A 130458-nucleotide genomic window follows, 5' to 3' on the forward strand; every position below is an offset into this window, starting at 1 on the left:
AGTGCTGAAGGAACTTCCTACTACCTACTCCAGTAGCATCACATTGGCAATGACATGGCAAAGGTGACAGCAATGCAGAAGTTGCCTCTACATGTGTGTTGGCTTTCCATGACTTTGCGCGGCCAGGACGAAAAGCAAGGCTTTTTTAGGGGCGAAGCTCCTTAGGGCGTGGGCTGTGCGTCCCCTGTAGCCTGTATGTAGCCACCTCTAGTTTAGTTCTTGCAGTGTTCACTAGATGGCGGTACCGTCCCCTGTATGTAGCTACCTCTAGTTTAGTTCTTGCAGTGTTCACTAGATGGCGGTACCGTCTCCTGTATGTAGCCACCTCTCGTTTAGTTCTTGTAGTGTTTACTAGATGGTGGTACTTGTAGCTGATGATGAAAAGATGCAAGATGTTATAAACTAGAAAGCGGTACTTGTAGTTGATGAAAGACGCGAGATCTTATAAAATAGGAATGATGTCACATATGGCGCGTGTCATTGGTTGAAGGCAATCGTTCGATTTAGTGCGGCGACGTACGCTAGGAGGAGCGATGTAATAAAATCGAGTGGGCAAAATGCACAGAGGATTCGTGGTTTACCAGGTTTACCTCCGGAGCTTCGCCCACTCATCATCATTCACTTCGTGGATATGGCGGAATTTTTTTTCATGTCAATTTAAGCGGTCACGATCACATACAGGAGTAAAGTGGTAACATCGTAATGTGGAGTAACTGTGCAGTTGGTGCATGTCTGAAAACTGCTTGTCGGGCTATTAGTACTATTATTGTTGGGCAAACAACATAAACAAGTATAAAAGATCGCTGCTTTTAGTATCCTTTGTACGCTGCAGCAGCTTTTTGTTTTGCATAACTTGCCTGTGTAACCACACACTGCAAGCATTTCACGATACCAAGGAGCTGGGGTTTGTATTATAACCGTTACAATCAAACTGCACAAAGCGCATGACTTTCATTTTTGTGTAGCCATCTTGGCAACGTAAATCTTCTAAGCCTGAGCAGTGTTGTTCATTGCAAGCTTGCGATAGTCATGTCTTACAGCATGGGATTCCTTCCACCATGTCTTCTAGCACGTCTTCTAGGCAATGCCATTGCATGCCATGGCAATGCTACCACAGAACGTGTTTTTCCTTCCTCCATGCACAGAACTACCACAGAATGATGCTACATGCTATGTTATAGCATGGTCCCTAAATACTTTTTTGAGGGACTATGGTTATAGGAAGCCAAAGCCATGCATGGTGGCGCTGCGACACCGGACAGGCACACACCGGATAGGTGTGGTGGTTTTCAACGAGACAGAATTCACTTCGATGGGCGGCTAGGTCATGAGGTGGGTTGGCGACTTGCAGGACGTGCAGTAGCTTTTTTGGGGGGCAAGCGGGTTCTTCGGGGTGTAGGATAGCTAGTAACGAGGAAAACAAACAGGGAGACTCTTTGACAGGTGGTATGGACAGATACGATTCCAAAGTGGCACCAGTATCTAAGATAGGTAGAGTCCGGGGCATAAATAGACGTAGCTACGAGCGCTGAGCCAATTCAGACATAGAGTATATTAACATGCAGAGTGGTAGAAACAGGCTGAAGTGGGAAGAGATAGAAGAACAGCTAAGGGAAGAGAGGCTGATGGTATACGGTTTTGTAGAAACACATCTCAGGGACATGGAAGGAACAACCTCCGAACAATCCGGACTACGCGTGGGAATATTGTAATAGAACAGAAGACAGCAGAAAGGGGGGTGGTATTGGGGCATTCATTCATAAAAGTACAGACTGGCAAAGGGTCAAACAGGAGTGCAAGGAACATTTATGGCTAAAAGGGAAAGTGGTAGGTCAAATGACACTCCTTGGTTTCGTGTACTTGTGGACGGGAGCAAAGGCCAGAGAGGAAAACCAGGCAATGGTAGAGTGTATATCAAAGGACATTCAGGAGTTAGGAAGAGAGTGTGAGATAATTATACCAGGAGACATAAATGCGCACATAGAAAATATAGATGGGTATACCGACCCGACAGGCAAAATGATCATGGATATGTGTGAAAGGCTTGATTTGATCATTTGCAACAGTACCGAGAAGTGTGAAGGACAAATAACATGGGAGGTAGGAAGGCTGCAGACGACGATAGATTATGCACTGATGTCACATAGGATGTATGATAAGCTCAGGGGAATGCACATAGATGAAGGTGGCTCCAGAAGTCTGGGTAGTGATCACAAACGTATAAAGCTAAGTTTTGGAAGAGCAGTGAAAGTGGGAAGGAGACAAGATGAGCAACTGCAGGAAAACTTTTATCCAGAAAGGCAAATTGAAATAGCCACTAAACAAATTGAGAAAGTAATCACGGAGGATAATGAAACAATGTGGACATACACGAATTTAATTAGACTGAGCTAGAGCTTGCTAAGACGCGTGACAAGTCACCCCGGAAAAGAAGACACAAACCAAAAGTTGGTGAAATGAGGAATTTAAGAGAGCCATAGCAAAACTTCAGGAAGCCTCTAGGGAACACAGACATGCTAAGCAGTGGGATGAACCGACAGATGATGTTGAAAGAAAATGGGAAACCTTTCTAAGCTGTAGAAGGGACGCATCCCTTCTGATCAATGAAAATATTAGAAGAAAGGGAGCTCAGTGGCTGCAGAAGTACATAAAAAAAAGATAGAAAGGCAGCTACCCCGCCGCGGTGGTCTAGTGGCTAAGGTACTCGGCTGCTGACCCGCAGGGCGCGGGTTCGAATCCCGGCTGCGGCGGCTGCATTTCCGATGGAGGCGGAAATGTTGTAGGCCCGTGTACTCAGATTTGGGTGCACGTTAAAGAACCCCAGGTGGTCGAAATTTCCGGAGCCCTCCACTACGGCGTCTCTCATAATCAGATCGTGGTTTTGGGACGTTAAACCCCACATATCATCATCATTAGAAAGGCAGCTGCGAAATTTTGGAACCATCTAAACTCCCTAAGAAATGAGACGAGCCTAGAGCAGAGGTTAAAGCCCAAACTCCATAAGCGCGAAAATGCACGCGACAGCGACGAGCGACGCGACGTAGATCGGCTTCGCGCGATCAGTCGCTAGCGCAGGCAAACCTCATTCACGCGACGGCTTCGGTATAGTGTACTTCTAGTTCACTATAGCTTCGGCGAGCGAATTCCACTGTTGCTGGCACGAGGCCGTCAACTCGCACCAAGAAAACCGCGTAGCGAGCGGTTTCCAATTTAAAAATAAGATATATTGTTGTGTAATAAAACGAAAAGTGTTTATTATTGCCTTGCAGCATTTTTTATATGCGCATGCTTAATAAACATTGCGTTATTTCTTGTTGCGCATACGTGACTCGGGCAGGGTTACGTGCACCTATGTAGTCTTTGTCTTTTCCGGTTTTTCGCTATTGGCTGCTTGAGCCCAGCACTTCCGGGCGATGAGCGACGGTTTCCAAATCTGGAGAACCGAGCGATCGCGCGAAAACGAGCACGCGACACGTCGCGCGAACGCCCTGTTTCGTCGCTCATAGCGTCGCTCGTCGCTGTCGCGTGCATTTTCGCGCTTATGGAGTTTGGGCTTTATAACTACAGCCCAAGGTGCTAGGCTAGAAGGGGATGAAGCTATTGAATATATAAGAACAAGGGTGACAGAAACATTTCAACAAAGAAGTATTTTATGCATCACAATAGACAAGGATAAATCAAGGGGTGCAATGGCTCCATTTTCACAACGAGAGTGGGAAAGGGCTGAGAAAAGGGTTCCTAGTAGTACATCAACAGGCCCAGATGGCATTCCAATTATGCTGATAAAGACATTAGGTCTGAAGTCTAAGCATGCTTTGACAGAGGCAGTGAGCAAACTAATAATCGATGGTGAAGTTCCCGATGGATGGAAACTTAGCAGGATGAACATGATCTATAAAGGAAAGGGGGACAAAGCTGACATAAAAAACTACCATCCTATGCCAATGACATCGTGGTCTACAGGCTGGCGATGCAGATTATAAAGGAAAGACTGCAGGCATGGATAGAGGATGAGGGGGTGCTGGGGGAACTGCAGAATGGGTTTCGGAAACACAGGAGGTTGGAAGACAATCTGTTCTCACTGACGCAGTGCATCGAAATAGCAGAAAAGGAACACAGGCCCCTGTGGCTAGCATTTTTGGATATCAAGGGAGCGTACGATAGCGTGGTTCAAGAGGAATTGTGGGGAATACTGGACACACTAGGCGTGAAGCATGTAGTCACTAATCTTTTAAAGGATATCTATAAAGGTAACAAGGTAGTTATAAAGTGGGAAAAAAAGGTATCCAAGCCTGCAGAGGTAAAACAGGGGCGTAGGCAGGGGTGTCCCCTGTCACCCTTATTATTCATGATGTACCTACAAGGATTAGAGGCCAAATTAGAGGGAAGTGGACTGGGCTTCAACCTCTCTTTCGTCAAACAAGGAAAACTCATTGAACAGGCACTACCAGCATTGATGTACGCAGATGATATAGTGCTAATGGCCGACAACAAGGAAGATTTGCAGAGATTGGTGGACATCTGCGGTAATGAGGGAGATAGGTTAGATTTCAGATTCAGTAAGGAAAAATCAGCAGTCATGATTTTTAATGACAATGAAGGTAGTGAGCTTAGAATACAGGTGGTCACGCTAGGGATAACAGATAAATACAAATATCTGGGCGTATGGATAAGCAATGGGGCCGAGTACCTAAGGAAACACGAAATATACGTGTCGACTAAAGGTAACAGGAATGCAGCAGGGATGAAAAATAGGGCACTGTGGAATTGATTGATTGATTGATATGTGGGGTTTAACGTCCCAAAACCACTATATGATTATGAGAGACGCCGTAGAGGAGGGCTCCGGAAATTTAGACCACCTGGGGTTCTTTAACGTGCACCCAAATCTGAGCACACGGGCCGACAACATTTCCGCCTCCATCGGAAATGCAGCCGCCGCAGCCGGGATTCGAACCCGCGCCCTGCGAGTCAGCAGCCGAGTACCTTAGCCACTAGACCACCACGGCGGGGCGACACTGTGGAATTACAATAGGTATGATGTTGCGAGAGGAATATGGAAAGGGGTCATGGTTCCTGGTCTGACGTTCGGCAATGCGGTCTTGTGCATGAGATCAAAAGTTCAAGCAAGATTAGAAATTAAGCAACGTGGAATAGGTAGGCTTGCCTTAGGAGCTCACGGGAATACACCAAATCAGGGAGTACAAGGTGATATGGGATGGACATCATTTGAGGGCAGGGAAGCTAGCAGCAAGATAAAATTTGAGAAGCGATTGAGAGAAATGGGGGAGAAGCGTTGGGCTAGGAAGGTATTCAGCTACTTGTACATGAAGAATGTCGATACAAAATGGCGGAGGCGAACCAGAAAATTGACTGCTAAATACTTGGAAAACAGCAGGGGGCCAAACCAAAAAGAATTATTTGTTAAGAAGAAGGTGAAGGAAGCCGAGACTGATATGTGGAGAATTAGCATGATTAAGAAGTCCACACTAGAGATCTATCGAGGTTTTAAGCAGGAAATTGCCAAGGAAAGGATCTATGATAATACTCGGGGTAGTTCTCTACTGTTTGAGGCCAGGACGGGAGTATTGCGGACCAAGACATATCGGGGTAGACACGGTATGCAGTGCGTGGGGAGAGGAAAAAGAAACTGCGGAACACTTGATAATGTTCTGTAAAGGGCTTCACCCTATAGTTCAGGATGATGGCCAAGTTTTTCAAAGCACTGGGGTTTAGGGACAGGGAGGGCAAAATAGACTTTAAGCGGGTAGACTTAACTAGAAGGAGGTTATCTGATTGGTGGCTAAAGTCAAGGCACGAGTGAAAATTAAACCCTTCACTGCAAAGTACGAATCTTCAACCTAACTATTTAAGGAAAAAAAAACAAATATAGTTTTTGGTTTATTAAGTATTACGGCTTGGTGGCGCTAGCCACCGCCGTAATACTTAATAAACCAAATTAGCGAATATTGTTTATATACACACGAGTGCAGTGGCGCCATCTATTGTGAGTCCAATGACTCAGAAGGTCATCTGGTGTAAAGACATAACACTACAGTGACGCTAGCCACCGCCTGATCCAAAGGTAGGGTACCCTACCAAAGGGTACAGCCATATCCATCTATCCACCCACAGAGGAAGGAAAAGGTTCCTTCCTCCGTGTATCCATCCATTAGCAGCGCCATTTTTGTTAGAAAAAAAATATTGAGGAAGTAGATGTTGCGTTTTCCCTTCGCTCCAATGCGCTGCCGCTCGCTTACGTGCTCGTGCAGAAAGCGCGCGCTGCGTTTGAATCACCTCACCGCCTGCAGTGCGGTTTCACAAAGATCTCTGAGCTAGACAAGTACTTCCGAGTATCAAATCGACCCAAAGGAGTAAAGCTCGTTAGTCAAGTTTATGATGTGGAGCAGACGACGGAAGACGAGGACGCCCGAGTCAGTGCGAAATGCATTTCTCGGGTCCTTCGTGATGATACCGTGTACGACGTATGCCTCGAGGTAAGTCTCACTCTGTCGACATGAAGGCGCGTACTCAGTCGACGTTTATGGAAACCATATAATTGGTGTTTTGATGTGGTATCTAGCAGTAGCAGCCGTGTACTGTCATTTGCATTTAGCGTGCTGCAAAAATAAATAAAAACTAAGGTATAGGGTCATGGCATTAAAATGTCCGAGATGTTTTTTGGTCATGTCCTCCGTGCCGACCATTACCCGCTGACGTCGCCGCGAAGCAGCAAACTAAGTTTAACCACAGCGAATGAAGTAGAAGTGCTCGCCTTTTTTTTTTTTCCAGCTCTCGTGTCATGCTTGCTCTATCATTCGCGAACGCGGCTGTGTTCACCGGCTGTGACTATATAGGAAACTGGTGCAGTTTTACACGTGGACAGCGTCCATTGATGTTTTCTGCATTGTTGTGGCAGCCCACAACGCAATACTTCGGGCCTCGCGACGCTTCCGTGGGCCGCTTCTTCCATTGCGGAAAGGTAGGTAGGTAGGTATAAACTTTATTTTTCCTTTGTAAAGGAAAGGTGCAATGGAAGAGAGATGAGGAGAGATTGCTACGCTCGATAGTCCTCCGCAACCCTCTCTGCCCAACCCAGGATGGCCTCCTGGACGTCGGGTTTCAAGCTGCGCATGGCAGCCTCCCACTGCTCCTCAAGGAAAGGCAACTTCGCACAGCGAGCGTCTTGTTGCGCGCGTGTCGCACGCGTTCCTGTTTTGGCGAAGCACACTCACTCGCCTGCGACCTCTCCAGCGTCTCTCCTCAAGTGTTCCAGAGCTCGCCGCCAGGGCCAGGCGCGGTGTTGTCATCGCTCCGCAAACTTGAGCTTCGGTTCTCTATGGCCGCTATAGAGAACATAGTGATTATGATGATCTTCCTGGGGCAGAGTTTTTCCTCTCACAGGTAACCCGATCGTTAGTTTCTCTGACATGAGTCAAAACGCAGTTCAAATAATCAATTTCTTATGTTTCTGTTATTGTGGTAGATGAGTCAAGTGTTGGTGACACCTAATCGTATTGACATTGCTCAAAGGCCTGGTTCAGTTTGGAGACCACTGCGCAAAGCTACTTTCACGCCGAGTAGATGAATACATATGGCTTAATGATCCGCCATCCACGAAGTCCTTGCAATATGTGACACTGTAAGTACCTGTGGCGCACAAGCACGAAAAAAAAAAAAAACGAAGACAGACGGACATGCCACAAGCTGAACTATATCAGATGCAAGCGTACAGCATGTTGTTATGCGGCAGTAAAACGTCCGCATCGTAGAGCTCCCCATAAATATATTTATTTAATTAGCATGCCTTACTTATACGACGTTTAGAAGAAGCTAATCTTTTAATAAACGGCTGCCTCGGTGTTCTTATAGCTGTATTATCACTTTTTAGAAAAAAATTGTGCTCTGCTGTGGAGCGCAAGATGCTGCTAATAAACCGCCTCCCCTGAATTCTGCGGCGTACGCGCGGGAGTTTCGGCGAAAAATGGCGCCGCGCGCCATGCGTATGGTAAGCGGGCGAGGAGAATGGAGGAGGAAACGCGCCCGTGGAGGAGGGTGTCATTACTTTCCCAAGATTTAAGGTTTTTAGTTCATTCTAGAATTACTGTATACGCATATACAGTATCCCTAATTCATTCCACTTCCCTCTTCTAGTACACGGTAGCATGGATGTTTAGTCACTGGTTGATAGTGGTAATTTGCTGCAGTTTCCTTTTGAACGGGCGTATGTATTTATATTTTAATGCCACCGTAGCACACATATATAAAATAGAAAAAAAAAGACTGGAAGAAGACGAAAAAAAAAACGTCTTAATAGACGTACTTAGTTTTTAAGTATGTAGCGCCATCTGTTTCATTTGTTATTGCTGTGAGCTAACAGCCACAATAACAAACCTATATGAGTGGTTGGGCCGTTATGTTGCGATGTGTCTGATCAAGTGATCAACTTAACTTTTAGCAAACAACTTTGTTTATCATAACTTTCAGTGGCTCAAACAATAGATCAATGCCACATTACCATCATGCGACAAATTCAAGCAGTCCCTTGAAGCAAACACTTAAATATCTTTAAATCGTCATCCGAAGCCTAACTTTTTCACAGACATGGCAGCAAGGTGCGTGCTGCGCTTTTAGTGAAGTTGAGACGATGCTTAAGTGTCACATATTTGGATTGTACTTGCAATTGATTACATTCAAGAGTCAAGGTGACCTCTACGTCTGTTGGTATAAGTGGCTGCATATCTGCCTAAAGAAACTTGTAAGCTGCTTGACGGGCTAATTGAGTACCCGAGGGCAAGCTTTTCTTTATTCCCCTGATTTCGTTACATGAGCTCTATCTAAACAACGTTTAATTTCCGCTGATGTGTTGTGCGGTGTGCTATCAACGTAGCGCCGCCCCCCCCCGCTCACGTTGTACTTTTGATAGCTTGGTAACACCATGTGTTCTTGCAGAATTGCCGAAGATGACATTTTGGACGACGACATTCAGGGAAAGGTGAGGATCGCATCGCCCTCAGCAGCGTTCACAACTTCATCTTTCAATCTACAGTGATTCACTTTTTGCACGGCGTGTCGAGTTTGCGAACAACCTGTAGCGTCACCCGTGCCGCAAGCGCGTGACGGTGAAAGCTGCTTGCGGTGTCTCTCGGCCTCGTGCAAAACCGGAACACGCGGGTTACTTCTGAAGTCTCGCATTTGCTGTAGGTGCATACCGACGAGCACGGGAAACGAAATTGCAATCTTTTCTACCTTCGAGTAGCTGTAACTCGGCTGCCTTCTCGCGTCGGCATCACCTCAATCCTCGTGTTATTTAGCAACCATTGTGTTATGTTTCTTACCAAACTGTGTACGTTGGGCATCCCATTGAACTCAGCGTCGAAGGTAGCATCGTTTACCAATTAGGTGGCGTTAATTCATTCTCTAGGTAAGCTGCAAGCTCATAATAAGCACTCGGTATTTCGAGCCACTGGCAGGCTTACCTTATTACATAGTGCCTCGTGTAGATTAACAGTTCTGCTTTATTGAGACATGAAGCTTTTTAGAATATTTTGCCTAGAGTTCAGCAGTGCACCATTGCAGCTTTGTTGTGCTCATGTGGAGATCTCATTTTCAGGATGACTACGAGCTTGACCTTGCTGACGAAGATGCATTACTCGATTTGGACGAGGATGAAACGCACACGTCTGGCAATTCGCGTAAGTAGAACTTGTGCATCTCAGCAAGCATATTGAAACAAATACAAGAAGAGTCACGCAAACAGGACGGGACTTGCCTGAAGTTTTGAAGTGCAAGGTAGACGTGGTGTATGATTCATAAAGGGCCCCTAAACATCCTCTGATAAGTTTTTAACGTTTCAAGTAAATGTGTACATCGATTTCAGAATGCTAACATTTCAACAATGCCAAACACGACAGCACTATAAGTCGCAGGTGTGCCACTGATTCTAATAACAAATAGCTTCTGCTTCCCATGCTTTTTGGTAATCCTTAGCTGTTAGCGTCATGTCGGCATTGCCATCTAGTCACGTTTGCTTGCACATTTGCATGCTTGCCTGTGAGGAGCCTATTTACAAAGTTAACTCAAAGAAAAAGCAAAGCTAGCATGGCTCACTTTTGGATCATCACGCTTGTGCAACAATGGAATCATTTATAAATATTCTTTCAGAGAATATAATTGTTCAGTGTAGGCATGTGTACATTTGCAGCACAAAAACTGAATTTCCACCTCAGGGTAGTCTAGGGACCTTTTAATACAAGAATATGAAAGGCAGAGTAGATGTAGTGTGAGATTCTCAATCAAATAAAGCTGCTTCTTAAGTGTAGGCTGGTTTAAAACACTGCATCTACTTCAGCTTGTGCTCTTGCTGTGAACTGCACGTCTTGTGTTGATAAGTGCATCGGCCAACTCACCCAAATGTTGCTAAAATGTGCGCCTTATGAACTGCTGGAATTTGTAGGTGATCAAACAGCAGAAAACGTGGCCAACATAGAGTATGTGGATGAGGAAGGCAACCCCGTGGCAGTTCGTGATGGTGACAGGCTTGAAATAGTAGATGAATACAGCTACAGTGAACAAAGGTGAGTGTTTTAACATTTGTTGTATACCTAAAGAGTGTCATACCTAATTGTGGATTTCTAGACAGTTTTTTGGTGGCTTATAGAGCTTCTGGTAAGTAGCTGCAAGGCCATAGGCCTATTGAGTAGGCAGTTTCTCATTGGAGATTTGTTGGACGTTGACAAGACATTCATGCTCATACTTATCTTCATAGTTTTATTATCACTATCATTTGCCGCTCATTCTCACTGTACACATTTTATGTCACTCTTCTTATTTTAATCCTTATGTCTTTAATGCACCTTTAGTGTGCTGAATCTGAAAGCCAATGCACGGCCATGTACCATAATCATTGTTCACAGCTTTTGTCTCTTAACAGGTGCTCATGGTCACTCAGACGACCCTTGTGCCATGAAACATCATATATTATAACCATTGGAGCTTCGTAACTAACTTACCACATCCTGCAACCCTCTTTACAGCGAAAGCTGTTATGAGTTCACAACAAAGGGCATTTTTGGCACCGTAGTTGTCCACTGCCACTGGTGTCTGTTACCACTATCATGTGAAATAAGAAAAATGTCCAAGATACTCATATGTTTTGTCTGGTGATGATCCACTTTTGTGTGATAATTGTGGTGAACCTCTCATCCTGCTTCATATCTTAATATAATAAAAGAAACTTGATGCTATTAAAGGAAAACACTTTGTGTTAGCCTACCGACAGCAAATACCTCTGCATTCACATATGCTCATACATAGATAATAGCGTCTTAAATAGAACTGTTGAAGTTTATAAAAGATGTAAATAGTTTTCACATCATCTTCAGGCAATGTGTTGCAGCCGACCTCTGAGAAGAGGTATCTGCATTAACACGTTCACTGCGGCAAGCTTTCTTGAGACCTCGATTTTTTGTGCGGAGTGACCCGCCGGTGTGCCACTCGGCATATCTTCCAGGTGCGTCGTGAACCACCGGCGGGTCATGGCATCTGACACCAGAAAAAATTTCTTGTGGTTATTCATAACCTCTGGCAACAAGAATCGTACCTCTGCGTTCATGGTACATGAAGTTATCGCCTTAACAAGCAAATGCATGGTCGTAGCATCGCGGCCGCATCGAAGGAGCACAGCCATGACCCAATGGTAAACCACGCCGCAGTGAACGTGCTAAAGAAAGCACCTGCGTCATGGTCCTTGGAAGCGAGGGTTATTGATGATGCATTCGTGCTAATGCCTTCCCTCCATACTTTAATATTTCGACCACTTCTCACTGATCCTAACTGCACGTATTTCACGTCACACTCATGATTTTAATACTTATATGTCACCTTTAGCATGAGGAATCGTGCACCTCTATACAGCCACTTAGCGTAACTATTCTGAACACGTTATGCTCTAGCACTTTTTGACCATCAAATGGTCCTTATGCCCATAAACATTGTGCAGTTAAATTTTTTTATAAGCGATATGTTTTGGACAGCCATTCTTGTCTTTTATATGAGATGTCTCTTATAAGCTGGATACCTTGTATTCAGTTTGTTATCAACCCGTATCTTGCTGCAGGCACACTGGTGGCTCTTATACCCATTTGTATTTTATATCAGTGTCTCTTATAAAGGGGTTCGACTGTATATCATCACAAGGCTTGGTAATACTCAGTAGATACTTACAGAATATGTTGGTAGTTTGCACCACAGTAAAATTTCGTTGATTCGATCTCAGTTCAAACTTGGTTTCTTCGAACTTACAGTTAATTTGAACAAACACCCTGGTCCCGGCAGAGCCCTGTGCATTTCTATTGGGAAAATTTCTGATAATTTCGAACGTGTTTCTGATGATTCCGAACGTGTTCCGAACAACGGTTAATATAGCTGGCAGCACCTGTTTTTCGTTGCTCCTCACAGATGTCGGCTTTTGGTGATCACAATGTATTGCAAAACTAAACCAAACCAAATTCAGTGATGCAAAACAACGAAACTGAAATTCAAACTCTGTGCTAGCGCTTCTGGGCTTGTTGCAAATGATGCTCATGAATTCGTGGCCAAATAGATGCGAATGCATATTAATGATTGCTTTTAATTTTTATTGTGCTAACTCTGTCATGGAAATAAATATGTTTTGGAGCATAAACAGCGTCATATACTTTGACATTAAGGCTGACTGCTCACATGAATGTGCACGGGTGCTTATTTCTGGCGTGCCATTGACTGGTCGAATAATTCTGTTCACTGTTGGAGCTACACAAGCCAAATTTACGAAATCACTTGCCATAAACTTGTAGTAGGGCCTAGTAATTCGTAGGCTTGTGCGAATAGTGAATTTTAGGTTGGAAGCGAATAGTGATTTTGGTCGAATGATTTCAAATAGAATTCAAATAGAATGTATGATGTATAAAGAAAAACGGGCATATTTATCATGATCTAACTAACTTGCACAATATTTTTTTTCAAACAAGGCCTCTATGCAAGAGCGTGAAGGCCTTGTTTATTTTTTTCCATTCAAAGGAAATTGAAACAACTTTGAGAAGTAGCAGAATTTGACTTTCAGTAGGATGCAAGCGATAACCTGTAAAATATGTAACTTAATTCATTACAGCTAGATTCATTACAGTTTTTCAAGAAATGGATTCACTAAAGAAGCTTACCGCCTTAGAAATAACTGCCACAAAAATTTTTAGAATCTGCCCAGTATAAGTGGAGTCTCAAAGATTTGTCCCGTGCTGCAATTGCATTCTCTATTCTTATCACAACGAAAGCGCTTGAAGCAAATCCGTGAGAGATGGCATAGGGAAAGAAAATATGTCACATGGTGTCATGACCTTGAGCACTCTTTCTTTGATTATGCGGCTTTTCAGTGCGATTGCGCATGTACACATGAACATATTGTGGCCACCCGCGGCGGCCCCAGTAACGAGCGAGTGCCCCATGCTCAAATTAGCCAATGGCGAGTGCAATGGTTCGACGAGCGATTTTCGACATTGTGGCATAATTTGTCGAGCAAAGAGAGCAATTTTTCAAATCTGACTTTGAAAATTTATTGTGAATTACAGGTCTCGTGCTGTGCTATAATGTTTAACTCGCTTGTTCTGGGTAGCCTCAACTACCGATCGGCAGCGTTTGTGGACCGTGCTCAAATCGAAGCGAGACTCCCGGCAAAGCAAATTTTTTCTGGATAGGTGCTTTTACGGCTTAGCACCGCTATACTGCAGTGAAACCGCTTTTACAGGCAGTTACATGCGGTGTTATACATCTATTCGTTCATGTCGAATACTTCGAAATATTGGAATGGATTGAAAAAAATTGGCCCCGTATCTGCATGTTAATCTACAAATGTCGTCAAAAGACGATAGTCTTGCGTGTGGAGAGAGCGAACAAAACGTTTATTTCATGCTCAGTGCCAGAAAATTGGTGAAGCCCCGCCGCGTTGGTCTAGTGGCTAAGGTACTTGGCTGCTGACCCACAGGTCTCAGGATCAAATCCCGGCTGCGGCGGCTGCATTTCCGATGGAGGCGGAAATGTTGTAGGCCCGTGTGCTCAGATTTGGGTGCACGTTAAAGAACCCCAGGGGGTCGAAATTTCCGGAGCCCTCCACTACGGCGTCTCTCATAATCATATGGTGGTTTTGGGACGTTAAGCCCCACATATCAATCATCAGAAAATTGGTGAATGGTATTCTGGAGGCGCTGTGTTATAGTACCTTGAGCATGCAGCGGAGGCGAACGAGTGCATCAAGTCACGTCACACGTGAGACATGAGTGCTATCTGACAGTTTTCTTGGAAAACGAAGCGCGTGGCTCTGAGACGGGTGTGCGTGCCCGTCTCAGAGCCACGCGCAGGTGATAAGGTGTAGAACGCAAAGTGACGGGTAGGTGCCACTACCGTGTCGTCTTAGCAAAGCCTTGGAAACACTCGCCTCTTCGTGCAAGTGTTGCATGGTCAGCGCAGTGTGATAAAGGCTACGGTCCGTAGAATTACTTTTGTATATGCCTTTTATAGTAAAAGACGCACATACAGAATATATATGTGTTGTTATGGTGCCTCAGATATGCGCAATAATTGCTTTTTAATTGACAATCACACAAGTATGAACGCTGAATCTTGAGCAACATTGGTGGGCGCTGAGGATGGTTTGGGGTATCGCCTGGTGCCAAGTACCCGGTACCGTTGAGGGTGGACAAACAGACAAATGTACAGACAGACAGACAAAAATTTTTGCGTCGAAGGTTCCCAAGAAAGACTAGTGTATTTAAAAACTTTTAGTCCTGCAGGACGTGTTTAGTGCGTAGTGGGCGTCTCCCACAAGGGACCGACAGAGAGTACCTGGCAGCCACTTCGTGCGCCTGCTGGACGGCCCATTGCTGGTCAGCGAGAAGTGAGCTCCTGAAGGACCTGAGAGATCGAATCAAATTCGAATACTCTACTATTCGTTTGAATATTCGAAGCATAAAACTATTCGCACAGGCCTAGTAGTTCATGATAAAGGGTCTAGAAGGGGTTTCTTTTGGGTCTACTCGCTCAGTGTGGCACGAAGTATGATTATTCTCGCGTTCTCCTGCTAATTCAAACTACTCTTTATTCAAACAATTTTACAGCCCCCTTTTGATTCGAATTGACGAGCTTTTACTGCACCTTGTGAGCACTTGCTATGGTAGCGATTATTTATGTACTACTCACTCTACTATGGCACATCTTTATTCACCGGAGGAGTTCTGTGCTGCTGTTGGAGGAGTGTTTTCATAGCGATCCTTCCTTTCTTCATCAGGACGAATGATGATGGAGATGTGCTGGACGTTGGTATAGACCCAGAATTAGATTCTCTGATGCAAGACAGTGAAGATCTCGAGGTAACTCCTTTATTTACTTCTAAAGAGAAACACTTATTTAGTAAGAATAAATGAAGTATTTGTCAGAAACTTCATTTCCAATTATTTATTGTTATGAGGTTGATTGTACAGTTTCTGTTTCTTTGAGATGAAGCATGATGAAACAAACAATGGGGATGAGATCAAACTGAAAGCAGGCATGCTTGTTCACATTGTCTCGTTCTTTGCACTTCACCCTTAAAGAAGCACTGACATCAAATTTCAAGATCGAGATGTGCCCATCATTCGATCGCTTAGTATGCATAGGTCTTCTTGGCCAAATTTGAATGGCATACGTCGTGTGGAAGTTATTTTAATTTGATGTCAAACAGCGTAGAAAAGCTAAGGAGAAAAAAACGGAGAAAAAACTGCCCTGCAACATTGACACTAGTGCTACGTGTTTGGTGTGATACATTCCACAAATACCATGCTGAGTTACAATATGCTAGTAACAATGATGTCGACGATCTGAGTGTGTTTGGAGCCCACTCCCGGCCATGCCCTCACTAATGGCTCTCCTTACTGTGTTGAAGCGTGCGTGCGACTCATCGTGTCGCATCGACTAATTTGACATGTACTCCACAACGTGAGTACGATCATTCAGTGACAACACGTACCAGAATGTCGGGGAACCGCTGCGCAGTGAGAACCTGCACGTCGAGGCGCAGAAAAAGTAGAAATTGCGTGGCGTTTCATGCCTTTTCAAGCCACGAACCTCAACGCAGCCAGTGGGTCGACTTCGTATGCGCCGATGGATAGAGTGAGTGGACGCTTAAGAACAGCCGCATTTGCTCGCTTCACTTTGCACCGAGCTGCTACAGGGTAAATGCTGTTTTGGTGAACGAACTGGGTTTCACTGGCAGTACGAGGCTTCTCTAGGCCGGGACTAAAGGGAGAGGGGAAGAATGAGTTAGCGCTACTTAACCTAGCCGGCGGAAAACGCACGGAGGGGCTTTACATCATCAGAGACACAGCTCGACTGACTGCTTGTGTGCTCCTAGCAGACGAAATGTCAGTGTGCTTGACGTCACCATTTTTTTGTGAAAGCAGCATCAGCTGTGCAGTGGCCTCCACGTGGCTGACAGCCCTACAATTTGGCAGGCTTTCTACCCATTTTGAACCACGTCCGATAGTGGATATATTAATCAATATCACAGATATTTATTCGTCACTCAGATGTGTTTTAGGTCGCGAATCGCTACCAGGGGCTAGATAGCTACTCGTTGGCGCAAAAATCTTGACATGAGAAAATTTGATGTCAGTGCTCCTTTAAGCATCATAGAGTAGTACCAACCAGCCCTAATTGCCATCCTTCCATATATCATTCACACTGCTCATGCACATTTTTGTTGGCTTCTTTGGCTTTTACAAAGAGACTCTGAAACTTGCATTTATTGTGATCAAAGAAAGGGAAATCAGTGTTTCTCTCTAGTGAAGCTTGCAATTCCAAATAACATTTTTGGCTCAACAGCTAGGCAATCCCAATTCATGTTGCTGTGTTTGTCCCTTCCCATCACTTTCTTGTCTTAAGTGCTATTTCGATCAAGTTTCACATTTGTCATAATGGAGCCATTAAAAGCATTGCCACTTTTTATGGCTCCTGGGTTAATTGTCTACTGTATTCATATGGCTGTGTCTAACAAAGAAAAGAAACCCATCATGAAAATTTTCCTTCATTCATACACAGCGAGGGCCTTGCCCCAGCTTGCTTAATGCCTTAGGTTATCATGTGAAAGTTTATTGGTCAGTCGCCACCTTACTGGAATATGTGATGCCTTCTGGTGAAATTGAGTGTTTCACATTTGCCACCTTGGCTACGAGAGGTGCCGGCTAACACTGCCCAGGATTAAACATTCAAAAATACGTAACAAAGTGGATGGGAAAGCGCCTTCCATTGTAGCTCAATTGGTACAGTGTCGGATGTGTAATTTGAAGGGGGGTGGGTGAAATTCCACAGGCAGAAAGGGTAATATTTTGTCCTCATTGATTCAATTGAACTTAGTCATCATTACTACACTACAGTTAAAAATTAATAGCCCCTACACTTTTCCTGGCCTGATTGTCCGATTCATTTTGTTGTGTTGAACAACAATTACAGAGTTTGGCTAGCCTGCAGCCTCGGTCCCATCGACTTCGTCTGCCAAACCGGCCTCAGAAGACAGCCCAGAGTGCAGTGCCACCACCCGCTCAGAAAACAGAGGAGCCTGTGCCGCTCGCCCCTGAACCACCCTCTTCTCCAAGTTTGTCTCGCGCCGAGTCCACGGAGAGGGAGTCTGCAAGACCTCCTGAAGACGAAGAAGAGGAGGAGGAGGGAGGAGGACGGAGAGGCCGCTTCCAGACTGAAAGGCGCGTGGGCACTGTGATTGCCACAGTGTCATCGAAACGACGACAGGCCATACCCGATTCTCTAGGTAAGCACTACTGTTTCTTGTGTTGCTTCATTATTTGGCCCAGTGTCTTAGCATTTGACAATCGACGCCTCTTGCAGTGTTTCACTTACTTCTTCGAAGCATTTCATATCATTGGTCAGCAAGTGGCTGTACACTGTGTGGTCTTGAAATGGAGAGAGCCATGCTCTTGGAGTGAACGGTCACAGCAGACGCGGTTGGAACAAACCAAGCCAAATGATACATTTATTTAACTACTTTTAGAACGATGATATCGTCAGCCCAATTATTATAACATCAATTGTGATCCACACGCTAAGCAATCTTACACAATATTACACAACTATTTGTCAACAACATGACAAACAAAGCGGTGTCGCTGACGCCTGACTCACCACAAGGGCCCCCGGCAGACGGCCTGTGGTGCCGTGCACCGGGCTCCCACTGCGAAAGACAACTGTTCGCGCCGAACGCCACCAGCCCAGAAAACTCGCTCAACTCTCATGCCACTACTAAGGCTTGCCGCCAGGGTTCATCGCCGGCACTACCGATCTAACCATGATGATGATAGTGGTGACCAATGCTCGTGAGCACTCCACTTACCGCTCAATAGTTGTGACCCGGAAACCCGGCATCTGTGCGAGACACGTGAGCCACGCGGCACAAACAACTCTACAGGAGGTGTCAGCAACCCCACAACACAAGGTCACAAGTTTGATTTCTGGCTGCTGTAGCTATGTTTATGGGAGACACAGATTCCTTGCAGTTTCTTGAACTGTTACCCGATTCTTATAGTATGTGCCAACTAGCCCAAGAAGGATACCAAAGAGAAAAGTAATTTTTCTAGTAGTAGCGAATTACTTTTTCGTAATGCCCAAATCACCATGCTTGCTGTAGGAAGATGTTAGGTAAGCGAGAAAACCCACGAAAAGAAAATGCTGTTGGCAATCTTAAAATTCTCACACCGGTCGCAGTAACCATAGAGTGTCCTACAATTAACTAGAAGGGATTCTGGCGCTGCGCTCATTCAGCGCCCATGGGAATGATGGGTAATGCACGTATTTGCCTTGCGGGTGGTGAATACTTGCGGGTGGTGAATCGTACTTGCTTGTGTCTTCGTTCATTGCTGTTTTTCGGTTTTGTTTCGAAGGAAAGAACGAACCCTTTTGAAGTTTGTGACCCGATATGAAAAGGTAAGCCTAAAAGAATAAGGTGGTGAAGCGCTACCGCTGAACATTTGCTGATTTTTTATTCATGAGAAAACAGTTCTAAGCCACACGAACACACTTGGAGCCAGAGGTACAAAGATCAGACAAATTCGTGTACTACCTATCATTCCCATGCTCGCTGAAGCACCGTGCATTGCAGCTCTTATAGACACTAGCGCCGGAGTTCCCTCTAGTGTATATTCAGTAAACTCTGTGGCGGTAACATCGTAGACTTTGTACTATAGCCTTTGTAGTTCCTAATCAATAAATATGAAGTACTTTGTCCTCTGAGGGGGCTAGAGACATAGCATATCAAATTTGAAAAAATTTTCTTGAGGTGGTCAGGCTGAAATTACGCACACAGCCCGTGGTATTCATCAGCGTCTGCAAAGCTCTCAAAGGTTATCCCGGCTGGAATCAAAACACCAGCAGCGTGCAGATCGTCAAAGGCAACGCCCGCGAGTTCGTCGCACACTCTGTCCACTCCAGTCGGCGTCCAGTCTGAAGCAAGCTCGTGTGGCGAAAACAGTTCTGGAGGGTCTGTTGTGTAACCGCTTTCAACGAATCTACAAGCATGGTGACGGCAAACCATAGGTCAACAGTGCAGCGTTTCCCACTGTCGGAGCACAGGCTGCAGAGCACCATGCGGCTCTGACATGGCTGTGGCCGTAGGCTTGACTAAGCTACGACTAGCAGTGGATTGGTGTGCGCTCGATTGCGGCATTTGCGATTTCGAGGGTACGGTAGCCGCGGCGGGGTGAGTTCGAGGGTACCAAAACAACCAAAATGGCGGTGTCGATAGCGACTTTGAGTCTGCGGTCAGCGGTAAAAAGTCCTGAATGTCGGACTTTTAATATATAATAATAATAATAATAATAATAATAATAATAATAATAATAATGTTTTTCATCGATAGTTTGACGAAGGACAGCTGCAGGTATAAGCTGATCTCCGAAAGCGGCAGCTTGACAAAGGCCCACAGTCACCATTTAGCACGAAAGCAGTGGCAAACAGTCAGCAATGTGAACTCAACAACAACAAATAAAGAAATGAATAAATAAAAACAAATAAAAATATAAAAAATCAACTCCGAATTCTAAAAATATAAATAGCAACCATGATATTACAGCAACTGCAAAGAAATCTTAAAAACTAAACGTGTTTATCGGCGCAATCGAGTCTGTGTACAGTGTAAGAAATCTATGCTAGCTTTCACGTATTAGGGGCGAAGCTCCTTGAGGCGTGGGTGTGCGTCCCCTGTATGTAGCCATCTCTTGTTTAGTTCTTTCAGTGTTCACTAAATGGCGTTACTTGTAGCTGATGATGAAAAGATGCAAGATGTTTGTTATAAACTAGACGGCGGTACTTGTAGTTGATTATGAAAGATGCGAGATGTTATAAAATAGGAATGATGTCACATACGGCGCGTGTCATTGGTGAAGGCAATCGTTGGATTTACCGTATTTACTCAATTCTACCGCACCCTCGATTATAACGCGCACCTGGTTTTTACGATGAAAAAAATAAACATGGATCGCAACGCGCACCTATTTTTCTCGTTGGCCCTCACGATCAGACCACTCGGGAAAACGACTCCTTTCAGGAGCGTCTTCCGTTTAAATATGAGGTACGGGGGAAGCTTGTGCCTATGTGACGTGCAACAGAGCATCGCCGTTACTCTAGTTTTACCGTGGCCCGATGTCAGCACGCGAACTTGCTTCGCCCCTTTTTTCTCGACGGTTGCTGTCACAGGCACGTTGAAGTAAAGGGGCGTCTGATCGGCATTCCCGATATGCCCAAGTAGGTAGCCATTGTGCTGCAAGTTTAGGACGAACCTCTAAAAACTGTGAAGCTTTTCTTTGTACTCCTCCGGCAACTTTTCGCATATGCCCGTTCGACTTCGGAAAGAAAAGCCTTTCCTCTTCATATAGGTAGTTAGCCATCACCTGCTGGCTTTAAACTGGCTCCGCATTAGACCTTTTTCTAAGGCTAATTGCATAGCCCGCACTTGGAGCAGTTCTGTCGTCACGGGCCGCTGTGCCGCTCACTGCTCAATCGCATACTCGCCGAGCAGCTCTTTAATTTGCGGAAACCGACCCTGCTGTGGTCCACTGAAGCCTTTGCATGAATGTTTGCTGTCGAAAATCTTCTGCTTTTGTTTCCGCCAGTCCCGCACGCACGTTTCGGGAACTCCGAACGACCGCGATGCGGCCCGATTTCCGTCTGTTTGGGCACACGCGATGACTTTTCTTTTAAAAGCGGCATCGTGGTGCACTCGAGTTTTTAATGTCGGCCCTTCCATGCCGTCGATGCTAATGCTCTACAAGATGACGAACTCCTCAGCACACGTACGAAGTGCCGCTCATGGGAAACCTGTAGGCAGAAATGTCCGACGCGCAATGCCGACGCATTTAAGGGGCGGCCATTTTGAAAATGCCAATGGCAATAGAATGACTGTATTCATTTTTTTTTTCGTACTCGATTCTAACGCGCATGCGATTTATGAACTCGCTTAACCAGAAAAAAGGTGCGTGTTAGATTCGAGTAATTACGGTAGTGCGGCGACGTACGCTAGGGGGAGCGTTGTAATAAAATCTAGTGGGCAAAGTGTACGGAGAATTCGTGGTTTACCAGGTTTACCTCCGGAGCTTCGCCCACTCATTGTCATTCACTTCGTGGATATGGCGGCACTTTTTTTATTAAGTAACGTAGAAACTATGTAGGATAATTCATCTGTGGAGTAGTTTGTTCTCGAAGTTTTTTATTTTCCATGTTTCCTTAATTCGTTATTATTATTATTATTATTATTATTATTATTATTATTATTATTATTATTATTATTATTATTATTATCATTATTATTATTATTATTATTATTATTATTATTAGTAGTAGTAGTAGTAGTAGTAGTAGTAGTAGTAGTAGTAGTAGTAGTAGTAGTAGTAGTAGTAGTATTATTATATGACTGTGGGAAACCTGATGGTGCCACAGACGAGTCCAGGAAGTCAGGCATGTCCGGAATTTCGGTAGTCCGAGAAATCGGACGTCACCTGTAAAACATTTCAAAATTCTTGATGTCACCTTCAGGAACTATAGCAGGAAAACTAAAAATGAAGTTTTGTCGTTAGTTCTCTTTTCTGTGATGTGCCTATGATGGGGAAATTAACGACTGAAAATTTCAGGCTATAATTTGTCACTGTGAACGGATTTATTGTTTCACTTTAGTGTCCTTCTAACACCTTATTGTTCTTCTGCTATCTTCAGATGCAGTCATCAGTCAGGAGGATGCAGCCAAGATTGATGCTTACCTTAGCCGTGATGAAAGACGGCCTCCCAACCGCCGCGGACGGGGTCGTGGTGGCAACTTTAGAGGCCAGAATAACAAGGTGAGGCAAATCATAGTAGCAGTGATAGCGTGAAAAAAAACAACAGTACTTTGAATGATGATTTCTTGAGAATTCACTGTATAGAAGATACACCTAAATGAACCTTATTCAAAACACACAAAAAGGACAGGCGGTTTCAATATTGTAAAATACAGAAATATAGTCATTGGCTCCTTTGAGGTCCTTTTGAACGAGTGGCCTTTTTTATTTAAAAAAAAAATGTGGCATTAAAAGTTCACAAGTTGCTTTGCATTGAAGTGTGCTCTGTCATGTATCGATCACAGAGCAAAAGCGACCCCTGTGTTACCTTGTTGTGTGATAGTCTCAAATAGCTTGTGCACGCTTTTATACACAATAGGCTAGCAAACTAAACCTTGTGGATAAGTTCTGTGTGATCATAGTGTCATTGTAAGCTGATACAGAAGTTGCGACTGCTTGCATCAGCTCAGCTCGTATCGGCTGCGCTGTTGCAAGTGAGGCATCGTCGGCGTCGTCTCGAACTCTACAAGTACTTCACGAATGATTTCCTCATCGGCGAAAAAATGCACGGTTCCAACCCACTGTTCATGTCTGCAAACTCAAAAAACGAGACATTCAAGGGAATTCTTATGCCTGCAGTGCGATGGCCGTCGATGAGCTTCTCACTTCCGGACACCTGCTCGATGACAGTGTCTTCTAAAGCAGCCGACCTGCCCACCATTCAACACAAATCCTGCATGGCAGAAACAGTTGAGCACCGTTGTGGATGCCATCAGCGGCCTTGTATTGGCAAGCATGCTAAGTGCTCCAAGCAGATCGACTGAGTAGGCTTTTCTGCTGTTGAAGCACACCACTGCATGTGAAAGCAACCAGAGACGATAGTTCGTTTTGTAAACAAACAAGATGGCGATGACACCCATAAAAATGCTGTGTAGTCGGCTTGACTGACGCTTGGAAATCAAAAATATCGAACAGCCTGTCCTTGAATGTCCGAAATTTGGAACTGCAAAGTGCAGTAGAACCTCGTTAATTCGAAGTCACTGGAACCGTGAGTATAATCAAGGCCGGTCGTGTTGCTGTGCTGGCTAGTTTGCGGCTCCAAGGGTTATGCTTTCTAGCAGTACAAGGTCACAATTTTGCCGTAAACAAGGAGGAACGCCGAGACATGCTGCTGCAATCGTTAAAAAAAGAAGGAAAAGAAAAAAATGTAGTGATGAATTGAAATGCACGTTTGCGAAAAATAACACGTCTGCAGTACACCACAGTAGTGACACGCGGGCAGTGTGTCACTTGCTTCTTGCTGCATCAGCACGCCACGATGCGACTATTCACCCATTATTTCTGGTAAAATAAAGAATTCACAAATAGGCAGTGTGACGAAATTCGCGATGTTCTGGCTGAAAAAAACATAATCATTGAAGCTTTCAAATCGAGTTTCCGAAGTAGGTGTAGCAGGCAACAACTCCACCAGCAGTGCAAGTGTCCATATTGCTGGAGCGACCGGCACTCGGAGGTTCGCATACATTGCGAATTCCGCTAGACATATTAATTTTTTTATATTCCCAGAAAGAACGGATAAATCATGACACGCAAACGTTCCAAGAAGCGTGTGGCATGCTGCTTGCGCGTCACTGATGTACTGCAGTGAAGCACATTTTGTTTTCCGCACGTGCACATTTTAGTTGATCACAAGACCGTTTTTTTTACAATTTTGTTTTTCGTTCTGGAAGTATCGAAGATGGGTAACTTCAGCTGCCGCTCAGTAGTATCGCTACAGTACGTTGCCTAATTGCTCTTAAGAGTCGTTTTTTCATGGTTTTGCAACGAAATCGGGATTCTGAATCTGTACACTGCACCCTAACTTTTCGAATTAATCGAACTGGTGCTGACTGCTACTTTAAATTATCTGCTCGAACTTGCATTGCGAAAGACAGGACCGTTGAGATACTTCGGATTAAACATGATTTCAATGTACCCGAGTTCGAATTCATAAGGTTTTATGTACATTGAACTTCAAAGGAATGTCTTGGTGCTGGCTAAAAGTCCAAATAATCAAGCATGTCTGAAAAATTTGGCGTCTGACATATCGGTCGTCGGCTGTAGTTTGAACTAATGCTCGTTTTGAAATTGGCTTGATCCATAAATAGCGAAAGTAGTATTTGTCGCCATGTCTCGTCCTTAGCCCTAAACCACCTTCAATGTTTTTTTCGAACATTTCAAGTGAACACGCAGATGGTGCACAGAATGCCGTCACGATCAATGAGGCCACATGTGACAGCGCTACAAGCCGCCGTTGCGCTACAAATTTGAAGAAACAATCCCTCCTTCTCTTCAGGCCTTTCTCGCCTCTGTGTGACATCGAGAAGTTCAATCTGACGCACTTCGCGTTCATGCTGCGATTGGTCGAGCAACCTGTTAGTCTGCAGGCCACGCTCCTTGTTGTTCGTCGTGTTTACGTTAGACTGCCTGCACGCGCCACCTTCCTGCAGCACACGTTCTCCTAGCCACGCACAGACAGCACGTGCACCTGCGTGCCACGCGAGAGTTAGAGGAGGGGGAGGGGCGAGTGATTTTTTAGGAAAAGGTGGGGAGGTAAAAACATGGGGGTGTGGAGTGCACAATAACTGTCCCTCATGTGAGGACACCTCAACCGATACACTTGCGGGGGAAGAGTGTACTGAAGGGACTGTGAGCACGAAAAAAAGAAAGTAAAGTAAAAGAGAAAAAAAGATACAAAGTAAAGGGTTTAGGAAAAAAAAACTTGCATATGAGAGGAGAGACACCAGGATGGGCACTCGGCTGGCAAGGCAGCTTTGAGGGAGGATACCAGCAGAGGGTAGCAAAGGAAAGAGTGAAAGCAGCAATCACCATGTTTTGATAATGAAACACGGTGTACACTCGCGCACAACTTCCCCACCACAACTGAAATGCGGCCTCCGGGTGGTTTAGGGGCCCTTTAAGTGTACTTTTGTGTACACCTAAGGGGGGACGCGGCACTTCGGGACCGAAAATCAGCCAAAAAATCGAGTTTTCGCGGACCTTCTTTTCGCGTTCCCGACATCATTGCGCACCTATTTACAAAATTTCATAGCCGAATACCATCAACTTTTATCGTTATTCAACTTTAAAAAACCGAAAACGGGCGTCCTGCCCTTTAAATTGAGGGCGAATAGCGCAGGTTTCGGCTCTACGATACGCGGGAACTACGCGCTCGATCGGCGCCATTTTGGTCTTGTTTGAAAGAACGCGTTTTCAGCTGTTTTTTTTATTCAGTAAGCAACACTGAGCGTTTCCCCGGCTTGAAAAACGGGGCCTCAAAGACGAAGAGCCGCGCTCACTGCCATTGGCTAAACGGCGCACGTGACTGAAATGGCGCTTTCCGGTTGGCTGGAAGCTCGCGGCTTGCGCCTGCATACGCGACCCGACGCCATTTTGAAAGGGTTACCGCTGTGACGCCTCGAAATCAGCAGAGCACTCTGAAGCTTCTGATCGTATCGCCATGCCTGGAAACGCAAAAAAGTATCGGACCGTGCACGCATTTGGTCGCAGGAAACGCAAAGGTCGTGGGAGAAAGTCTACGAAGTCATCAGAGCCCTTGGTTGACTTCGACGAACGATGTGTCGACGCTCCGCGGCCGTTCAGCGATGGTGCGACCGAGCGCGTTGCCTCCGACGACGATGACGGTGAAGCGAACTCCGGACGACTACGAATCGACGCCAAGGTGGTGACAAACGCCGAAGTTGAAGAAAATCATGCCCGGGAGAAAGCGACGCTCGACCGGCTTTCATCGGCGCCAGCAACTGCACGGAAAATTGACTTTTTCACCGCGAGTTGTAGCGAGGCAACCGCACAGGACTCGGACCACGCTGCTCCTTATCTGCTTATGCATCTAGATATTCTAAACGCGATAATGGATGCCTTGTGTTGCAAAGCCTGCCACGGACCGGCTACGATCGTCAGAGGGGATCGGGACTACGGACTTGCCGTGAAAGTGCTAGTGCAGTGTGAAAGGTGCGGCGAGATCGCAATTGAATGGACTTCGCCCCGCGCGAACGGCACGAAAACGTGCAATCCGTTTGAAGTAAATCTTCTCGCTTCGAGGGCGATGGTGGCTACCGGCAACGGCCAAACGAAAATGAACGATATTTTCGCAACAATGGGCATCTCACACCGCGGTATGCACCACAAGACGTTTCAGCGGCATTTGAAGAACACGCTGGCACCCGCTGCAACGCGAGCGGCTGAGTCTGCTATGAGCGAATGTGCGGAAAAGGTTAGAACAATTTATGATGACTTGTGCTTCGGCCACCGGGGCAATATTGCCGTTAGCTACGACGGCACGTGGAAGACGCGAGGCCATTCTTCCCACATCAGCGTGGCCACAGTTATCGAATTATTTAGTGGCTACGTGTTGGACTACGTCGTTCTTTCCAACTTTTGCCTAGGCTGCGAGGTGGGCCCAAAGCCTAGTAGTGAGGGCTATCAAGAATGGAAGGCTAACCACAAATGCCAAAAAAATACGAACAGCAAAGCGGGGCAAATGGAAGTGGAGGCGGCTCTAATTCTATTTCAGAGGTCGCTTGAACGCCACGGGCTGCGCTACACAACTATGCTGTCTGATGGAGACTCTAGGACATTTTGCGCCATACAAGACGCCAAGGTGTATGGTTACATTGACGTGCAGAAGGAAGACTGTATTAATCATGTACAGAAACGGATGGGCACCGCATTGAGAAACCTGGTGCAGAAACAAAAGTGCGATGGGAAAAGAGGCCTTGGTGGGAAAGGCAGGCTCACAGGTGAGCTGATCACCAGGCTGAGCACATATTATGGCCGGGCTCTGAAATCGCATGAAGGTGACGTGGGCGAGATGCAAAAGGCTGTGATGGCCACATACCGCCACGTCACCTCCACTGATGAATGCTCGGACCACAGTCTGTGCCCAGCTGGTGAAACTTCATGGTGTCGGCACAATGCCGCAAAAGCAAAGGGTGAGTTCGACCCCAGGCATGCCTACAATCTACCGAAAGACGTGGCAGAGGCATTACTACCGGTTTATACCCAGCTTTCGGAAAGAGCCCTGCTTCAGAGGTGCGAACGCGGCAAAACGCAGAACTCCAACGAAAGCCTACATTCGGTAATCTGGAGTTTGGCCCCCAAGGAGCACCATGCGTCCCTGTTCGTTGTTGAAGCAGCTGTTGCAGAAGCAGTGCTGCGCTTCAACACGGGCAATTTGAATTCTGCAACGGCAATCTTAGGTGAAATGGACATGAATGCGACAAGTACTGGTGCCAGGAGAGCGAGAGAAAAAGACCACCGTCGCAGCATTGTCTCCAACAAGAAAAGAACAGCCTCATTGGAACTCCGGAAGCTAGTGAAGAGGAGGCATGAGCACAGAATGCATTCAGACTATGCTTCTGGTGCGTTTTGAGGTTGTCTTGTTGCGTCTTCTGCAATAAAAATGTGTGCCCACGTTTTTTCTCGATTTCTCAAAACGACAATTTTCATGTGCTTCCCATTATGCCGGAGCAATATCTCTTGTTCTATCTGGGTTATCATTACGATTTATTTTTTGTTTCGAAGATAAATGCAGGGGATGTGTCGTAAAGTAAGTTTTATTGTAATAATTTTTGGAGAAAATTCTCTAAATGGATCTTTTGTTTCAAGTGTAGATGGGGAAATTTTTCATGTCATATTCAACATCCCACAACTTTGCTTCGAAATAGCCCAGAACAATGATTTATACTTTATTGCACACTGTGAACATACCGAATTGGTTCTATAGGTTGCACATCAATATCCAAGTTACAGTTAATTAGCTAATTAGGCCTTAATTGAAAAAGTCGCAGTTCATTATATTTTTAAAACTAATTGTCACAGCAAAAAAAAGAATTAGATTTTTGAAATCAGCAGTAAAATCTACATAGGCTCTCCAAATTTGACTGAGGTACTCGCAAAAATAAAAGAGTTTTTGGAAGGTGTAGCATCCCCCCTTAAGTGTACTTCTGTGTGTCACACAGTTGGCATCAGTACATAAGTAGGGTTCCAACAAAACATCATGTCAAACGGGACAGTTACGGGGGGAGAGTTGAGCATGTACATAACTTGGCTCCTTACTTTTGCAGGGGACTTCCTAAATAATGCAGCAGCTGTTTGATATGAGCAATAGAGTCAAACTCCGCTATAATGAAATGCACGGGCATTGCAAAAATTTCGTTTTATCGGGAATTTCGCTATTGTGTAAAAAGTGGGTAAATAAAGAGAAAAGGATATCCATGGCACTCGAGACAGCAGTTTATTTCCATAACTTCAAAAAATCATTCATTTTCGACTGCTGGCACAAGCATTGGCAAAATGCGCTGCTCACATTCTGTGAGGAGCTGCACGGTGACATCGTCGTGATGGGCTCCAAGGAAACGATGCAGGATATCCAAGGAGTCCATGACCTGCGATGCGGTCACTGTTGTCAAGACCGTCAGAACACCATGCTCGACTGCGTCGTCGTCCGATGAATTGGCAGTGGTCGTAGCCACGCGAGAACTCTCGAGGATTTCGGCAGCACTCAGCTCCTCGTACACGATCACGTTCGTGTCGGCATTAATGTAATTGCTCAGGGCAATGTTCTCGGGTACAATGCAGACATCCTCGAGAGCTGTCCATGCCGCGGCAGTTTCCGCGTCTTGCCCTGGTCTAGCATCGTCAGCAGCTTGTACAGTCGAACTCCACTACAACGAACACCACCTCAATGAAAGAACACCGTCAGCAGTTTATAGGAGTCAATGCATAAACAATGTCGCCACAACGAACACCCTTTCTTCGATCGTCCCGTTTCAACTAAATTTTACGATGCAATTCCAGGCTCAGACACTGATTGATATGTGGGATCCCAAAACCATCATATGATTATGAGAGACGCCGTAGTGGAGGGCTCCGGAAATTTTAACCACCTGGGGTTCTTTTAACGTGCACCCAAATATGAGCACATGGTGGCTCAGATACTTATTGTTATGCAGTAAACCCAATCTTTAGCATATCGATGCATTTTTCACAGCCTGAAAATGATTCAACGATGTCTAAAAGATGCGTTGGCACCACCAGAAAACGCCGCTGTTCAGCAAGCATGGGCGCCGCCATTGCTCGATAGCGATGGCAATGAGACTGCTTTGCTTTTATTTTTCCACTGGCTTGCGTTTGAGCCGCAGAAGATCCGAAGCTGAAGCTCAGTCACTCAGTTCATGGTTTCCTTCCCGCAGCTGCTTGGTGCAACCGCGGCACGATGCCTTTTCCGATTCCGATGTTTATGTTTGCGATTGGCCAGTGTGGTAACTAATCAGAGCGGCTGTTCGTCCGTATTATCAACAAAATCAGCTAGCCACGAATGATGGATCATTAGAATGGCATAGAATAATGCAAAGGTCGCCGCTCCACGTTACCCTGCCTCTACCTTGGCGTTTTCAGATACTTTTCACAGTGGACAGCTGCTGGTGTTAATGTGTTAATGCAACTGTTTGGTTCGTTCACGAAAGCAGTTTTAGACGTTGTTTCAGCGTGCTTTTCACCATGGCCTCGCTATGCATGGTTGAGAATCACGTCATGATGCTGCTGGGAAAGAATAGGAAGCTGCGGGCATTTTTTAAATTTTGTGAACGAATGTTCCTTTGCTTTGCTAGCTCAGATCAGCTATACCGTATTTACTCGCATAATAGGCGCACTTTTTTTTCAGAAAATCTGGCTCGAAGTTGGGGGTGCGCCAATTCCGCGGGGTAAAATTTTTGAAAATTTTTTCAACTCGGTTCTCGCGCTTTAAATCTGCACACTTGTCAAGTAAAAGGCGACTTTATTGTTTACCAATTAATTCAGCATAAAACAAACATACCTACGTATTTTTTAATGAACAAGCGAGAGCCGTCAACTGCACACACACACGTAAAATTTATTTACACAAAAGTCGTAGCTGTTCTTCCCTTTCCCTATTCGGAGTCCGAGTCGGAGATCACACATTCATCCTCGCCGAGCGGGGATTCGTTTTAGGTGTCCGAATCATCCGCACCCCACAACATGTCATCCTCACTCGCATCCAGTGCGTTCGAGATACCAGTCTTCTTGAAGCTTTTCCTACCGACTTCGTCGGAGATCGCCTGCCACGCTTCCACGATCCAAGCGCACAGCATTTCCACAGGCGGCCTCTTAATCTTACCACCTGTAGTCAGCTGATGTTGTCCTCCAGCCATCCAAATGGTGTACAGCCTTCGAACATTGTCCTTGAAAGGTTTATTCAAGGACACGTCCAAAGGCTGCAGTATCGATGTGAGGCCGCCCGGAATCACTGCCAGATCTGTGCGCAGCTCCTTTAGCTCATCTCGTACGCGGTCTACTAGGTGCCCACGAAAACTGTCCAGGACAAGCATGGACGGCAACAACAGACCACCCGGCCGCCGACCCCAGACTGTTTTCACCCACCGACCCCAGACTGTTTTTTTGTTTCTTTTTCTCTGATGGTGGTGATGGCGATCGAGCCCCCGGTGTTGTACACGTGACCTCCAAAAAGCGCGGCGATTTGGGGGGTATCAGTAATTGATGGAACAGCCGTTTTTTTTTTTTCGCTCATGGACGCTTTTTTTTTTTTTTTCAAGTTTTATTTCGACAAACACGTTGGTTAGGTCGTTGCACTTCGAATTTGTTTTATTTGCTCGTCGATTTGCCTTCTTTTTTTCTTCAGGGTACGGGGACCGCGTTCCAACTGTACCGCTGGGGGGTAGAATCGTTTCTGATCACGGCCAAGTTCGGTGTGCACCTATTATGCGCGGAATAAAAAAAAATCGAATTTTCCGCGACCAAACTAGGGGTGCACCTATTATGCGAGTGGGCCGATAATGCGAGTAAATACGGTATTTTGTTCGATTTCACTACAACAAAATTTTCACTTCAACCAAATCTTTTCCGTGCCCCGTCAGTTTTTTTGTAGCAGGATTCGACTGTGTGTCGTCACTTTTCCAGGCCAAGTTCATCTCTCTGGGCCGAAACCCTGCGTGCGCAAAACAGTTCTTAAGGGGGGACGCGGGTCTTAGAATAGTAAAAAATAGCCAAAAAGTCGATTTTGAGAAAATGCGATATTTGAAATTTTCAGAGACCTATAATCACGTGTCCTCAAATTGTGAACGCTGAATTCGATCAGTAAATGGATTAAAATTGATTATGAAGTCGCCAAGGGAGCCGCAAAACAGCCCACGGCAGGTCAAATTCGTTCAAACTTCCCGCGCGCGCCGCCGCCGAGGCAGTCGGCCGATCGCCGTCATCTTGGGCTTGTTTTGAAGCTGATTCTTTTGTGCGCATTTTGCCAGCCTTCTAAATGGCGTCGCTTAAACAGAACGGCTGCTCTTGCCCCTTTTCTGGAGCCCCCTTCTGGGCCGCTGATTGGCCAGAGCACGCGCGCACCAGGCGAGCCCCCTGTTCCTCGCTTCCCATTGGCTGATGCGGCCAAAGTTGGCCGCACTCTTTTTTTTTGTATATTGTTCGTCGGCCGCCGCCTCCCGTTCGCGCACGTTGTTCGCCTGCTTCCCGCACGTGCCTGCTTGTGCTACGCGACCGACACACCGACTTTCAGTCTTTTGCCGGCATGATTGAAGACATCGTCTAAAGAAGAAGACGCGCCAAGCGTACGGCAAGAAATGGAGGCGCCCCTGGAACGCCCGCCAGAAGAAAGCAGCCGACAACGTGCAGCCGATCTTGCCCGATGCCGCCAAAGCGGTTCATTCCGACGACGGCGCGCAGCCGCGGTCGCTTGTGTCGGAAGTGGTGCACTCTCCTGTGCCTTGCAGCAGCACCTCATCGGATTGTGTCGTCGTCGGATCGTCATCTTGCACTTCCAGCAGCATCCTAGACCGCATTGACACGGCGTTTTATTCGGCGGACGAGTTTGCTGAGTGCGCGAGAAATGCAGCGGGCTTGAAGGCATCACTCGCATCGCAGTGCGCGACAGAACGTAAGTTCGAGTTACTAGATATTGATCTGGAAAATGGTGGCAAAGAAAACGGGACAGAATTTGTTATTTTTGATCTGGCGGCGATACGCTCATTATTCGGACTTGTCGCGTGCCCAGAATGCGGTGAAAGGAGCGTCACTATTTATTTCAAAGGCCAAGAAAGAGTATGGGCTGTGTTCGAAGCTCATAGTCACGTGCGGCAGTTGTGACTTTCGCGAAGAGCGTTTTTCGTCCCCACGTATAGCCGACGAGACCGACGCCAAAATAAGGCCGTTTGAAGTTAATATGCGGGCCATCAAGGCCATCAACAGTATCGGCAAGGGGGCAACGGCTTTGTCGAACTTCTTCGCTGGGATGAATATTTCGCATCGAGGGCTCCACCACAAGAGTTACCAAAGCCACATGAATATAATGAAAGAAGCCTGCTGTGCGACTGCTGTTGAATGCGAAGCGGCGAGCGTTGCTTGCGTCAAGGAGCTCTATGCGGAGTTCGGCAACGCGCCTGGAAACGTCGACGTCATTTATGATGGCACCTGGCTTACGCATGGACATAGCTCGCATATATGTGTTGGCTGCATTTTTGAGATGTATAGTGGCCTCGTGATAGACCATATCGTGCTATCGAACTTTTGCCTGGCTTGCACCACAGGACCCAAGGAAGGAGAAGCAGGACATTCTGCCTGGCTCATTCAGCATGCCCCTCTGTGTCAAAAGAATGTTGATTGTAATGCTGGCCAGATGGAAGTGGAGGCAGCATTACGCTTGTTTGAGCGGTCACTTGAAAAGCACAAGCTTGGTTATACGACAATGCTGTCAAACGGCGACAGCAGGACATTCCATGCACTCACAGAAAAAGAGGCGTACGGCTTCATAAAGGTGGCCAAAAAGGACTGCATAAGTTTTGTACACAAGCGTATGGGAGCTGCCTTACGTACGCTTGTAGAGAAAAAAAAGCTCAAGGTGGCTCACTTGGTGGAAAAGGCAAACTTACGCAACAAAAGATAAAGAAGATCACCTCATACTATGGCTACACATTGAGAAGCCACAGGAACGATGTTCCAGGTATGCAGAAGGCTGTTCTAGCAACTTTCAACCACGTCTTCAACTGACGAGGCACCAAAGCATGACCTTTGCCCTAAAGGCCCTGAATCCTGGTGCCAATTTCAGAGAACTCTTGCAAAAAATGAGAAGCCGCCACCACACAAGGACAGCCTGCCTGATTTCGTAACAGAGGCATTGGAGCCTGTGTTTAGGCGGCTGAGCGACAATGCCATCTTGGAAAGGTGCAGCGATGGGATCACCCAGAACCCAAGTGAGAGCCTGCACGCTATGATTTGGCAGCAGGCCTCCAAAACTCAGCATGCATCCTTGCGGAGCATTGAAAGGGCAGTTGCCGAAGCTATCAGCCACTTCAACCAAGGCACAACCAAGAGCAACGTGGAAATTGCCGAGAAGCTGGGCTACAGTGCTGGCAATAACTTGGTGCCTCGCAGCCTTGAGAAGGACAAGGGCAGGCTGCAAAAACCGCAAAGAGAGCATCTCGACAGCAGTTCAATAAAGGAAAGACTTTCAAAGCGTCACTCTGCCTACAGCCCTGGTCTGCTGTAAACAGTCATGATGGCAAATAGTGAGAATTTTTGCAAAAATAAATATTCTTGGTTTTAGACCCAAACATTGTGTAAATCTATTGTCTATCCAAGGACAACATTATTACATGATTTTTTTGTGTTCCTTTCGCTTGTAAGGCACTGGAACGACCACAAAGTAAAAAAATAATGCTCATGCTGAGTCAATGACTATTTTATAGTTCTAGAACAAGCTGTGAGCAGTATTCTGGGTGGTACAGTGAAATTTAGCATGGTCATTTATCCTATAATACAGAATTATGTCATTAATATTGCTGTAGCTTCAAATGCGTTTTCCTCAGTTCGATGTTTTTGCACATTGCACTCGGCCTTACAGGGGTTTTTCCTATGTTAAACTTGAGTGAATGCGACAAAGTTGGTATCATTTTATTCGTCTTGACATGATCCTGGCGGTGATGCCATTTCTATTTCTCTAGCATCACTTCAAAAATTACCATTGAAGATTTTAGTGAGAGAAATTTATTGTAATATAGTGACCATATGTGTTCGTCCGTTTTCTTGCTTATAAAATGCCTTCAAATGGATAAAAATAGCATCACCCCCTACAGCAAGTCTTCAACATAGGGATTATGCATTCGCTTTTAGGATTTAGCAAGAATAAATTGCCAAGAAGTCTCGTAAGAAGTACGCAATTAATTAAGATTCAGACCTCCATAATTTCTAAACCACTTGAAATATTAAGAAACAAATTAGAGATTTGAAATCACCATGAAAAACTAGCTTAGGTAGTGAAGTTTGGTTCATCATCATCATCATCACCCTGACTATGTTCACTGCAGGACAAAGACCTCTCCCATGTTCCACCAGTTAACCCGGTCCTGTGCTTGCTGCTGCCAATTTATACCCGCAAACTTCTTAATCTCATCTGCCCACCTAACCTTCTGTCTCCCCCTAACCCGCTTCCCTTCTCTGGGAATCCAGTTGGTTACACTTAATGACCGGTTATCCTGTCTACGCGCTACATGCCCGGCCCATGTCCATTTCCTCTTTTTTATTTCAACTATGATATCCTTAACCCCCGTTTGTCCCCTAATCCACTCTGCTCTCTTCTTGTCTCTTAAGGTTACACCTACCATTTTTCTTTCCATTGCTCGCTTTCGTTTAAGTTTGGTTAAGATTGAGCAAAAAATTAAAAAAAAAGCATTTAGAACCCACGTCCCCCCTTAACGTCGCGCCGTGTCGACATCTATGGTGGCGGCCAATTTTTGCACAGCCATGAAATTGATGTCGGGGCCTTGTTCTGTGTTCAACAAAATTCGCTGAAGAAGCCTTGATCGGTATACGTGCTTTAAGCTGTTTGATGACTCCTTGATCTGAAGGCTGAATAAGCGGCATGCAGTGTGGAAAAAAACTGCACTGCAACATTCGTCAGCTTGACGTTGCTGTCCAGGCGAAGTGCTGAGAAATCATCCAGCAGCAAGCAAACACTGTGGTTTTGCTTTTTCATGTCGTTGTTGAGCGTAACGATCCAGTCGGTGAAAATGGCCCTCATCATCCATGGACAACTGTTGGCAACATACTTCACTGGCAGGTTTTTCGTGCCCTTGAAGCACTGCGGCTTGGCATTCTTGCCAATAAGAAGAAGGAGCTGTTCGTCAGACCCATCCTTATTTGCACCGAGCAATACGGTGACTCGCTTTTGCTCTGCTTGCCTCCGTGGCACTGTTTGCCTTTGAAGTTAAATGTCTTTGCTAGTAGCATTTCATAGAAGAGCCCTGTCTCGTCCGCATTGTACATGTCGGATGCAGTGTACTTCATGATGATGTGTGCGCAGTGTACTTCATGACGCGATCCACGATGATGCACTGTCGCAGTTAGCAGAAGCTGAAGCTCTCTACACAGCACCTTCGTGATGATCTCATGGCGCTCCTTAAATCGGTTGAGCCACCCGGCACTTGCCTTGAAGTTTTCATTGATGCCTAAAATGCAGGTGTAGTTCAGTGTTTTCTGCTGCATTAGGCTACCGCTGATAGGTATCTTTTTAGCCCTTGTTTCGCAAAACCAGGCAAGTTCTTCATGGGCTGGCTGGGTCGTCCTCTTTCGTTGGGCAGATGCGCCCGACGCTCGAGCACTTAAGATGCTTCTTCGGACTTCAGTATCGCTGACAGCGAGCTCGATGAGATACTGTATTCCTCGGTGATACAATCCTTTTTTTGTCCTGCTACTGCCGTGGCCATTATTTTTTCCTTCTACTGTAGTGAAAGAAACTTCGGGTTGTTATTCTGTGGCACTGCCATAAACTTAAGAAAAACAAAAAAAAAACCAAAAATGCAGCTAGAAGCTAACAAGGTGCTGGGATTGGACTACTGACCTACTGAGCTAACGAGACAAGGCACGAGGTGGGGACTAACCAGGAATAACGCTGCTAACGCCACAGAACACAGGGGAGAGGGGGCGACGGATGACAAGCCAGCAGCTAATATTCAACGTTTGGCTCGGCTTCAGCTGGCCAAGCTTGCAGGCTTTCGCGGCATAATTTTGGGCGTCACGGAACGCTGCGGAGCATCATCATCAACCGCAAACGATGGCGTCTCACATGGTGTCACGGTTTTGGTGCACTTGGCAGGTTACATGGACATTGGTTAACTTTGGTGCGTTTACAATTGTTTCAGCTGTCCGATAACCAAGAACATGCTTAATGTATGCTCTGAATGTTGGCCAACTAATAAGAATTTTTGTTAGAGACTGTGCTATAAAAACAAAATGCAAAGACAGCCTCTGTCGTGTGTACTTCTTTTTTCGTGCTGTTTTTAAGTATAATAAAGGGTTGTCACTTCAATTTACTAGTTAGCGTGGTTCGATTTGTGGCTGGTCGAGTAACTCACTTGGTACATTTGTGACCTAGCTATGACGGCATTATGTGAAGTGACGTCATGATGACGTCATAGTGACGTAACAAATTTTGGCTACTTGTGCGTTTGATGTGACGATTATTATGTCATCACTCATATTGCCCATGATGCTTCGGAACACCGACGATCAATTTTCGCGTTTTATGACGCATCTACGCTTTCACCCTAATATTAGTATATCCGAGTTTAAAATACATCCGTGATCAAGTGTCAGCTTTTTGAAACCATGTGTGGTGCTTTCCTTTGTGTGGGTGGTATTCTGTTGAAACTCATCTTATCCTAAATTTTGCAGAGAGGCGGTGGCGGGCCTTCCCGAGGCGGCTACCGTGGTGCAGCACCGCACATAGACCCTTGGGTGACACCTCTCTTTCCCATGCACGCTCCAGGTCTTGTGCGATTTGGGACACAGTCTCCACCGCAGCGACCTTTTCTCCCACCAGCCATGGCCAGCACAGAGGGACCACGTGGCAAGATCTTTGTGAACCCCCAGTTTCGCAATGGCGCTTCTGGACTCAGACCTGGTGTCCAAAATGAAGGTACACACGGATGCCCAAATAGTCTGTGACTATGGGTGCTGCCATCCTCGATTTTGGGTGCTAAGCAAATTCGAATATTAAAGTTTAAGTGTGAATTGAGTAGAATATTTTTGAATGTTTCTTTTAAATATTTTTCTAAAACTTGGAAGCGAAATGGCACAAGAAAAAAAAGATGCAGAGGATTTCTAAGCATACATTCGTGAGATAGCAACATGAAAGCATTTTTTTTAGCTAGATTAGTGAATCCCTGGAGGGATGTTGTCTAGTGGCCTGATATCAAGAGGATGAACTGTATTTATTCCTTTACGTGATTTGGGGCAACCAGTTTTGTGCTGAGGACACTTTGGGGGTGAGAGGAATAGACACCATTTCCTCTGACTCTCCTCCTTCGACTTTTGTGGAGGCTCGTCTTGAACACACAACGGCCCTTTCCCTTCGAGTTTAGAGTTCCTAATGAACCGCATAGCCATCAATGTATAAAAACATCCGACTTTTCAGATGCTAAAAATCTTCACCTGACTTTTTTTTAAAATTTTCTGGTCAGAAATGGCATTAACTTAAAAAGGGAAAGTTCGTTTTATGTTAAGGGACCAAATGGGCTGCGACTCTGGCCACATTACCTACTCGCAGTACTGTTGCTTGCAAGGACAGCACAGAGCCTTACCTCACTAAGGATTAGGATGTAGATAGCTGGCGGATCTGCCTTTAGAAATTTGCAGGCAATTGCCCCGCCTGGTTTTCTTGTTGCTAGTTGTATTGTACTGATGTTCTTTTCTTTTTAAGCGCGGGCGTGCTCTTAGAAAGTAGCGTGTAGCATGACGTAACTCTAGCTGGCAGCCTGTGTGCTATTCAGTATGCAGTATTGTACCGGACTTCTATCTCACTGCACCTCCCCACAACATAATTGTCCCTCATCACCAGTCACATGCTAGGTCTGTGGCAGTCAAAAACTTCAAGAGAAGTTGCGACACCTGCTTTCTGAAAATCCGGTCAAGGAGCGAAAACTTAGTAATAGTTACACGGTTGCATGGCGAGCCTTAACGTTGTACAGTTAAACCTGGATATAACGAAATTGCTAAATTCCCAGAAAAATTCGTTTTAAAGAGGATTTCGTTATATGCAGGTTGGGTACAAAAATTCGGAAAGTAAACGCACAAATTAAAAAAACGGGGGCTGAAGGCAGAGCTGACCCAAAACAGTTATTTTACAGTAAAAAATCTGCGTTATTATTGCGATAGAAATCATAGGCGAGCTCTTCCCGTTGCCGCCATGTTTCGTAACAAGTCCAAATTGATAACGTGGCCCTGCGCATCGTAACTTTCACGGGCGGGTAAAAGTACTCGAGCGTTGCTGAAGCAGAGATAAAATGAGTCGGCCAATCCCCATTGCCTGGAAAGTGCATAAGATAACATCTCTTGTGTGTTAGAACTGCCGTTGAATGCTCAAACAAAAAGTAAACCACCTGTATTGAACTAGCATGAAACAATGCGAGGGGGGGGGGGAATCGCCCGAGTAGCGATAATGAACTTTGATTTTAAGGGCGGCAGCTCGAAGGCGTGTAAAGGCAGCTCGTGGTATTCCTTCGAACAAAGTTTCTGCATCAGCGTCACGAGAACTTCAAGGGCCAGTTCTCTGCGTTCAAGGTCGACGGCATGAAAATTCGAAGGAGCAATGCCTAAGACGTGCTGTGTGACGGGCTGCAGCACCAGATACAGGCGAAAAAAGGAAAAGGCGTCGCTCTTCTGTTTCCCCAGTAGCGCCAAACTTCGGGAGAAATGTAGATTACATTTCTTCACGCGAGAAAAAAACAAAGCCTCGCGGGCAACTGTGCGTGGTTCATGCCCGGCAAGTGGGGCCGGAAGCCATAGTGTTAAGCATAATGACTGTGTATTTTCTTGGGCTGCAGCGTGCGCTGCTTCGTTTCCCGCCATCCCTTGATGCCCCAGGATCCAGGTGACGTAGGACAGAAAGCAGGACGTGAGGGGACAGAAAGCAAAAAACTTGACTGAGTTCCATCCCCCTCCCCTTACAAGGCACCGAGTGTGTAACATTACTGAACACAGCCATAATAGTTTCTAGTGCTTCTCTTCTCCGAGGTGTTGTTCTCTATGTATTTTGTGTAAACGAAACATGTTTTCAGCTTGCTCCTTATTAAATGCACCTGATGGGAAGCTTCCATTTATAGGTACACACCTAAATACTCAGCGGCGTATCATTAGTACCAAATTTCAGATTCATTGCATGCTTTAAATCGTAACCCTGCCCCCTCCCCCAAGCATAAAAAAGTATGGTATGGTACCTAGGTAGTGGGGCAAAGGTCGCCGAGCAGCTAGCACTGGCATCGAAAGAAACTTCCAGATTAGGCTGTTGTACTTCCCTTCCCAAAGAAATCGTGGGTTGCCGGCCGGTAATTAATGCTGCTCTAAGCAGTAAACATAAGGAAATGTCAAGAGACGGGTGTCTTGACTAAATTGCGTGTAAAAAAGGGATCACTCAGATGTTAGGCACGTGAAACTTGTGCCTATTCAAGAGGCACCCTTAAGGGGGGACGCGGCCTTTGAAAACCGAAAAATCGCGAAAAAGTCGATTTTTGGCAAACCACATATTCGGGCAGTATGTGTCATAAACTACCTTTTCTGTAAATATCAACGTCTAATTCGTCGCGAAACCATTTGAAATAAAGTTTAGAACATGCCGCGGCGGCCCTCGAGCGGCGCGCGAGTGCTCAAAATACCCCAACTTGGCGTGATCGCAGTTTCTCGACGGCTCGACGGAGCGCCGCCATTTTGGTGTTGTTTTGTTTGTGAATTCTTGCTCTTTCTTTCCCCGCCACCTGCGTCGCCGGCGGCAACGCAGGAGAGGAGCAAGCCGCTCATGAGGGCTCGCGAGAGCTTTCAAGTTTCCCGCGGCTGAGGCGCGCAGCTGGGATTGGGCGAAGGGCGTGCTCCCCAAGGACGCGGGGGAGCCCGCGACTGCCATTGGCTGCTGCGCGCGATGACGTAGCGCTCTTGCGCATAATGCAGCCGATGCGGCCGCTCGTCTGCTGCTCCTCCGTCCGGCGTCTTTGTGTTTCGCTCGCTTCCGTGTATCGTTGCAGCCGTTCACATACTCTCCACGTTTCAACTGTCTTCGAAACGATTTTCAACCGTCTTTACGAGACGATTTTCAACTGTCTATACGAGACCGTTGTTGTGTTCGCTCACGATGCGCCCAACGAAAAAGAAGACGCTACAATCGTTCGGGCAAGGAAGCGAGCTATGAAGCTTGTCCGCGCGGCGAGGCTCTCCGCTCGCACGTGCGTCGACGGTGATCGCGCCGATGGTACCTGTGGGGCAGCTTCTGCTTCATCTATGCAAGAGGGTGGTCGCATCAACGCGCCTAGCAACGGGACTCCTGCTCCGCCGGTGCAAGAATTTGTCGTTACAAGTGCGCCTGGTGTCTCGTGCTCATCGACAATGGCTTCCGCATCTTCTCTTTCATCGGCCTCGAGTGCGATCGCGTCGTCAACTGTGCATTTGCAAACAAGTTTCCTGACGTGTGAGGAGAAAGAGGCAGCGGATCAACAACGCGCTGCTGTGCAAAGAGAACTTGGCGCTATGCCAGCGACGGAGCGGAAATTTCAGGCAATGGAGCGCGATCATGAAGCTGCCACCACTACAAGTGAAGGCGCAAAATTTTTCCTTGTGCAAATGGATGCCCTAGACGACCTGCTATCTCGGACCCCGTGCCACCGGTGCACCGCGATTGGGATGAAGGTACGAGGAGGCACCCAACTTGGACTTGCTGCAAAGCTTGAGCTAGTATGCTTGCATTGTGGAGTAGTTTCAAACTCATGGAGTTCATCTCGTCAGGATGACAGAAAGGCCTTTGATGTGAATGTAAGAGCCATTATGGCAACAAAACAAATAGGCAAGGGACAAACAGCTCTCAACGACTTTTGGGCAGCGATGAACGTGTCCCATCGTGGCCTCCATCACAAGACCTTTCAGAAGCACCTGAAGAAATTCAGGGAACCGCAGACACAATGCATAGAAAATTTCTATGCAGAATCTGCTTCTGCTGTAAAAGCCACTTACAAAGAAATGGATCAATATTTCACTAGGGATATAATAGTTTGTTATGATGGAACATGGCACAAGCGTGGGCACACATCCCATATTGGAGTCGGGGCAATTATCGAATACCATACGGGCCTTATCTTGGACACCGTTGTTGTGTCTAATCAGTGCCTTGGTTGCCAAGTAGGGCCAGAGCCTGGAGACGCAGACTATGCATGCTGGCTGGAGAATCATGTGTGCCAGAAAAACACCGACTCTAAATCAGGGAGAATGGAGGTTAAGGCAGCTATCATCCTCTTTTCACGCTCACTGTCGAAGCACAACCTCCGTTACACAACGCTCGTGTCTGATGGAGATAGTGCCACCTTCTCTGTCCCTGTACAAGAAAATGTTTATGGACTGGTCCCCATTTCAAAAGAGGAATGCCTGAACCACGTTCAGAAGAGGATGGGGACTGCACTTCGCAACCTTGTGCAGAAAACTGGCAAGGCTTTGGGAGGGAAGGGCAGGCTGACAAAGGCCCTCATCGACAAGTTGACAGATTATTATGGCTGGGCCCTACGGAACAATTCCGATGATGTGGCTGCAATGTGGCGGGCAGTGATGGCATCGTACCACCATGTGACGTCGACGGATGAGGAGCCGCACCACGACTTGTGCCCAGAGGGTGCAGACTCCTGGTGTCGTCACAATACCAGCAAGATTACCGGTGTTCCACCTCCGAAGCATTCGTACAAGCTGCCACGCTATGTTGCAGATGCACTTCTACCCATTTATGAGAGGCTCTCACAGGCTTCTCTTCTGCAACGCTGCCTGGGAGCAAAGACGCAGAATGCATCAGAGTCCTTTCACTCTGTGCTGTGGTCCCTCATGCCCAAAGAGCAGCATGCGTCACTGATTGCTGTGGAGACAGCACTGCATGATGCAGTGCTAAGATACAATGCTGGCTGCTACAGGGCCCAAGAGCTAGCTTCATCAGTGGGGCTAACACCTGGCCACCTGGCCATTCAACGGGCAGCCGAGAAAGATTCTCTGCGCTTGAAAAAGGCTAAGAAGCGATCCCTAGAGAAGATGGAAAGGCGGCAAAGAAAGAGAGTGCCAAAGGACACCCCCAGTTACGCTGCAGGTTCATTTTAGAACTGCCTATGTGCTCAAAACTTTCAAACGTCATTTTCTCAAAATGACTTTTTTGGCTAGTGAGGCTGCTTATTCCAGCCATATCTCTGAAACCACTCATTGGATTTCCATAAGTCTTTTTTTATTATGTACATGAATAAATTTCTGAGGGGGTGACAAGCCCATTTTTTTAATATATTGTGTGTTATTTATTATATTTAATCAAAATTTGATTGATAATATCCTAATCACGAACACAAAGTTTGATGGTCTGCTAAAACTTTTCAGCAAGGAAATTAAAAAAAAAAGGGCTCTGTTACCCCCTGGAGTATCAACCTGGGAATCATCATAGTTAATTTCACAGTTCCAGCACCTTTTGAAAGTTCTCCAGGCCTAGAATAAGAGAACCATGTGCACTATCCTGATATTCTGCTGTAACTTGAAAACCAGTGAACATAACTTGATGAAATTTTGTAGTTCTTCTAATGCTTTTGCTATAAGTCTATCCTGAAAATTTCATTAAGATATCTCAATAAACAAAAAAGTTGGTATCCGATGGTAGCCGAAGTTGGTAACCGAAGCGAGCAGTCGCAAAAGTGCTGAGCTGCTATAACCGCGACATCGAAAGTACCCGCGTCAAGAAAGCGATTGGCGCTCACAAACATGTGTCCAGAACAACTGCGCATTTGGGTGCAGACTCAGTTGAAAGGCCTAGAATAAAACATCTAGCTCGACCATTCCCTTCATTCGATCACTTGGATAGCAGCGCGCGAGAGACGAGCCGGATATAAACCAATGCGATTGCCCCTGTCTTACCAAGTCGTGTATTATTCTGTTCACCTTCCTCCCCATATTTGCGGCACTGCCAAAATAGAAAGCTTTACTACCACATAAACAGAATTGCCCTTAGGCCAGGCGTGAACTCGTTGTTGAGCAGATTCAGCACTAGCTGCTCGCATCGGGACCACGGAGCATGAGCATCGTCTTTAAGCACTGGCGAGCAACGACATACCGCTTCGAGGCATCGTAAGTACGCATATAATTGGGCTATGAGGTAATTCATAACTTAATGCGTTATCACGCTGTGTTAAAACACTTTAAATGCGCTGCTATTTATAAGGTTGGTCCGCATTCCCAAGCAAACTACGCGTGCGCTCTTAAGTGAACAGCTTTCATTCGTCGTCGACACTGGATCACGTTTATACTGATTTAATGGCATTGCTGCGTTCAGTGACGTTTAATAAAAAGTAACAGGAAGAACAGCACGCACATGATCGCGTCGAAACGTGGGCAATAGTGCGCATATAATCCCAGCACTGGCGGCGGCTTGTGGCCCCCTTACGACTGGTGGCGCCACTAGCGGGAGATTTTGTCCCTATATCAACCTTTGGGCGGATTTTCGTGACCAGAAAGCATTAAAGGACTCTGGCGATAGCTGATAATGGCAAGCAGATCGAAACGTGCAGCCGAACGTGCAACGGGCTGCTCACGCACAAATGACTCACAAGGACGAGAGTGAATTAACAACGTTTACAGCTCGCCACTTGACGCACTGTTTAAACAAAAACGTGGCATGAAACGGAATCACAGGTACAGATATGAGTGCGAACTAACAAGTGCCCCAGTTGTTACTTCGCTGAGTTTGAAAAGCGCACTTTTTTCGCTAACAGCACCTGTCCAGCGAGCGAAGTGATCTTTGTGCGCCCGGCAATACACGCAACCGTTCTGATCGAAGTCGAGGGCGCGCGATTCTCCAGCAAAGTACGCGTGGGAGATGAGCGCGCGTCGGCGCAGCGTGACGAGCTGGGTGCCGAACACGGGCGGTTTCATATATGTATAGGTACGTATAAATATGCGAGGAATAGCGGCGGCGACAGCAAAAAAACAGCTTAGACTGTCCATATAATTGCTATTTGCTATCGTAATAAAAAAAAAGCAAAGCTGAACGCCGCCGAACGTCGTCAGGGGCCACACCATGCGCGCGCATGGCATCGAAAATAAAAAGTGAACAACACAGACACGGATACTGCGAAAAATTATTAGGTAAAGCGCTCTCCATAAGCAGCGCGGCCCCACTATGTGACGCTAATTAAAAGCGTGGCACAGCCAGAGCGCAAAAGTAGTAATTTTTTTTTTTTTTCAGTTTGGAGTTGTGGGAATTGAGGCTAGCCCGCTGCCTTTGCGCGGGCTTTGCCGCCTTTTGTGCCGTTCTCATGTCCCGACATGTCTGCCCTCCTTTGCTGTTTGCCGCGCTGGGAGAGTGGAGTGACGTTTAACCCCCTCAGCCGGTAGCGGATGTTGACTGTGGCGCCGCGCGCGGTGTCTCTTGAGAGGTTTTTGCGCGCTGCGTCGGGAGTGGGCAGAGAGATACTCTCCGGGACTGCAGACGGTGAGACACGCAATCTTTCCTGTCCGTCGACCCCCGTCGCTCGGGGCTCGTCGGACTTCGCTGACCTTTTGTTGCCCCACTGCGTACGCACAGCCGAATGGTGGTACGGTGTCCTAGTGCGTGGCCTAGCTACGCCAACCCGTCTCCCTTCGAAGCCAACGCGAGCGCTTTTGCCCTCGCTCGAGCAACTGGGCCTTGGTCCCGGTGTCTCCGTGGATCACCTTTACCGCGGAGACGTGGTCGTGGCACCCTGTGTAGTACTTTTATGCCCGTGGCGTGGATAAGCCTATTTGCTTTCCCGCCGCGCCTTTGCAATGGGCTGTACTGCGTTTGGTATTGCCACAATAAAGTGTTGCGACTTTGAGCAATATCGTGTTCTCGCCACGGCGACGGTTAACGCGTGCCCTGCGGCTCGCTAGGACCGGACCCTTGTTGGTGGCCGTACTCCTTCGGGATACGTGTACACCACACTGGCGCCCAACGTGGTATCAAAAGCTCTAGCTTTTGACTGCTCTTAGCGAGTCAGTTCGCCTGCGCAATTTGGGCTCATTGCAACATGTCTGCTTCGTGGCATGCCGCGTTGCGCAAAGAGGCCACCGCCTCTATCAACGGGCCCCCTTTGGCCCCCTTCCGTGTCGTCAACCCCTTTTGTAGGGAATACACAACCAACGTGGTAGCTGACGTGCTATCTCGTGCCCCCTGTTGTCTGCCGAGAACCTGGCTTTCGTTGCGACGGCCGCTTGCGGTGCCTTAGCACATGCAATCGTCGGGGGCGAAACAGCGGCGAAAAGGGGAGTCCCCATGAGGATGACGTTGGCTGCTATCCAGGTAAGCGGCGCACTGCGTGGCGGCCGAGCGGGGGAACTTTCCGAAGGCCACCGTGCCGAGAGCGAACCCGTGACGCCGTGCCTGCGGTGGTTGCTGCGGTTCTGAGTGGGCGCGATACCAGACTCCCCCATTTGGGAGAATGGGAATCGCTTTCGGCAGCAGCGAGCTACTGAAGGCTCAGCAGAGTGATCCGTTTCGAGTCTCGGAGGGACGGAGCGCCGTATACGCTACTTGCTCTGTGGCGGGCGCTGATAAACCATATCGGCGGGCGCGAATAGGGGACTGAAACAGTGTGTGTCTGAGTCCCCGGCGGATTAATTTTGCTGGACCAGGACGGGCTCCTGCTGAACTATATAGCCACTGACGACGAGTCCATCGACCCCTTTAAGGTGGTTATGCCCAAATGTCTGAGAGCCGCATTGTTGCGATCCTCTCACGAGGAACCCATGGCCGGTCACCTGAGTGGCTCAAAAGTTTTTGCAAACTGAGCAACGTTGTGACCTGGCTTGGCACGAAGCGTGACTATCGCTATTCCGTGCCTGCCACGCCTGACAAACGGTTGAACCAAGGGTTCGAAAGCCGCCCGGTCTTATGAACCAATTGTCAATGAGCGTCCGTGGCGCGTACTAGCTGAAAGATCCCCTTTGGGAAAACTCAGCCGTGCCCACATCGCAGACCTGGAGCCCTTTGTCACGGTCTGACGAGCTCGCGCCAGTGCCCTGCGGCACTTCGCGTAAGCAACGGGCACACCCGGAGCGGTGGGCCGCATTCGGACCTCGCACCGGTATAATCTCAGGAAGCGTTCACCTTTGTGATATCGCGCCGGACGGCGGACTTCTCCGCAACCGAAGGCCCTCAGCAACCAGGCCCTAGCCTCAGTTATAGGTTAGCGTCTTTACGGACTTTTCTCGTAAAGAAGTCGACCCCGCCCAGTCTTCTGCCAGTGTTTCTTTTTTTAATTGTTCATGTGTTTTTTATGTTTCTTTTGTCTAATATTAAGTGTGTAAACAGGTTTACTGGGTGAATCAAACGGGCAGGTGGAAGATTCGAGATAGCGACAGGGCGAGGAAGATGGAGGAGCTCGAGCGCCGATCTCGTGGTGCCTTACTCTGTGATGATGCTTGTTGTCTCTTTTGTTGTCATCATTCCTTCATTGTAATTGCTCCCGTCGAGAAAGATCAAGCCATCCCGGCGATCTAACAGGTGGGAACGAGCGAGTCGAAGTACGGCTTCAAGCGGTCCACGTGAACAGTATCGCTTCCACGCCGATGATGGTCACCGAGTGGCGTAAGCGGTTCAATGGCGTAATTGATGAGCGATGTGCACTCTACCACGCGGTATGGACCATGGTAATTTGAAAGTAGCTTGGTAGACAAACCAGATGCACAGGGTGGTACATACAGCCATACAAGGGTTCGTTCCAAAGCCGTCCGAACAAGTTTGTTAGCCACCTCATTATCCGTGTGGGATGGACTCCGTTAAAACTTTATATTTAGATCAATGCTGTGCAGTTCTTTAAGAATTCGTAGCAATTTTTTAGTGCTCTGATTCAAAACCAATTTATGCTTTAGCCGCTGCTGAGCGGACTTACTGTTCGAAAGTAGCGTGACTTGTTGCTACATACAAAACTTAGATTTCTTCAAGGCTGCCTGAATTGCCACGCTTTCACATGCTGTGGACGAAGCAATGCACTCAAGTTGCACTTCCCAGGACACCTTTAAAGACGGGATCACAAACGCTGCTGTGCTTGTTCCCCGTTCTACGTCGACCGATCCATCGGTGAAAATTTTCAAACGATTGGCATACTTTTATTCATTGTATTCAAGTACCAAAGAACGTAGTTCTGCTGTGGGTGGGGAGCGCTTGCTGTTCATCCATGAAATTGTTACCTCACAGTTGAAGTTCTCATGCGACCAAGGTGGGTCTTGTCGAATTTGTCTGTGTTTAGGGAATTCCAGGCCAAGATGGTGAAGGGTGTTGAGGGCTACGAAAGCTCGCAATTTCATATATTGCCGAAGGCGACTGAGTAGTGCTCGTCCTGGGCTCGATTCGAAGTTGGCAAAGCTGTGTCAGTAGTCGTTGAGAGGCGAGAAGAGGCAACGGCGGAACATGAACTTCGTTAAGCACCTTTACGCTCACTGCAAACATTGGTACTCCCAAAGAAACTCTTAGGCCTTTACAATGAAGTGTCTTTAGCTGTTTGTACTGCTACTCACTTGAAGAGATCAGAGGCAACTGGAAGAACGCACGATCGACAATTACTGCCGAGTGTAACGTTATCATTGATGTTGGGTGGCTCCCCCAGCTTGTTCCTTTCATCCTTCAAAGAATGTTTACACTGGGACTGGGTGACAGAGCTAACATCATCTTGTCTACTGCATGTCGCCAGTTGTCCTAGAGTCCAGTGCGACTCCAAGGAATCTCATATATTTTTAGCTTGCTAGATTGATGCATTAGGAAGTGACATTTTCATCCTTGTTTCTCGTCTTTGCATACCTGGGAGTAGCATAAATCTAGACTTTTCTGCTGATATTTTTAGTCTAAAAGATGCAAGATAGGTCTGTGCAGAGAACGCAACCCTTTGGCCAGTCATTTCCAATTGCTTATGTTGGTATTGTTGTGCCTCGCCCGAATTCCACGGGGTCTTGGTCCTACGGACGGTGATGGATGCGGAAAATCATGCAATGCCTTGTCGCCGGCTCCTTTTGTCATGAAGTTGTCGTTGGCCAAGCCCTTCTCGGCAGCCGAGAGCAGCATTCTTAAGCGACGTCAACACAGTATTTGTACAACGAATTCTGCAGGGGCGCCAGCTTGCCTTGCCGAAAAATTCTTTGGACGCGCGCAACCAATGTATTGCCCCAAAAAGGGCTATTTGCAGTCTATGCTGCTTCACATTTCCTGGGGGCCTTCAAGTCTTCATTTCCTGCACACCACAGCTTGCCCGGCAGCGATGCCTCCTTAATGAGTCATCTCTGCACATGAGACTCCCCGTCATTGCACTATGCTAATTGTGCCGTGTATTGTGTGTGTTTTCCCCTCGTCATGTGGCGAACTGGGCATGTCTCTTCCCTCTTTTCTTTCGGGTTGGGAAGGAGGCGGTGTTTGACTTTCTGTCTCCGAGGGCGGAGATTAAGATGACAATCTCATTGGACTGTCCTGGCCTCAATTGTTTTTTCATGCAGGGAATCTTGGGAAGACCAGGGCATAGAACTCGAGCGCAGAAACCCTCTAAAGGCTTCATGTTCTTTCATGTGGTATCACGCTACTATGAACATGTAAATACTATACATAAACGTTCCTTTTACCAGCTCCGGCTCCTCTACCTGTCTTCTCCTGAGACTCTGATGGCTCCGGCCCGGACCACGCTACCCAAAGTAGCAGCAATGGTACAATGGTATCAGCGACGAGATGCCCATGTCGTCTGTTTTGCAACCGGGGTGGACGGGGTGGGATGCAGCGACGCCCGTTTCACAACAGTGGTGGCAGGATGCCCCAACTTCCGCTTCACAACAGTATCCAGGCAGACAGATGCATGAGTCGTCGGCGTAAATTGATATTTGAACTGCCTTGCTACAGTCTTGAGGGCATCAGGTAAACCAGCCATGGCCACATTGAAGAACGTTGGAGACAGGACACTGCCCTGTGGCACTCCTTTGCCGATTTTCCTTGTCCTACTTAGCACTGTCCTTAAGGGGAGAGGCTACCATGGAAGGGCAACATTTTTGTTTGTTGAAATATCATAATAAAATTTTCAGAGTAGGCTAATAACAAAACCATTAGAATAACCACAAAATTTCATGCATTTAGGTTCACTGGTTCCCCAGTTACAGCCATTTATCAGGATAGTCGATACAAGTTTCTTTGTCAGGCTCTGGGGAATTTAATAAATGTGCTAGCACTGTGAAATTCATTGTGACGATTTGTGGATGGGTGTTTTACACTAGGACAGAGCCCTTTTTTAGAAATTTTTTGCTGAAAATTATTAGCAGGCCACTAGATTTAGTGTTAGCCATTTAGCTTTTATTAATGAAATTTTAATCAATTGTCACTTATTACAGACAATAAATTTAAAAAGCAGCTTTGTCAGTGTGCGGGCTATTTATTAAGGTACATAATAAAACAAGTGTGATAGAAATCAGATGAATGGTTGCAGAGATATCACCAGACTAAACAGCCTCACTGGCCAAAAAAGTCATTCTGAGAAAACGGACTTTGAAAGTTTCGAACACATATTTTGGTCTAAAATGGCCTTGCAAAGTAGCTAGAAGTGTTCTTTAGGACTCTTTTTCTTTCCTGCTTCTTTGCAGCCGTTCTTGAGCCTTTTTCACACGGAAAGAGTCTTTCTCTGCTGCTTCTTGGTTGCCGGCATAGAGCCGTCAGTTGCTGATATATCGCCGAGCTTTTGTTGAACAGGAACATGTTCGCTATCCTTCACGGCTAACTCCTCGCACGTCCAAAAACGCATTGGCAAATGCACAGTTGACAACGCAGTCGCACTGTTCAAGGCCGTATTCACTGCAGTTAGTGAGCGCAACACATCAGGCGTACCTGAACACGAAACACCAACACCAGCCTCACTTGTGACGACGGAGTGTTGCGCCGATGGTGTAGCAATTTCGACGTTACGATAAGCATCAATGAAGTCGTCATTTTGAAGAGATGAGGGACAAGCTGCTCAGCATTGATGCTGCTGTCGCCCACGCGTTTGCGCGTGAACGAGCCTCACCATGAGTACGAGCTTCATTGGACGCTTTCTTGAACAGAACGCGTGCCGAGTCCCAAACTTGTCTTGCCCATCGTTAGTGACAGCACAACAATCAGCGTCTCGGGAACACGGCGAAAGATGGTGAAAGATTGAAGAGCACGTGTGAGAACCGAGCGGGATGATGGTGAACGGGACACACAAAGCCCGCCCAGAGAACACCGGCACTTGCCAGGCCTGCGCCGGAGCAGATGGCGAGCCGGGAAACAGATGCGTTATCACCTGCAGCAGCCAATAGGAGCCGCGTGAATCCCCCTCCCTCGAGATGTGCGCGCTTCGTCCAATCGCGGCTTCGCATCCGAGCTGTGGGAGACTTCAAAACTTTGAGAGCCCCCCAATCATGAGCGATTCTCGCCTTTGCCATGCCGCTGCTGCTGCCGCGAGTGTCAAAAAAAAAAAAAAAGAACAAGAATTCACGAGCAAATTAAGACCAAGATGGTGGCGCTGGGCCACGTGGTTGGGATATTACAGACGCACGAAGTTGGGGTATATTCAACGCTCGCTGGCCACTCACCGGCTGCCGTGGCATGTTATATAACTTGTTTGTCGTTTTTTCGCAATGATTTAAACATTGATATTTACAGAACAGATAGTTTATAAGACATACTACTCGAATATGTGGCTTTCAAAAAATAGACTTTTTCGAGATTTTTCGGTTTTCAAAGAGTGCGTCATTCCCCCTTAACCTCACCTGCATCGAGCGATCATTAAGAAGTGCATGATGTTAGGTTTGGCCTGGGGATTCATCTCTCAATCCCTTCGGCGCCCAGTCTTACCGACGCTGTCAAGTATTTGAGTGATTATTCCAGTCCAGACGGCGGGCAGAGGCGAGTTCACGTCCTTCAAAAGCGGACCTTTTGTCGTCGCTTCAAGCAGAAGCGGTGACTAATGGACTCGGCGACTCATCGGGCGACGGCAAAGCTGTCGTGGCCGGCGCCGGAGCTGACAGAGGAGCGGTGCTCCCTTTTGATCCCCAATCACCAAGCCGACCGGCCGACTGCCTATGCTCGTCAGGCACTGTACGTGCTAGCCGGAGGACCAAGACGTCGTGTCGCCAAGACGCCATCAGCCGTTCGAGAGAGGCCAACAAAGACGGCGTCTTTCTGAAAGAGACCGCGACGGACAGCGCACGCAGATCGCCCCGCTAATTGGGCGAGCTGTGCAGTGGGCCCTTTGAAGTATGCGGCCCGGATCGTGGGAACGCTCGTCTAACGGCACACCCACGACGAGGACCAGCCCTGCTGGCGCCACCACCGTGCAGTGTTCACGTGGACCTTGTATGCTCGCCCCCCTCACCTGTGTGTGCGTGATTGGTGTTCGACTCTGAGAGGAGGAGCCCGACAGGGCATAAAACGACGCGGAGAGTGCTGGACATTGCGCTCTCAGAACCTGGCTCTGAACTATGTAGTGTTCAACCACCACGCTCGTGGTTTGTTAAACCACTATCCCTTCTTTTCTGTAAATAAGTGTAAATAATGTCATAAACCTCTGTTATGTTTCTCGTATCCTCTTGTCTGCGTTCAGTTCCTCCATCCGGATGCCATCACCTGCAACATCTTCATTCCCACATCTAACAACTGGTTGGCAGCGGTGGGATCGACTTCGCGACATGGTGCTGTGCTGTGGTGAGTGCTTGGTCTTTGCTTTGACCTTCCAGGCTTCAATTGTGTGAGTTTATTAGAAGCTGGATTGTGTGTGGGTTAGGGAGATTACCTTTTGTGAGTTTTGAGTTGTAGGGATCCCCTAATTATGTGTGAGATGCAGGACCAAAGTACAACGGCAATCATGTCGTGGAAGGCAATGCTAAGAGATGAACTTTTGTGTGTGGGTAAGCATCTAGGCATTGAAATAGAGGAAGGAATGGGTAGGACAGCGATTTGGATGCTGATCGCGCAAAAAGCCAGTGAGGACGAGATTCAAAACGCAGTAGAAATTTTTGAAAAACAGGAAAAGGAGAAACGGGAGCGAGAGGAACGCGAACAAGAGGAACGGAAACGAAAGGAACAGGAAAGAAAAGGAAAGGAAAACAGGGATAGAAAAGAAAGAGAAGAAAAAGAAAGATTGGAACGACAGAAAGAGAGAGAGCAGTGGGAGGAAAGCCTGAAATTAAAACAGGAAGAGAGAAGAAGATCAATACAGTGCTTTCGATGGTCTCAGGTAAATTCTAGGATCCATGCATTCGAAGTGGGCGAGGATTTAGAGAGTTATCTAACCTCTTACGAGAAAGTTTGCAGAGAACTAGAGCTCGACGAGGACTATTGGTCTTTCGCCTTATCGAGTGTCCTTCCGTGCAGCTTGATGGGTAGGTTACTATACCTTTCTGAGGAACAGTTCAAAAGGTACGATGTAGCTAAGGCAGTTTTACTGCGGTGCCTCGGCATCAGAGTTGACAGAAAGCGAATAGAGTACAAGCTCACGAACGCTCCCGTGAAGAACGCGCGACGTTGTGCTGGTAGTAAAACCAAGCCTGAGAGAGGTCCGCGTGTCTCTTATAACACCAAGGTAGATAGTGGGCGAAAATGGGAGATAGAACAACGGGAGCGAGGTGAAGAGCGTGAGCGAGCACTCAGCCTGGAGATTGAACGGTCGGAAGAAAAAATCGAGGCGATGAGGCGGAAGATTGAGCCATCCGCAACTGTAGCACACGAGAAGTGCAAGGATCTAATAAGTGAGGTGCAGCCCAGAACTTTAGAGAAGGCTAGCACATGTGAAGAGCCCAGCAGGTTCGAAGATGAACCAATTGCGAGAGCTGCGAAAGATGCTACTTTAATGAGAGAGGCCACTAAAGGTCAGAGCGAGTGCGACGAGGTGCTGTGCCAGTTAACTGTTAGTGAAACAGCCAAGATAGCTGTAGAAAAGCTGGTACAGACCTCAACTGAGTTTGTCGCAACGGTGGATCTTGCAAACAGTGTGGAAGTACGCAAGGACACCGAAGAAAGCTCAGAAGCAGCGAAAGTAGGTAGCGGGGATATCAGTGCAGTCGCAGACAGCTCTCAGCAATGCGAGCTAGAGTGTTTGCAGGAAAGCAGCTGCACTGTTCCTAAGAGCGTCAAGCTGTCCGCCGATCTAGAGTGTGAAATAGGTGTTTTTTTCGAAAATCATCTAGACGGAGCGGCGTCGACAGCTGACGAGGGCAGTGAGAGTGTTAGCGACCTTGAGCTGCGAGCGGTAGGCTCAGAGACGAGTCGCAGGAAGCGGCGCAGACGCAAGAGACGTCGCAAAGTCGCGAGTGAGACAAGCAGCTCTACGCATGTTCAGAAAAGTTTGAAGCCCATTAGCGCAGCAAGCAGGACTAGGCATTTTGCGTCAGCGTCAAAGTTCATTTGTATGCGTCTGAACTGCCGGACGAAAGAAAAGGGAACAGCGGGTCCTTTGCAAATGAAGTCAAATGGGAGGCGCCAGGTTAGTTGGGTGCGTGAGTACCAAGTTAAGACAGGTGAATCGGCGCGACATGGCAACAATGCTAGGAAATGGAACTGCCAAAGCAATGTGGCAGGTGGTGCAGAAACGCCATTGATCTGTAGAACAACCGATGACGCCACCCGAGGCAAACCTCCTAGCTGTGGGGGAAATGGTCGCAAACGTTGCCGCAAAAACGCGGAACGACTAAGGAATATAAAAGGCGACGTTCGGCCGGGTGAACGAGCCCAGGGTAAGTCATCGGCCAGTTCAACAACAAGGTCTTTGTGTCGTGCAGTAAGGTACAAGCGGCGAACTGGTAGTGTACAGCGCGAGTCCTCCCGACGGTATACGCAGTGGAGATTTAGAGCTTTTCACGGAAAAGAGTGTCGACGTGGTCCTAGAAGAAAGACCACAATAGCTAAACACCGCTCGGCTAGACCAAATAGGACACCGTCACTCTTTGCCTTGCATTGCTCGGGTTCCCTCCGCAGGATTGACAGAGGTCGGACGAAATCGCAAATGAGGCGTAACGCTGCCGTTCAGCGGGTAGCACGTGCACGTTGTTGCCTCGGGCGTCCTTGCAATCCGGCAAGGCCGCGACCGCCGCGTGTGCGATTGAGATGAGGGACAGCTGTAAGCTGGAGAGAGTGACAGGGGAATTTTCTTAGAAGCATGTTTGTTGGCTTAATTTTGGTTTTAAAGTAGTGTTCCTTTGTCATCTCCCCAGCTAGTTCGTGTAGCAGCAGGTTTTCCCTTTTAGACTTTTTAAAAGCATTGTAAGTGTTTTAGTTGAATTACAGGGAAATGGCCTATGGTTAGGTGCGCGATTGGTGTGCTGACGCTCTTTGGATGAGAGTATGATGTCGTGCTAGGGCGCACAGCAATGTGCGTTCTTTAAAAACATGGGCTGACATGAAACTACATCCAGCACATGAGCGTGTTAGTACACGAGTTGCATTTACCTTTGTTATTTTAGTATGTGCTCAGGAATCAAGTGAAATTCTTTAGCTGAGCGTTATGTTATATCGAACGTTGAGATTAGAGATGCGTTTTAAGGATTTACACAGTTCGATATCTTGAGAAAATTTACGTTCAGATGAGGCTTTAAGGATACCTAGGTGAGAGAGCTATCACCTATGGTAAGGTGCGTGTGGGTATGCTAGCGCTCTTTGGATCAAAGTAATATGTCGTGCTAGAGCGCACAGCAAAGTCATGTGCGTTCTTTAAAACCATGGGCTGACATGAAACTACATCCAGCAAAGGAGCGTGTTAGCAGACCAAGTTTACTTCGTTTTGTTGTTTTTGTGATCACTTAGGGATCATATATGATCACTTGAGCTGAAAGCACTGCGTTCACCAAAATTTTGAGACTAGATACATTTCTAGGATTTATAAGACGCAGTTTGATTTGATGTGAGAGAGTTTTGTTCGCGTCAGGGTGTCATAAAAGTAGGTATTCTCGACCACACCTTGCAAGTATGTATTGAGAGAATGAAGAAAGCGCCCAGATAACTTGTGTATAGGGTAGGGCAGCATTGGTGTGAAACCTTTGTATTTGGTTGTGTTTCATGAAATTAGTCAGGAAATTAAATGTCAGTTACAACTTAGTAGTGCGGATGGTTGGAGAAAGCTAGTTGTGAAAGAGTGATTCTCGTTTATGGGGCCAAATTGTGTTTGCCTTTGTGTGCTTTTCTCACACGGCAATTTGTTTCATCTTTAGTAAGCATCTCCACGTCCATGATTGTTGTAACTTTGGCGGCACAAAATTGTTTCAAAATTTTAGCGTACAGGTTTCTCTTTTGTTTGTGTTTCGAGAAGCCTGGAGGGTTGTAAGCGGGTCCAATGTGCTTGACTGCAGCATGGTATTGTGTTGTGTGGTTCGCCTTGCTGTTGTCGGCCTTTGTGAGCTGGTTTGGGAGTTGGTTTCGAGTACGCAGCTGGAGAGAACAGCCAGGCCATCGTCCTCGTCACCACCCATTCTCTTCGTGCCCAGCGGTTGAGAGCGCTGGCCAGCCAAGATTTTCCGGGCGGCGGAGGAGCTGTTAGGTTTGGCCTGGGGATTCATCTCTCAATCCCTTCGGCGCCCAGTCTTACCGACGCTGTCAAGTATTTGAGTGATTATTCCAGTCCAGACGGCGGGCAGAGGCGAGTTCACGTCCTTCAAAAGCGGACCTTTTGTCGTCGCTTCAAGCAGAAGCGGTGACTAATGGACTCGGCGACTCATCGGGCGACGGCAAAGCTGTCGTGGCCGGCGCCGGAGCTGACAGAGGAGCGGTGCTCCCTTTTGATCCCCAATCACCAAGCCGACCGGCCGACTGCCTATGCTCGTCAGGCACTGTACGTGCTAGCCGGAGGACCAAGACGTCGTGTCGCCAAGACGCCATCAGCCGTTCGAGAGAGGCCAACAAAGACGGCGTCTTTCTGAAAGAGACCGCGACGGACAGCGCACGCAGATCGCCCCGCTAATTGGGCGAGCTGTGCAGTGGGCCCTTTGAAGTATGCGGCCCGGATCGTGGGAACGCTCGTCTAACGGCACACCCACGACGAGGACCAGCCCTGCTGGCGCCACCACCGTGCAGTGTTCACGTGGACCTTGTATGTTTGCCCCCCTCACCTGTGTGTGCGTGATTGGTGTTCGACTCTGAGAGGAGGAGCCCGACAGGGCATAAAACGACGCGGAGAGTGCTGGACATTGCGCTCTCAGAACCTGGCTCTGAACTATGTAGTGTTCAACCACCACGCTCGTGGTTTGTTAAACCACTATCCCTTCTTTTCTGTAAATAAGTGTAAATAATGTCATAAACCTCTGTTATGTTTCTCGTATCCTCTTGTCTGCGTTCAGTTCCTCCATCCGGATGCTATCACCTGCAACATCTTCCTTCCCACATCTTACAACTGGTGGCAGCGGTGGGATGCCATCAGCGAGCGACCTTCCTTCCCATCTCTTACAATGAACAAAGCATAAAAGATGATCTGTTATCCCCATAGACTCAAGAAGACAAATTATCGCGCTTTTAAAATCATAGTCATATACTTTTGAAACGTCCAGAAGTATTGTCAGCGTTGAAAAGCTGTATGCTCGTTGGTGGCTCACCAAGTCTAAGATGTTGTCTTGTGCACTCAATCATTGCCGAAACCCAGTCATACATGCTGGAAGAGCCTTGTGATTCTGAATCCATCATGTCAGTCAAATACAGGCCAGCTTCTCCATCAGCTTCGCTACACACGAAGTTAGTGATACTGGTCGATATAGTGCCACTTCTGTCCTGTCTTTACCAGGCTTCAGCACCGGCATGACCCAGGCCATTTTCCAAATTTGAGGAGTGTTGCCAGCAGCAAGCATAGGACTGGGTTAACTGGCAGAACATGGGAGATGCCTTCGTCCTGCAGTGGACATAGTCAGGCTGATGATGATGATGATGATGCCAGACTCCCACACATAGTTTAAATACATCAGAAGCTTACTCCTCACTTCTGCTAGTCGATTTGAAATCATTTGGTTTGCAATTCTGTCAGGTCCGGGAGCGCAGCGTAAGAGAACTTATGGCTGACGTCGGTGCCCGCAGCTTAAAAGGTGCGTTGATGGTACATGCAGAATGAATTGGAAGTGTAGATGGTGGTTCACTTTCTCTTCTAATAACATAAATGCCAGCAAATTCTTCGGCTGGAGATCGCATTGATATATCCTTGAATAGCACGAGGGCAATGAAAGGTCTCAAAGGCTGGGACGTGCTTCCGACACTATTTACTGCTCGCTAGATCCTTGGCAGTGGAGTAAATACACTTAAACTCTCACTAAACGCTGCCTATTGTTTCCTCTGAAGCTTTTTGGTGCGTCGTCGTATTGCTGCATTAAGTCTGTTGGACTGGGTGTTTAGAGCTGGTTTGCCACTTCTTTGCTTAAGTTTTTTCTCTATCCTTCACCTCACTGAGGTTCTTCGTAAATTCATTGTGATCATTGGGTGCTATATATGTAAGGGCTGTTTACATGAAACCCTGTTCTTTTCTAGCTGATTTTTGGTTACCATGCAATTCAAACTATCAGCGTATAACATTCAACATTCACTGTATAACATTCATAGTGCAAAACTTACAGGCGTTCTCTTTGTGTTTGTCTTGCAGGACCACACTTGGGCATTCAAACCTTTCAGAATGCACGGGGACCGCCACCGTATGGGAACCAACAACCAGAATCTTTCATGCGACCCCCATTTGTGTCACAGGGGGGGCCTCCCCATGTGCTCCGCACAGAGCCTTTTGTCTCTGCTGCCTTACTCCATCCACCTCAGCCACTGTCACACCACATGACTCGGCCAAACCTGCCGCCCCAGCACTTCCCACCTGTGAGTGACATAGCCTCATAGCTTTGCACCACAAATGAAGACTGTTCATTGTCTTGCTGGTTCATTTTGTTGCTCATTCATCTGACTCGATGCCGATATTCGTGTAGTAACTCCACTGTGGTTCAGCTCAAAGAGATACGAAATTGTTGAACACGGGGTGTATCTGTAGCCAGTGTTCTAGCAAGCAGTCATATCTTTTCCAAGACTGCAACTGCTTACCTTAGCCCATAAATGTGTATGCTTCGTACCAACTCCTCCAAGCTAAACAGAGAGAGTAAGAAAGGGCAAGGGTGATAATAGTGGTGGGGGAGAAGGTGGGTGGTGCAGAATTGAGTGAGTCAAAAGGGAGGAAACAGGAATAGAAAAACATAAACAAATTAAGACGAGGGTAAGGGGTGAGCAGGGATGCAACAGCTGCGTCAATTGCACCAATTTGATACAATTCCTCATTTTCTCACTGAGCTGTGCCAGAACCATGAAATCTGCCGAAATTGCGCCATGCTGCATTAGAAAGGCTGTGTACTAACTTCAGCGAGAAATGAATGCCATGTTGGCCACCTATAGTTTGTGTCCTAAATCAATCCAGGTATATAGGGGCGCTGACCCTTACCCTAAAGCACAGCGGGACGTTTGCGAAACGCGATCGACCAGATAAAGTAACTATGCCGCACGCCTGTTGGTCTGCTGGCCGCAGTGGATAAAAAAAGTCACAGCTTTGCACAAAGGCGAAGCAATGAACGCGATAGCAACAAATCGGAAGGTCACGCACAGAATGGCAAGCAGATGGAAACGTTCCCCGCGTTTCTCACGCATAAATGATGCGTGAAATGTACTCACAGGTACAGATGAACACGAATAAGCGTCTGAGTTGTTACCGTCTAAACCGGACTATAGGTCGAGTGGGAATATAGGCCCACCTCCCCAAGTTCAGGTTACCGAAAAAGAAAAAAAAGGAAAACAACCCAAAACTGCCGAACCACATTTATTTGCGAATTGGGTGCACCGCATCCCGATCGTCGGAGCTCCCCTCAACCACTATTGCTACTGCTCCTATTCGTCCGACGAAGCACCACTGTCTTCTGAAGACGAGAGTTTGTCGCTGGCCGCCTTCCACAGTGCGTCGTCTTCAGTGCCATCCAGCGAGTTGCTAATGCAACATTTCTTGAAAGCATTTTCCACCATGGAATCCGGCAAGGAGCGCCAGACCGAAAGCACCCAGCCACAAACAGTCGCAAGCGGAGGCCTCGGTAGGCGGCCCGTCGATGTCTTGGGGTTGTCGCCAGACATCGACTCTTTGGTATTCCAGCCGCACTCGGTCCTTGAACGGCTTGTTTAGTACAATGTCGAGCGGCTGGAGGGTGGACGTCATACCACCTGGTATCACGGCGAGGTCCGTTTTCCCGTCGCCGAGTGCCTGTTCACTGCGTCGGTTAAGGGGCTACGAAACGCATCCGACACCAGCATGCTGCGAAGACGCAGCAGTGCACCTGGCCGACGGTTCCACACCACTCGTATCCATTCGAGCATGATGGCCTTTTCCGTGTATCCCTTTTTGTTGACGCGAACGACAACACCGGGCGAGAACACTTCCTTCGGCTTTGTCTTGCGTTTGAAAATGACGAAGGGCGGAAGCTTTCTACCATCTGCCGTGCATGCCAGCATAACGGTGAAGCGCCAGTGCTCCAGTGGACAACAGCTTCACATCCTTCGCGCCGCGCTGCGTGATCGTGGTCGACGAAGGCATGTCAAACCACACGGGGATCTCATCGGCATTGCCAATCTGCCCCATCATGTAGTCGTTCTGCTCCCGAAGCTGGTTCACGAAGCGCTGAAAGTTTATGAGCTTGTCCTCAAACTGCTCCGGCAACTTCTGACAGATGGATGTGCGCCGCCGGAGAGAAAATCCTTTGCGTCGCATAAATCGATGCACCCAAGAGTTTGGTGCACGGAACTTTTCTCTCGTGAGCCCAGCTTCCCGAGCGAGTTCCACGGCTTTCTTGCGAATGGTATCCACGGTCACTGGCAGCGAGCGCGCACGAACTTCCCGCACAAAGTCCGCTAGCTTATCCTCCAGCTGTGGATGAACGGCACTTCGTCCACGAAACGACATTTTTCGAGGATTGTACATCTGCAGCTTCCCTTTCTGCGCCCTCCAATAGCACACGCTTTTTTCCGACACACCAAAGCGGCGCTGAGCAGCCATATTCCCGTTCGCTTCGGCGAACTTAACAACATCTAGTTTAAATGCAGCTGAGTACTGCCTCTTTGCACCGCTAGACATATTCAGTGAACGAAAAAAAAAAAAGGCCACTAAAAATGCAGCGTCCGGCTTCACAAGCACATGCAAGCCACATGTTGCCAGACAGCGTCGCACTTTCGGCTAGACACCGTTATATAATACGAGGGGCGACTTTAGCTTATTATATCATTGAAAATATCTCGACTTATATTACGGCGTATACGGTACCTCGCTGTGTCTTAAAAGCGCGCCTTTTCGCAAACGGAGGCTGTGCAACGATTGCAGTGAGCTTTGTGCGCCCGGTAACTATAACAGAATCGGTCGGACGAAAACCAAAGGCTAGCCAAGATGTAAAATTCTCCCAACTGCAAGATAAGGGTGCGGGATCAAGCGTACACCCCGTTATTCTTACGCGGGCCTAAGTACGCATGAGAGATGAGAGCCGCCGCACGCTCACTGCGCCGTCTTGCTGATAATGCTGAAAACATGGTAGTTGCCCCCAAGATGCCCGCCAACAGCTGTAAGTGGTAGATATGAATAGCTTGGCGTCTGAACATTGAAAGAAGTACTTCTCGGTGGCTCAGTGGTTGACGCCTCGCATTCACGATGCAAAGGTCCTACGTTCGATTCGGCGCGCCGTCGTCCTTTTTCGGGTATTTTTTTCTTTCTTGAGTTTTCATATATACAGATACGTATACATATACGGTGCATGACGTCGACGTTGACGCCGGTGGCGAAATACAGCCGATAGTGTCCATACAATTGCTATCGCAATAAAACTGAAGCTTGAAGTGTATGCCATTTTTACTGCATGCAAACAAACTAGGCGTGCTGTGAACGCCAGCATTTCCGACGACCACATTTACTTGCCATAGCAACGGCGCATTCAATAGATACGAAATGCTGTCGACAGGCCAATGGGCATGTGCCAGTGTTGCTTTATTTAGTCAAACGTGCCTCGCAAGCGTGTTTGACTAAATATTCAATCTTTGAAGTTGTGCCCTTAATCTGACTCCATCATGATAAAGAAAAGGAGGGGGGGCTGTAGTTGTTTGAAAGTTTTTGGCCTTGTTCTAACCCGTGCAGAACACCGCGCCACCTTCGTCACAGTACACCGATAATCTGCGGAGGAAAAGTGTTTAAGTGGGGGTGAGGGTTTAATATAGCACAAAATTGTATAAAATGCTGACTTTCAAAAATTGTAATTTGAGGTATTTATAGTTGAAAGTATCTTTTGGAAAAATTTTATATTATGTCAAAGTACCATTCATTTTCGTTAAAAGCCTAATATATGAAATTACAAATGTTTTTATAACTGGAAACGTAATTTTCTTGTCATTCTTATTCTTGTGAAGTGAATCTGCCTTACGGAAGTTTTGAGCAAGTTTCTGTGAAGATATCTAAACAAACTTGGTGCCATTCTTTTCCGCAGCACTTGGCCTTTCTTTTTTTCTTAACCTTGATAGAATTGTAATTATATGATAAATATGAAATGATTACTGGAGGCTCATTTTTACCTTCCAAGTTTAAAAATTATTTCTGATCAAAGAAATGGCCGTTCTGACATCTAGTTTGCTTTAGCCTGTGGGATGAACCTTCTGAGGAAACATATAATTTTGAAAACTAACTTTTTTATTGCAAGTTACCGTAACGACCCATAAGAAATTACATAAATATAATATGGTAATTTGTCATTACCTTTTTCTGAATTTATATATTTGAAATCTGTTTGCAGATTTGAAATCTGCATTCAATGGTGTGCATGCATAGTAATTTTCATGACAGGAGGATAACAAATAAACTTTTATAGAGACCCTCGTCCCCCCTTAAGGTTTAAAAGGGGTTGTTAGCATTTGTCCCAGGATAGAGCACAGTTTGTTCAATTACTCTTGCGTGTATACGCCGCATAATTGTGATTATTAGTATGATCACTGACAGCTTAAAAAGTTTTTGGCAATTGCTTGGAGCACTGTATAACATTTGTGCAGCCCTAAAAAAAATCAAAACTGTGTGCCAGTTTCTTTCTTTTTTCAACCCCTAAGGTCGCCTTCTTGGTAGATCCACGTTTGAATCCTCAGAGTCTGTCAAAGGATTTGACCGACATGGCAAATGGCTAATTATCATTGTTTGCCGAGTGGGGTGGTTCAAGATATTTTTATTGAAATAGCACTGCTAGTATTCACTCTGCACGATTTAGGCGATGTTGAATCGTTTGTACATATATTTTTTTTTCTGAATGAAAGCAAAAAAAGATATATAATTGTTTTCTCTATCACGTGCTCCAAATTTGGATTTTAGTGCTCTAAATGTAACATTTCGCTGCTCCAAAAATTGCTCTAAATTCTATTTCGACTGTTGCACTCCTGGGTGGGGGACTCATTTGTATAGGATAGAAGGGACTTAGAGGTATTGCTGACACCCACCTACCCTCCCCCCCCCCCCCCCTTTTATTTAACAATATTGTCAAAGAAGAAGAAAGAATGAAGTGAGAGAGGCGTTGTTGGGATATTGGCCTCCTCCCCTTCATTTTCTATGGTGTATGGGTAGACATGGAAAGCAAACATGAAGTTGAAACCATGCTGGGGTGTCACTGAATTTTGTTCATCTTTTCATTATCACAAGAACATGCTTCAGTTTTAATAGTAAGCCTACCTACATTCATGTAAATGTAGTACGACTCCAGGCTTTGTGGAGTTGTGGTGATGGGTGCCAACGGAGTTGCGGTGATGGGTGCCAACGGAGTTGCATGATTGCATGCAGGCCTTGGATCACTTCGTGGTAGCTGGACAGTCTGAGGGCTTTGAAGTACCGGTGCAAGGTGCAAGGTCCTCTGATTTTAGTGGACCGCAGCCCCCGCTGGGATCTGATACATTTAGGGTATGTGCATGCTTATGGCAGCAACTCTTTCAAGCCACAAAGGCACTGTGAAAAGCTGATATAAAGATAACGAAGCAAAAAACAGTGCAAAAACACAAGACAGTAAAAGAGACACACGAAGCACTGACTTACAAACCATCAACTTAACAACAGGGTTGTAAGTCTGCGCTTCGTACATATTTTTCACTGTGTTGTGTTTTTGCGCTGTTTTTCGCTTCATTCATCATGTATCAACCGGCTCAAATAAGCACTTTAGATATACAGACATTTTGCTCTTACATTGGTTGTGAGGCAAATTAACACGCATGGCTTCTCAAAGTGTCCTGTTGCATTTTCTTCTTTGATTTTCATTTTAACATTAAAAGAAAATTGTCATGCTCGTGTTTTGATCTGCTCAATAACCCCTAGTTTTATGTTAACAGCCTTGATTATACAGTCGAACGCTGCTACAACAAAACTGACGAGGTACGGTAAAAATTTCGTTGCAATGAAGTCTACAGAATATAGCTGATCTGAGCCAGCAAAACATAGGAACGTTCATTCTCAAAATAATAATAAGAATGGAAAATAAGGAAACTGCTATAAATCTGGATGCAACGTGCTTGGTTTTGCATTTTGGGGCATGAATTGATGAAATTGCTGCTTCTTCCGGTGCTCTGGGCGGTCTTTGCGCGATGAGCTTAAGTGGGTGGGTCGACTGCTGATGTGTAAAATGCCCATCCACGGTTTCGAGGAGCTAGTGAGCAATTTCATTCGTTGCTTGCAGCAAAGTACATAGCGGTTTCTTTGCTTTTTTTGTATCTACTTGGGCATTGTTTTTGTGTGCGAAGTCCGGATTGGTCTTGTACATTGCAGTACTGTGAGTGAATTTAGTCCTAGCCATGGCTCCAAGAATCAAGTTCGATCAGGGTGTGCGTGGCTGCAGCGCCCAGTGTTTCAAAGAATGTACATCATTCTTCATTGCTACAGTCAAATCTCGTTATAGCGAACCTCAGGCTAATGATTTTACAGATTGACTTTTTCGAAAATCTACCTCCAAATTTTCATTGGTTTAATGTAAAAGTATTTCACTACTACCAATTTCAGAACACCGAGTGTGTAAGAATAACGTAGCAAATTTTATCGTTCTTATACAGTGAAACCCCGTTAATACGTACCTGCTGGGGACGACGGCGTAACTACACATTAAAAGTACTATGCATTAACCACCAGCTACAAATTTGCATCTTCTGGCATGCGCCATCGCCGCTAACAAAAAAAGAAACTTGATGCCACTGGAATTATTGTCTGAAAAGCCCACCGCAAAGCCATTGCTTTTTTTTTAGCTAAAGCACAGAAATGTTTCTGTCTCTCGTACAATTGCCCAATAGCATGCGGTGGCGACACCAATGAGCATTTCGAAACAGCGTGCTACAGCGACAGAATGGACACAATCGCCCGTTTGTGATACGGCTGATCCGCGGTCTGCTTCTAAGCGAAAACTGATGTCGTTTTCTTTTTTAAAACGCGGTAGAGTCGCAGAGAGCCAAAACTTTTACTGCGTGGCTAGTTGCATGCAGCACTTCGCTCACTCAGTGCACACCGTGACTGCCGATCCGCTTGCTGTTGAGTACACCCTCTCCGCTTCAGGTCATGCACAGATTTGGCGACTAGCCTGCTGTGTTAAAGGGACACTAAAGTCAAATAACTATTTACGTCAGAGTGAAAGCTCAATGTATGAAAACATCTAAAACGACAATGTTATCAACAACAGTGCGCTACTTACCGAGAAATTAAGGTAAATCCGCAAGAACACAAGCGCCACAGTAGGACATTCTCAAAATGATCCCGATGACATCAGACGGACCGTCTACAAATAATCACTAGTAATCGATCTAGCTGCACTAAATAAAGAACCTTCCATGCATCAAGAGGTGCAATAAAATGCTGTTGTTCATTTCTGTTTGATTCATGGAAAAAGAACCGCTGAACGTTACTATGGGGAATGACGCGAGTGGTTCCGAAATTCAATTTTCATGTAGTTACACTCTACATGTGGTGTCATCTAGCGGGGTGCAGTTGAAACAAAAGCGTCTGCAATCTCTAAGCCAGTGGCTAGAAATTTATCAATGGTCGTTGTTGCTGCTGTGGCTCCTGCTGCTTTTGGTCTGCTGCTACTAGCTCAGTAAAGCCGGGCAACATTGTGCACAGCAACAGTGACGTAAGCCGGTCCGGTTGGTCCGCTTCTTGAGGTGGGTAATTTGAACTGTGCTAACCCGATGGGAACCACTAAAACATAATGTTACCCCGCACCTCCATCAAATATGTTACGAGAGGGGGACCGACCCACAGGAGTAGTCACAGATGTATTTACAGCTAGTTAAGCGAGCAGTGCGAGCCACTTAGATTAGCTCGCACCAGTCTATATGCTTTGTCTTCTTAATCTCCATGCATTGGCACGTAGCAATATTATTTCGAAATAGGCCCTTTCTTGGCATAAAAGTAGCACTACGAGGTTTCTGGAGCGCTATTTCAACAATCAATGTTGACTTAATAGTTGCCTTTAGTGTCCCTTTAATACGGCGACGAAGAGCTTTCCGCAAGCAATGTGCTCTCCACGATATTCTAGCAGTCCTGGCAGCGCACAGAGGCGCATTTGGGCTGTCGCTAAATAAAAGCATGCAGCATGGCAACAACAGCGCTACGCTCGCTGTACGGTGCGCATGCTGGCATAACACAGCAAGGTTTTTCAATGCCTGCAATCCGCAACACTAAACTCCGTGACAGCGGGCTGCTTGCGTTTTTGTAAAGCGGTGCGCACTTGAACATGGTCACGCAAAACGAAGCGGCAGCGATCGGTGGCCCAGCACTTTCAAGTAGTCACCTGCTAAAAGCGTGCAGTAAAGTGACTGTACGCCACACGCGTGCCTGAGCAGATAACCGGGGGTGTTTACTGTGATAAGGCTTTTCGCCGGCGATAAGTCATACCGGCGCGTTTGTCGGTGGTCGCCACTTTGCCTTCGTTTTTCCCCCGATAGTTACTCGCAATGTCATCACCGCAATTGTGCGAAAGTCGAAATAACTTATTGGCTGATCTCAGCACTTATCAACATGATGGAAAACCGTTGACGGCACATTGTGGCATCTGCAAAGTTCAGCGGAGTTGCAAAATTTTGTCACGAAGAATGTTATCGCTGCACGCAGTTAGTATGCACTAACTGGTAGGCATAGGTCAAACTCTACGCCTTAAGCGGTCCGCGAAGGCATTAGTTTCTATGAGACTCGGTCGAGGATTCGTTGCAACTACGTTTTAACCGTTAGTACGCTTAAAGCGGGTACCCACTAACGAAATTTGACTGTATTTCCACAACACTTCAAAATAATGATCAGCGATTTTGAAAGGTTACTCGCGACTGTAAAAATAATGCCAAACTTCGTAGCGGCCACTACCATCATTATCGAAATGCCCGCGTATTTTTCTATCTGCCCGCCCTATTCGAATGTGCGATAGCCCTATCGCCATTATCATTGCCTGGTACTTGTTTTTCGCGTCGGGCTTCATCCCTTTGCTAGCCATCCTACCGTTTCCTTTGTTTTTGTCGGGCAGCTTGATCTGTGAACTTGTTACACGGCTGTTCTGAAACCATTTAGTTGGTGGTTGAATGTTCAAGATGAGCCCTTGAAGCAGCACGAAAGGAATGTTATGACAGTAAAAAATGCGATGTGAGTGACCAATGGGGTGAACTTACTGATGATTCCCCATGCATGCTTCACTAACATTTAAAAATTGTGTACATTGCGACGACAAAGCAGACACGTGAGCTTAGCTGACGACCATTAAGATCCATACCCTTTGTCGTGATAAGGAAACGGGGACGGGAGTGAAGACGACATTGAAACAGAGCGTGCGAACTAGCGTGAATAATCAGTATTTAATGGTGCTTTGCAGTGTGTAGAAAGTGTGCGCACGCTTGAGTTCGTCTTTCAGCAGTCGAGCTGCCCATATCAATATAGGTCGCGCTCTTCCTCAAATAAACGTGCTTTGGCTCTGCAATATTTCGTATTTGTTCTTTCGAGTTTATTTGAGCATAACGCGGTCACGAATGTATACACAGCACAAGTGGGTCGCCCACATGTTTTGTTTGCGTTTATGATCTTTGCGCAAATTTTTCCTACATTTACTAGAGCGACTTTTGAAATTGACGAATGATATTTAGCGGTTCCTTGGGGTTCGTTGTATCAAGATTTCACTGTAGTACAAAAAGACATTCTGCAAAGGTCTTTGTCTAGAGGTTCAAAGTAGTGATAAGCAGAACCTCTTACCACAAGTCGATATGAGCTGTGTGTGTCTGCTACGTTCGCGACGAGTACGACTTACTATTGTAATCGGAGGATTGAGCTCTGCTTGCTGCTGCCAAACTTAAGCATAATTATTTTTTGAATGATCGTTGAACAGTGAACACAAAAGGAGTGGGAAGACATCTCCGAGTGGCGTTACTTTCGAATGCTGTGCCCTCGTGATGCGCAAGCAGCAGACAACGCCCTTTCGAGGAATGGGGCAATGTTGAGACCTGCTGGAGAAACTTTGGTGGCAAAGCCAATCAATCCGCCTTTTTTTTTTTTTTTTTTCATGATACCCTGGCACATGCGCCCTTGTTGCAGAAAAGTGACAAAACGTCTCTTCATCTCAGAGGCATGCAACACTAGTAGTACCAGCCCCTGCCAAAATGGCAGAGGGCAGCACAGGCAAATGAAAGAGGCATATTGCAAGCCTTGAAACGAACTTCAAACATTTGCTTTTTGTTTGCCTGTTTCTAAATGGAGGATCTATCTGAACAGGAAATTTTCATTTTGAACACGTAGAAATGCCCTTTCTGACGAGCGCAAAATGGTAGTGTCCTTGTTGTGCCATTGCAAAGCAACATCTCTTTTTTTATGCTTTTTTTACAATTTCGATGATATTTGCCACATTAGCAGGGGCGACAAATTTTCACAGTACCTTTAGGTAGTTTTCAGGCAAATATATTTTGTAGTTGGATTGAAAAAAGGTTGCATAAACTTAAAATGTGATCTTGAAAAAAATTGTTTCATCTTTTACGCACTCGCGCCTGTTGGGCAACGCTAAAAGCTATGCGCAGAAAGCAAGTGACCTCTTCCACCGGCACTTCAGACTAGTTAGCTGCTTGAGACCAGTTATATCTGTGCGATTTAACTAAACAATGTGTTATGAAAGATAAGAGGCAAGAAATAAGTGCGAGTGTCATTTAGCAAAGTGACACAACTTTCTTCCTTGTAAAGTACAAAACAGCTGCAGAAGTTCTAAACATATTCTGCCCCGCCGCGGGGGTCTATTGACTAAAGTACTCGGCTGCTCACTTGCAGGTCGCGGGATCGAATCCTGGTTGCGGCGGCTGCATTTTCGATGAAGGCGAAAATGCTGTTGGCCCGTGTTCTTTGATTTGAGTGCACGTTAAAAAACTCCAGGTGTTTGAAATTTCTGCAGCCCTCCGCTACGGCGTCTCTCATAATCATATGGTGGTTTTGAGACGTTAAACCCCTCATATCAATCAACTAATCTCCCGCCGGCGCCGACAACAATCTCCCGCCGGCGCCAACCTGTGAAGTGTTGTCGGCGCCACTCACATTTATACCAGGTCATGTTTATTTTTTTAATAAAAGCAATTCTTTATAGCATTTCTGGCGAATAAGACTTAGTAGCACCTCTCCAGTGCTTTTTCAACCTTCCAAAAAAAAAAACTTTCATGTTTTTACTACATATAATATGCCTAGGGATTCTCTACAACAATTTATTCTGTAATATGGCTTCAAAGTATTCAAAAGGTATTCGAGAAATATCTGAAAATTGTTCAATTCGATTCACACTCGGGCTTTATTATTTAAATTTGTTATTCGCACAGCTCTATTACAAACAGACCACTGTGTGTCTTGGAAGCGAAAACAGGTGTGAGCCACGAGGCAACTGTTTTGATGGTTTAAACATACAATAGACTATTTATAGACCGAACATACTGCAACATACATACCCTTAATACATACCTTAAGGGTATGTACACCCACCTTAAGGCATGCATACCTTAAGGGTATGTATGTTGCATACTATGTATGTAACATACATACCCTTAAAGCTAACAAGCCAAGCAACTAAAGTGGAGTTTCCTGATCAAGATAACAGAAAGTCACACTCACAAGCGCTTATAGCCAGAAGCCAGTTTCCGTGGAAGTCGCGAACAGAGCCAGTGTAATCATTTTAGCTACTTAACGTACCGTTTCGGAGAGAAATCCTTTTAGAATTTCTAGGTAATCTTCGTGGCTTCGTGTGGACGTGTGTTGGACAAGTTTTCTGTTTAGTGTGAGCCTTAGCTTATCTTGCAGTTTTCCGAAAAATTGATTTAACATGTGCATTAACATCCCGCATTGCATACCATTGCACTGTTTTAAGATTAACATGCATTTTTGTGGCATTTGTTTGTCACGTCCATTTAATTTCCTTGCATACTGACTTGTTTTTACAATATGTACTACATCTTACTTCCAGCAGCCACAGCTGTTGGAATCCTGGCGGTCCCCTCCAGCAACCAGGCCTCCTCAAAATCCTGTACAACACAGTGGGTATTGCCTATGGCATATATAAGAAAAGCTCCCTTGTTTGTAAAGACCAGTAAACAACCTCTAGGTTCAAAAAATGTTATGAAAAGAAATGTGCAAACTTTTGCTCTGTGGACATGCTGCTGAAAGCATTTTTCGAATATGTGCTATAATAAGGAAGTTACATGGAATAGAACATCCGTTTCAGCTGGTTTTAAATTTTCGCACGGCCTAGCCACCGTTCTCAGCGTAGTCCGTAGTCGTGACTCCTCCCACTTTGGCAGCGTGACACAATTTCGGTGATACATCATCGCCGCGGAGCCAACGGCCAGGCAGGGCATCCCCGACATGAGTATGTGTCATAGCTGTGTGAAAAGCAAGAGCAGTTCAAGTAGCACCCTTCTCCTAGCAGAAAAGTAGCGAGATGCCTCTTTATCTCGTAGGTTTTCGTTCTGGCAATATCGCTTCTCCCAGTTGTCTCAGGCTCTACAAAACCGCAGAGGGCAGCACAGGAAAATCAGAATGCAGACTGTGCAGGCAAAACTGTATCAAGGCAAAACCAAAGTACCATTTCATAGGGTAAATGACGAATCGATGAGATCAGTGGCATGTAATGTTGCCCATGGGCAAGCTTATCACCGCGCATACTAGAGGAATCGGTCAGAAGGAAAGAGGTACGAAAATTGTTTTTTGAAATGGAAGGTCTGTGCTGCGCATGGTGCTGTAATATTTGGAAAATGTGATCGTCGAGGTCTGCTGTACAAATGGCTGAGCTTGTTTGAGGGGCGGGGGAGTAAAAAAAAAGTCTGACCCTGTTTACTGGCCCTTTATAGAATACTGGATATGTATGCAGTATTTTTTTGTGCCTAATCCGCCTTTGTATATAATTAATGCACCCAATAATGAACTGTGAAAATATAAAGCTCAGAAAAAAAAAACTCTTCAGGACCTCTCAATAAAGTTTGACTGACTGAAATAAAGTTTGACTGATTGCGATAAGCCAACTTGTGCACCGAAATTCTCATATAATCCGAACCTGATATTTACTCTGAAAGTTTTGGATATTTTGTGCAGGTCATACTTGACAAAATGCAGTTGCTGTTGTGGTTGCTTCATTGTCGACAATGAACATTACTTCTTTTTTTTTTTTCAACTGTTTAGTCGGTCAATATTGATATCTGCTTGATGGCAGTACACTATTTCCAACTTACTTATGGAAGTGTGGTTTGCTTTGTTTACATATTCTCAAGCAGTTATTCAGTAACCAGTGTGGTTCAACACTTACATACTGTAATACACGGAAACCTCAATACAAAGAACTCTGACATGACAAAGTATTGTTTATAACGAAGTAAATGATGAATTGCCCCAGCAATGGATGTAGTGTTATAAATACATCTTTATAACAAGTTTTTGCTTATAACAAACTCATTCCGGTGTAAGATGCAACTATGTTATAATGAGTTTTTAGTTAATTCGATTACATGTTCGAAGTTCTTGGACATTCATGCAGTCCTAATCCAGAGTCATCTGACACAAATGGTCCTGGCACGTCTTCTTTGTACTTTCAGGGTTGCCAATGCGACAGCAGCAGCAACCGCATCAGCCTCAGCAGCAGCAACAGCATCATCAGCAGCAGCAACCGCAACAACACCTACAAGGCCAATTTGGAAATGCATTTCCTCCTGGGGCCCCTCTGCATCACCAACAACAGCAGCAGCAGCAGCAGCAGCTCCAGCAGCAGCTCCAGCTGCAGCATCAACATCAACAACAGCAGCAGCATCAACATCAACAACAGCAGCAGCATCAACACCAGCAACAGCAGCAACAGCAACTTCATCAACCTCAGCAGCAACAGCCACCTCTGATGAGCAGCGGAGGCCATTTGTTCCCGCCCAGTCCGGCATACCAAGGCGGGCCCTTGCCGAGGGTGGCTGGAGGTCCACCCCATATGGCACACCATCCTCAGGGAGCAAGCATCTTGGTAAGAGCTTTTGTGCGCAAGTAATGGAGACTTTACGGATCATTTTATGTTCACTTCAATTCAGAACCTTCATATAAATGCTGCTAGGGGAGGTTGTACAATGTACTCAGCTATGTGTGCTACAGTAAAATCCCGTTAATTCGGACTTCACTGGACAGGAGAGAATGTCCGAATTAACTGAGGGTACGAATTATCACGAGTACGAACAAAACACTTGAAAAATGTCTCCTACATCATCAAACTTTTATTTCGTAAAAAAGTCTGTGATCGCGGTTTGCTTGACGGGCGCAATGTGCGACGAAGTCACAATATCGCGAAGTTCCTGCAGGTGGCTTAGTCCGCGCACACTGCCTGAGGAAAGCATGCATATGTCCTCCAAAACGGTTAGCGCATGCGCAGCCTCCGTGATAGTATGGCATGGATGCTCGTCAGCATCACTTACGTCCTCCTCAGCCGGTTTTCCTTCGCCGTCCAAGACTTCGGCAACGATATCGCTATCGGTCACATTGCCGACCACGGCAACATTGCTGTCAATTGCGAAGTAATCACCCAGGGGCACATCAGCTGGCATGATGCTCAGATAGCGGCGGTCTTGCTTTTCGCTGGTTTCCTCACTGGCCACCACCCCCGGATCAACAGCGTCGTGCACGAAGCCGCTATGCGTAAAGCAGTTTCCGACCACTGCAGGCGGTGTGTTGTTCAGCACTTATGTCAGCATGTGGATTGCGCTTAGCAGGCTTACTTCGTACTGCTTGCCTGACTCCATGCAGAGCAACATTTGCTCAAGTACCTGCCATCGATAAAGCCTTTCACCAACTGTATGATTCCCTGGTGCAGGGAAGCCGTTGTGTTCCGAGGGAGGAATAGCAGTTCAATGTTCTTGAGCCCGGACACCTGTGTGTGTGCACTACAGTTGTCTACCACGAACAACACTTTTCGAGCCTTGGCCGCAAAGCGGCGGTCGAGCTGACGCAGCCAGGCTTGAAAGAGGTTGGCAGTCGTCCAAGCCTTTCTGTTGATCCAGTAGTCGACAGACAGCTGCTCAATATTCTTAAAACATCTTGGCTTTGGAGCCTTCCCGATCACCAGTAGCGGCAGCCGCTCCGTGCCAGTCATGTTAGCAGCCAGAAAAATTGTCACACGCTCTTTACTTCGTTTTTCACCGATGCACGGGTCCTCCTTTAACACGATTGTCTTGTCAGGCAGAGCCTTGCGTAGCCTTAGCACAAATGCTACACTGATCTGTCTACATGAAGAGAGAAGACACACAGTCAAACCTGTTTATAACAGATTTCAAAGTGATGCGATAAGTGGTTTTTATATTAGTAGTTCATTGTACAGTTGAACCCGAATGTGATGGAATTTATGAATTCCCGGAAAATTTGTTATAAAGAGGATTTCATTATATGCAGGTTCGGTATGAGAATTCAAAAAATAAATGCACAAATTAAACAAACGGAAAACCAAAGGCAGAGCTAACCCAAAACACTTACAGTCGACGTCTGATTTTTCGAACGTCCGAAATTCCAGACATGCCTGATTTCCCAAACTCATCTGTGGCATTGTCAAGCTCCCTATAAAGTCAATGTATTAAATACAGTGGACTTTAAAACAAACTCGAAGGGACCGCATCATTTGTTTGTCGTATCAGGAGTTTATCTTATCAGAAGTGCCCCCCCCAAACCAAATGCTAACATGTGCCTACCGTATAAACCGGACTATAGGTTGAGTGGGAATATAGGTCAATCTCCCAAGTTCAGGTTACCGAAAAAGAAAAAAAAAGGAAAACAACCCAAAACTGCCGAACCACATTTATTCGTGAATTGGCGCACCGCATCCCGATCGTCGGAGCTCCCCTCTACCACCATCGCAACTGCTCCTATTCATCCAACGAAGCACCACTGTCTTCTGAAGATGAGAGTTTGTCGATGGCCACCTCCCACAGTGCGTCGTCTTCAGTGCCATCCAGGGAGTTGCTGATGCAACATTTCTTGAAAGAATTTTCCACCATGGAATCCGGCAAGGAACGCCAGGCGGAAAGCACCCAGCCACAAACAGTCGCAAGCGGAGGCCTCTGTAGGCGGCCCATCGGTGTCTTGGGGTTGTCGCCGGACATCCACTCTTTGTATTCCAGCCGCACTCGGTCCTTGAACGGCTTGTTTAGTACAACGTCGAGCGGCTGGAGGGTGGACGTCATACCACCTGGTATCACGGCGAGATCCATTTTCCCGTCGCCGAGTGCGCGTTTCACTGCGTCGGTCAAGTGGCCACAAAACGCATCCAACACCAGCATGCTGCGAAGACGCAGCAGTGCACCTGGCCGACGGTTCCACACCACTCGTATCCATTCGAGCATGATGGCCTCGTCCATGTATTCCTTTTTCTTGACGCGAACGACAACACCGGGCGGGAACACTTCCTTCGGCATTGTCTTGCGTTTGAAAATGACAAAGGGCGGAAGCTTTCTACCATCTGCCGTGCATGCCAGCATGACGGTGAAGCACAAGTGCTCGTTGCCAGTGGACAGCAGCTTCACATCCTTGGCGCCGCGCTGCGTGATCGTGGTCGACGAAGACATGTCAAACCACACGGGGGTCTCATCGGCGTTGCCAATCTGCCCCATCATGTAGTCGTTCTGCTCCCGAAGCCGGTTTACGAAGCGCTGAAAGTTTATGAGCTTGTCCTCGAACTCCTTCGGCAACTTTTGACAGATGGATGTGCGCCGCCGGAGAGAAAAATCCCTTGCGTCGCATAAATCGATGCACCCAAGAGTTTGGTGCACGAAACTTTTCTCTTGTGAGCCCAGCTTCCCGAGCGAGTTCCACGGCTTTCTTGCGAATGGTATCCACGGTCACTGGCAGCGAGCGCGCACGAACTTCCCGCACAAAGTCCGCTAGCTTATCCTCCAGCTGTGGATGAACGGCACTTCGTCCACGAAACGACGTTTTTCGAGGATTGTACATCTGCAGCTTCCCTTTCTGCGCCCTCCAATAGCGCACGCTTTTTTCTGATACACCAAAGCGGCGCTGAGCAGCCATACTCCCGTTCGCTTCTGCGAGCTTAACAACATCTAGTTTAAATGCAGCTGTGTACTGCCTCTTCACACCGCTAGACATATTCAGTGAACGGGAAAAACAAAGGCCACTAAAAATGCAGCGCAATGTCAAGCGGAGCGAAAACTCAGAAAGATCGGAAGCAAATCACGAACACAAAGAAAACAGACTGCGATTGGATTTGGTTGCGGATATGGCCGCGTCTGTCTTCACAAGCACATGCAAGCCATATGTTGCCAGACAGCGTCCCACTTTCGGCTAGACACCGCTATTTAAGACGAGGGGCGACTTTAGCTTATTACTTTATTGAAAAAATCTCGATTTATATTCCGGTTTATACGGTAAGTGCGCCTAAATATGTTGCTTGAAAACACTGAATAAAGTGTACTTATAATGGGAAAGAAAAAGAAAATCACATATATATGTGATTATATATATATGTGTGTGTGTGTGTGTGTGTGTGTGTGTGTGTGTGTGTGTGTGTGTGCGTGCTTTCAAGTAAAGTATTTTCACTAATCTAACGAGTGCTTGATTTCGCAAGTTTGTACAAAATATGCTCATGAATAAATTGCTACCATATTTTAACAATAAAACTAGCACAACCCTATTTTGTTGTTTAGAAAAAGATAAAAAGGGAAAGACAAGCACAATTTTCCTTCAAAGAATGGAAAATTTATTCTTCTAGTTGTTCACCTTCTGAGGCTGTTTTACTGGCTTTGCTATCATTTGGATACTCCTACATTGTATACCGCTACCTCAATGAAGCCAATATACAAGTTGCTTATGAAAGTCTTCAAGCTTTTCTGTGAGTTTCAGATATTTTCTTATTTTCAGCTTGCAGTAATTTTTCCCGAGCAACGTGCAACTGAAGATTTTTCTTTGCTATGCTCACAATCACAAGCCTCGGGCACACAAAAAGGACACGACACAGCTATATGTTGTGTGCAAAATGACCTTTCTTTGTCATGCACTTTCATAGTGAAAATGGTGCATAACAATTCGCTGCATTTCACTGCGAACAAAATGTCGCCCAAAAGCCCTATGAAAAACATTGCTAACTGACCACAACACGAGCTCAGGTGCCATTGTGTGACGGCAATGACAATGCATCTGACTCCCCTGATGGCAGTGGTAGTGCTGCATATATGGTTTCCGTTTCATGTGAATATAATGCACAGACAATCTTTGTCGCCATTTTCACTTTGTTCCCATTCTCAATTTCATTTATCTTTTCTTTCGTCCCCGTCCCTTGCATTTTCCCCTCTAGCCAAGCTCTTGTGTTCTTCTGTTATACTGTACTCGTGTTAAGGAACTGAAGAACGCAAGAAGAATGCGAAAGGATGAACACTTTTTGTTGCTTTCTTTGCTGATTAAGCCAGCCCTTTCTTCACCTCCAGGCTCGGTGTGAGGGAGACACGAGCTTTAAGCTCTGGCCTTTCTTTTTCACTTACCTCGCTTTCTCCCTCCACGTCACAATTTGTTTTCGATTTACTTTGAATCCTTGCGCCAGGAAGGCCCTTTTTTTTTTTCCATTTTGCTTACTCTTGTTTGCTTGCATGCCCCCATCAAGGCTATTATGTTTGTTGTGCAACAAAAATTGGGATTCATCGTTGTTGGTTTCTCCGGCAGTTAATATAAAGAAAATCTTTAATTTTGAAAAGGGATGAGGTAGAAATTGATTGCCATAGGGTAAACGAAAAAAAAAAAAAGAATAATCAAGGCACGGCTGGCTGCCGCTTTCTCCGCTGTAAAATGTTGTCACATGAAAATGGATCATTTGTCCCTTGAAGCTTAACAGCTAGGGGCTCATCATGGTTTTAATCTGTTTCTGAAAACTAAGCTCAAGGTAATCGGTATGCTTAGCAGGGATGGCTACATTTGCCAAACATGTGGCTTCAAGAACATGCGACAAAGAATGTAAAAGCACAGGCCATATAATACAAGCTTGTGTTTTTTTTTTTTTTTGAAATATTAATAGATGGCGCTACAAGTAAAACAATGAGACGGAAAGTTTTTGGCAGAACTAGCTGTCTCATTTTTTGTGCTGCATAATTACTAGCGAGCCATCATGCAAGCTTTTCTTAAAGTTCATCGGCAGTAAGCCAACGGTAAACGGTGTGTATTATAGCTCCCCTTTAGTGAGCGAGATGGATAGCATGAGCGGTGCAGCCTGGTTGGTTAACGCAGTGCACTGAGGAGCAAGGGGTTGCTGGTTCGAATCCCCAGTAGGGTGCCTTAGAATTTTCGTGTTCTGAGATATATATATATATATATATATATATATATATATATATATATATATATATATATATCACATACATGCATACTTATACATATCAGTGACATGACGTTCATGGCGACGTCAAAAACTAGCCGAGACTGTTCATATAATATAATTGCTATTGCAACAACAATAATAATAATAATAATAATAATAATAATAATAAAGAAAAGGATCTTATACTAACACTTGTAGGGCTTGAGAGGCCGTGAAGACTTTACAGTTCCCTGCTGTGCCGACAAACTTCTCTTCACAGTGGTTACATCACATGCGAAACAAAAACTGAAAAAATTTATGGAGTTCCCATGCATTCTTGGTTCTAATCTGCTATCATCCCTTGTCGATATGATCTTGGATGTCACCTTGCTTATCATCGCCTTACTGAATGCCATAGTCAGCTATTTAATGTGTTGCTCTGCACCCAGTGCTATTGAAGCACCATCGAAACCAGTTAGATGTAATAACTAAGAAAGCTTGTTTCAAAGCTGGTTTTGTGGAGCTTGAACTTGGAGGCTGTCTTTCTTGTGCCGTTCTGTGCAAGTGGCATGTCGTAGAAGACTCAACGAGATGGATAATGGTCTTGTGCAGGAGCAGCAACAGCAGCGTCAGTTCCACCAGCCTCCATCACCACAGAGCTCAGCTGGAGGAAGTCCGTTTCCTCCCATGCAAGGGGGAGGCCCGCCACGCTATACGGGTCCAGTGTCCACAACCACAAGCTTCGGTGCGCCACCAAGGTTTCAGCAGCCACCACCTCCACCACGCGAACCTTTCGGCAAGAGGCCCAGCCCTGCCTTGCCTGCGACAGCACCACCCAAGACACCACGTCTTGAAGCCCCGCGAATGGTAAGTGTAATATACAGGCAACAAGTGCGTCTATCAGCAAATATGTCCGGCAACAATTGTAGTATCAACTCTCAGTGAGAGATTTGCCAGTGCCAACGCAGGCTTCATTAAATCCTCAAAGAAGCCATAAGAGCAGACTGTTGCAGTGTGTAGAACCAGTTCCAAAGTGTCTAATCAAACTTATACGGAAGTGTCGGAACCAATAGTAAATCTCTCTCTTTTTGTGAACCAACCTGTTATTTTCGACTTTCTTAGAATTAACTTGAACTCAATCTTATTGGAGGATCTGTTGCAAATTGGTTCCACATGCGACTCAAAAAGTCTTGTGGTTGCTTTGCTATTCTCTGATAGAGCTTGTCGAAGTGGAAATGTTGAAAAAAAATGCTCTAGGCCTCTAATAGTTTTGAAACTTCTTAACTGCTTCCGTCTTACTGGCTAAGCACAAATAACTTCATATAATGGAAATATTTTTTTTTAATTGATATCGATGTTAGTGATTGCCAATAGATGATCATGGTCATTAAAGTTTTCTGGGGAAGAAGATATAGAAACGAATATTCTGAACAGAACCTGAAGGAACTGAGAAAACAGAACCTGAAGGAACTGGAAAAATATGTTTCAGGCTGTATTATATTTTCATCTAATACTGTACTTACTCTAAAGTAATACAAGTGTTTTTCCCCAAATATTTGCTACCAAAAGCCTGCTTCACATGCAGGTGATATTGCCCCAAGAGCGCAGCGGCAGCCTTCACACAAGATCAAAATAGTTTTCCAGAGCCTACTAGACGCTGCGATCAACTTCGCCAGATCTGAAAAAATTCGCTTGCGGCAGAGCATCCTTTAAATGTACAGGAAATTGCATGCATGCCGTTGACTGCCTTGTGGCTGTTAGCTGATGATGTACATGTATGTTTTGACCCACAAAAAAGTTAATTATTGCAGGCCCTTGCCATGGTTATGATTGTTTACATAAGAATGAGTTGGAAGGAATTACTGTATTGCCATGAGACTTCCCTGTAGCAGAACGAAAAAGGGGCTCTCTGCTGTTCTCATGTGTAATGGCATACTTGGAGTCACGGAGCGCTATCAGCATTTGTTTTTCTCACATTATGTGTATGGCTGCCACTATCTAATGTTGATGCACTGCATGGTAGTTGGGACTGATGGACATTTTGGTTTCTGCGTGACTGCCCTCGGGGTGATCATGCTACAAATTTGGACAATTTAATGGGTTTAAGCCAACCTCTTTTAAGAATTCAATATTTTTATGTATGCTGCAGCCTCGGAAGCAAAGCCAGGGTCCACCGGCTCGCACGGTGAACAATGCCAACATCAAGGAAGTGCCAATCTTGGATTACTTGCCGCCGCCCGAGCCTGAAAAGGCAACACTGCCTCCAGCAATTGAAGAGGTAACCTCCCCGACATGATAGCAATTTGTTGTGCTGAATGCTCTATACCGTCTATACGAAAAGCCTTCGAAGCAGCTATAAGCTTGTTTTGGGCAGTATGTAAGCAATGCTTTGGAGCAGGGTTGCTTAAACCTGTGTGCTCATGCAAGACCACATTTTATGTTTCTTTTCTTTTATCTCTTTTTTTTATTTCCAGGACGCAGCCACTCAAGAGCTTCGGCGTAAAATTGAGGAACAGAAGAAGCTGCGAGAACAAGTTATGCGTATCAAGGAAGAGCGTCGAAAACTGGCTGTCATGCAGCGACAGAAAGACTTGCTGGAGCAGAGGCTTCAAGCTACTGCACAACCACCAGGTACAGAAAAGGCAAAATGCAAAGTGTGACCTGAAATATCGCGCACGATAAGGAGTGAAACTTCAGGTGTCTATAGAGGCAAAGCATGCGCAAGAGAAACATTCTTTGCTGCACACTTGACGTGCTTGACTTATCAGTTTATTAAATTATGTCGCATTTCTTTTCTTGCTTGAAATTCTCGCCTACTTACGTTTACCGCACTGTTCTTGAACACAAAGTATTAGAATGCTAAACAGAATGTAAAGCAAGACACTAAACTTGCACGAATATTCGAATGGTTCGAATATTCGAGCGAAGAGTAGAGTATTCGAATTCGCTTTGATTCGAATTTAAATTATTGAAAATATTGAAGTACTCTTAGCAATGAACAAGTACAGTCTAACTCCCCTACAATGAACGCCGCTGCAACGAAAAATTCACGATCCCCAGTCAGCAGTCTATAGGAGTCAGTGCATAAATATTGTTGCCACAATGAACACTTTTTCTTCGATCGTCCCGCTTCAACAAAATTTCACAATGCACTTCCAGGCTCAGATACTTATTGCTATGCAGTAAACCAATCTTTAACATTTCAATGCATTTTCAGAGCCTGAAAATGCATCAACGAAGTCTAAAACACGCATTGGCACCACCGGAAACCGCTGCTGTTCAGCAAGCACGGGCGCTGCCATTGCTTGATAGCGATGGCAATGAAGACGTCCCTGTTTTTGTTTTGCCACTGGCTTGCTTTTGAGTCGCAGACGATCCGAAGCTGAAGCTCAGTTGCTCAGTTCATGGTTTCCTTCTTGCATCTGCTGGTGCAACCGCGGCACAATGCCTTTTTCGATTCCGATGCTTATCATTACGTTCGCGCTGGGCCAGTGTGGTAACTAATCAGAACGGCTGTTCGTTCGCATTATCAACAAAAATCAGCTAGCCACGAGTGATGGATGATAAGAACGGCATGGAATAATGCAATAGTCGCCGCTCCACCATACCCTGCCTCCATCTCGGCGTTGTCGGATACTTTTGACGGCAGACAGCTACTGGTGTTAATGCCACTGTTTGGTTCGTTCACGAAAGCGGTTTTAGGCGTTGTTTCAGCGTGCCTTTCACTATGGGCTCGCTATGAAAGCGTGAGAATCACATCATGACGCTGCTGGGAAATAATAGGATGCAGCGAACATTTTTTGAATTTTGAGAATAAACGTTCCTTTGTTTTGATCGCTCAGATCATCTATATATTTTTTTATTTCACTACAATGAAATTTTCGCTTCAATGAAATTTTTTCCGCGCCCCGTCAGTTTCGTTGTAGCGAGTTCAACTGTTAATGTAAATAATTTTGCATGTAAAGGTGGTTTCACTGCAGTGCAGTCACCGTGAAAGCACCTCTACAGGGTAAGTTTGCCCTGCCAGGAACCCCCCTTCAAGTTCATAGTTACCTGCTGCAACACTTTTTGAGCATGGTCAGAAAATGCTGCTGTTTGGTAGTTGAGGCTACCGAGAAAATGCAAGCCAAATACTATAGTGCAGCACACTGCCTGGAATTGACAGCAAATTCTCAAAGTCAGCTAAGAATTGCGCTCTTCTCTTGGCAAATGACACCACAAGCTTAAAAATACCTCGTCACAGCCATTGCATCAGCCATGGGCTGATTTGAGCATGGCGCTCTCAGTCGTTCCTTAAACTGCCACCTTTCCACGCATACGTGCGCATTTGCACTGACAAGCTGCGTATTCGAAGGAAAAAAAAAAGAAAAAGTGCTGAAGGTTAGATTTTCCCCTTATCATCCTTCCCTGCTGAGCTTCCTGTGCTTTCGTCGGGACATGAAGAAAGAATGCAATTGCAGCTTGCAACAAATCTTTGCAACTCCGCTTATACTGGACGGATTCTAAACATGCTTGCGGCGGCGAATTTGTGAGGCAATAAGCTTATTTTGAGAATCCATTCCATGGCTACTTGAAAAAGTGTTGCAGGGCCCCTTTAAATGAACCTATTACCCCCAAATCAATTCCTCATTTTATTTAGCTTGAAAGCTTGTTAAGATGGCTTATATGCTCTTTGTATAATAAAGTTTAAAAGGTTGTGTAATTCACAGGTTATCACTCGCATCCTACGGAAAGTCAAATCCTGCTACTTTTGAGTTGTCTGGCTTCCTTTAAATGAAAAAAAAAAAAAGCATTTGCATAGAGGCTTTATTTTAATTAAAAATATATTGTGCAGGTTAGTTAGGTCATGATAAATATACTCATTTTTCTTTATATGTCATATATACTATTCGAATCCGATTCGAAATTATTTAACCAAACTCAATATTCACTTCAAATTTGCTTTGAACCGAAAATTCACTATTCCCACAAGCCTACAATACACTTTAGGCTAGTGTGTATAGGGTATTGAAAGTTGTATACCGCAAAGTTGATTGGTTGCACTTGTCAAGCAGAATACATGATGATAAAGTGTACATACTGAGGGTAATAAAAAGGAATGTCAACAGCATGGTGCATTAGTTCTCCCCTTTTTAACCAGAAGGTCGCGGGGTCCAATTCTGGTTGCGGCGGCTGTATTTTAAATGGAGGCAAAATGTTAAGAGGCTTGCGTACTTAGATTTAGGTGCGCAGGAGAAACCCAGGTGGTCAAAATTTCCCGAGCTCTCAACTACAACGTCCTTCATAATCTGCATAGTTTTGGAACGTTAAACTCCAGGTATTATCGTTACTGTTAGTGTTTCTCTACTGTTAACTTTCGTTTTTATTGCACACATGCTTTGGTGGGGATAACAGTTATGCTTGGCTTTTACTGACTTAGTGTAGTAATTACCAAGGCACAACAGAGCTAAAGGAAAGCCTCGCCAATGGAGTGCATAGTCAATCAATGAACTTAATTAAAAATTTAATTACACATTTCTCCCATCTCATCAACGCATCCCATCAGGATGGGATGCGAAGCAGCAGCGTTGCGCACGGCCGCGATCGGCATTTTTGACTCATGCCTCGTCGGTGCCGTTGGTCTTCTGCTGCCGACGCTTGCGTTTGGCTTCCCTGGCGCGTGCCTCGTCGGTGTTGCAGGTGCGACGTCTCCATTCGCGAACGCGATCGGCTTTGCTAACCCTTGCAACACCGGCAACGGCCAGGTTAGGCCAAATCGTATCAACGCATGTTTCAGCGGGCGAAGGAGCTTCACTTTTCGGCGTCCTATCCATCGCTGATAAACGAGCAGGAGGAGTGTTTGCTCGATGCGCGCTCGAACTTTCTGAGTGGTTGAATGTAAAGCGAGAGAAAGGTGACACGTGGCGAGCGTGCGGCAGGCGAAGGAGAGAGTGATGTCACCGTGCACTGCAAGGGATAGCGTGACCTACTTGGCACTGCCCCAACATCTGCGGCAAGGGGAAAGCGGTGCGGTGCGTTGGCACGGAGACACAGACAGGCAGCGTTTCACAGGCTAGTCAAAGAGCTGCTTCACATCTAAAAATTATCCTGAGGAGCTGCACCCTTGGGACAGGAAGGGCGGGCCCTTCCACCTAATTGCGGGCCCTCTGGACAGCCTGTACTTGGACCTCCCTCTCCAAGATGGCGTTTGTTGTCCTCCAGCGCGTGGCGGGATTCTCTCTGGCCATCGCAATTGCCGCGCTCCTCAGCAAAACCAGAGAGTACAGCCACACGCACGCACTCGGCTACCGCGAAGGGGCGCATTTAATGTGGTTTCCTCGAGTGCACGGGATTTCAGCGTGCACATGATTTTTTTTTTTTTCTCGCGTGTGAGCAAAATCACAGATGAATCTTCTGGCTGCACTGAAGACAAGTATTTTTTTTTTGTTACTGCTTTTATTTTGGTCCAATTGGCAAATAAAAGCATTGCAGCTGCTGTATTTTTCTTATATAGATCATTGCAAAAAAGGTATCATTTCGTCTGTGACAGAGGCATTCTAGCATTCCCCGATACTGGGCTAGTCGGTGGAGACTGGGCTAGTTATTGTCGTTGAATCATATTGCCCTCCTATTGTTAGAGATCGTTTCACTATTTTATCGTGCACAGATATTTATCAGGTCAACCGAATTCCACTTATGCTCTAGATAATTAAGTGTGCTGATTGTGCCACTTAATAATGTGATAAGTAATTTTGCCACATTGTTGTGAAAGGCTACGATTAGCCGACTTGCATTTACTCCCTACGTCCTTCACAGTGGAAGTGCTTGAGTTATCATAGTCTCCTTTTTTCATCATCTGTATTTTGATTATGATATTGTAGCACAGTGGCAATATCAGTATCGTGTTCATTTACAGTTATCTATACTGCATCCAAATCAAGGGGTCGCACATGCGGCGGAACGGCATCTTTCAGAAAACCAAGTATCTGTCGAGGTAGACTACTGTAAAATAAAAAGTGTCGGGCTGCCATTTTTTTTTTTTTCTCCAGTGCCTCCGCCCCCATAGTTTCGAGCACATACGAATCTCTTGCAGAAGCATCACAATTTCAACTGCTCTAATTTGGGCAGCGCCAATCTACAGCAAAATAAGAACCCCATTTGAAAATAAAACGCCCTAGCGTTCACTTTGCCTCTCGTACACCTTGACCGGACATTTCTAAATGAACACAAAGTTATATAAAAGCGCAAAATCAATTTTTCTCGCCACATAGAAGCTTTGCCAACAGCGCAGCAGCCTTTTCGACCGAAAGAAAGAGCGCCGTGGTGCGGAGAAAAGAGCGGGCCACTTTCACCTCTGGAAACACGCGCTCTCTGTGTGATCGGGACGGCCGGAGAGAAACACGCCGCACGCTTGCGATCTCGGAGGCCATGTCCAGGGCATCCTCTGTCCTGACAGGCTCATTGCCAGAACATGTCAAGTAACATGTGCCGTCTCTCGCTGCAGTGAGGGTATTGCGGCCTAATGCTAGCAATAGATTTAGTGTAAGCTAAAGGCAACTGCTGAGTAACCGTTCACATCATTCTGAGAGTGTTTAATTGGGTCCTTGAGAGCTGAGGGTGAGGGGATGAAGCTTCACTTGGTCAATTAATAATGTTTACAAATTTCAGTAATTTGTTCGTAACTCCTTCCGTCACTCCTCCTTTCTCACTCCCCTTTCCCACCCCCTATGCTATTCCATACTATACCTGATTAGTGGAGCTTGCTGAATTTTCGTGGCATATAGCCGCTTCGCTATGCTAAAAACTCCGAGAAGGAAGGTTGAAGCTCAGCTTTAATAGCTCTGCTGTAGAAGATAGTTGAGTTGTCCTTGCTTGCATCAGGGATTACTGTAGTGTATTTTTATTTGCAGGCAGGTTACAAGCACTTGAAGGACCCCTCGCTAGGCTCCATAACAAATTTTAGTGAGACGCTGGCAGTTGTTCTATGTTTGAAAAAAGAGCATTATGCCACCAGAATTTTTTCTGTCAGTTCAATATGAGCTGAGAAAACCAGTGTTTTGAAGCGATGCGAAACAATTATGAGAGGAGGCGAGTCTGAAGCCCTTGCCACGCCTTACGTAGCCTTCGCGAGCCAAATCTCTTCCCTGCCCTCTCCGACATACAGTCACGTGTGCATGACGTCCCCTAGCAAGCCCAACCTCCAAGCACGTCTGCATCAGCGACGACGTTGTTTTGTTGACCAGTGTTATTTTGTTGTCCACTGCTGTTTGTACGGTATGGATACCTCGTTGCGCACTTGTTTGGAAACACTGGCTTAGATAAGGTAGAATAGATGAGCATATTGAGTGCTCAAACGCGCAGGACCATTAGTTTTGTTTGCAGGGCTTGCGTCTGCTTGATGTGCTAACCGCGGAGACACGATTGCATGCGAAACGCAGGCACACTAGCCCCACATGTTGTTGCAATTCACGGGTAAAAAAAATTAAAAGTAAGCAGGCATTACCTTTTTGTGTCTCGTTATTTATTTCAAGTTTTATTCATCGATTCTAGGAACAAATGACACAAACTACACATGTCATGTGAAATAATTTTGGCCATGTCATGTTCTACTGTTGGTGACGTCAGAGCACAGTCGTCTGCGTAGAAGATAGGCGTCACAGCACTACCGTTTACTAGGGCAATTCTTACGTCTGCATCATGCCCTCATTCTCTGGGCACGCGTTCGTGAAAGGAAGGGCAATCAACGTTCATCTTGAAATTTGATCCATTTCCGTGATGCATAGCATTGCAAATTTTGGCTGACATGAGCGTGAACGCCCTATGTGCGCGTTGGGCTCGTCAGCTCAAAATTGGCAAACTAAGTGAGGGGCCCTTTAAGAAAAAAAGAAATGCTAACATTGGAGCATGTAGATGCTGCACTGTCTGAACTTATTTTACAGCGAATGTGTACTACTGCATAACAAAAGTGTGCTAGCACTACTATTTAAAACTTGTTTTGTAGTGACAGATTTGGTAGCGCCTGTGAAACAGAGGTTGTTTAGGGCTTCAGAACATTCTTTGCTTAATGCAAAGGCGAAAATCGTATCATGACAACTGGTGTCCAAGCTGTGGAGAAATGTTAGCTTTTTGTGGTTGAAGTGTGAAAGTTGTATTTGCTACATTTTGTTGCAGTGGCCAGCGCGGCACCCAGTGCTCTGAGCACCCCAGCGGAGAAACCACAGGCTGTAGCGAGTACAAGTGCAAGTGTGAAGCAAAGACTCGGCATAAAGCCACCAGCACCAGCTCCTGCGCAGCAGGCAGAGTCTGTGCCTGTTCTTAAAAAAGTGGTGATTGTAAGACGAACTGGACAACAGCAGCCGCAGACTCAGCAACAGTCACCTGTAGCAACAACGGTGCCGCCAACTCCTAGCACAGCCAACCAAGTGAACACAGAGGTAGGAAATGGAGCATTCCTCATTTGACTCTGTTCAAGTTGTGTCTTTTTGTCAGCAAGAGTCTGTCTGCTGGTGCTCTGTACTATTTCTGCTTACTATTCAAGCAAAAATGAAGAAAAGAGATGATGTATGATGATCTGGGGAAATGATAAAAAAGAACAGGGAGGCCTAAGCGATTTTTTACTCTTTGAAAGCAAAACAAGCCTTCATTAACTTGGAAACTCATGTTTTGGAACTATCTTTATCTGAAATTTCTTGCATGACTTGGTGTCGAGAAAACGCTGTACCAAAAAATCTTACTGTGTATTTAGTAGTACTATATTTCTGGATATTTCATTCTAAACTGTGTAGGCACCAAGAAAGTCATTGTTTTACAGTTTTTATCGTTGTTGCACGCCATTCATACAGTAAAACCTTAATAACTCAACCTCTGCTGCAGTTTGTCCTGCATATGCAGTTAAACCTGTCTATAACGAACCTCCATACAACGAATTCCTCGATATTACAAAGTGTTTATATTCCCCTCCGTTACTCAATAGAAGCACCTGTATTTGCGACTTCTATGTAACAAAGCGGTAATGGGAGACAGCCTTGATACAACGAATTTTTCCTGCCAGCAAGCTAGAAACTTTGCCTTGAATTTTGTCAAATCGGTTCGACCATGCATTTTCTGCGGTTGTCTTTCCGATGATGAAGCACGAAGCGGCAGCGTCACGTTAGGTACGCTTTAAGCCCCAGTGACTTCGAGGTGAGAGCAAGCACTCCATTAGGGCATACGGGTGTGAGCGAGGCAGGCGGGCCGGTGCCCCTCAAGCCGTGGATGCTGCATGCTTGAATGTGCCCTTCCTTCAAAAAAAAAATATATATATAATAATAAATAAATAAAAAATTGTGTTGGCCGCGTCGCCCTTCAGTTGCTGCAGATGTCTCTGAACTACATATCTTTAAAGGGGCACCATGTGATGCCACTGAAGAAAAGGGGCGGAAGGGTAGGCTCTCGCTTCATGGTTCGAGTTCGTGCGGCTTATCATTTTTCCAAAAATTATTCCAAGGTATCCGCGCTATTCGCGCTTTTTTCTCGACGTCACACACGTGTGGGTGGTTTAACCGCACGCGCACGAGTGGCCCGCAATCACGTTAAGCTTTGCATTTTTTTTCTTTTTACAGCTAGTTGTCTGTCCGTAACCAGTATCAAACGAAAAAAAAAAAACTCAGTAAATAAAAAATACATATGACACAATGGGATTCGAACCCGGTTCCGCTCCGTGCCAGCCCTGTATTCTACCACTGATCCACGCCAGTACATAGAACTTGTTTCTAAACTGGCCTTAGGCAGGCTTTATGTCGGGAAAGGAATCTAGTTAATATGAGTAATAAAGTGTTTTAGAACATCAAAAGACCAGCCATGTGTCACACAATGCGAATGGCGTAACAAGTGGGTCATTCAATGCTCCAACCGATTAGAAAACCTGTTCCTATTCACCTATTAACTGTGGCACATACCCACTTCAAGCATAATTCTTAATCATCGTTAGCCACTGCATAAAAAAATTGCACAAAATTTCTAACAAGTGTGTAGCGAATAGCTCGCTTCTCCAAAGAATTACGAAGGATAACAGAGTGAATGCTGGCCTATACACAATAATAATTATTATTTATGGTGTAGTGGGTACCCAGCAGTGTGCTTGTAGCAGTTACCCAAATAGTGTTTGGAAAATGCTCTGAAAGGCCGCTCTTCTAGCTTTCGCTGTGACTGTGTTGCGCGTTCCGTGCAGGCCTGGCTTTATTTTTTATTATTGTTGTGTCCATTTTCCTCGGCTTCATTATTATGTTGTGGTTCTCTTTCGCAGGCATGCATTTTAGCTATCTATAAGGCATACCATGGGCTGCTCTCTAGTCATCATCAGGACATGCCTTAACATTCTTTAAAGAAGTTTTAGCATTGCATTCAGCTGTATTTTTAGACTCTCCAGCATATTATGTGCATTTGATTCGAATAAATATGGTAGATCATTCAATGGCAACTGATATTATGAATCTCGCATAACGAAGTGGTACGCAATTCTCATCATAAAGTGTGCCTGGTGAGTGTAGTCCAAACGAGGTCGTGGCACTTTTCAGATGGGTCCTCCACGGGGTATGGGAAGTCTGCGAGGCCGAGGTGGTGCAACCATAGCCAGTCGCATTGGGCCTCTGCGCACAGCAGGCCTGGCAGCAACCGGTACACCTGGTGCACCGCGGAAGGTCATCCGCATTGTGTCTAACAATGGAAGGCTGCAGGCAGTGAATGCTGCTGGAGCAGCAGGAATAATGCCACCACGGCTGATGGCCCCTGGTGTGCCGACAGTGCGGCCTCAGGCGAGTTCCATCCGGCTTTTGCTTGGCCTGTGCACTGTCCTTATCACTTACAGGAGTCGACCCCTGAGTATGACTTTTGTAATACTGCTGTAACTATGGGGTGCATTTCATAGCACAGTAAAATGTGGTTAATAACTACCTTACGGGAACAGAAAAAAAAAATTCTGCGGTGGCTTAGTTTGGCTATGCCAGGTGTCAGCGATGTCCGAATGAATGTAGTCAAGGCAAGGTTCAAATTTTAAGGAAAACTGTATTGTGCTAAGTTACAGGTGAAACGGCAGTGGTTACATGTATAAGGAAACTGGACTCGGTGCAGAAGCTCGATCGGCTACGTTCGACGCCACTCACGTCTCGGCTCGCTCTGCAATGCGTTGCTCTGCGGTCCCGGCTCGAATCTTGGCTCGTTCTCCTCTCTCTGGAGTTGCGTTGCTATGCGGTCCCGGCTCGAAGGCTCACTTTTGTTTTTTGAATGTTCGTTGAACCAATGGGCAACCGCGCCGAGTGGACGCGCTCAAGGCTCGCCACGTTAACGCAGTGCAGCGTTTCCCGTGCAAGCACGGAGACGCTGCCGGAGAATGAGACGCTGCCGGAGAATGAGACGCTGCCGGAGAATTCAGCTGTGCGAACTCGAGTGCCGCTGACACGGCCCTCCCGAAATTGCGCCTGTCCTCAGGCGTGCGTGTCGTTAGATGGCGATGGTTCCGTAACTTCTAGGAGCGGCTCCTTATATCTACGAAGCTGCTTCACGTTGACGATTTTTTGGTTGATCATGCCCAATGTGTGGGACACGCTTTGGATCTCGGCCCTGTTTCCTCCGACGAGGGCCGTTATCTCGAACGGACGTCCCTTCATAGCGAGGATCTAATGTGCCTCGAGCGCTCAACTCAAGCAGGACGAGGCCCCCGTTATGAACCTCGGAGTTCGCCGCTTCTTGTCTTGTCGGACCGTTGTTTTGTGCTGACTCTGCAGTAGCCTCTCTCTTGTCTCCGCACGTCCCCTTGCCAAGTCGTGCTGTCTATGAGACTCGTCGATGTCTCCCTCGACTGAGGCGAGGTTGAGCTCAGTCGAGAGAGACATCGACTCATGCATTTCGACTCATGCACGGGTCGTAGCCGTGCATGAGTCGAAATGGGCTGTGGCCACTGTGACGATGCTTCGTGGCGTTGATTGCTAGCGTTGCTCGGGGTAGTTCCTTCTGCCATTTGTCCTTGTTGTTTAGCATTTTGCGTAGCACCTGTTTCAATGTTCCTACCATTCGCTCAATCAGTCCGTTTGATTGTGGCCAGTACGGTGGGGAGTTATGATGAGCAATTCCCAGTCTGTGATGGAATTGGTTGGTTTTCTTGTTCACGAATCCCTTGGCTTGGTCCGTAATAATGACGCTGGGAACTCCAAATCGCGGAATCCACCGGTTTGTCATGAAGTCAAGGTAGTGCGTCGACGTAGTGCTCGGTACGGTCACGGCGTCCATGTATCTCGTGGCGCGGTCGATACACACGAGGATGTGGTCTCCCTTCTCGTTTAGCGGACCCATGTGATCCAGGGATATCACCGCGTTTGGCTCAGTAGGAATATCGCGTGGGATGAGGCAACCTTCGTTCCGTGTCGTGCTGGCGTTGATAGTCTGGCACGTGTGGCAGGAGTCAACATACTCGCGTATGTCTTTTCTCATCGATGGCCACCAGTACTTTCGCTGGATCAGGTCTCTTGTCTTCTCGACGCCTAGGTGGCCGTTGTTGTCGTGGAAAACGATCATCACACTGCTTCGGAGGGCAGCGGGAATGATCACCCTCCGACGGACCCGTCCTCCCTCGAGAGATTTCTTCACCAGTATGTCGTTTTCGATCTCGTAGTCTGAAGATTTGTGCTTGGCCTCCTCCCGAAATCTTTTGCATCAGTTTTGCAGTCCGTATCCCTCTCCTGAAACTCGCATAGGCAACTGTGTTTGCCGACCACTACTGCGTAGCAGTGGAGGTCTCGGGTCGAAACCCCCTGGTCTAAAGCCTCTGCAGATTCCGACTGCCTCGAGAGTGCATCAGCAGCGGAGTTCTGGCGTTCTGGCTTGTGCTTGACGTCGAAGGTGTACTCTGCTAAGTCGAGCGTCCACCTCGCAAATCTGCGGTTGCTGGCTCCCTTCTGGACGAGGTATGACAAGCTGAAGTTGTCCGTGAACACTGTAAAACGAGGGCCTCCTCTCAGGTAGACCAAAAACTTCTCAGTGATCACCCAGTGGAGCGCCATGCACTCGAGCATATTAGAGTGTAGACCATGATCGTGCTCGTTTAGTGATCTGCTTGCGTACTCTATGATTCGCTCCTTTCCGTCTTGAGTTTGAGAAAGCACCGCACCCAGCCCGGTTTGCGAAGCATCGACGTGAACGTTAGTCGGGCAGTCTGGGCGGAAGCTCGTCAAAATCGGCGGGTTCTTCAAGGCGTGTTTTATGGCGTTGACGGTTGCTTCATGAGCGTTAGTCCATACGAAAGGAATGTCCCTCGCCAGAAGGTGCCGTAGCTTGTGCGTGACCTTTGCAAACTCCGGTATGAACTTTCGGTAGTGGTTAGCGAACTGCAGGAAGGAGTACAGCTTCCTTGCGTTGCGATGCGGCTCGAACTTCTCGACAGCGGCAACTCTGGATTCGTCCAGTGTTCGTCCTTCGGCGAAGATCACGTAACCCAGGAAAGATACTTTGTCTTCAATCAACTGGCATTTCCGGAGATCCATCTTCAAGCCGTTGATCACGACTCTCCTGAGTGCTTCGTTCAGCAAATCCAAAGCCTCCCTCACTGTTGTGGCTCCCTGCCCGACATCGTCCATGTACGTAGCTGTCCTAGGTAAGCCATCGAACGTGCGACGCATGACTCTTTGCATGGTCTGAGGGGCCTTGCGAAACCCAAAGGCCATTCGAAGGTATTCGTACTTTCCGTCTGGAGTGACGAATGCGGTCTTGTGTACGTCGTCCGGCTTCATTCGTATAGTCAGAAATGCCGTCTTCACGTCCAACACAGTGAAGTAAGCCGATTTGTCGCGCATGACATCGTCAATAATGTCTTCCATGACAGGCATTGGATAAGAAGGGTTGATGGTTTTCTCGTTGAGCTTGCGATAGTCGTGTACCATTCTTCGTGGAGTCGTCGGGTGGTGCGGTTGGTCGACGACTATCGTTGGAGCACCGTACTCACTTTTGCTCGGCCTTATGATGCCCTTGGAGAGGTAGTCATTCACCTGTTCTCGGATGAACTTGCGATCAGCTGGTGAGCACCTGTACGGCCTCGATGACACTGGTATATTGTCTCTGAGTTTGATGCTGTGTTCAGTGTAAGGACACACGCCTAAAGTGTCGCCTTTGGAAGTGAACGCTTGGTGATGCCTTAACAGAATTGCGTGAAGTTGTTCCCTCTCTGCCTTGGTGGCATCCTTCATTACCTTCCGTGTGGCGTCTTCGGCTAGACTCGTGAAGTCTTTGTCGGGTGCGGGACATTTCGTGTTGAGGTGCACGTACCCTTCGTCTTTGGAAACACTCTCGCCCGATTGCCGGCAGAACGTCACAATAAGCGTTTCCCCGGTGCGGTGTAGTGTGCCTTGTTTCGGGGGTGGCACTTCGGACAATGAAAATTTTCCGGAGGGCTCGACTGGAACGATAGTCGATAGTCACATCGTTTGACGTGTGAAACGTTACGTCGACGTTCGCGACTCGTCGCCAGTCTGATCCCAGAATCAGGTTGATGCCGCTGGGCAGTTCCGTTACCACGACATCTTCGAGTCGCACATTCGTGGTGCCCAGTGTCACATCAAGCGTTGCAGCCAGAGTTGGGCGTATGCTGCGGTTGAGAACTTGAATGTTCTCGCGCGATACCCATGCGTGCGTGGGAATGTCGTCCGTCAAGGCATTGGCACTCATGATGGATAAGTTGGCGCCACTGTCAATGCACACGCGGACGGGTCGGTTGTTAGCAGTACCGGACACTATTGGTAATGTGCCGCCCGTCGAATGCAAAAAACAGTTCGCTTGCCTAGGTGACGTAGTCCCTGTTTCGTGGCTGCTATTGTCCGTCTTCGCTCGTTTCTCGTCCGCTCTGATCGTTGCTGGCGTTTTCGGCTTTCTACAATCACGGGACAGGTGACTGATGTCGCCGCAGTTGAAGCACGAGCGAGCAGAGATGGGCTGCGGGTGTGGAGCTCCCGAGAAATCGTTGGCGGGTTGGCCTTCGGCAAGTTGGCAGAGCTGCTGGCTGGCACCCGCTGGTTCGAACCCTGACCACGGCTCGCTGTAGACAGACGGTATCTTGCCGTTCTCGGCACACACGGTCGTGCGACGCCTCGCGTCGAGCAAAGCCGCTCTGTCAATGAGTTCGGTTACTGGGCCACACAGCTGCACTGCGAGTGGGTTGGCCCATGTGTCGTCCTCGATGCCGCTGAGAATGAGGGAAATTCGTTCTTCCTGTGCTAAACGGTACGGCGCCTTGTTCAGAATGGCGTTCTTCGAGTACATGTACTCGACGATGGTCTCGTGGCTCTGAAGGCGTCGCTTCGTCTGCAGTTCGAGGAACTCCTGCATTGTCAGCTTTCGTTTGAATCGGAGAATGAGCGCTTCTTTCCATTGCTCCCAGGTGTCATACTGTGAGCTGTAGGCGCTGTGCCAATCCTTGGCAGATCCCGTCAAGCGGCTTGGTGCTGTCACCGTCAGCGATGGCGTCCAGTGGGCGAGCGCTGCGATTCTCTCCACTTGCTTAATCCATTCGTGAGCATTTTGTTGCGGCGTCCCATCGAACGAGGGGATTGAGGATGACGTGTCGCTTGTGGAATGAATCTGGATCGGGCTCGTCGTCGGTGGACCTCTCGACAGCGTGTTGGCGAGCAGGGTTTGTGTGTTCACGAGCGCGGCGAGGATCTGGGCCATCGAAGGTTCTCCCTCGTGCGTTGAAACGGTCGGCGCGACGGGGCGTGCCGCGTCTTGGTTGGTGCCGTCGTTCAGTGACCGTGGCCGCGTCGAACCCGAGGACATCGTTATGTCAGCAGGGACGGAATGGTGCAGCCCGAGGGTTGGAGTCGTCACCCGTTCCGTTGGCAGTGAAGCGTTCTGATGGGCTTCGTGCAATGTCTCACGTTCACTCGTGGTCGTACGGTTAAGCTGGGCTCGCAGGCTGCTCAGTTCAGCGCAAAACCTCGCGTTGTCGGCGGACAGTGTCTCCAGGTGCGCCTGCCTGTCGTCGTAGTAGGCAGCCTGGTCCTTCGTTGACGAGTCCGTCGGCTCTAGGGCTTGGCGAGTGATGTTCTTGCGATGAGCTCGTCCTTTCGTCTGGAGCACCGTAGACCTCGTGCTCTCAGCTCGTCGACGAGTTGCTTTTTCGTTGCATTGGCCATCGTGCTGTGGTCGAGGGTCGTGAACACGCTTTCGACAATGGTCGTTTCGGAGTCCCGAGACGATGTACGGCGTGGCGTCGCTCCTTCTCGTGGCGTCGTTCCCTCCTCCGCATGCAGCTCGGTCGATTCACATCCTGTCGGCTGCGCCATGTCAGCGATGTCCGAATGAATGTAGTCAAGGCAAGGTTCAAATTTTAAGAAAAACTGTATTGTGCTAAGTTACAGGTGAATCGGCAGTGGTTACATGTGTAAGGAAACTGGACTCGGTGCAGGAGCTCGATCGGCTACGTCCGACGCCACTCGCGTCTCGGCTCGCTCTGCAATGCGTTGCTCTGCGGTCCCGGCTCAAATCTCGGCTCGTTCTCCTCTCTCTGGCGATGCGTTGCTATGCGGTCCCGGCTCAAAGGCTCACTTTTGTTTTTTGAATGTTCGTTGAACCAATGGGCAACTGCGCCAAGTGGACGCGCTCAGGGCTCGGAGTCCACGTTAACGCAGTGCAGCGTTTCCTGTGCAAGCACGGAGACGCTGCCGGAGAATGAGACGCTGCCGGAGAATTCAGCTGTGTGAACTCGAGTGCTGCTGACACAGGATATGCGGGGTGTGAGCCCTCAGCCTCTTGGTGATGCCACTTTGCTAGACGTTTCTTCCTTTACTTTAAGTGCCAACCACTGGCACGCATATGCTCGCATCTACGCGTCAAAGCGTCAAATGCGCCTCTCGGCATTGGCGTCGGAGGGGCATATGCGAGGAGGCGCGAGAGATCAAGCCGGGCTTGATATTTTTGCCACGCGTACGCTACGTCACCACGCGTACAGCGGCGCCAACCATCCAGGGGCCGCGCGCCAACCATCCAGGGGCCGCGATGCCTCGGAACGTTATGCCTAATGGCCGCCGCTTTGAAGGCACGGCCGAGTGCTGGAAGCAAGCACGGAAACTACCGTATTTACTCGATTCTACCGCGCCCTCGATTGTAACGCGCACCCGGTTACCACGACGGAAAAAAAAAACAACTAAGACATCGATTGCAACGCGCACCCATTTTTCTTGTTGGCCCGCGCGATCACACCACTCGGGAAAATGACTCCTTTCGAGAGCGTCTTCCGTTTAAATATGAGGTACGGGGGAAGCTTGTGCCTATCTGACGTGCAACGGAGCATTGCTGTCGCTCTAGTTTTACCGTGGCCCGATGTCAGCACACGAACTTGCTTCGCCCCCTTCTCCTCGACGGTTGTGGTGCCAGGCATGTCGAATTAAAGAGGCGTGTAATCGGCATTCCCGATTTGCCCAAGCAGGTAGCCGTTGTTGTGCCGCAAGTTTAGGACGAACCTCTGAAAACTGTGAAGCTTTTCTTCGTACTCCTCTCGAAACTTTTTGCATATGCCCGTTCACCTTCGGAGCGAAAAGCTTTTCCTCTTCTTAAAGTTAGTTAGCCAGCACCTGCTCGCTTTAAACTGGCTCCGCATTAGCCCTTTTTCTATTCTAAGGCTAACTGCATAGCCCGCACTTGGAGCAGTTCTGTCGTCACGGGCCGCTGTGCCGCTCGCTGCTCAAGCACATACTCGCCGAGCAGCTCTTCAATTTGCGGAAACCGAGCCTGCTGTGGTCCACTGAAGCCTTTGCGTGAAGCTTTGCTGTCGACAATCTTCTGCTTTTGTTTCTGCTAGTCCTGCACGCACGTTTCGGTAACTCCGAACTTCCGCGATGCGGTCCATTTCCGTCCGTTTCTACACGCGCGATGACTTTTCTTTTAAAAGCAGCATTGTGGTGCACTCGAGTTTTTTGAGTCGCTCCTTCCATACCGTCGACACTAATGCACTACAACATGACGAACTCCTCAGCACACGTACGAAGTGCCGCATATGGGAAACATATACAGTGAAAGCTCGTTAATTCACACCTCATTATTTCGAAATTTTGGATAATTCGAAATGGTCGCCGCAGTCCGGTCCGCAGTGCATAGGAGACCATGTGTAAAACGATTCGTTCATTCGAACAGAAATTTCTGCCTCTACGGATAATTCGAAGCGCGCGCCGCCGAGCGTCATCATCGTCAAACACTAGTGGAAGCTTTTACGGTCGAACGATAGGTAGCACGACCAGTGTTTTCGAGCTTCAAGTGGCCTCCGAGCAAAGGGCGAGCAAAGTATGGCCTCCGAAATACAGGAAGCATTTTTTTTTCGTAGTCCTCCCGCTATCTCAGCGCCTGGCGCCACTTGTACGCGGGAGTCGGGACCCACGGGACGCTGAGGAGTCGGCGGAGTAGTCCTAGCAGTCCTAGGCCGCTCCCGGCAGCGTCACTTTGTTCCTCGAGCACGTTGATCGTTCACGAATGATTTTGTGCGCGGGTGACAGGAAGGACTTCGGCATTACGCTGCTCACTGCCATGCACATGTTGGTGCACGCATGGGAACAGGTGACCGCGACCACAATCGCAAACTGTTTCTGCCACAGTGGATTTGCAGCTGGAAGTGCGCAGGATAGTTGTGACGTCGACGTGGATGGGGCTGAGGAGCTCATGCCAGTGGCATTGCGCGACACTCTTCGGGGCGTACGTTTTGCCGATTATGTTGAAGTTGACACCGGTGCATCGGTGTGTGGTGCCCTGACTGATGAGGACGTTATCGCTCAAGTAGCCGGTGCGCAGCCTGATGCTGAAGAGCCAGAAGGTGAGGAAGACGAAAATGACGAAGCGCCTGTGCGCCCGTCAGCTTCTGCGGTGATGGAGGCACTTAATGTGGCGCGTCTCTTCTTCAGCTTTGAAGAGGGTGAAGAGGATTCCCTGCGCCGCGTCCGCGCGCTGGAACAGAGAGCCACAGCTGTGGCATTCAGAGAAAAGAAGCAGATGGTCATCACCGACTTTTTTGGCCAATGAATATTTTTCGTGACCCCACCCCCGAAATCCACCCATTTTTGCTCACTTTCAATATTTCGAATTTTGTTTAATTCGAAATTTCTCAGCGTTCCCGTGGAATTCGAGTTAACGAGCTTTTACTGTAGGCAGAAATGGCCGACGCGCCATGCCGACGCACGTAGGGGGTGGCCATTTTGGAAGTGCCGATGGCAATAGAATGACCTTATTCATTTTTTTTTTTTCGTACTCGATTCTAACGTGCATGCGATTTATGAACTCACTTAACCGGAAAAAAGGTGCGCGTTAGATTTGAGTAATTACGGTACCCCAAACGTTCCTGAATGACCGCTTCGTAATCTAGAACGACAACGACACAACGAACGACTGCGAGTGCTACCAGCGTGACGCGGTTTCATGCCGAGTTCGAGCGACGCGGACAAATCCAGCGAATGCCGGCCGGCTATGCTTGCGCCGGTCCCAAGTGCGATCGTCGGCCGAGCGAAAGGAGCATCTCGGTGTTCTGCTTTTACCTGTGATTTTCTGTGCTAAAAACGAGTGTAAACAGACTTTTTCCAAGCTTTGAGCATGAGACCTCGCCTACCACGGAGGCAATTCAGAGCGGTGCCATCTGCATCCAGCGTAGGCCTCTACCCTCTAGTTCGTATGAACCAGCACATGCGAGGAACATCGGCTGAAAAAAATCTACGGTTGTTTCCGTCGCAACATAGACACTATATACGACGCCCGAAACATTGCATAGTGCATACAGAGGAGTTTTTATCTGCACTGTGTTTGTTTTCAACATCGGTATTCATCATCGCTGAAAGCGTACCTTGCACTAGCCAACACATTTCGGTGATGTGAAAATGTACGTACTTATAGAAAATGTATTCGCGGATTGTACGACGCTGAAACATTCGTTGGCTTCGGTGCAAATCGTTTCCGTGTGTTTCCAAGCTAATAACAAGCGTGCGCTGGTTGGTAGCAGTGTGAGGTGACTTCGTGTCGGGTACCACCAATGCTGACACATTCAGCTGTCAGCGTTATCATTTCCATTCACGTACAAGACAGAAACTCGAGCGTGCGTTGCTGTGGTGATCGAAAAAGAAAGTTGCATGGTTAAGTGCTGCTGGTATTGCCTGCTATTTCACTTCTCGCTTCTTCTGCTTCTCTGCCACGCTCAGTAGCACGTACGTTGTTTGGAGGCATTCTAACACACACATTATTAATTTATAGTTCATTCTGATACTCATAGCTATAGACATACAATGGCACTTCTCCGTCGTTTTACAGTTTACTATAATATAATACACGTTTTGTTTACAGCTGGACAGATAACTAAAAACCTGATTTGAAATCAGCTCCTTGATGACACACGATAGCAGGAAGAGAAGATCACCACATGTATGCACAGAATGAATAAAGGTGCACTAGTATGGTACTGCACTTTGCATAGAAGAAATGCAAAGAGTACCTCATGTGATTATGAGACCTTTCAGAACTGTGCATGTATTTATCTGTTCCTCCAGACTGTAATGAGCTGAAGATATTATTAGATGGCTTCGATCATTGAATCTTTGTATGTGTTTCCAAGGACTGCTTCATTTCTGTTCAGTTTTTTAGTATATGCATTAACTTCAATTATATATGCATGCACTTAAGCATATTCAGTTTAGCTCTGTTAGAAAACTTGTTGAAATTTTTGTACGGTGCTCTGGAGCAATCCTATGACCAGTATCTGTCCCATCAAAAATTTTGGGCATGCTTTATTGCATTATAGGGTATTTTGACTATTGATGACATGTGAAAGCCTTCTATACAGTGCTTGGCTGCAATCTCAAAACCAATGTCTGTCTCATCAAGAAGTGTCAGATGCATTTTGTAGATGGTAAAGAATATTTAAACTACCAGCAAAGTGCTAAAGCCTTCAACACAGCTCTGATCCGCAATCACCATCCAGCTTAGAAGTCATTTGTAGTGCTCTCTAACACGTTCAAATAAAGTTAGCAAACACCGGATTGATCTACTTAGTTTGGTTCGTCATACCAGTGTGCCTGACTTTTTGGAGGCACTTGTATTATAATAATGTTCCATTTCTCCCATTTCTTACTGGGGTGCACTCAAGGGTAGTGATATTTGTTTACGTTGGCACACTTATTGTGATATTACTGTTTAAATCTTTTCATTTTGTATATATGTACGCCACTCCTGCAGTAGCCTCACACTGGGCTGCCGTATTTGAAAATAAATATACCATCCGAAAGTGTTCCACGCTGTGCTCGGTTCCAATCTGATCACTAATATCTGTTGCATCCTGATGTGTCGGGTGTGATTTATTGCATTGGAGAACATTTTGGCTGCCTTCCATGAAGGGTTCAGTTTCAGTATTATGACCGATATCTGTGACTTCATGAAAAGTTAGGTGCAGTTTGTCGTTTTAAAGAATACTTTAACTACAGACAACGTCCAGAAGTCTTCATACAGGGTTCAGTTGCAGTCCTATGACCACTATCTGTTCTATCATGAAAGTTTCGGGTAGAGTTAGTTGTGTTAGAGCATATTTTGACTAAGAAAAAAATGCCCAGACGCATCCTACGTGGCACTTGGTTCCATTCTTATGACCAGTATTTGTTGTATCATTAAGAGCAAGATGCGGTTTCTTGCATTAGAGGACATTTACAATACGCTTATCATTCAAAAGCCCTCCGCACAGGGCACAATTACAACCTCATGACCTAAATTCGTCACATCAGGAAGAGTAGGGTGTGGGTTGTTGCATTGGAAAACATTTCGGCTGCAGACAACGTTCAAAAGCCTTCTATACAGGGTTCAGTTCCAATATTATGACCGATATCTGTGACTTCATCAACAGTTGGGTGTGGTTTGTCACTTTAGAGAATACTTTGACTAAAGACAACGTCCAGAAGTCTTCCATACAGGGTTCAGTTCCAATATTAAGACTGATATCTAGGACTTCATAAGCAGTTGGGTGTCGTTTGTCGTTTTACAGAATACTTTGAATAACGACAACGTCCAGAAGTCTTTTATACAGGCTTCAGTTCCAATAATATGACCGACATCAGTGACTTCATGAACAGTTGGGTGTCGTTTGTTGTTTTAGAGAATACTTTGACTAAAGCCAACGTCCAGAAGTCTTTCACACAGGGTTCAGTTCCAATATTATGACCGACATCTGTGACTTCATGAGCAGTTGGGTGTCGTTTGTCATTTTAGAGAATACTTTGACTAACGACAACGTCCAGAAGTCTTCTATACAGGGTTCAGTTCCAATATTATGACCGACATCTGTGACTTCATGAGCAGTTGGGTGTCGTTTGTCATTTTAGAGAATACTTTGACTAACGACGTCCAGAAGTCTTCTATACAGGGTTCAGTTTCAATAATATGACCGATATCAGCGACTTAATGAACAGTTGGGGGTCGTTTTAGAGAATACTTTGACTAAAGACAACGTCCAGAAGTCTTCCATACATGGTTCAGTTCCAATATTATGACCGATATCTGTGACTTCATGAGCAGTTGGGTGTCGTTTGTCGTTTTAGAGAATACTTTGACTAACAACAATGTCCAGACGTCTTCTATACAGGGTTCAGTTCCAATAATGTGACCGGTATCAGTGACTTCATGAACAGTTGGGTGTGTTTTGCCGCTTTAGAGATTACTTTGACTAAAGGCAACGTCCAGAAGTCTTCCATACAGGGTTCAGTTGCAATATTATGACCGACATCTGTCACATGATTAAGTGTCAGGCACAGTTAGTTTCATTAGAGCACATTTCGACTATGCAAAATGCCCGAAGGCATTCTATGCAGTATTTGGTTCCTATCTTATGACCAATATCTGTTGTGTCAATAAGAACCAGGTGTGCTTTGTTGCATTAGAGGATATTTCGAACACACACATCAGCTGAAAGCCTGCTACTCTGGCCTCAATAGTAGTCTTATGACTGACTTAAATCTGTCAAATCATGAAGTTTCAGGCGTGATTATTAAGTTGAGTGCTATAAAATATGAAGTGTAATTATACTGAAGGTACCAGCATATTCACGATATTGTTAATAAATTTTGTAGTGCAGGTATAGAAACCCAGTGGTTTGTAAACCTGATTAAGAGGGCAGCTGCTGCCTCATTCACCGAAGAGAGGAGGGGGAGCTTAATGTCAACTCCATATATTAACATAATAGGGAGGGGCACACCGATGTTGATTTCTGGTGCATACCACTGTAGTTACTTTGGGCACTGGAATGTCAATTACTTCTAAAATAGTCTAAACTGTGGTGGGTGAAGCACTATCAATTTTTTAACGTGTTCTCATATCCTCTAAAACATATAAACCCGCTCCAGTTAGAAACGTGCCGTTCTGTGCTGAACTTGGACAGTTCTAAGCCAAAAAGTCAAGCAACGCTGTGCATCGCCCTTGGACGTGTGGGTGCAACGCGGTTGACGTGTGTCAGTGGTTGCGCGCCCTTTTCCTCCACAGGCGCGACTAGACGCTTTTGACGCGTAGGCGCGTGCATATGCGTGCCAGTGGTTGGCACTTTAATGTTTTCGCAGCATGTTAAGCTTTTTTCTGTTCGTTCTTTTTGCGCTCAACTACCAATTTCCTGGCGACTACTACGGCATCCGATAAGTTACGCTTCTCTGTTCTACTGTGCTGCGGTGCAGCAATTTTACTCCCCTTCTCATGGCATATCACAGTAGCAAACATTTCACTATACATACACTCAAACCTCGATATAACAAAATATTGATTGTGACAAAGTAATTGAAAAATATTCTTGCAATAACTATAGTGTTAAAAATGAACCTTTATTGCAAATTTCCGGGTATAAAGAACCTATTTTCGTGTAAGATGCCACTTTGTTATAATGAGGTTTGAGTATACCTCCACTGATACCTCTGCGCATGTGCACAAAATGATATGCCTAAGCTGCTGCTTCTCTGCCTATCTGCACTGCTGAACACTAGTCTCGCTCTCCTTCGCCATGTCTATATTTTCTGTACTGTATTATCACCATTCTACTGCATTTACTTGCGTAATGAACACAGCCCCCCCACCTTGGTGCTTGAAAAAAAAAATTTTTTTGTAATGTATTTGTACATTTGTTTCAGTGTGATTGCCAGTGCTGTTGACAATCGAAACGTTAAAACATATCATAAAATATTGATGAAATAAAAGTCAAAACATAGTTTATCAACCATGCTAAATAGTTGCGAGCAGCGAGAGTGCAGACGTCGATCGAAATTTAAAAGTCGCGCCTTCTGCAGCAGAACTCCATCTGGCCAATGCAGAAGAAACCATTTGCCTATAGTGCTGCACAAGCACAGCGGCACGAAAGCAAAGCAAAAAAACAAAGCAGCCACCGCACGACGTGCACCCGTAACATGCGTGCACCACCATGTGAGGCTACATTTTTGTTGACAATCGGCCAGTACGCTAGCAACACAGCCGATTTTAAACTTGCAGCTGGTTGAGGATGCGCTGGAGCATGGGAACTGAGCAACTGGATGACCCTTTCTGTGTCGATCAGAGCACGTTACCCTGCACATGTGCTATCCACACAGCCGTGCTGCACGTGCTGGGACACCTGCGGTTTTTTGTAGCTTGAGGCTACAAAAAAAAAGTTCGCCGCGCATATCGCGGGCCAACACAAGGACAGTTTTCCCCCTTGTAGAGAACGAAGTTCACGAATAAAGGATCTTTAGTCCTGCCACTGAATTTAAGGACAGCAGCAGTTGGGCAGAGAGTTTTCTTTTAGTACTCTCATGTGAAATTTTTGCTGTTATAACTCTCTTCACCTTTTTTTTCTTGCGCAATGAACGCCCCTTCCCCCTAATTGACATCAACTTTTCTGAAACAAAGGTGGGTTCATTACGCGAGTAAATACTGCAAGTCTATTTCCAAGGGTAGGGTAAATTGTAGGGTAATAAAAAAAAGCTGTGTAGGGTAAAGTGGGGTAATTCTGACTGTGACATAGGGTATTTTTCGAAAATGAGTTGACAACACTGTCTCTCAATTGTTAAAAACTCCAGGGCAACATCAGATTGAGGTTGGTTGCCTTCTGCCTGGCGAATAATCGGTAGCTTTCTTTGTCATCATCAATGTCTTGTAGTTGCTGCCTTTCTTTGTTAGTACTGTTGGCACACCTGGAGGGTGGGGCATTAGAGCCGTTTAGCAGATTAAGCCTTGCCCATCAAGCTACAAATGAATTCAGACATAAAGCACAAGATACAGATCAGGCCTAGCCACAGAAACAGCTGACTACGCAAGCTCTCAAATGCCGAAAGTGAAAGTTGTCAGGCTAGTTCGTGCTGCAGTTCGTAGAGTAGTCAGTGTAGTTGTGTAGTTTTTCTCTCATACGCAGTCATTTCTCATACGCCAGAACAAGCTGACTCTTTGCATGGTTTGGCTCGCGGTTTTACCTTGGTGGCCATTCAACAGATAATCGACTGTATATATATATATATATATATATATATATATATATATATATATATATATATATATATATATATATATATATATATATATATATATAGTCAATACATAACACACAGTCAATAGATAATCGGCCATTATATATAGTCAACAATCATAGCCTTAGAGATCGGCAGTTGCAATTTTTGAAGATTTTTACACTGGCACAACCTCCAGCAATAGTCAGTGCCGGCAACTTAGCAAAAATATTGTAAACATCGTAGACAGCTTGTCATGGCGTTCGACGTCGCACTCGATCAGCCAGCTGGAGTCCGAAAAATCTAATGGTGTGAGCTTACATTACTTCAATGGGACGTGTGGCAGTGTGTCTGTGAAGGTTTCCGAACAAATGAGCTTGTCAAAATTTTCACTGTTCGAATAAATGGTTGGCCACTGTATATGCTTGCCAAGGCCAGAGAGCACATCCAAACTATATGATTTCTCTAATTAACGAGGATCAAATTAATGAACTTTGCTTTTGTTCATTTCTTATCACCTGTCACAGTAAAAATCTTGCTCAGGCAATAAATTATACAGCCCCAAGGGGCTTATTTTCAAAGCTTTCATTTCAATTTTCATATTTATTACGTTTCATCAGCAGTATTCCTATTCAACTTTGGACATTCCTTTCTTTAAAGTTACCAAGTTACTAAATTCTTACCTTGTTATATCCAAGTCTCACTCAGTGCAAAGATACCTTTGTTCTGTCCATGTTCTTTTTATTGAGATCTGACATATGTTAGTGAAGAAAAAGAGCTTTTATACACCAGTATTTAGTTACTTCTAAATTGGCCTTTTTTTTAAATGTGCATTGCTTTTTTTTTTTTACATGTGCAGGCACCTGGCACTGTGACGATGCCTAGGCTCCCAAATACAGCAGCTGTTGGCAGAGTGCTGGTGTCAAACCTGTCGGCATCCACAAATGAGAATTCGCTTCGTCATCTTGGCCGTTCTTGTGGGGTTGTCACTGTGAGTCTGTGTTGTGTGACTGTTTTCTTCTAATAGTGATCTCACTAAAAGCCTAATACTGTGCTCATACTGTGGGGTCTAGAATTGGCGAGCGAGCACCACGCCACGCTCTTGGAGTGAACAGACACAGCAGACACGGTTGGTACAAACCAAACAATACACTTAGATTTATTTAACTACTTTTGAACGACGATATCGTCTACCGAATCGGTACATCAATCGTTATCAACACGCTAAGTCATCATTACACAAAATTACCATACACCCAAACAACATAACACAAGGGCACACAGAAGGTGGCGTCGCAAGCGCTTGACTTACCACGAGAAGCCCCAGCGCGGGGCTTGCGGTGCCACGCGCCGAGGACCCACGCTAGAGACAACCGTTCGCGGCAACCGCCACTCGCAGAAGAGACTCGCTCAACTTGCCCGCCACCAAGGCCTGCCTTCCGCCAGGGGTCACCGTCAGCGCTACCACTCTACCAACAGTGGTGCTCAACGTGAACACAACGCCATCTATCGTCGGCGGTTGTCACTCCCTAAATATGGCTTCTGTGCAGACACGTGCGCCACGCGGCGCAAAGAACTTTACAGGGCGTGTCAGCACCCCACAATACAAAACATTGTAGTTCCAAGGTGTGGACCACTTACTGTGTCGAGAGAGAGAAAAATGCAATGGACTCAGTTACGAAGCTCTTTCGAATGTATTAATAGGAGAGACTGATAGCTTCCAGTAGAGTATACGATGCGCATGTGCATGGTTTTGAACATTGAGTGAACGGGTTTGTTTTACGGCACCTGGTGAAGTGTCACATTGGTCTCTTTGCTACAGCTCAAGCAGCATACACCATTAGGGCATTCAGCAACACCATAAGCATGTGGCAGTTTGTCAATCTTTCCATCACAGATCCTTTTGTGAGCGTGCAAAGCACAGGTAGCAGTACAAAAGCTATTCCTAAGACACGACCACGTGATCGAAGCGCACTTTGGCGGAAATGAAACGTCTGAACTATACTCGCGCTATTCACTGTGTTAACGCCAAATGGTTCTTTTTTCCATTAATCAAACAAAAATGGACCAGCAGCGCTTTGTCAAGTGTTGCGATGCAAGGAAGGTTTTTTTCTTTATTGCGACTGGTTTGATTACTAGTGATTCCAAAAGGTATCATTCCAAAATGTTCCACTCATGGTGCATGTGGTGTCAAACCTTTACCTTAGTTTCTCAATTAGTAGAGCATTGCTGTTGGTAATGTTGATATTTTAGACATTTTCAGACATTGATCTTTCACTCTGACATAAATTGAGTTTCGGGCTGGGAAGGGATTCGAAGTGAATAGGGATTTTAGTTGAATAATTTCGAATCACATTCGAATAGTACGTGTATCACTTATTATATTTAAAGAAAAATAGGCGTATTTATTATGACCTAGCTAAAATTCACAATACATTTAAGAATACAAGCAGTGTCTGTGCAAATGTCATTCTTTTTGCTTTTAAGGAAGAAGTGAAAACAGCTTTGAATAGTAGCAGGATTTCACTTTCGGTAGAATGCAAGTGATAACCTGTGAAGTATGTTACATTTTAAAATTTGCTATACCTAGAGTATGTAAGTCAGTACATCAAGCCTATAAACTTGAAAAAAAATGAATCGATGTGAGGGTAGTATCTTCATTTAACGATGAAGTGGGGCTTCACGCCGATTCAAACTCGCCCTGGATATGTGTTTTCATAGTTTAGCACTACTTCACTGCAGTAAAACCACCTTTACAAGAAGCTACATGCGAACTAATGTATATTTGCTTAAGTGCTTTCACGGTTTAGCACCTTTTCACTGCACTTCAACCACCTTTGCAAGTACAGACGAGCCCGCTTATAACGAACCTGAGCGTGACGCGGCATCCATTCGCTGTATCTCGAAGTTCGTCGTAAATGAAACACAGCTTTTAAAAAAGTTGCGAGTGAAAACGCAAACTTTTTTTGCCCCAAAAAGTCCGTGATGCACGTGTTCCGAAGAGCAGAAGCAATAAGGGCGGTCTCGAGTTCATTTAAAACGGCAGGGTGCTCGTTCGACGAGGCCCGTGGCATAAGCTGCATGTGGCACTGGCTCCCAAGTTTCGTCGTTCTCGCCATCCGATTTCTCCAAATCATTCTCGGCACGTACTTCATTCACAATGCCCCAATCCGTGCACGGTTTCGCAGTGTCAGCCTCATCGTCGGCCGTAATTAAACCACCGCAACAGATGTCCCACCCGCTCTCCCAGGTCTGAGTCGACGACGCGCTGCCACAAATCGCCGCCGCAGTTTGGAAGTTTCAGGCTCGGCATTGGGCTCGACGTCGACGAAGTCGGCCTCGCGAAACGAGTTTCGCGCGCATGTAGCCGTCACTTCCGCCCACGAAACATCACCATCTCCACGCTCAGCTGAATACCGGGACGCCCGAAGCAGCAAGTTGGCTGCCAGGTGGTCGATAGCTATGAGCAAGTGCTCCGCAATGCGGCACCTAACACGCGGATTACGCTCAAGCCAAGCGGTCACACTTTCGACGTTTTGTTGAGCAGCAGGAAAAAGCGTGCTAGTCTTCCTGTCGGCCACCATGACCACACACGCACACCAAGAGCGAGCAAGATGCGCACACGCGACACAAATGCCAGAACGTGTGGAACAGCCCTGGGCCCATTTCCAGTCAGAAAACAAAACTAATTCGAGCCAGCGTGGCGGGCGTCGCGGAGCGGTGGAGACGGGCGAAGGGGTTGTGATCAAGAGAGGAGAGCAGACTTGCGAGAGAAGGGCAAGGAGTTCCGATAAAGAGGGGGAAGGATGCAGCGGGAGGGCGACCTTGAAAACCAAAACACACGGGAAGGAGGCACGTTGGGTAGTTCGCTTGAAAGGTCCGCGAAACTCGCACGCAAAAAAACTTGGAAAGAGTGCCTATGCGGCAGTGTTCGAATAATCGGCGGCCGTGGTGAAAAATCGTTTTGTTGCGCCGGCGGGCTGGCGTGGCCTCACGAACTTCGATATTTCACGATTCGTTCCGCGCAAATTAACAGCCAATTTTGCGCTTCCGCACGCGCGCGGAGGGCAAGCTGAGCTGAAGGCGAAGTGAGCGAGAACAAGTCCTAAGCACAAAACGAATCGCAAATTATCAGAGTTGGTGAGGTAGCGTACGCGCGTGCACCAGACGCCGAATATTGGATACAGTCAGTGGCCAACGATGTTGGTAAATGGTCTGGTTACTCCAGGCCAGCGATGCCAACGACAGTGCCAGCGATCAAAAACAGGGTAGATGGCCGACCGGTCTTCGAAAGATGGTGGCAATGTGAAAACACGGGCCTCATTGTGCCCTCGCGATCTCCGATGTCAGCGCAGCTCTGGCCGACTGGACTGGCCCTACGTCATCTCCTGACGCCGATCTCCGACGACAGCGTAGCTCTGACCCACTGGACTTGCCCTACGCCACCTCCTGACGCTGACAAGAGCTCTCGCAAGTGGTGCCCTGTCCTCGAACTCCTGTGACCGTGTTTTCCATTTTTCCTATCTCTCCTATCTCCTCGATATGTCCTCGCTTGCTGGCCTAACGCATCTCTCTTTCTCTATACTTTTACTTCTATCCTTTTTTATCCATCCTCACCCCCATCCCCTGTGAGCTACTGTGGAGGTGCCGCACCTTGATGCAGACAGTTACGGGGCTCACTTCTCTCTTCTTTTCCCTCTCTTAGAATCACTTAGTCGTCTGGCGATGCGGGGTGCTCAGAATAGCGGGGGGACAAAGGACGGAGGGGTGCCTAAAAAAAAGCAGTCGGGGCATGGAGGAAGGAAACAGCTTTCCTTCCTCCATGGGTTGGGGAGAGCGGCAACTAGAGGGTCGTGGAGGCAGGGTCGGCGTGTAACAATAATAATGTATGGGCACCTCGCTGATGCCTGATCGGTGGTCGAAATTGGTTTCCCGGGAAGTAGGCAGACCACTGACTCCGTTCGCTGTAACCGATCAGCGGCGCTCGGAGACGTTCGTTGTAAGTGCGATTTTGTGCCATTGAACCAATGTATATTTTGACGATCACGCGGATATTGTTCGTTTTAAGCGAAATTTCGTTTTAAGTGGGGCCGTTATATGTAGGCTCGACTGTATTACGTGCAATTAATGAACATGTTTGTTCTGAATACTTCGAAATTTTCAATAATTTAAATTTGATTTGAAGCAAATTCAAATTCCGTATTATTTGTTGGAACATTCGACGCATTCAAATATTCGCACAAGCTATATAGTTCCATACAATAATACCTAGGGGGGATCTGGCGCTAGTGTCCATGCGGGCTCATTCAGTGGCGCTTGTACCCTCATAGAAATTATGGGAAGTACAGGCTTCAGATCTGCGTTGGATGAATCAAGTTCTTAAGGTTCACAACGCTTGTTTGCCGAGTGTAAAGCAAAGCGATATAAAGTTGTATTCAATTGAAACTTGCTTCATTATTTTGTATGCAAGCTTTATTGCAAAACGTTTATGTGAAACCTAGACAAATTGAACCACCAGGGTATCCATTACTCTGCCATTGCGTTCCAAATTTGGCACCAAGATATAATGAATGATTTCTCACAACACATGAAAACAAACATTCTTGTTTTTTTTTCTCAAAAGTACACATTATCAATTTATGGAAATAGCAGTACATTAATAAGTGAGAAACACTTAGCGTTTTCTCTGCTGCGATGCCTGGTGGTTCGGCCCCAACGCACCTCTCGCTTTGTTGTGAAGTTCAGTCAGAGGAGCGTGACAGTGCGTCTTCTTCACTTCGCCGTTTTGCAGTTGAATTAAACGAGTTTTGGCAAGGCGTGCTCACGAAAAAACGTGAATTCAATGTAATATTCTGAACTGGAATGGGACGCTACATCTGTGCACAGTGGTGAGTGACGGCGTTTTGCTTAGACTGTGAAATACAACTTGTACAGCTCTAATGTCGCAGTAAATCAAGAGACCTAGTGGTCTTCAGCCTCTTAATAACAAACACACTGCTTCAGTGCTTTACATCGCACCCCACTACCCGCGGTGCGTGAAGAACAAAACTGAATGCTAGAGAAAGATCCGTAGACAGTACGCTAGCTAACGCGATCCAATCCGAAGCCTGTACTTCCCATGATTCCCATGGGGGTACACGATTGCAGTGCCAGACTCCTTTCTAGGTATTATTGTATGAAACTCTATGACACAAGCCCAGTAAATTGTTATTTGTCTTTAGTGTTTCTTTAACAACACTTCTCCAGTGCTTCTGTTACAAACTCTGTTCTTTATTTGTAAATCTTTTTACCCTTTGTCATTGATTCAGATATCTCAGACAACACTTCGCCATAGTTTTCCAAAACAAGTATTTTCGCTTTTCATGTAATGTCCCTACTCCTATTACCCTGTGTATGAACAGTCTAGCTAAGCTTAGTGGCTAGGTATCCTCTTAATGCCAGGTTCCAGCAGATCTACATGAAACCTCTTTTTACAGGAAATCATTCTTGACAAGAACCAGCGTCAAGCAGTCGTCAAGTTCAGAGAACATCAACAAGCCATGCAATTTCAGAAGAAATATCAAAGGTGAAGCTGCTTTGGTCAAGTGCTACATTCGTGTGTTCATGTTGCGATATCAGCTGCAGGAAAACTCCAATGAAAAAATTGTGGTGTTGCCACGGTGATCAGTACAAGGTTCATCTGTGATAAGATCCTATCAAGTGCTGTAGGTGATACGCTTTGGAATTGTAAGAAAGCATGTCTCTATGCGTGCAAAAGGTGCTCGGATACGGTTGTTACACCCCACATGAGAGGAGGACAGAAAGCGATAAATGGGGGCAGGAAAGGGGAGATGGTTGCAGGGAAAGCACGCATTTACTCTGGTTAGTCTGGCAGTGGGGAAATTAGTGGAAACTGGTCCAGACACCTTGTCATGCTAGTAATGTGCAGTGATTTCAAAAGCTTAGCAAGCCGGTCTCCTCATGTGACTCTCCACTAGCTTCCTCAGATCTCTGCACACTTAATGCTGCAGCTCGCATTATTTTGAAAAAGCTAGGAGCTACTGAACACACCGTCATCGGTTCACCCTGGGAGCGGGTGCTACGTACAAGTAGACCATACGAAAATGAGACTTTATGCAACAAACTAAATTTAAATGTATTTATTTATGCTTTTACAGAGGTGCAACAGCTGTGCCAATCGTGCCAATTTGATACAGTATTTTATTTTTATGCGGTTCTCAGCCAAAACTGTGAAACTTGGTGAAATTGCACTACACTGCGCTAAAATGCCAGACAAGCCTCAAAATCTTTTCAGTTGCGCTAACTGTTGCCAGAAATCGAGGACACCTTGGCAACCTGCTGTTGGGGATCATCATCCAGTCCAGAAGGGCAAACTCTCACCCTAATCAGATAACAAAAAAAAAATTAAGAAGGAACGCCATTCTAAAATTTTTTGGCCTTGTTATATTTCGTACAGAAGGCTTTTTAAACTACTTCTGTTTCTGTACTCTGAAGCCTTGCGCAAATATTTACTAAAATTTAGAAGGGGCGATTACTAGCTGTCACTAGACACAGCACATTTTGTTCCTCAGTCACTCATGTGCTTGATCCATGTAATTACAAATGCAAGTATGATCGGTGTTATATGAAAAACTTCTGGCAGTCATTCAGAGCTGTGTATGATGTTTCTGTGGCCCTGAGAAGGAAACAAAATTGTAAGCCTGTGTTCGTTTTTGCCACCCCCCCTTGCTGCTGCTGCTTTACTGGTTCCTGGAATTTCGGGGTCGACAGACTGGCCGATGCACATTACCATTTGCAACGCCTGTCAAATGTGATATGCTAATGTGGACTTCTTTATTGTTTACACTGTGGGGCGGTTCGACAGGCTGCTTTTATTGCTATAGCAATGCTCACGTGCACTGGGCAAGAGTTGGCTGATGTAAAAGGTTTGTACACAATTTAAGATTTCCTACTAGTAATGGAGTCTCTCCCCCCCCCCCCCTCCACACACACACACTTTGTTGTAACCTGCTCCAAATTTGGATTTTTGCGTGCCGAAAGAAACATTTCACTGCTGCAGTAATTTGTCCAAATCCTATTTCAGCCATTGCATTATTGATGTTATATTCTTTTTGTACCTTTTTTGTGTGGGTAGAGTTCAGGGAATTTCGCTCTGTTGACAATAGCTCATACTGTACATGCAGGCACATGTTAGACTTGTCCATGATTCAAGTCAGCCTGCTTCCACCGTGAAGGTGGGAACAGCACTAGCTGCGCTCGGGACAGAGCCATGGCGGCAAGAAGTCATGTGGGATCCAGAGTACCGGACCACGTCCTGAGGATGCTACTGCTCCAGCCTACCAGCGCGAGGGTAGGCTGGATTGGTTATCATCTGCATTGGTCATCATACCTCCAGGGAAGTGCTCACCTTCCTCCACATAGGTTCTTTGCAAGCTTGCGAACTGCTTGCTAGAAGAGCCTCTTGACCTTCGTTTGGCCCTGCGACACACACCTCAACTCGTTTTACTCTCACTGTAATGTTTCACTTAGCTAGCAAGGTGCATATCGATTGTTCGAGTTTTTCTTGGTGTGGGGACTGCTTGACACTGTTTGTACCTTGATGCCTGGATTCGTACAACGGTGTTGAAGAAGAACGTGCTGTCAGGAACAGTTCGACATCGGGACAGATGTGTGTGTGCACGTGCGCGTGTGAACTGCCCTTGTCCTTATTATTATTTTTCTTTATGTGGAATTTGCCTGTGGGCCATCAGTTCTCATATGGACGGGCACTTTCCAATGACACTGTCAAGTTTGTGCGACTGAACTTCAAGTGTGCTTCTTGCATTAGGCACCAGATTGCTAGGTGCTGATAGGTCTTCAGAGAAAGGTCACTTTCATACTTGTTGTATGCTTTTACAGCAAAACTTCAAGTTTCCTAGAAACTTGGTCGTTCTTGTGCTGTATGGGATACATTCGGTGATGAGGATCGTGTCGAGACTGGCGAACTTCGAAGAAGCATTCATTGAAGATTTGGCTTCGGCTTTCTCGTTTGGCAACATTCAGGAAACATTGCCCTTTGGTCTTTTAAAGCTTGGTTTTCTTCAGAATGCACCTACTTCACCAAAACGAGAGAATAAAGAAAGCTAAAAAAAGCTCCAACAAAGGAACATCTCTTCTTTTAATAAGCTGCAGGCCAGGTTTTTCTGCAATATAGGGTGGTGCTCATGAGAAGCGTTTCTTCTGGTAATCATAGCTGTCGGAAATTGGTTGTTGAAGGATAACTTCACATCTGTCCTCACCTAGACTCTTAGGTGTACGTATGTGCTTTTGTGCAGTACTCTTGAGCGAATGTTTAATCTAATGAAGGACCTTGGAAATTCATTCTTCACACAAACCCTGTGCCCATTTCTATCAGTCAACAGGTTCCAAGTTATAGTTTTAGAAGCATCTGTCCTTCTGATCTCTTCCTTTTCATGCTCTTTACAATAACTCGTACTCTGCAACCGAGTATTATTTATTCATACGACATTCCGTCCAAGTTCTTTATCTTTCTGTGATGCTGTTTGTGGGTTTCACAGGACTTGCATGTTCCACAAAGTCATTTTCTTGAAACTGCTCTTCATTTCAAGAATTTTAAAAATTCATTTTTTATGATTTAAAAAGAATTGAATTTGTTATCAGGTTGGCAGGGAGCATTTTTTTTCATTGCAACTGCAGCCTCATTTTCAGTTCTTATTTTATCTTGCTACCTGTGAATTGTGGTGTAGAGTTCCTATTTTCAAGTATTGTGTCATCTTTCCATTTGTGTACAAGTTCCCAAGAAAGGAGCAAAAATTTTTAATTCAGGGAATTCCATATAGAAGCGGGAGAGCGAGAAACTTTTTTCTTCATTTACCACATGATGGTTCTTGACATGATATTCATAACTAGTAAAATTTTGCAACCAGTGGGTGAAGATCCGAAGCTTTAGTAGTTGTTTATTGTCCGAAGATTTGCTTATCACATAAAAAATTTCAGCTACAGTGGAACCTTGTTAAACCTTGCCTACTTCAGCCATGCCCCGCCGCGGTGGTCTAGTGGCTAAAGCACTCGGCTGCTGACCCGCAGGTCACGGGATCGAATCCCTGCTGCAGCGGCTGCATTTTAGATGGAGGCGAAAATGCTGTAGGCCCTTGTGCTCAGATTTGGGTGCACGTTAAGGAACCCCATGTGGTCGAAATTTCGGAAGCCCTCCACTACGGCGTCTCTCATAATCATATGGTGGTTTTGGTACGTCGAACCCCACATATCAATCAATCAATCAATTTCAGCCATAGTTTTGTAATGAAAGTTTGAAATTCTCAGTTTGGCTGTCATTAACTCCTTGCAGTCTTGTGGTAAGCCTCACCTAATGCAAAAATGTAAATCTCAGTGAGATATGGAAATCTCTTGACAGAGATGTGGCCTCGTGTATGCCAGTTTTGTTGCAGCCCCTGTTTTATGAAGCTTCTTTATTTGTAAACTGTTAATGCACTTTATGAAGCTTTGAGAGGGTGGCTGTACCTTTTTTTTTTTTTTTATCATATGAATGGATGAATCTGAAAGTGGGTTCTGTGCTGACAAGCAATACATCGTTATACTGTGGGTTTTCATGTGCCAAGGTAGGATTATGCCGTAGCGGAAGGCTCCGGATTACTTTACCATATGAGGTTTTTTGGTGTACGCCTAAATCTTAGTCTATGAGCATTGTTACTTTCTTACCTTCACCAACACAGTGGAACCCCGCTGCTACGTTCCCCACTGCTGTGTTTTCTCAGCTGTTACGTTGTCTTGCATCGGTCCAGGCATAGCTCTCGTAGAATCTCATGTATTGCGAACCCCGCTGTTACGGCGCAACTGTGAGAACGTTCCTGCTTGATGCGTTGCAACCTAGTCCTCTAGTGTCTAGAATATACTTCTAGGCACTATACTAGTCCGCCGAACCCGCCCAGAAATTGCCATTTTGATCTGACGTTTGACAGTCTTCGCCTGGCTTGGCTACGGAACAGGCTGCGAGAAGCCGCAGGCGATTTGGAGAGGCTGCTCCTAGATGACCATTTGTGAAAAGTGCTATCACCATCATCACTGTGCTTACAATGGAATTTTCATGACGAAATGCCGGAAGTGCGCTACAGTCCCACGGTCACACATGTTGACTGGTCTTCAGTCGCTGTTGTGTTCGCTGAGCCTGTTACCATTATACCGGCCAACTCTTCCGATTTCCCCGTAAAATGTACAAATTTTGATCGTGCTTATAATTTTACGAGTCTTGCCTGAAATTTTCCGAAAAATATATGTATTTTCTATAGAAAAAATAAAATAACTAAAGTAGCGTGGCCTCAAAAACGGCATTGTGCTATATTCCTCTACTATGAGAGAACAAAAATAATGTATTGGTGTTATTATCATCATACCTGCCAAGACTCCCGGATTTCGACCATTTCTTTCGTTTTACATTTGCCATGGAAATCTCCCGGAAATTGAAATTTGTGTGCGAGATCTGGCCGCATTGACGAAAATGCAGGTCAGTTTGTTCCAGACTTTTTGCGAGCCCCCCACATTTTATTAGAAAAGAATTTAAGAGACGTTCATCTAAACATACAGTGGAGTCTCAGTGATGCAAAACCGCGGCAGATACGAATTCGTGAAGTTCCCCAACCAAATTCATGTGTCTGTTGGGCCAAAATTCGAATGTTCCGAACACTTCTCTCAATCACGGCGTGTGTTATGAACTTTAGTACTGAAACCGTCGAACGAAAGTAGATCGAGAGCGGCGTACTCGAAGCTTCGGAAGTAAGCACGTGACCAGGGCACGCCCTGTCTTCTTCAGTGCGTGTGGTTGTCATTGCAACAACCGCTGTTAATGAAACGGAGTTCGTTCGACACGATCATGTATAGCGACAACGTTACTGACAGAACTGCGAAAGTGTGCGCACAGGGAACGCTAGAGCAGTATAAGCAATGCTGCTTTCCTCAAACTTCGTGCACAAAACTGTGACAGTTGCAATCATAGATAGCATAAAATGACTTAGTTTTGAAGGCATGCGGGTTGAAAACAAAACTACCGTTTGCCACAACCGCCGCGCACAAAACTGCGGTCGCGGCAATGGAATAGTGATCTACGAGCTCCGAGGGCACGTTGGCTGAGGCAGCGGTAAATTAAAAGGCGTAAAGACTTTAAAAAAATAGTAAAAGACTAGAAGCGTTTCAGCGTTTCTGTCCAAAGAATCTAGTAGCGAGCAAACACAAAGCTTTGACCTGCACTTTCGCAACAGCCAGGTGCGCCGTCCCGTTCCTTCACTTGTAAAGACGTACGCTAGTTGCTTTGACGGAAATAGATTTTTTTGCTAGTTGTTTTGATGTCGCAAAATTTCGGGAGCATTTGCGCTCCCCATTTGAGACTCTCACCTTAGTGGGAAACCCTATCCTCTTGTGTTCAGCCACTTCAAGCCATTATGAGACCGCAACGTTGATGTTTGTGTTAGCCCCCCCCCCCTCCTCGCCGTTTTTGTTTTTAGAAATTTTTTATGGCAGGAAAACGTGAATACACTTGTCGCTAAAGGCAAATTCATTATAGCTACAAACAAAAAAGGCGGCAACACCCCCCTCCTCCTCGCCGCTCTAGGGTTTTACGAATTTCTTCATTGCCAGGTTGGCTGGTATGCCGTTTAACTTGTCAATGCAATCTTTATTAAGCCTTAATGGCGTCGTGTAAGCGAAAAGCGCTTTCTTTTGAGGCTGGACGTACTTAAAGCAATCGACAAGCAGCCAGCGCGAAAAAGGGTGGACATTGCCAAAGACCTTAGAGCAGCGCAAACAACTTTACAGGATGTGTCAGCACCCCCACAACTGCTATCGTCAACACTCAACAGCATCACCTCAAAGCGACAAGTTCGGTACTCGGCGCCATGCATTAATTACGTCGCATCAGTGTGGAGTGCAGTGAGCTCAACTGTAGATCACTGCTTTGCGAGGTGTGGGTTCCGTATGGACATCAAAGAGAAGCCTACCATCGAAGCTCATCAGTCGAAAGCAGCCTCCTGTGAGCAAAAGCTCAATGAGGCAATGAATGCGCTGGGTGCCACGGGTATGACGTACGATGACTACGTCTCTGTAGATGTTGCCGTTGGGACGTCGGAGTGCCACACTATCGCGGAGATTGTTGTAAAGTCTATTGCAACTGAAGATGGGGACATTGACGACGACGACGAGCACAAGCCACATGATTCTGAAGAGTTGGCCTTGGAGTCGGCCGATCTCAACTTTGGAGAAGCCGCGGTGGCCCTAGACTACTTCCGCAGGTACGTCGCACACCAAAGCGACACTGAAAGCAATGCGGCCTTCCAGATTATTGAGAAACGCATGGTGCCTTCCAGCGAGCGAAAAAAGGCGGTCGCCTTCTTCAAATGATTAAGTCATAGGCTCACCTTGCCAAAATAAATTGTTAGTAGTCAAAGCGCTTGTGCTCTCATTCATTTTCAGAGCTGTGGCGACTCCATTTCCAATGGAGGCGGAAATATTGTAGGCCCGTGTGCTCAGATTTGGGGACACGTTAAAGAACCCCAGGTGGTCGAAATTTCTGAGCCCTCCACTACGGCGTCTCTCATAATCATATGCTGGTTTTGGGACATTAAACACCACATATTAATCAATCAATCATTTTCAGAGCTTTCCTCATTTTTGCATTTTATCGGCTTTTACGTTTTTTTACCCGGTCCGCTAAAAAACGTATTAACGGGGTTCCACTGTAAGCGGTTGCCTTGACCAGCATTAAACTTGCCTTGACCAGCATTGTATCTACCCTGAGTGACGCAACTTCGTAGAAGCTAAGCTCTTACACATGCAACATACGCCTACTATGTGCAAAATGATTTTTTACTGAGCAACCAAAAGTTGCTAAATGCTCATGACTGCAAAGGGTTAGAACCTAGGCATTCAGTTCTTGCCCATTTACTTATATTAAATTTTATCAGTGTTCTTCATTTTGCCTCAGAGGCAGTACAGTACTTCCAGGTTTAAAGTTAGGAGACGACAAAAAGGGGGAGAAGAAAGAAATGGGTAGGTATGCTTACTGCACATATTTCGATTGTGGCTTACTGCCCAAATTCAAATTCTGCATTTTTATGAAGTGTCTGTAATTTTAGAGCTGCCTTGGTTTCGGCACAAATTTAATGTAACTTTTAGGTGCGAAACAACTCTTTACTAGCCTGTGTAATGCTGTTCCTTCGTATGTATGCGCCGCGAGCCGCAGGCGTTGGCACCGGGCCAAGTAGGTCACACCGCTGCTGTGCGCTGACGTCACTCTCTACCTCGCGTGCTTGCCGCGGCATCTGCAGCTGCTGCCTCGTCCGTTCACCCACAACACCAGCCGCGCGCTACACCTCGAACTCGTCAGTTCACGCGCAATAAAGCTGATGCGCACCTAACGTACGCATTGAAACATGTGTGTATGTGTCACCTACAAGACCTACACCTGACTGTCACTTTAAAGAAATCTTCCAGCACTCACCGCAGCAGCCGCGTTAGCGCTGTTCAACCCATGATGCCACCCGTGCGCAATCTCCCCAAATGAAACCACCATGGTTCCATTTGGGGAGATGGTCCAAGTTATTTTAGAACATTCATGTTCACTGCATCTCAAATTTTTACATCATCTATTTATAAAACTGGCCTTTGCACCACACAGTGCAAATGAAAAGTGAATTATTTTAAATGCACCTGGATGCATAGTTCAATAAAATACTTTTCAATTGGAGAGCACAGAAAAAAGTGGGTCTTCTTTGCTTTTCTACATAATGCGCCAGTTTTGTTTTATGCATATTTTCCCGAGTTCATAGCTTAACAAGGTTCTGCTGTACTGTTTCTTCTTCGGGTGATAACACTGCCACTTTGATAATTTAATTACACGTTGCCCTCATACCGTTCACTGCCACCTCATTATGGCAAAGGTCCAAGCTCATATTTGAATGTCAACATTACTTATCTCACAGGCTCTTTACACCTGTGTTCTACATATCACTGTTAAATATAGTGAACATCGTTTAGACCTTTACAAGATGATTGACTGTTGCAGGAGGCTTTATCGAACTTTTCAGGTTTCACACTGATCTTTGGTCTTTTTGTGGTATTTTTGTGGATCATAGGGCATGTTTCTAATTATGGTCGTTACACAGCACTTCTGCTGATCTTAGTTCTGAGCACATGTTGAAAGTACTTTTATACCCTCAGTGATTATCGTAGCACACATATTTAGTTTTTAAGCATGAAATGCTTCTTTTTACCAAGAGTTATTGTCATCATTGAATGCATCAGTATGACTTATTGCCAACAACTTTATCACAACAAGCATCTTGAGCTTCTGTAGCTGATCTGCTCTGCCGCATGTGTGCCATAGTGCAATTCTAAACATACTGTATTCTTTTAATGGGCAACAACCTAAACATTCTTTGCCGCCTCGTTGTGCAGGACAACTTGTACATGAGTGACGCTTGGTAGAAATGAAAGCAGCTCGCTGTTGCAGAGTTGAGTGGCGCATGCACGTCTTATAGCGCAGCTAGTGTAACGCTGTTGTAAGCATAATGTTTGCATTCGTTAGACAACAAGCCAAACACGCCTTCCTCTACTTGGCTATTGTGAAGACACTGTAGTTCGCGTTGCTTGCAGGAAGCTTTTCGTTGCCGCGTCGACCCCACTAGCTACTTGTAGCTTTGTTCAATGTTTATTTTAATAGGGTGCATTGAATCTGCTGCAATTTGTATGTGATAGTGTTAAAGAGCTTGTTTTGGGAAAATTCTAATGTAGGTGTCAGCGTCGGCGCGATTGATGTGAGTGAAAAATTATCTTGTCCATAATCGAAAAATCGAGAAACATGCAAATGAAATACATTATAAATATGTGAAAATTGAACCAGGCAGTCAGCATGGCAAGCGGGTAGTTTACAACAGAGTCACGCTACTGTTTGAAACTGCCTTGTAAAACGACACTAAAATATCATGTAGTAGAATTGCACCAAGCGTGAAAATTTTCACACTAAAATATCATGTAGTAGAATTGCACCAAGCGTGAAAATTTTGTGAAGTCCACAACGAGTGAATGTTTTAAAGGCTCACCCGTTGCAAAGTGCTCTGGCGTATTCAATCATCATCAGCTGCAAAAGCATCAACTAAGTTGGCAGCTGAGTAGGTTTGTGTGTAGCCTTATGGACGTGTTGTGGGCTCTCCGCTGATTTGGGTAAGGAAGAATTGTGGCATAGTATGCACTTGATAACTGTACTTGCAGTAGACAATCTAGGATAATTTGAAAAGGCCAATGTTGCGGCACAGACGTTAGTTTCTCATTCGTTTCTTTATAGCATGGTTGAGGCATCCACAGAGAGCCATAGCTAGGGTAGCGAATGAGACAGCGATGTGCTTGGAGCCCAGTTACGCTATTGCATTCTACTCTTCAGTAGTTGGTGAAAGGGGGGATGAGCAGAGAGAGTGTTCGAATTCGCTAACACGTAAAAATGATGCACCACTTCCCACAAAAGACCCTGAATGGAAAGTAAGCCTTACGTATGAGTAGCATACTTTGATCAATAATTGTTGTGTAGGCCAATCAGCAGCTACAGCATTGCTGATTTTTGCGTGACACCTTTGTGCATGGGTGTTCATTGGTGCCGTTGTAAAAACTTCTTGAAGTTGCGCCCAGCTTGCAAAGAAGCATTTTATGCTTATATAACGCTTAATTCCAGGTATTGGATTAGACTGGCTATTCCTTGATATCTTCAGCTTTCTGCTGTTGCAACACATTGTCTTACCTTATTCTTCTGGTCTGTTACTCTCAAAAGGAAGTGTCCTTTGTGTTGTTCGCAAGAAATCGGTCATCCTGGTAGCTGTCGTGTCATTGGCTTTCTGCCTGGTTTATACTGACAGGTGGATGGAGGATGGCTTCTCGTGCTTCAGCCATACTTAGCACGCAAAGGTTAACCTTGTCGAGTCTGCCAGGTTTTCGCATATTCCAAACGATTACGTTTTCTTGCATGCGATAGTTTTTGTAAGGCCCATTTTCCATGAGTCCTTCACAACTTCTATTATATTATGGCTTATGAAATGCTGTTGGCTTACAAGATTGGTGGGTCAGTAGTTTACTGAGGACAGGTTATTACCAAATTTTATTGGCTCTGCGGGGATATCTTGCGCTAGACCCGACACAATTGAAACCTAATCAAATTTTCTCATTTTAACTTTTAAGCAGTATGATGGTTTTGATGATTTCTCATCGTTATGATGAGTGTAAACCATCATGAGTTGCATTAATTTTGAATGAATTGGCGAACTTTTCTCATACTTCTCTGTGCCAGCCTTATCTTGCACAAAGGCCTCAGCCTTGCATGCCACTCAACTGTCTTAATGAGACAAAACCACGGATTGTCCTCCAGCAAGCACAGCAGCATGAAAGCACCATTGCGCCACTTGATGGTCTTGCAGAATTTCTGAACTGTAGGGTCAATGGTAGCTTTCCTATTAACAATGTAACATGCCAGGTTGTTTTTGGTCACAAGAAAACGCATGAATAAACTAGAGAAATTGGTTTCACTATACTAGTCACCTTCTGCTACTATAGTCAAAACTTCAGCATCATTTGCAGCTAATCATTGCAGTATTCTCTGCTTGCATAACTGTGGGAAACGGATGTTTCTCTTTCATAATGCTGTCTTGTTTTTATATTTATTGACATCTTTTTATTATTGTTTAGGCAAATTTTGTTACACATATCAATTTACTTTCTGATTACTGCAGTGTGCTTGCTGGAGCTTGTTAAACCACATTGTGAAAATTGTGCAGAAGGTGTGACACAGAGGAGCGACATGCACTTCACGTGCTTCTGCCACTGCAGCATTCGTTACAAGCTCCCCACTTACCCCTTCCCGCTAATTTAATTGACTGCATTACATGTTTGTCCCTGCATTGCATATAGGCTTTTTTAACGAAAAGTAAACTCCCCTTCTCTCTGGGCTGTTGCATGGGAGCACAAAAGCCAGCGTCACAGCCTCAGCTATGCATTTTTGGGGCACGTGAACAACAGCCCAGAGAGGACTATGGCGGCACCGAGAGAACCTTCAGTAAAAAGGCCTATTTTGGCACAGGGAAGGATTTCTTAAGGGGCTTTTAAACCATCTTCAATATTTTTTTAACATTTCAAGTAAACATTCACGTTCAGTCCGGAGTGCTGTCACGATCCGCAATGCCAAACGCGGCAGCACCACACTCTGCCCCATGCTTCTCTGTGGGTGATGTCACGAGGGTGCATTTAGGATGTCACCAGGAGCAGATGCTGTTCATTGTTTGAACAAAAATCAGTTTGTCTGCTAGTAAGTTTACGCACTCCATGGTTATCCTTTTTGAGGAGGAGAGACCAGCTGACTTGACAGAGTGTAGCAACATAAACAAGAACAACAAGTGACAGCTTGGTTCTGAACATCAAATGCTTGTAACTCAGCTATTTTACTGCATCATTTCAAAAATTAATTTAACTATGTCTTCGTTGCAGACCCACGCATAGCTGACACACCACAACTAAATTTTGACATCAGGATGGTTTAGGGGCTCATTGAAATAAAATAGCTCTACTTGTTCAAAAGCGATGTAGGCTTTTGTTTGCAGGAAAGATTTTTTTCTATCTTTAACAGCTTCACTTCATTGGCAGAAAATTTAGAATAGATCGAAATGCAGAGGGCTCAGTTGTAGAGAGAAAGATGCTGTATTTGCTGGAGTTGATTCTTTGCACGGCACATGCAAGTTGTAATGCTATCCTTTTTTATAATTGGCCCCATTGCTAGACAAGGCAAACTAACCACTTGAGACCTTACGCATTGTTGCTCACACACCTTAATTGACGAAACTGAGGTAACAGAAGCAGTGCTTTTCTTTTAAACTGTTGCTTTTATTGCTGCTGGCTTAGCTACACAAAATTTATTCTAATTTGCCGGCAATATATTGCTTTGTGATGGAATATTTTCTGTATTAATCCAAGCTGCTAGTGTGAATCTCAGTGAAGCAACTTTCTAAGGGTATCCTCAACTTTCTCTCTCTTTCTGTTTTTTATTACCTGTTCTTATTTAGTTTTTTTTTTTCAAACCTATCACAGGTCTTGCAGTCTCTGATGAATTGGCATTATATGCAGCTGCACTTTTGCCTTTGTAACTAATTGTAGCATCTGAATAGTAGTCACATTTGCAAGAAACAATATGGTGCGCACTCATGATTGCACTTGCTCAGTGTTTTTTTTTTTTCCCTTCGTTATTCAGAGCACAAGTGGATAGGACATTTCATTACAATAGGAAATGCCCAAGTAGGAAGGTTATGCTTTTTCTTGATAAGTTCGTGTAGCCTTTTGTGAACGGATATCGGTGCCTTTACAAAAGGGATTACAAAAGGGATTACCCGAATCGAGGGGGGCTTCATTCAGCATGTGTTATATATTTTCTAACAACATGCTAGCTGTGTTGGCAGATAATTTTGTGTGGCAGTGAAGGAGAAGTTACGGAAACTAAGCTTTTGTGCGTGTTACTGCACCGAGTAGTATGACAGCACTTTTTTTTATTTCCTGAAATGGGTATTGAATTGGGTATCACATTTGTTAAAACATTGGAATGTCAGAAAAAAATGTATATTTCGTATGTACCACTGAGTTGCGTGCATTTTATTTAATTAAGATAATTGTATTTTTCCCCAGTAGCTTAAATTAACCAAAAGGTTATAGCAAGGTATTTCTCAATGGCGTTGTCAAATGTGCACTCCCTTTTTGTAGCTACAGAAAGTTCTCCACAACCATGGATAATGCTCACACTTGGGTGTATCTCAGTTAGTCTGCCAAAGAATTGAAGCTGTTAATATAATATTAATAGGCTTGTGCGAATATTCAAATATTCGAATTTGCTTTGAGTTAAATTCAAATTATTGAAAATTTCAAATTCAAAAATGCATATTAGTCTGCATGTGACACCCTGTAAAGGTGGTTTTTCTGCAGTGGAGAGGTGCTAAGCAGTGACAGCATCTATTCAAGTGCACGTTAGTTTGCATGTAACTTTTTGTAAAAGAGGTTTTACTGCAGTGAAGTGGTGCTGAACTGTAACAACGCATACTCGGGGTATGCACACTGCCGCGAAGCCCTACGTCAAGATTAAATAAGGATATCACCCTCACATCGATTCCTTTTTCAAGTTTAAAAGCTTGTTATACCGGCTTATATATATGCTCCAATTATAGGAAATTTCAAAAAAGTAACATATTTTACAGGCTATAACTTGCGTTCTACCAAAAGTCAAATCCAGCTACTATTAAAAGTTTTTTTCCCACTTTCTTTGATGTTACCAAATGGCGTTTTAAACAGGCCTCGTTTTGAGTTTTTAAAAATATTGTGTTATGTTAGTTATGACATGATAAATATGCCCTTTTTTCTTTTTAATTTGTGACTAATACACTGTTCGAATTCGACTCGAAATTATTTGCAAAAAAATCGCCATTCGCTTCGAACCTGAAATTCACTATTCGCACAAGCCTAAATATTAAGTTGGTTTTTGCTAATCTTTTTTATCTTTTCTTTTATTTGACAACATAAAAACAAGTTTATCAAACAAGATTTGAGATGAGTGTCTTCACTAACGATGTTTTACAGGTGTCTTTCTCAAGCTTTTATCCTTAATGTGCAATCGCATTCGTACACATTCTCCTTGAGGGACTTTTTTGCGTGCTTTTCAGCAGCAGCTCAATCTACAAGCTTTAAGTGTAAGCTCGCTTTTCCTGTTCAGCCCATCTCTTGAAGTTTTAGCTTTCGCTATCAAGTGTGTGAAAACCAAAGAGTAGGAATGAAGAGAATGTTCATTTTCTCCCATTCTGTAAAAAATCAAAAACATTCACCCACACACACACATGTACTAAAGTCATGAGCAGCACATATAAAATCACATCGTGTTGGTGACACTTTGAACGGTGCTAAAACATAAATCCACTGAGCACTCATTGAATAGTGCTTGTGCTATAAATGCCATGGAAGATGAGCATAGTCTTACTCCTCATTATTGGGAGTGATGGTTTTAGAGTTCTTTTTCTTTTCTAAAGCAATGATTGCATATGCCGTTATTCCTAAGCACTGGGGCAAGATTACCGGCTATGGTGGTACAATACTCACTATACGCGGTTCTTGCTTGACTGTGTACGTCAAGAAAATGCTGTTGCTCACACTTTACATTTTTCTCACATCTGCACCCTTATGGTTTGGCCACTCATTGCTTCATTGATCATTCCACTTATTGCTGGCGTATGTTTGTGTGGTGTGCTGTGAGATAAGAACTTGTGCTTGATTCGTGATGCACCTTCCACTGCGGGACACGACCACAGAGTGTGTGTGGGAGTTTATACAGAGTTCCAAGTGCTAAGCACCTGCACTGTTTTACAAATGTGGCCTTTTTTTTTTTGTATTGTCAGTCATCTGCACACATGGTCCCTTTCATCAACTCCACTGTCCATGGTTGCAGTTTGTTGCATTTGTTGTGTGCGGTTGTGCAGTGGATTTTATTCTCAACATCCTTGCCACATTCCACCCCTGTGACTTCTTTGGCTTCTGTGCATATGAATACACCGTATTGTTTACTGCTGAGGCGTGCCGACACATTGTCTTTGTACTTGCGTGAAACAGGAGTTTTCTCTTTTGAGCACGATTGGTTTTAGAGCAGGCACAACTTCGTTTTTCCTGAATTCCTTACCTGTTGGCATAGTCGTCAGCTACCCTGCTAGATTCTGCATGTGCTCTACCTGGCGGAGTTGTTCCTCTAAGATGAAGATGATGTTTAATGATGGCCGGGTGTTTTTGTAGCATAAATCAGCCCAGTGACCCTGTGCAATCAAGTGGCTCAGGCTGGAATAATGTAACAATCCTTTCACAGTTCTCTTATTTTTTTATTTTTTCTCACTGGTTGTGACGGAGCCCCAGTTGTGTTATCACTGTGATCAACAGGTTACCAATTGGTTGTGGAGAAAGGAGTGGCAATATGTCGACTGTGGGATTCGATTGAATGTGAGAGCATAATGAAGTGAAACTTTTGTAGCTGACTGGCAAGCTGTTTATTTGGTGGAATTATTTAATACCTTCTTTCTGATGAATTTTATTAGCCGGAGGAATGACACAGTCGTGAAAAACCTTGCCGTCTATGAAGTCTCATGAACACTTTCTTTAACTTGTCAGGATAGACATGCACACCATAGAAGACATATTCATAAAGAAAATACATGCAGTATGCTGTCAGTGCTGTCATAAATAGCTAATGAGGAAATAGTTATTCTCTTCCAAAAGGGGCCAGAAAACATCTCAATTGGAATTCAGGTAGAGAATTAGTAAAATAAATAGCTTTTAACTGCATATGAAGAATTTTCAAAATGGGAAATAATGTGCCAAACATTATGTAGGTAACACAGTTAAACATTAAGTCTACTATTATGGGTTAAGATTTGGCATTGGGTGTCATATGCACAGAACAGGGCACTTTGCAGTCACCTTGTTGTAAACATAATTTATTTGTATATTTCTATAGACTGTGAAACTAGCAGCATGAGAGAGAGAGAGAAAAAGAAAAGTGTTCTTTGCTAGAATTAAATGCAGTCACAAGCCACTTGCACTGTATTATCATATGAACACAAAATTTGGTGTGGAAATAGCAGGCACCTCCTCTGCTGTTACACTAGGCCCTGCATGAAAAGTGACAGGCTGGCTTTCAACAATGCAAAAGTTTTATATGTACACAAGTTAACACTAGCGAAATAATCATTTCTGTGCGCCTGTGTGTCATTTGAACTGAGAAAAATTATATAGAATATGAAGAGCTGCAGTATAATTGCATTATCTCATTTTGGCTAATTTGATGTTTTGTTAATTTGATCCCCCTCTGAACATTTCAGACTCCGATAGATTTTTATTGGCCCAAAGCAGATTTTCTGAAATAATCCAAACTTTACTGGTCAGCATTGCACACACATGAGCACTGGCAGCACCTGCAGATCCAATGTACGTCACTTGCCAAATATGCCCCTTTTTTTTTTAAACCGAAGTACCTGGTATGTATATGGTAAGCCACTAGCAATTAATTTTTACCCTTTTCGTGGGTACTGCTTTTCCTTCTCAATTTACAGTTAACTGCCAATTTTTGGACATACTTGTAAATTCGGACACTTTCACGACATTATCACAAGCTCCATAGACGTCAATGTATGGGACCCTGTGGAATTTCAAACGCAGACGCACCTCGTCATCAGATTTTTCTTACTTTCTACCCACATTTTATGACTGAAACAGCATCAATGAGACCGCCCACCTCTGTTGAGTCATTATCTTGTAGGTTTGAACCAGTGCCTTTGGATTATATCAGTGTGCAGCTGTAGCAGTGTCCAAAAGTCAGCTTAGCTGCAATATTTAAGTGTCGAAGTGTTAAACAGACCGAAAATATGAAGGGGCCACTATCACAAAGCAGTGCAACGATATTTTTGCAGACAATCATCGGAAACACACAGAGGTGTGATGGCAGCAGGCGGCTAACAAGCCAGTACAATGTAATGGTTGTATGACCGACAACCCTTTATGATAAGCATCTTCAGCCAACTGCTCGGTAGTGCATGTTGCCTAGTGCAGTTGTAAGCATACTGCACACTTACAATGTGCGACAACCCAAACGATTCATGCTAAGTGCACTGCACAGAAGCGCTGCTCTCAGGAACAAAAGCAGCTCAGCTTTGCCATGCCCGTCTGCACTCGGAAACTGAGTCGACATCACAAACATTTACATGGCAATTGTGTGCATACGGCATTGCTGTCAGCAAGCATGTTGACAGCGATGGCATCACTTTAGTTGGCTATGCACTGCACACAAATAAGCACAACCGTCTTCACGCGACTGCAAATACTGCATGTCAGCGGAGATTTTTGCACAATAGCACATGCTTACGTGCGCGCACGCACCAGGGAAAACGGGACGAGACGCCTGTTCTTCCGACACAGCCTTTGTGTTCTACATCATTGTTTTTAAATGTTCGATGTGGGAGCCATAATTTATTCCACGGTTTGATGCTGTGAGTGACATTCATCACGAGATGCAGACTTGAAATAGGTTGGTGGCACATAGTTAAGTGGGGTTTGCGTCAGCTATTTAATGTGTTCACGAGAGTTAGGTGCGCACTAAAATTCCTGGTAAGCGCACAGGAATGTGCTGAAGCTATTTCAAATTAGCTGTGGAAATTTGACCGCTTTAGCTGAATGAAAAAACGTGAACTCATTTTTTTTCCAGATTTTTTTACAGATGATCTCGTGGTTGTTACGGTGTTCGTCGGGCGTTGACTGTATTAACTGCGTGGTAGGGTTTACTAGAGGTCAGTGGTTGAGGCTAAGCTATGCTTCTAGCAGCTGTCTGCCAGCACATCGGTAAGCTTTATGCCACCAGGTGCTATGAAACTCTCGGCCATTGGGCCCTTGCACTTCCTCCACCTGTAGGCCAATAAACTCCAAAATATATAAAACTATCATCTGTAATCTAGAATGATAAAAGATAATTTAAAACTCTCTGACTGCAATCACCCATGAGCATTAATTGGGGAACTGTAATGGTAGTCTTGTGGCATGAAGTGGTAGCCACCAACATATGTGGTGTGATTTGGGTTACAAATTACAAATTACAAAAGCGTGTCACCCCGCTGAGCTTTGAAGCTCAGCGGGGTGACACGCTTCAGTTGCTGTGCTTGCCAATTGCCTTTAGGAGGCACCATTCACCACGCTGGAAAAAAGGGTATCTTTTAGTGCTCAAGAAAAGGAATCTTTAATTCATCTGTGGTTGCAAGGTTCCTGTAACACATGGGGTGTGTTGTAACAGTGGCCGACACTCGTCATCCACTGTAACTGAATGTTCGGAAGTATAGGAGTGAATTGTGATTGTGTCGGCAGCACTGTAATGATTTGATTGCATGAAGAAGATACTAAGTAATTATCAATTATTTTTGCCTCAGCTAAAACCATCTCCAACTATTGATAGTCTGTACCCACAAATAAGCAATATTGACGGTTTAAAGGTGTTAGAAGGCCCCTTTAAAAGCCTAGCTGCAGCCCAACCTTTAAAGAAAAGAGAAAAAATATATATATTGGCATTCAAGTGAACAGACTGAAAATGTTAAAAAAACTTAAGTACATTTGCAGCAGGTGGTCTTGGCCAAGTATATGTAATAGTTATATACCAACACCAATGCCCACATGCCTAAAAAGAAAGTCTTTTCATTGGTATTAATTCTTGTCACTATATAACTCAAAAAAGACTTACGATTGCAACATTATTTGCTCCGTGACCACAATGCAACATTTGCTTTGTGATCACATTGTAAAGAAAATGCATAGAAACCACCAATTGTTTTTGGCTAATAATTATTTAATAATGAGCTGTATGAAAGAACCAATATTGTCTTCCTGCTGCTTTATTGTTAGAAGATTTGCTGTTACTGCTCTCTAATTTTTTCATCTCTTTAACATACGGAACAGGTATTAATTTCATTGGTCAGATAAAATTGGGTTTTGAGTTCTTAAAACTGCTCTCATTAGAGCTTGCTTGTGCGACCATCAATAATTGCTGTGCATTTTGACAGTGAAGTTCTTGATATTTAGTCTTTTTCTCTTAACTTCTATTGTCCCGTACCCTTTGGATGAGGCTGTAGTAATGCAATATGTCTGCTTTTTTTTTCTTTTCTCTTGGTGACTGTATGGTAGGGTTTATCGTATAGGGCAAAGTGCAAAAAAAAAAAGTCATAATGTAAAAGTGAAAAATGTCTTGTAGGAGGACACAAATTTCGTCTTAAAAACAATACCACTATTAAACCAGCCTGTCCAAAGTTCAAGCACATGTACATAAAATTGGACACAAAGCAGGTTCAGTATTCGGCACAAGAGAGGTTGACTACCCACACACAACCCGTAATTCATTAGACAACTATGCAAAGTCAGGTTTGCATCTTCATCATTCTTATATGTAGCAATAAGTTTTCACTTAAGAATTAAATTAATGAGCACAGCGTCATGTCATGCATGCCTTGGCAAACATGAATGCATAGTCCAAGAACGTCGTCGGCTTTTGCAGTGCTAGCATAATGAGCAGCACAAACATAATTGGGTAAGGGAACCTCCAGCTTTACTGACAAATACGACTTAGAAGTCAAGAGAGGCCCCTCCTAGATGACCGAAGCGTGGCAGCTGATTGCCCCTACAATTAACGAAATTGCGAAGCCAGCGACCATCCAGATTGTGTCACTGTAAAATGCACACCCATCGATGCAGGCTCCTATTCATCCGCCCTTGAGGAGGAGCTGTTGTCCTCTAAAGTATTATCAAACTATAGGTGCGTGAAGGCAGTGCACACCAAGTGAATAGTGGTATCTATTTGCTCAGCTTTTGCACCCATCGTCACCTATTTGACAATTGCTGCTTACTGATCCCACTGCACACTTTTCCCACATCTCCTTCCTCTGCTGTATGGATCTTTCCTTCATTTCGATTTTTCTTATTGAGTCTACCTTCCCCTCACCCCTCCTGCCCCCTATCTGCATGTGCTCATCTTTTCCCTCCGTTGTTTCAGTGCACTCACATCAAGTTTAGTTTCCCCTCCCGCCCAGCATGCTTTCCTTTTACGCTTTCCCTTGATTCCTCTGTGGGCTGTG

General features: G+C 45.7%; 1 protein-coding gene across 4 annotated transcripts; it reads left to right on the forward strand.

Moving 5' to 3' along the window:
* Positions 1–8411: 8411 nt before the first annotated feature.
* Positions 8412–112377, forward strand: LOC119187664 (uncharacterized). 4 transcript variants are annotated; one of them, XM_037435749.2, is made up of 20 exons: positions 8412–8615; positions 8953–8995; positions 9614–9695; positions 10457–10577; positions 15317–15398; positions 17515–17827; positions 22276–22397; positions 37149–37392; positions 58070–58290; positions 63290–63406; positions 69942–70011; positions 71563–71975; positions 77898–78152; positions 79435–79563; positions 79760–79916; positions 86436–86698; positions 88820–89056; positions 104604–104735; positions 110221–110309; positions 111928–112377. In XM_037435749.2, the coding sequence occupies exons 1-20, from the start codon at positions 8605–8607 to the stop codon at positions 111974–111976; spliced, it is 3150 nt and encodes a 1049-aa protein (XP_037291646.2). In that variant the 5' UTR covers positions 8412–8604; the 3' UTR covers positions 111977–112377. The 4 variants fall into 4 exon arrangements, with proteins under 4 accessions (XP_037291646.2, XP_037291651.2, XP_037291661.2 ...); XM_037435754.2 differs by having other exon boundaries at positions 69945–70011; XM_037435764.2 differs by lacking the exon at positions 88820–89056.
* Positions 112378–130458: the final 18081 nt, after the last annotated feature.

Source organism: Rhipicephalus microplus, chromosome 1 (genome assembly GCF_043290135.1).
Source record: "Rhipicephalus microplus isolate Deutch F79 chromosome 1, USDA_Rmic, whole genome shotgun sequence".
Lineage (NCBI taxonomy): Eukaryota > Metazoa > Arthropoda > Arachnida > Ixodida > Ixodidae > Rhipicephalus > Rhipicephalus microplus.

Coding starts and splice junctions, on each gene's coding strand:
- LOC119187664 (XM_037435749.2), top strand. Junction 17,828..22,275: donor GGCCATACCCGATTCTCTAG/GTAAGCACTACT, acceptor TGCTATCTTCAG/ATGCAGTCATCAGTCAGGAG. Junction 104,736..110,220: donor GTTCTTGTGGGGTTGTCACT/GTGAGTCTGTGT, acceptor CTCTTTTTACAG/GAAATCATTCTTGACAAGAA.